Consider the following 144,179-nt stretch of genomic DNA (forward strand, 5'->3'; position numbering starts at 1 on the left):
ATGCTGGCAAGTCCGGCGCCCCCTTCATGGCAATTTCCCTTCCCCCATTAAAACTTTCTTCATGGACAGATCCTCCAACATAACCCCCGACCTACCCTTCCCTCCCACTACCAGAAAAAAACCCTCCTGAAAACTTCTGTATACTTCCCAATAACCAATACTATATGTTAACATTGGGTGAAGTTCATAACTTTTAGCTCTCCCCCTGGGGACTTCGGGGAATTAAGTCATCCTAAAAGATATATTTATTATATTTTCGACCATCCTGAACAAAATGGCTATCTCAAAATTTTGATCAGGTGACTTTGGGAAAAAAATAAGTGTGGGAGGGGGCCTAGTTGCCCTCCATTTTTTTGTGACTTAAAAAGGGCACTAGAACTTTTACTGTCCGTTCCAATGAGTCCTCCCACGATATTCTAGGACCATTGGGTCGATACGATCACCCCTGGAGAAAAAAAAATAAATAAACACGCAAAATTCCACATTTTTGTAGATAGGAGCTTGAAAACTCTACAGAAGGGTTCTCTGATACGCTGAATATGATAGTGTGATTTTCATTATGGTTCTATAACTTTTAGGGGGTCTTTTCCCCTTTTTTTGAAAATCAGCCAAATTTTCTCAGGCGCGTAACTTTTGATGGGTAGCGCTAAACTTGATGAAAGTTATATATTTGAAATCAACTTTGAAATCTGATTCATTTGATGTATCTATTGGTATCAAAAACCCGTTTTCTAGAGTTTCGATTACCATTGAGCCTGGTCGCTCCTTACTTACAGTTCTTTACCACGAACTGTTTGATCGAACACGTTCCTATTTTGATCATTAACCTTCTTTTTACGATTTCACACACTCTTTTAACATCATATTGATCCTAAATTTTTATCTTTTTAATTTTGAATAAGTTCATTTTATTGTTCATTAACGTTATTTCTACATTTGCGTATACTCCTGCAACATCATTTTGATCTAAAAGTGTTATGTTATTAATTTCCAACAAGTTTTTTTCTTTTGATTGCTCACTAGCCTTCTTTTTACATTTTCGTAGGCTCCTGTAACAACATATTGATAGAAAGCTTTATTTTATTGATACTGAACAAGATTTTTTTCTCATTGACCTTCTTTTTACATTTTCACACACTCCTTTAACATCATCAAACAGTTCGTGGTAACGAACTGTAAGCAAGGAGCGACCCGGCTCAATGGTAACTGAAACTGTAGAAAACGGAATTTTGATACCAATAGATACATCAAAAGAATAAGATTTTAATGCTTATTTTAAATATATAAGTTTAATCAAGTTTAGTCTTAACTATCAAAAGTTACGCGCCTGAGAAAATTTGGCTGATTTTCGAAAAAAGGGGGAAAGACCCCCTAAAAGTTACAAAACCTTAATGAAAATCACACCATCATATTCAGCGTAACAGAGAACCCTACTGCGGAGGTTTCAAGCTCCTATCTACAAAAAAGGGAAATTTTGCATTTTTTACCAGAAGAAAGATCACGGATGCGTGTTTATTTGTTTGTTTGTTTGTTTTTTTGTTTTGTTTTCCCAGGGGTGATCGTATCGACCCAGTGGTCCTAGAATATCGTGGGAGGGCCCATTCGAACGGAAATAAAAAGTTCTAGTGCCCTTTTTAATTTACCAAAAAAATGGAGGGCAGCTAGGCCCCCTCCCACGCTCATTTTTTTTGCAAAGTCCCTCGATCAAAATTTTGAGATAGTCATTTTGTTCAGCATGGTCAAAAATATAATAATTATGTCTTTTAGGATGACTTAATCCCCCAAAGCCCCTGGAAGCAGGGCTGAAAGTTATGAACTATGCCCAATGTTATGATACTGGTTACGATATAGTATTGGTTATTGGGAAGTATACACACGTTTTCAGAGGGGATTTTTTCTGTTAGTGGGGAGGGGGAGTGGGTCGCGGGTTATGTGGGAGGATCTTACCATGAAGGAAGTTTTCATGGGAGAAGAGACATTGCTATGAAGGGGGCGCCGGATTTCCCAGAAGTATTTAAATAAAGATCAGAAATTATATATAAAAAACAAAGTTTTCCAACTGAAAATAAGGAGTAATATCAAAACTTAAAACGAATGGAAAATATTACGTGTATGATTGGGTTCACCCCCTAGTCAATACCTTGCTCTTTAGGCCAAAGATTTTTTAGTACTTTCAGTAGAAAGGGGGGTCCGACTCCCACGAGAACACCCTGCTGCCACCTACAATTTAGTCTAACGCTGACAGTACATAATTTATGGTTTTTGTCAGTGAGAATGAAAAAACAGGATTTTTCTCATTTGAAAAAACAGGATTTTTCTCACTTTATGGATGTTTCTTGGACGGTTATGAGTGTTGGTCAATTTATTTGATGTTTTTCATGGATGTCAAAATCAATTTATGTCTGTTTTTTTGTTTTTGTCAGTGAGAGTGAAAAAACAGGAATTGTCTCATTTGATGGGCGTTTCTCGGAGGGTTATGAGTGTTGGTAAATTCATTTGTTTTTATTCTCGGATATCAATATTAATTTATGTCTGTTTTATGGTTTTTGTCAGTAAAAATGAAAAAAAGGGATTTTTATCACATTGATGGATGTTTCAAGGTTGATTTATTTGGTGTTGTTGTTATTGTTCGTCCAGGTGTACGCTAAGGGAGAATGTTATGATCCAGCAATAGGAAACAGAATCACTTGTCTCCTTCTAAACCAATCAGAGGGCTGGTTACATCTCCTTCTAAGCCAATCAGAGGCTCGGTTACATATTAGCGGTGGAGGATTGCAGAGAATATGAGGAAAGGATTTTTTGGTATAGTTTTTATTAGTCTGTGAATAGAATTCAAAGGAGTGAGAAGAACAGTTTGACTTTACTCATTTGGATATATATTTGTGTGTGTTGATGGCGAGTGGAATGTTTACCCTATTAGAAGTTGATAGTGGAGCTGATGGTAATAATACAAGAGTGCCAAACATTGCGGTGGATATCACGAGAGGATCACGGCTTTGTCTGGAATGGGATGAAGTATATGCAAGATATGTGATATCCTTGAGCAAATTTAAAATGGAGGATCACTTGTGCTTCAGTACTAAGGCTGATATAGAACAAGTGAATCGACTTTAATATGCTTTAATTGCGTTTGTGAAACATATTGAAGACTATAAACGGTACTGCTAATTGTACATCCTTAGTATTATGGTTTTTGCTGTAATTATTCAATAAAATTTTTTCATAATCAAAAATGTTCCCTTTCTTTTCTGGTCAGGTTAGAATGCTAGGGCTAACGATTCAGGGTCAGTCTAGAATCAGCAGTCAGAGTGAAAGGATTGAAAAATGAATAAATTTGAGAAAGAGATAATTAGATCAAATCTAGTTATCTAGAGAGAATTGTAGAGAATCTAGAGAATCTAGAGAGAATTGTACAATTATCGATGAATATAGTGAAAAGTGTAAATTATGTAATCCTTGTAAATTACATAGAGGCTATGCAGTACAAATTAAAGGATGTAATTCATGTCTTGAGGAGATTTGTGACTCTCACCCTACAGGACACCTGTGCTCCAATTGTCACTATGATAAATGTGATCAGTGGGAGAATACTTACCCTGCTATGATTGGAAAGAATCCCAAACGTGATTTTTTTTATTTCTACGAGATTGGTATCGTCGTGGATTTAAATTATTCTGGGAAGAGGAATCTGGTCTACGATTAAACTTTTGGGCTAACAAGACAATTTGGTTTCTACGTCATCGTTGTGACGACACTGCCTATTATGACTATAAACCAAGTGATTTTTATTTGGCAGTTACTGAATGTGATTCACCATTTGAAAACACTGTATGCGATATTGCTTCAAATAGTCAGATTGAAACTCGTGAATTTCATAATATGAATGCAAATAGTATCATTGACTATACAAAGAGATATGACAAGAGTGAAGTTACATTATACTGTTGAAAATGTGACCCTGACTTTGCAGTCTATCAAGATCAATATACAGTGAATCCAAATGATTTACCAGCATTAGTGGTTCACGACAGTTGCCTATACACCGAAGAAGAAGAAATCTAAAGTGAAGATTTAAAGACATTGTTGTATATATATATGCATTTTATTAATAAACAAATTCACAAACATTTTTTAAGCACTTTACTCTTAGGGCACTGAAATTTATACTGTACAGGTCTGAGAGAATATTTTCCACTAGAAAGTCGTTCAGACGTGGATTGCCACCATAAATGTGGAGAAACTGCTTGTAAGTATAGCCGCGACATCGGAACACAAAATATAGTAGTGCATGAAAGCCACAGCTTTTAGTCGTTAGATCCTGCACTCTCTTCCGATTTTGAATAATAGTTTTCTCTCTGCTTTCAATATAGTTGCTGATGTGGGGTGTGTAAACTGCAAAGGGTAGACCAAGAGGATCAAAAAATTCAATCGTTTTCATTGTTTGAAAGATGCACAGCCGATGACCCGTCAACACAGTTGATGGACTACTATTAACCTTCACCAAGGTATTGTTTGCACATTGAGCTTTTTCCAGAAAGTCCGAGGGCAGACAATAGGATTTGTACTGGGACATGTAGGGGTCCATATTAAATACGTTGATTATTTGACTGGTGTTCATGGTGCCAAGTCTAGTAGAACACTGCCTTCGGGAGTGATTTCCCAATAGGTTTCATATTGATTTAGTGAGATTAGTGCAATACTCTCAGCCAATGGGTCGGCAAATGTACACTCTAAACGCACACTCCCCGTACGTACTATACTCATATCCTGTGTGCCAGACAAATCCAGTACAATGATACCATGTGTTTTAGCAAACATATCTTCGGTTATACCATTTTATACCATTATACCAGTTGCGAATCATGATCTAGGGTTTGCAAGGTCAACTCGTACAATGTTCTATAGGATTTATCAAAAGATTGATTGTAGAGTGGGATGCCGTTTACTTTGCACACAAGAGATGAAAGTCCAAACATCTCGAATTTATGTGGGCATCCAGTCCACGATCCTATTGCACTAGCGCTTTTTACAAATGCCAAAGCGAGTTTTGACGGAATTTCACCATTGATAAAGGATGAATCGCTATAGCTACGAGAGCCGGTGGCAATATGACGTTGATTGGTGATTGTATGAGGAACAAGTAGTTTAATATTATTTTCATTGGCTCTCAGTTTTTCCACTGCCAAAGCAACAGAACTCATAACCTGTTGTTTGCGTACATGAAGTATTGCCGAGGTGAGGAAGAGACTTACATCAGGATTGGCAGGAAGTTCCTTTCGTAAAATGAAATTGGATGGAGCAAGCGTCAATTTTATATCCACTTTAACATTGGGCGGCAGCCATTGGGGTATATTAAATATTTCATGATATATTTTTCCAACTAGATGTAATTCACTAGTTGTAGCATTTTTAAGTGCATCTGTACTATCAGTATTAATAACATCTTCATATCCATTGGAGGTGCCTCTCAATTCCTTGTATGACTTGGGTGTCATCAGCATGAATTGTATGTAAGTACCATAGTTTGAGAGATTGTTGCTTTTGCTCACCAGCGTGCCATTGATTTAGACACTGATTTGACGAAATAAATTGTGTAGTATGCAATTTTCATAGGATATTCCATCGCCCCGAATTGGCATTGTATTATCAGATTTCCAGACTTTCATTTGCAAATCAATAAATGTTAAAGACATGTCCATAAAGTAGTCTTCATTGGAATAAATTTGAAAGTGAATATTATCGGAGAGGGGTTGTTGAGGATAAAATTGTTCATAGTATCCATGCTTGACACTCACATCAACATTTTCAGCATTGAATAGATTCAATGAGGCTGTGATTGAAGGTTGAGAATCGTTATGCGGTAGGTAGGACATTTTAGGAAAAGAAATCTAGTTTCGATCTAACAATTCTCTTCCTGGGGCTTCTTCTTCTGTTTACAGTACGTGTCGGCTTTTTCCTTCTTTTCTTTGACAAGAGTGATGATGTCTTTTGTTTCCGACCTGAGTGGAGACTGATGAGTGATGCATTGTTTCTCGACCTTTTTAAACCTTTACCATTTTGTTTTAATCTCTCACCAAGGGTTCGTGCACTGGACCTAAGATTTTCTGTAGCACTTTTTTTAAATCCTTGCCAGAGCCCCAATCATATAGTGTAGAGGATGCAAAATCTGTCGCAGCCGGTACAAGATATTTTCTAGCCAGTGGTAGTGAAGAGCGAAACAGCTTAGCAAACCAGCTGCCAAGACCATAGCCAGACATTGACGAGCAACCTTTGTAATAGTCCATTCCATTGCCCGATTGTCTTGGGCCAAGAGTATTAACATAGCAGTCAATATCAGGACAAGTGAATACCACTTTTTTATTAGACATCTTGTTGAGCGATGGGCCGAAAATGGCATGTAATCACATCCAAACCTTTTAAAATTGCTATGGCATCACCTAATTCAGTTTCATAGTGTTAACTGACAAAGTTCCAAATAGGAAGTGTTAACGGGAATATACTGAAGATGCTTTATATTGTAGTGGTGAATATGTTCTTGATTGGTTTTTCTTTCAAAAACTCGTAGGAGGGGAACATTTGAATTACCAACCCGAGATGTTTCCACAAATGAAGCGTAGAGAAATATACAAGTGTCCGTGGAGAAGGCAGGCGGATAGTCAGCAAAAATGAAATTAGTGTTTCCGGCACTTTTACCGTTGACTAAATTGAGCTTAAAGCCAAGAACATCGTTTAGGTTATCATTGAGAATAACCTTTTCACTGGCAATAGGTGAACTAATGTAGATCTTGGCCTCCTTCTTTGAATAGTTGAAATAAAAAGCTCCTTTTTTACAATCGGAAATTCTTTTATTGATATTACGACATAAATCATTCTCAAATGTGAGCTCCTCGTAGGGTAATAGAACGTATGTATATTCAAATGAATTGATCTTTTCAATTTTTTCTCGATCGTTAACGAGTGGCCAATCATCATGTTGATCGCTAATGAGTACCCAATCATGGGGTCTAATTTTTATTTCATATTCACGATCCTTTCTCAGGATGTCATAGGTATTTTTGAGAATACAGTCGACAAGAGCCACTTCATACTTTCCGTCGTCGAATTTGATGGTGGGGGAGAGTTTCGTCCAAAAATCACTTGTTCTATTCAGATCATTGTAGAGAGGATCCGAAACATTGGACATGAAAGTCACATAGAAATAATTGGGCATTGTTAGTATCTTCAGCACTGACCCAAGAATCAAAATCTGAGTTGTATCCTAGCCAGCGAACTAGCAACTGTTTCTTGCCCCTACGAGTACGACTCTTTAATATCTTTTCAATTTGATAAATTTCACTAGTGTTTCTAACTTTTTGCACTTCATATTCATAAAAACCGCCGAGAATCTCATCATCTTTGGTGTCTCGCAGTCGATATGTCGTGGGTTCGGTGTCCAGGATTTTGGATACTTTAAAAATTTCGGTGCTTCATGAATAATCCCCCTTTTCAAAAATATTGGTGGTTCTATTAATTCGAACAGTATCACCAACATTGAATTTCTTCTGAACATTTTTTTTTTCTTTTTCACAATTGGAGTATTGCTTTAGAAAAGCATAAAATGTATTTTCGCTGTAATGAACTTCCCGAGGGCTTGAGTTGGACAGAGATCGATGAGGTCTATGGCTGTATATCTGCATGATTTTATCTAAAACATGAATAAAAGCCGATGTATTTTCAGTGTACAAAATCTTGAAATTAATAGACGAATCGTTCTTATTAATCGTTCAGCCAATGTAGCCTTTATCGGGCTGTGACTACGATATAGTGTTGTATTATATTTCAATAGAACCTTTTGCACATAGGGATTAACAAATTCCCTACCAAGATCCGACTGAATTTTTCTATAGCAATCCTGTTCAAGAATACTTTCAATGGCCCGAGAAACTTCAACACCTCTCTTTGACCGTAATGGAATGGCATAGGCATAGCGACTAAAGACACTGATTGCCACCAGAATATATTTGTCGGGTGCATTGTGACGCCGTTGAATTGCGTCTAAAGTTAAAAGATCCGTTTGCATTATATGCAGAGGGAAAAAGGCTTTAGTTTGCCGATATTGTTTGCCGCGAAGCCTGTGATTCCGATGCAGTGTATAACTCGGTTCATTCTGTAGATACTCTTTTTTTTTTTTAATGTGCTGCCAGAGACAACTTTAGAAAGCGTTTTGGGAGAACTTAAACTTCCCGCTTCACCAATGTTTTCATAGACACCTTTCAGAACTTCATCCATTTTGAACGCAAATACGTAGTGTAATGTCTACTCCCCTTTTGCACACTGGAGGGCGAATCAATTCGTCTTCGCTTTTGACTAGCAGTCACAGGTGTTTTAAAATCATTGGTGCTGCTGCTGCTAGTATTTTCAAATATTGATTCTTCTTCTTTTTTAAATGGAGTTGCTGTTGGTGTTGCTCGAGGACTATATTCTTTTAGTTTCTTAAGAATTCGCCTATTGGCAATAATACTTTTGGGAAAGTTTGATACACTTAAAAAGGTGTATAGATTATTGTCAAATGATAAAAGTCCTTTACGATTCGTCACCATATCACAAATTAAATCAACTAGATTTTAAATTTTTCCCTGAATTATAATTTGTTTCCCTGTGCTGTCGACTTGAACTTGATGTTCACCGCCAGTTTCCAACATGAGATATGATAATACTCTTATACTTTGTTCTCAATAGATTAAAGGCAGTCGCTTTCAAATTTTTAATACAATTGAGTTAAATTCCTTCTCCTTTGATTGCACTGCTTCAGCTGCAGAGTCTTGAGGTGATTTTTCCCGTTTAAAGGGATCGGTGACGGCGACAGCGGCGGCGGGTCTCTCACGATAAGGTCTATGTTTGTCCACACGTCGCAATGCATCTTGACGTAAAAGCAGTTTTTTGTCATCGGGGATATTCTCATCATTAATGAATTTGCTTAGATTGTCTTCAATATGTTCCACGGGGAGAGGATAAGTTGAAATGGCGACAATTTATCCGGTTTAGCCATTCTCTATAGAACACTGTTTACAAATCCTAGGATTATTGGAATTAGAACCGTGAAAAAACTTCCGCCTGCTTAAAGAGAGATTTTCTTTTTAATATGTTTCTCTTGTGTTTACAAGCCAAGGCGAGTACAGTGGAAAGATGTTGCTTTGTCTGTTATCAAACAACTTCTGGCAGTTGAGCATTGCCCTCAGTTAAATTTAAACAAAGTTCAGATATTAGATTAATGAAATCACTGTCAACACCATGTTTGAGTATAGCCGTCCTGAGTGGAGGTTTTGAAGGGCCTAAAACGGAAAATAAATGTCGTTGTTCGTGTAGTTTCTTCAGTGTCATAATGGCAACTAATAGCCTTTTCTACTGTTCACCGGAAGATATACTGTAATTTCATTGTCAAAATGTCGGTGACTACACGTAGATCCTCGGGCGTGCTCTGATTAAGATCCAGCAAAATTTAACCGTAGGGCTTATTAGTCGCCTGAGTGTACGCTGACAGCAGAAATTTAGGGGCGCCGGGGTATATCTGTTTATTGAGAGTTATTAGCGAGCTAGAATCACGAACAACTCGAAAGATAATATAGATAGTGCAATTCAATGCAAGGGTTCTTATACATTTTCTCTGATGAAACAGATTGTATAGAACTAGGGTTATCGAAATGTGTTCATGGTGGGAGCAAACAGTGAACAGTTGTAACATTTCCTGTGAGAACTGTTCAATGGATTCAGCCAAATCGTCAATAATCAGCCCCGAGTTCGGTTCAATACAATTCATACGAGGACTTGATGTTTTCAATTCCTCCTACGAGTTCTTGAACGAAAAACCAATCGAGAACATATTCACCACTACAATATAAAGCATCTTCAGTATATTCCCGTAAACACTTCCTATTTGGAAATCTGTCAGTTAACACTAAGAACTGAATTAGGTGATCCCATAGCAATTTCAAAAGGTTTGGCTGTGATTACATACCATTTTCGTCCCATCGTTCAATAAGATGTCTAATAAAAAAGTGGTATTCATTTGTCCTAATGTTGACTCCTATGTTAATACTCTTGGCCCAAGACAATCGGGCAATGGAATGGACTATTACAAAGGTCGCTCGTCAATGTCTGGCTATGGTCTTGGCAGCTGGTTTGCTAAGCTGTTTCGCTCTTCACTACCACTGGCTAGAAAATATCTTTTACCGGCTGCGACAGATTTTGCATCCTCTACACTATATGATTGGGGCTCTGGCAAGGATTTTAAAAAAAGTGCCACAGAAAATCTCAGGTCCAGTGCACGAACCCTTGGCGAGAGATTAAAACAAAATGGTAATGGTTTAAAAAGGTCGAGAAACAATGCATCGCTCATCAGTCTCCACTCAGGTCGGAAACGAAAGACATCATCACTCTTGCCAAAGAAAAGAAGGAAAAGGCCGACACGTACTGTAAACAGAAGAAGCCCCAGGAAGAGAATTGTTAGATCGAAACTAGATTTCTTTTCCTAAGATTTACTACCTACCGCATTAGGATTCTCAACCTTCAATCACCGCCTCATTGAACCTATTCAATGCTGAAAATGTTGATGTGAGTGTCAAGCATGGATACTATGAACAATTTTATCCTCAACAACCCCTCTCCGATAATATTCAATTTCAAATTTATTCCAATGAAGACTACTTTATGGACATGTCTTCGACATTTATAGATTTGCAAATGAAAGTCCGGAAATCCGATAATACAATGCCAATTCGGGGCGATGGAATATCCTATGAAAATTGTGTACTACACAATTTATTTCGTCAAGTCAGTGTCCACATCATTGGCACACTGGGCAGCACAAGCGATAATCTCTCAAACTATGCTAGTTACATACAATTCTTGCTGATGACACCCAATTCCTATAAGGAATTGAGAGGCACCTCCAATGGATATGAATATGTTACTAATACTGATAGTACAGATGCACTGGGAAAACTATTATTCAAAATCGGAATAGAGTGCAGGATCTAACGAAAAAAAGCTATGGCTTCCATGCACTACTATATTTTGTGTTCCGATGTCGTGGCTATACTTACAAGCAGTTTCTCCACATTTATGGTGGCAATCCACGTCTGAACGACTTTCTACTGGAAAATATTCTCTCAGACCTGGACAATATAAATTTCAGTGCCCTAAGAGTAAAGTGCTTAAAAAATGTTTGTAAATTTGTTTATTAATAATATGCATATATATGTAAAACAATGTCCTTAAATCTTCACTTTAGATTTCTTCTTCTTCGGTGTATAGGCAACTGTCGTGAACCACTAATGCTGGTAAATCATTTGGATTCACTGTATATTGATCTTGATTGACTGTAAAGTCAGGGTCACATTTTCTACAGTACAATGTAACTTCACTATTGTCATATCTCTTTGTATAGTCAATGATACTATTTGCATTCATATTATGAAATTCACGACTTTCAATCTGTCTATTTGAAGCAATATCGCATACAGTGTTTTCAAATGGTGAATCACATTCGGTAACTGCCAAATAAAAATCACTTGGCTTATAGTCATAATAGGCAGTGTCGTCAAAACGATGACGTAGAAACTAAATTGTCTTGTTACTCCAACAGTTGAATAGTAGACCAGATTCCTCTACCCAGAATAATTTAAATCTACGACGATACCAATCTCGTAGAAATAATCTAAAATCACGTTTAGGATTCTTTCTAATCATAGCAGGGTACGTATTCTCCCACTGATCACACTTATCATAGTTACAATTGGAGCATAGGTGTCCTGTAGGGTGAGAGTCACACATCTCCTCAAAACATGAATTACGTCCTTTAATTTGTACCGCATAGCCTCTATGTAATTTACAAGGATTACATAATTTACACTTTTCACTATATTCATCGATAATTGTACAATTCTCACATTGAGTCCAACTGCCAAGAGTGTACATGCACAGTGGACTTGTATAGAACATTTTTTGGTTTCCGATGTCAACTCTCTCACAGCTAAAACGAAACTAATCCTCGTTCGATAAATTCAGTGAGGGAAATGGGGAGAGGAGTAGCTTTGTGACGTTACCTCTTTCAAAGGAGGAGCCATCTACATTGAATCCATTGGCAATGTTTTCAAAGGTGTATCCAAGATATTATTCTGCCTTGTTCCAATTAATATATCAATAAATTGAGTATAAGCATTTGAGTCACATCGGCAAAGCTTCATACAATAGTCAAATGGGGGAGAATCAGTTTTCGTTATGTAGTCTAGTGTTTCCCGAGAAAATATTCTGCGTTCAAGAGATAACTCCAGAAAATCATCATCCAAAATCAAATGTTTTTCCCTAAACACTAAATTCGATCAAATTCTCTCTTTCTCAAATTTATTCATATTCAATCCTTTCACTCTGATTGCTGATTCTAGACTGACCCTGAATCGTTAGCCCTAGCATTCTAACCTGACCAGAAAAGAAAGGGGACATTTTCGATTTCGAAACAATTTTATTGAATAATTACAACAACAACAATAATACTAAGCATGTACAATTAGCGATAGAGTTTATTGTCTTCAATAGGTTTCACTAATGCACTTGAAGCACATTGAAGTCTATTCACATGTGCTATATCAACTTTAGCAGCGAAACATAATTGATCCTCCATTTTAAATTTGCTCAAGGATATCACATATCTTGCATATACTTCATCCCATTCCAGACAAAGCCGTGATCCTCTCGTGATTTCCACCGCAATGTTTGGCACTCTTGTATTATTACCATCAGCTCCACTATCAACTTCTAATAGGCTAAACATTCCACTCGCCGTCAACACACAAATATATATCCAAATGAGTAAAGTCAAACTGTTCTTCTCACTCCTTTGAATTCTATTCACAGACTAATAAAACCTATACCAAAAATCCTTTCCTTATATTCTCTGCAATCCTCCACCGCTAATATGTAAGCGAGCCTCTGATTGGCTTAGAAGGAGATGTAACCAGCCCTCAGATTGGTTTAGAAGGAGACACGTGATCCTGTTTCCTATTGCTGGATCATAACATTCTCCCTTAGCGTACACCTGGACGAACAATAACAACAACACCAAATAAATCACCCTTGAAACATCCATCAATGTGAGTAAAATCCTTTTTTTTCATTCTCACTGACAAAAACCATAAAACAGACATAAATTGATGTTGACATCCAAGAAAAACATCAAATAAATTGACCAACACTCATAACCATCCAAGAAACATCCATCAAAGTGAGAAAAATCCTAATTTTTCATTCTCACTGACAAAAACAATAAAACAGACATAACTTGATGTTGACATCCATGAAAAACAACAAATAAATTGACCAAAACTCATAACCCTCCAAGAAACATCCATAAAAGTGAGAAAAATCCTGTTTTTTCAAATGATAAAAATCCTGTTTTTTAATTCTCACTGACAAAAACCATAAATTATGTACTGTCATAGTTACACTAAATTGTAGATGGCAGCACGGTGTTCTCGTGATAGTCAGACCCCCCTTTCTACTACTTTCATAAGAGCTATTTATTCTAAATAACGGCCTTTGTTATTAAGGGGTAATTTTTAAAGAATTGGACCAAAATTCAAACTTTAGCTTAAAGAGCGAGGTATTGACTAGGGGGCGAGCCCCCTAATATATGTATTAAAACTATATGAATATAGAATTTCGTTACGTAAGTTAATTCGTAAGTTGCGTACATTTATTAATAATAAAAACGTTCGTAAATAAAATTAAACAAGTTTCAAGACAGCCATTTAACCAAATAAAAGTAAAATTAATATACAAATTTTGTTTTAATTATTCATGTACGGTGAGCAAAAATCAAAACCTTCATTTGTTCAAAAACTTTCAAAATTAAATAAAATAAAAACAAGTTTTTTTAACTGAAATTATGGAATGGCGTTAACACTTAAAACATACGTACGTCATTTTGCATGTTAAAGGGTGTTGTCCAGTCTTGATCACCTTATCTTGTGTCCTGTATTTTGACTACCTCAAAACTCTTATTTTTTTAAACGATAAAAAACTTTATCGTAAAGAGCGAGGCGTTGAGGAGGGGACAGCCCCTTTCATATACGGAATAATTACTGTTCGTTTTAAGTTTTAACGTCGTTCCTTACTTTCAGTTAAAAAAACATGTTTTTTTTATTTAATATTTAGCAAAAGACTTAATTTTATTAAAATCAAACAGGTTCTTTTTATTGCTCATTAACCTTGCTTGTATATTTTCGTACACACCTGAAACATCATATGGATCAACAAGTTTTATCTTATTAATTTCGAACAACTTCTTTCTATTACTCATTAACCTGGTTTTTACATTTTCGTACGCTCCTGAAACAATATATTGATAGAAAGCTTTATTTTGTAGATATTGAAAAAAAAATATGTTATTTGCTCATTAACCTTCTTATTACATTTTCGTACACTTCTGCAACACCATATTGACAGAATGCTTTATTTTATTGATAATGAACAAGTGTTTTTCCTTTTTTTGCTCAGCAACCTTCTTTTTACATTTTCGCAAGCTCCTGTAACACCATATTGAACAAAAATTTTTATCTTATTAATTTCGAAGAAGTTCCTTTTTTACTCATTAACCTCATTTTTACGCATTCCCACACTCCTGTAATACCATATTGACAGAAAGATTAATGTTATTAATTTCGAACAAGTTATTTTTCTTTTTATTGCTCATTAACCTTGTTTTAAATTTTTGAGCACTTCTGTAATACCGTATTGATCAAAAGCTTTATCTTCTTAAATTCGAACAAGTTCTCTTTTTGCTCATTAACGATATTTTTACATTTTTCGTGCACTCCTGTAATACCATATTGATCAAAAGCTTTAATTTATTGATACTGAACAATTTTTTTTTCTCCTTAACCGTCTTTTTACATTTTCGTACACTTCAGTAACACCTTGTTGATCGAAAGGCTTAATTTTACTAACTTTGTGCAAGTTCTTGTATAAATAATGTCATAATAGACAATGAGACCACAAGTAAAAAAAAAGGGCTTTGACAGGGCAATATGATCAAACTATACAAAGATGAATTGATGAAAAACAAACCACCAGCAACGTTACTACTACCATCATGGGTTTACCAACAGATTCAGTCCATGAACCCGATATTGTCGTCAATGAAATGTATGACGAGGTGTTTAAAAAGTTGGTTATGTCCCCCACAAAATGGAAATATGTGACATCTCAAGAGAAAACACGATGAAGTATTTTATGATAGGATGTAAGGTGTTCATTTCTTATGATGATATTCAACAAACAATTATTTCAATAAAAATATTTTATTGCATTACTTTGTCTTGTTTTCATTATGTTTGGGGTACGCCTACAAATCCAACGTCTAGAATGTTTATTCAAAGCCAGAGATAAATGAAATAGAAGTTTCATGCATGTATGTACTACTAGCAGGCTCATAAGAGGCCTAATAGAGTCTGAGATTGGCTAATAGGGTTGTTTATCAATGTGCGAGAGAGATTAGCAAGATTGTTTCTAAAAGCCATACACACGAACACGTTAATATTTTCTCAAAATCTACAACAACTCCATGAATACAAGAGTTCAAAAATACACGGACATTAACAGAAAGCTCAATAGTTAATTTTTGATATGATCTGCATGACTCCATATTTCTTTAATAAAATTCATGGAGAAACTCTTAAAAATTAAAGGAACGCGAAAGCACTTGTACCAAGATAGTTTCCAATTTCGGTCCGCAAAAGTTCTTTGTAAGTTTTATGATTCTTTCTCCAAATCTGAAAAATATCTCGGCGAATACTAGAGTTCATGTAAATACGGAAATTAACATGATAATTAATTTTTGGCGGGTATGATCTCCAAGACCGTACATTTCTTAAATAAAATTCAGGGAGAAACTCTGAAAAAAATTTTAGGAACGTGAAGGCATTAATGCCAAGACAGTTTCCAATTTTGCTCGCAAAAGTTCTCTTTAAGTTTTATAATATTTTCTCCAAATCTGAAAAATTTCCATGAACATTTAGAGTTCAAAAAGTACATAGACCTCAATACGATATTAAAATGATTAATTTTTGGCAAGATCTCCATGGCTCCACGTTCCTTTAATAATATTCAGCTAATATGCAGCCCAGCATGCTAGATTTTTCCCTCACAACTGTCAGTGTTGTACTAAGTTCTTTGAAGGTGTTTGTGGCGAGTGCCAAATTGTCAGCGATGACAGCATAGCTTAGAAGTCTATCATCGAATTTCAAGCCGCAGTTCAGTCGGGTAGTGGTCTTCATCATCACATAACCAGTGACGCAATTCAATAGTTCAGGAGCCGCGACACATCCTTGCTGATCTGCTGTATAAATATAGAATGGCTGACCAAGTTTCCCGTTGACTTGCATATAGCATTACGCTGTTCATATAGTCCCTGAAAGAGAGACCAGCAGTTCTGGGGCAGACCTGTTATTCTTAGCCAGTTGATGGGGCAAACCTGTTGTTTCTTCTTAGCCTGTTGTATTAGCCGCAGCAACTTCCTATCTAAAGAATCAAAAGTGACTTTGAAGTCAATAAAGCTGAAATTTCTAAAATTCATCTTTTGAAATTTCCGTGTCTTCCCTATCATTTGCCGGAGTGTGAATATCTATTCACTTGTAAAACGACTGAGCATGAATCCTGCTTTTGTGATTCTTTGGTTTCTTTGAATTATATTAGGGCACCTGTCACGGAGAGTCATTGCAAACAGCTTATCAGAAACGGAGAACAAAGGTATACATCTGTAGTTAGAGCATTGACTCCTGTATCCTTTCCGTTTCTATGATCTCAGAATTATTCCGACCCACCAATCATTCGGAATGATCTCCGTGTGCCACACTATGCAGAACATTGTTTGAAGCCAAAGCAACAAGGCAGAACCTCCACACTTCTGAAGTTCGTCTGTTATTCCACAGTAACCAGGCGTGCAACTTTGGCAGTAAAAAACTGCCACAGTGAAATTAGATGCTAAAACTTAAATTTTTTGGATTGTCTTTGGTAAAAATAAAGTTTTCTTTTATTCTTTGGCTTTAGTTGTGCAGAGCATGCTCAGAAGTGCCAAGTTGAAGCATTAATTTATGTTGTATTTTTTCACTGATAGGGCACTAGAATAGCTTGATTTTAAAACAGTGAGCACTCATTTCCAGAACCCAAGGTACGGCCTACTTCAGCTAAGCAGTATAATGAAAAAAGATTAAAAAAAAAAAAATCTATAGACGATAAATTTCATATATATAAAACTGTAATTAGAAATATTTTTTATTCTCGTGTGGCTTCAAAACTGTTTGTTACGTTCAGATCTTTTGAAGCTTCACTTGTCTGTAAATTCTTTTAAAACTCATTCCTCCTGTAATTGCTAAGAATTGACCCCTCTGGGTTCTTTCATTGACTTTGGCAAACTGCTTACAAACGTTTTTTGGAAGCAACCGTAATAAAACCTTAAGGCACAAGATTACCGTCAAAGTCTTCACGGATGTACATTTTTGGGTCTCCCATAAAGACAATAGTCTCGGCCAGTTTATTTAGCACCACCGGAGTTTCGGTTTTCTTCTTCATGGATGTTTTCATTCTTCCATTCTATGAAGTCATCAGCATTGACATCACAGTTGTGAGCATTTTCACGACTATCTTTGATGAGATTCTTTAGCAGTTGGAAATCATCGACTGTCGTTTTCTTCCTTGTTGTAGACTATATATGTCCATACAGGGTGTCTGCAGCGATGTGAGTGTGCCCCATGGTGAGATGTGAGATACTTTATTGCAAGTTTATTCGGAGCACATGGTTCACTCATAATTCACAAGAACATTTAAAACAAAATTTAATTTGTATTCTGCCTGCAGCATCAATATCTCGACATCTCACAACTGGTCTATTACTGTAGGATAAGCAGAGGCAACTTTACATGCTGTTCTTCCATTAGCTGCCTCTTGTAAAACCATGCAATAAGCCGGAAGTGGAGCTGACTCTATTTCCTTCTTTGAGAAAGTGGAACTTTCTTCTTTTTGTAGGGGACAATGTCTCGTTAAATCAAACCAGACGACTTACGAAATGGGACTCCTTTATCGAAGGAAGTATTTGAAAATAAACCCTGATTGATTGATTGAAGATTAAAACCTTTTGCCCATCAACGGTAATACTACTTTTTTCCTATCCGTTATGTGCCTCCACATCTCTCTCGAGCTCCAATTGGACCTTTCTGGCCATTTGACAGTGGGCCTCACATTTTTATTTATTTGCTTGTGTAGCTGATCCTTCAGTTTCCTTGATTTTATAGAGGTCACATAATTCACAGACGTCGGATTTTTTTTTTATTTATCATACCCTGCTTCTCACCGTAAGCCCAAATGCTGACTCCTTCCTTATGAAATTTTTCGCGCAATTCCTCCCCCATCTCTCTAACCATAATCTCTCGAGATGTGTATCGCATGTCTGGGGCGTTGAAACGCCTATAATGAGCATCGTATGATTTATGCGACTCTATGTGCAAACTGAGTAGATCCCGATAAAAATTTTTAACTGCAATATTTTCTTCCTGCTTTTGTTTTGGTGAAAACAAAAAACTCTTCGTTTTTTGTCAGACAACTTGAAATTTCTACTTCCAAATGGGTCTCTTCATACAGGTTATCTTGGCTATCAAGTAGGTTATTTACGGGTCTCTTCATGTAGGTTATTATAATTTCATGCAGGTTATCCTGGCTGCTCAGCCTACGGATCTATAGCTATCACGTACCAGACGGCTTTGACCTAGTTTCAAATCTTTGCAGGGTTTTTTACATTTCTGAATGTCACACTCTGACTAAATAAAGGGAGGTTTTTCTTTGCTTTTGTGGACTTTCGCTTTTTCTTATGTCGATTAATTTTACTTGTTTTTTTTTATATAAATTTAAATAATCACTAAGGGTGTAAAGAGGGTCCCTTTGCTCAAGGAGACTCACTTGACAAGTTGACATGCCCCATGGCTACTTTCAGGTAAATTCAATTCACTTTCTAAAAAAGCACTATCAGGCACATTAAACAAGTTTTCCCTGCGAATAGGTTCTGCAGGCTTCTGTTTTCTAACACCAGAACTTTCGCTTTCGGAATCTAAGATGTCACTAGACTTCAACTCTAATAAGTTGTATTAACTACCACTCATAGATCCGAAAAATTGATGAGGAATTTCTAGTTCTTTCCTGGGATGCCAAATGGACACTTTTAGTGCCTTTTGGACACTTTTTCACTCTGAAGGACACCGGGACACTATTGGATCAAAAAAGGCAGCTTTTTGAAATAAAGGACAATTTTTGGACATTTTTCCAAATCAAAAATCAAATGTCTTTATTTTATTCTTTTTTTACTTTTTTTTAACTTGTGCTTTACTTTTAAGCTTTGGTAACGGCTTGAGGATTTTTCTTAGATGTTTTTGTGCCCTGCGCAAGCACCATTTATCAACCGAATAGGACCTAAAGTTTTAACCAATTTGGTATGCTAGAACTATCAAATCCATCCTTTTCTTCTATCCTACAGTTGATGTTTGTCATCAAGTTGGTCAACTTCAAAGACCTACCTACTACTGGTGGCAAAGCCACCAAGGCTACTGAGAAGGCTTGAAAGAAGAAGTGATTGGCCAGTCCCTGCTGGCACGTTCCGCGTAAATCTTTTTGGCGTGTAGCCGTGTGCAAATGGCTAACATTATAAGCCTTCTGAAGCCTATTACTGATTCTAAGTGGGAGCAAAGGGGTAGCTAAGCCTGGAAATTTTCACGGCGCTGGTGGGCATCCAGGCACTAAGGCTTGACTCTCCATCCAAAGGCTGAAGAAGAAGTCCACAAGTGAACCACAAAGTGGCGAAGGGGTGTCAACATCACCAAGCTCCATACCGAGCAAAGTGATGGCCAACGCGCTTTGAGTGACCGCAAGACAGGGGACCTTGTGATGTACCTTATCCCCATGAAACGCTCAATAATGATGACAAATATGATGATTAAAAGTTTGGCTACGGCATCTCCGGGATTATGCAATGCGACGAGAATGGTGTTCTCGTCAAAAAGTATTCTAGCTACCGTCCTATCAAGAAGACAAGGCCTGAATATCGGCTGCTGTAATCTGTGCTCGATTAAATGTTTATTGACACAATCTTTTGCAGCTGATGAATATTATCTTTATAACTTTGATAATCTGTGTGTTTCTGACGCGAGACTAAATGGACATAACATCTTGACCCTTGAATTATCGGCTGGGAAGGCGGTCTCTTTTTTAACTCGGGACCATTAGATGGATCTGTCCGGGCGGGAGTAGGTATCCTGTTGTCCTCCAAAGCAGTCACTGGGCTCATCGAATATGAGCCTGTGTTTGAGAGAACTTACGGACAAGAATTATAGGTCGCATAAACAATCTGACTATCATTAGCGTTTGCGCCCCAATAACAGTTGCCACTTAACACTGCAAGGAGAAGTTTTTCGGTGACCTGCAGACAGTCATTGATAAGATTCCCCGGAAAGATATCCTCCTAATTGGAGGCAACCTCAATGCCAGAATCGGCAGAAAGCTGAATAACTTGGAACAGGCGATCTGCAAGCACGGCCTCGGAGACCGGTGCAGAAATGGAAACAGGCTTTTGCTGTTTGCAATGCAGAACAATCTCGCTGTGGCTAACACCTGTCTTAGGCACAAGTCGTGTCTAACGTATGCACGGAAATTTCGTGATGGAAGAGAAAAGGCCCAAATAGATTATCTCCTTGTATCCCGATGATAGAAATTCATGGTGTTGGACTCAAGAGTGCGCAGAGGTGCTGACACGGAATCACAAAATGGATCTTACCACTTCTCGCTGAAGACAAGGCTAAAGTACAGACTTAGCTCAAGGAAGACTACTATGCCGAACCAGAAAATAGACGTGTTGAAGCTGAAAGTTGATGAGTACCGAGTAGCGTTTGTCCTTGAACTCTCAAACCGATTAGTTGTCCTTCAAGATGACACCGAGGAGGCAACCCCACTTATCAGTGCCCCAACCGCCCCAAGATAAAGATTGAGAAGAAAGGGAGCAAATTCAAAGACCACATCAATGAAGCCGCCTCAAACATACTTGGGCTTGTCAAGCGTAAAATCAAGAAATGGATCTCAGAAAAGACACTCAGACTCTCTGCCAAGAAAAAAGAAATGACCAACAAGATCCCCCACATACAAAGCACTACGACAAGAATGTCACAAATCGGGAAGAGCTGACAAAAAAACCTACTGGTCTAATATTCCCAGTGATATGGAAAAAGCCGCATAACGGAACGATGCACAAAAACTCTATCCGGTACTTGAAGAATGCATCAGGAAAAAGAAGCAAACTACCGTCCTCTCGCTAAAAGTGAAAGATGAGAAAATACTCACAAGCAGCGAGGAGCATATCGAAAGATGGCGTACTCACTTCCAAGAGCTATCGAGACCAGAACACAATAGTAATCGAAAGCAACCACTTACTGCACTGCAGAACCCCCACACAACCATGCTTATGAAATGTATGCACAGACCCACCCTCCGGGGATGAAGTAATTAAGGCGATCCAAGTTTTGAAAAACCATAAAAGCCCAGGAATAGTTGGAATTCCTGCCGAGCTACTGAAAGCTCTGTAGGTGGTGAAGGTGGTGATGGATAAACTTCATAGCGTGATAACTGAAGGCTGGGACAATGAATAGATCCTAGATGACTGGAAGACCTCAATAATTGTCCCTATCTTCAAAAAAGAAGACCTAATGGACTGCAAAAACTACCAAGGTATATCCCCTATCCCCATCGCTGGCAAGCTGTTCGTAATCGTACCTTTAAATAGATGCAGAGACACCCGAAACAAACGAACGGGACTTAACCTAGCAGAATTCAGGCCGGGCAAGGGTTGCTGCGACCAGATTTTAAGCCTGTGACAACTCCTTGAACACCGGTTTAAACAAAAGCAGGAAACAATCCAAATCTTCATAGACTTCATTACCGCGTTTGATTCGCTCCATCGTCATACAATATTGGAATCAATGAGAGAGGACGGTGTGCCTGAGAAGACAATCAATCTGCCCAAGGCATACTATGCTGGAACAAATGCCCGGGTAAGAGTTGATGGCCATCTTTCAGATCTGATCCTGATCAAGGAAGGTGTACGTCAAGGCTGTGTCCTTTCACCATCTTTGTTCAACTTCGTCATCGATTGGATCCTCAGGGTCATGGACAAGTGTAAAGGCGTTGCAGTGAGCCCGTACTTCTCCGTCATAGATCTTGACTTTGCCAACGATATGGAAATGCTTGCTGAATCTGTTGCAGAAGCCCAAGCTATGATAAATGACATGGCAGTCAAAGAACTCTCGACTGGTCTCCAAACGAGCCTACCAAAAACAAAATACATGCGAACAGATGGGATGGATGAAACCCCTGTCGCCCTAAATGGTAATCAGATAAAGGACGTCCAGTCGTTCAAATACCTCGGATTGATAGTAAACATTGCCGTCGAATCTTCAGAAGAAATTCAGAACCACGTATCGTCAAACTGGAGTTTCTTTCTGCCCCTACAGAAGCATAGAAGCAAAGCAAAATATTACCAAATACAAAGCTCCAAGTGTATGAAACTCTAGTTCTCTTTGTTCTCCTCTATGGATGTGAAACATGGTCACTTGAAGTAGCCAAAGCGTTGAGCTTAAATATATTCAACCACAAAAGCCTGCGCTAAATCCTGGGCATCCGCCTCTCAATTCTCAAACGAAGAAGTCAGGAGAAGATGTGGGGATCACCCACTTATCTCCGACATTGTTAATCAGAGGAGACTGAGAAGGTTTGGCCACACAATGCGCAGACCAGTTGACCATATAAGCAAAATATGTCTCAAATGTCTACCACTTCCGGAATGGAAGAAGAGGGTAAGAGGCTTAAAGAAGACCTGGCTAGCAATAGTTAAGTCGGATGTGGAGCCAATCGGAGGATTCCGAAAATACGGCCGTCGCTGGGATCGCCAGTGGCTTGAAATGGTGGAGCCTGCCACCTTCGAGCGAAACCTATGGAAAATTCAAGTTGTAATCTGCTGGGCGCCATGATGAGTCTGGTTACGGCTTTAACGTGCAACAAGTACAGATAAGCACAAGGTTGTTATTATACTGCTGTCATAGAAAGAAAGGAGTTTCGCAGAAAAGCTGTGTTGTGGCTCAATCTTATTTGTAGCCGCTAGCAAATTTTTCAGTTTTATATTCCATGCTTTCAGCTGTGATTTTTTGTCTAACGCTTGACGCCAGTTTCAACAGAGTATAACTCAAGCTAATTTATTTCAATTGGCCTTGTCTTCTCACTTTTTTAGTTCTCAAAAACGTCATTTTTTCTCCGGGCTACTTCTAAATTTTCAGATAACGACAAGATAGAGGAGTTGTTAAATAATTTTAACCCCTTCACCAACCATTTTAGTGAGTGGTTAAGGAGATTGACGTATTTTGTTGAACTTTAAAACCATGTAGGTCAAAATAGACATTTCGTTGCTACAGCCGTTTGGACATTGTCGCAACAAAAGATCCTTAATAGCTACCGAATATCAAAGACACGCATATTTTTAGCATAACTTATGAAAATGCCGAAGTGAAAATGAATCTCTATGATTGGTTCTTTACTTTTCGAATAAGATAGGTAGCGGTATTGATAATCGATATAAAATTTCGTTCTGTTGACATTCTAATGACGATTTTTTTATGCCATATCTTAAAATTGAACTAGTACTAAACTTAATTTATTGGTAGCGCTAATGACAAAGATGGAAATACTTGCAGAACTCATGCAGGTAACAGACCGCGAGGTAGCGGAACAAAGAAGGACGAATTTCACAGATTTCTCGGCACTTTTTTCACAGGCTTTGAAAATTCATAGCGGCAACCCTGTATATTGGCTAGTTTTCTAGAGGGACACTAAAAGTGTCAATTTTTGACTGATTTGGACACTTTTGTCCTTAAAAGTTTTGGTAACCCTGGTTCTTTCTCATATTCTAAGTCACTTTGACTCATAAGAGGTACTTCTGCAGCCCGCTTATTGAAACATAGATCTGACAGTACAACTGGAAAGCCAGGTGGCTTATACAAAAAATCTGCAAGAGTCGTACCCAAGAAACTCAGCCCGGTTTATTTAAGCTGAAAGGCAGAAGTAAACTGCTTTGATTGGCTGAAGGAGTTGACTTCTTGACAAAATAAGCAGATTTTCAGGTGAGTTAGCAGCAGCAGTTAGTATGTAATTCCTTGATACTGGCAATCGAAAGGTCCTGCCACTACTAACAAGGACAGCTCTTCATGAGCATTTCTTGCATCGCTGTATTTCTGGATCTCGTTTGTTGTTTCACTTACTTTGTCAGCTGACTTTTCGTTCACTGAGAAATCTGACTTCTCAAGCCAATATCTTACAAAGGAGTTATTATCGAGCTCATTTCCTTCATTTGGTTCACTTGTAGCCTCACTTGAAACTTCTTTCAAAATTGATTCTGGTCTTACTTTGTTCGGTACTATTCTAATAAGCTTAAGCTTTTTCTGCTCAGTTGGAAAATCCAATTCATCATAATCGACATCCATACTTGCACACCTGAAGGAAAGGGCGTAAATGGAGGATGTTGGCTGCAATTTCTTTGAAATAAGTTTTTGCTATTTTTTATCAGGTTAAAAAAGCCATATTTTATAGAGTTTAAAAGTTATAAGTAATGAAATGAGGAGCGGAGATATCAAGGGAAAAAAATACAACCTAATTTAATAAAAACAATGATGTTTTGTTATCAAAGTAAACAACAAAGTTAAAAATTAAAATGAACAAAAGTTATCGCCCCTCAGCCCATGCTATGTACTTAGGTTTAAAATTGACCAGCACTTTACTGAATGCATGAACCAGAACAGTATGAAGTGACTTTTCTATTAAAAACTAGGCATTGTTTTAAAGTTTTGCCGGAAGAACATTGAGTTAGATAAGTGGTTAAGAACATACCAAACGATTATAAATCAATTTTTTCCATGTCAGGTGTCCAACAGGCATTGAAAAGATAAGGTTAATTTCAGAAAATGACTATCACAAGCCCGACTGGGCTGAATTGGCATTTCAGAATAAAAATAAAAACAACAAAAAAGGTTCAAAACAATCAAACACATAAAACTGACAAATAATGCACTGTTATTTTGTGAAAATGGCCAAATTAAAAAGGAACAAATCAATACAAATGAAAAACAAATGGATATATACATTTACGGGCCATCACCAGTCACGACTGTAAAAAAGTTAAAACGAATAAAACTAAGATACTTAAAGAGTTAATAAAAGCATAAAAAGTAAGAGAAAAGCGACCATATAGAAATAAAAATCAGCAAGTTAATTGGATTTTTGCTAATTAACGTGTTCTACAGATAAGCCTTATGTTACTGAGTCTTTTAAAAAACTTATATGGAAAAAAATCAATTTTTTCAAAACATGTCGTATTACTGAGGCTAATAGTCTAAGGAAGTTTCTAAAGAAAAAATTAAGATAAGCAGCTTCTAATTATTATAATAGTAAAGTCAAAGATCTATGTTCTAACAAACCCAAGCAATTGTACAGAAAAATTAAAGAAATATGCGGAAAAAGTCCTTCCGAAGTTGATTTTCATCTCCCTGAACCCCCTAATAAGACTGCCAACGATTTAAACTTGTACCTTGCTTCCATCGTGCAAAGTCTCCCCCCTTTCACTGGCTCAAGTCCAACTGTTCCTCCAGTCACTTCTTTTTCCTTTATTTCTCCCTCTGATGTTATAATTAAAATTCTAAAGCTTAAAAATCAAGTATTTGTCCCCTGGACATCTCACTTGACTTGATTAAAGCCTTTTTAGAAAAAATTGCTGACCCTTTATCAAATATTTTCAACCACATCACAAAATTTGGTAAATTCATGCATGTCCGGTCTGGCATTTACATCTTTCAATCGAGCATAGTGACAAAATTGAGTCAGTCCAAAAGCGTTCGCTCAGGATCATCTACAAAGAGAGCGAAATTCCATAATCCTTCCTCCTTAAATCCTGGTATTACCATGTTAAGAGAAAGGAAAGCAAAAATTTATGCGCGCTTTGTTAAATCTGCAATATATAAACGGCGCGCTGAGGATATCTGCTTTTATTTAAATGACCACACAAAAACCTATATCTTTCATTTGACTTCCTTTATAATCCTAGAGTGTTTACCTATTCTTGATATTCCTGAGACGCCTCGGAAGTTGTATGCCCTTAATTCTAGTACACCTAAATAGTCCCTGAACTAAGCTCTGTACCAAAAGTAACTCCTTTGTCCCTTATTTTAGTTGTTGTGCATGTTCACAATAATCAAGCGTCTTTTTTTCTCTTCATCTTTGTCACTTTTATTTTCCCTTTTGTTGAAACTTATTTATGTTAAATTTCTTTTCTGACCTTTAATTTTAATTTTTTTTTTTCCTTTAATTGTATTCCTTTCTTTAATTGTAAATTTTTCTTTTTACAAATAATTTGGCTTGATTTTAAGTGTTTTTTTTATTTTATGTATTTGACCTTGAACACAATTTCGGCAATGTTTTTCTTCTTGACTGTGATTTTCTTTTATCCCCCACCCCTTCTTCTTCTATTTTTCTGTTTCTATTCTAGCCATTTGTTAAATTCTTATCGAACATTTTTATGCTTGATTGGTGTTTCTTTTCTTGTTGTATTGTTTTTTTCTATGTTTTGCTTTGTCTATTCCTTTTTGACAAATGAAGCAAATTAAGCTCTATTTGAGATTGCGATAGCCGTTGGAAAATAAATATTATCTTATATCATCTAATTAAGTCTGTAACATAAGGTACAAGTGTATTTTTTTATATCTTGAAGTCAAGCAGCGAATGGGGGACAACAAAGGGACTGGGTAGGAAACAGTCCGAGTTGTGCGATTTCCGGAAGGGGAGTGTCTTTTGGGGAAAATATTTTCTATGCGGGGGTTTGGTATTGCATTTTTTTTTAACTCAGTAATGAACAGTCGTTTAATTAACTCTTTTAATCCTCCTTTAGGGCTGTTTCGAGAACAAGTTTTGCTATTTAAATTGTTCTATCAATGGTTATTTGACACTTAATCTTTTCCTTAGATTATGATGAATTTGATGCTTGTTGATGAAAATGCGTTATGTGCGATGTGCGACAATCAAAAAGTCGATAGTTCAAAAAGCGTGATACGACAATTATTGGGGGTCTGGAAGAGCCGTGCACCTAACGCTTTTTGTTTTGCAAACTGGTCGAAATTTGGTTGTAAAGTGTTTTGAATAGACTATGAAATTGAGAATATCGCGCGAACAAAAGGGAACAGGAGCATTCTGATAAAACTAATAGATCGGGCATACCTGATTTTAGTAAGATCGATATATAACTCATTAGGGCCGTTTTTTCACTCATCAATGTGCTAAGATCTTATATCTTTTTTTCAGAAAACGCTTAAAAGTGAAATCTTTGAACTAAGGTCTTACATCTTTTTTTGTTTTTATGCAAACATATTTCATCATTCTGCTCTGATCAGCGGTCTAAGAAAAATGGTGAGTGTATGATCAAAGTTCTCTCATCATTGTTCTATATGGCAGAAAGATGGCGTCTTTCGCGCTTTTTGCTAACATCAGTGAGCTGTAAGATCTCAAAACAAAGATTAGTTGAAAAAACGATAATCTTTGCAGAAAGATGAAATATCTTAGATGTAAGATCTTAGTGCTAAAAAACGGCCCTATTCTTGACTGATATGTTACATAATAACTTACGTATCTCCATTGTCGGATTGTGCTAAAAAAGACGGAGGAGGGTTTGTTAGATATTTTCCAGAAGAATTTTCTATGGATTCTTAGGGCGGCCATCTGATTGGTTCTATTTCGCTTTCTTGGACTATAATGGGAGAAAGGTTGAGATGACAACGATACACTCTGCACATAAAGGATGACAGATTGACCTTTTCTTTTCAGCCAACCATCTAGGGCCAAAAGAAAAGTAGCTCGTCCCGGGGTGGGGTCAAAGGAGATCCAAAGGAAGGATTTAGTGGAAAATGGAACTTTTTGAAAAAGTTTTAAGAGAGAGATTTTAAATAGATTTAAATGGAGAAGGAATGTTTCAGGCTGCTCTGAGTTGTTAGTAGTAGTGGTAGTATTAATAGTTGTAGAATGGGTAAATGATTACAAGCAAAATATTAAACACTTAACATTTATAGTAGTTTTGTTGTTTAAGTTCTTATATAGTAAGATCAAGAATTTGATAAGTTATTTGTAATCATATAAATTTAAAAGGCAATACTTTTTTCAAGGCTGCATCCTGTACTTTTTAGTGGCTCTGAATGAACCCTAATTGTGTTCCAGTGGTGATCCTGGATATTACGAACACGTCTTAAGAAGAAAAAGTCGTAGTTTGAAGGTTAGGCCTATAGAAAAATAAGTAGTAAAATTTAGTCAACGTTTTCTTGTCATCCAAAGGCCATGTTTATTTGGCTATAGATGGGTGTCCATTAGTTTTTGACAAGAGTGTTCAACATTAGCTTATGGTAGGTAATCATGCTTTGGTCTTGTTGATTCCCTCCTCTGAAGAAACACTAGCCAATAATAACAGAAGAGTAGCCTAGTACCATTCAGTGGCTGACAATAATCCTCTGAACTAAAGGTGGTCCTTATGGAGGAGTTATGGGTAAGTATTTACCAAATCATATTATTGACTTATGAATAAAGTGAATATACCACTTGATGCCTTTTTTTACGCTCTTTCCAAATATAACAATCATTTTTGTCAGAAATGAATTTTACCCCCACCCCTAAATACCAATTCAGGTTAGGCCTATATATTTGCACATTTGGGGGTGGGGGTAAAGTTTAAACTTACCTCCCAGTTACATCAGAAATAAAATTTGTCCCCACCCCCCTTAATGTGCAAAAATATACCTTGAGTTGGTATATATAGGGGTGGGGGGTAAAATTCATTTCCAACAAAAATGAGTATTATATTTGGAAAGAGCAAAAAAAGGCATCAAGTGGTATATTCACTTTATTTGTAAGTCAATAATATGATTTGGTGAATATTTACCAAGTTATGAGTCCGCTACTTTTTAATGTAGTGACTAGTGATATTGTTTTTGCAAATATACCTTAAATAAAATTTTGGTACTTTTCTGCTAAACAGAACATCCTCAAGAAGTGCAGTTAGGTTAATTCTAATGAAATGTACCAAAACATAATGGTAATATAATACTTTAGAAATATAATTAGGCTACAGAAACTATGACAAAGAATTATGGAAAGCAAGATAAACAGAATGCATTATATTAAATAGCTAATTTAACCTAACCACTTCTAAATATTAAATATTTAATTAAGATATAACTACATCATAGTTTTCTTGCTCAAAATAAGCAAATTGTAACTGATACAAACTAGCCTGGTTTTGTTAGATCTTAGACAGCATAGTTCTTGAGCATGTTCTGTTTAACAGACAAGTACCAAAATTTCTGTACAAATGATCCTTTTATTTGGAATGATATCAACTCACTAGAAACTTGTCAATCCAAGCTGCAGGGAGCAATTGGCTGTTTTACAATTTTGGTAAAAGAAATAAAATTATATTTCTCATTTGACTACCACTCTTGAAAAACAGCTGGATTTTAAGCATGCTGTAGCTGGGCAAGAATAGAGTACTAGCCAAGGAAGCCTTAGAAAGATACTTTTGTCAGTGATATTATGGAAAGGTAGAATATAAACTCCCTGTCTATTACTTTGTATAAAAAAAACTTTCTAACTTTATTATGGACTAGGCTAAGGCTTATCCCTGGTGTTCAAAGGATGCTTTTTGAAACTATAATCAAAATAGCTTATGGAAGTTAAAACTAACCCTATTTCAATTAATTATTGAAGAAGTGTAAATATTATGATCTATTCATAACTGTTTAGACAGCAAAATTGTAATAAGCTCATTAAACTCAGGGTAAATAAAGTTATTGTATTTATCAGGAGTGTATAATATATTATGTGTGCTCATTCAAAAATTGGTAGCCTACATTAATCCAGTTATTATTACTGTTCTTTGCCACTAAGATCTTACATCTTTCTGCATAGATTACCATTCTTTAATTCATCATTGCTCTAAGATCGTACAGCTCACTGATGTCAGCAAGAAGTGGAAAGAAGATCATTTTTCAGCCACATAGAACAGTGATGAGAGAATTTTGATGATATACTCATCACTGTTCTTAGACTGCTGATTAGAGCAGAATGATGAAAGACATTAGCAAAAGAATGGCATTGCAGAGAAAAATACTTCTCTGCAACAACTTCTCAAGTTGTCTCTAAATCAAAAACCTGAAATTAATGCAAATTGTTTTTTTTGGGGGGGGGGGGGCAAAAGATTTTACCAACTGGCTGGCCATTTTTACTGACTGTTTTTTGTCAATATAATTAGCATAATGTCCATTTCAAATGCAATATGTAAATTCACTGCATGAGTTGGTAAAACCACTGCATTTACCAACCAAGAAAACAAAAAACAAAAAAAAACATTAGATGTCATCACGGAGCATTACAAGGATGGAAAATCCTTAAATTTACTCCAAGCTGCGATTTAAGGTAATTTAAGGTAAAGATTTAGATTTTGGTACATATCATGTCACTATTTTAATACTGATTATTTAACCAATTAGAAAGTTGTGGCGCCATCTGTAAAATCATGGTAGGAGTCAGTAAAAGTGCTGCGTTTATCAACAAGTTTAAAATTTCTGTAGATGACATGTCAGTATTGTTGTGGTCTTTATTGAACCAAACAAAGGATTTTATTGGCATCAAAAAAATTGTGGTGCAAAGTGCTATGATTCCACCAATTTTTTTTACCAAGTGACCAAAAACATTGGGAGGGTATCCCCCCTCCCCATACTTGACAGCCCTGCTTACAGTTCACTGATGTTAGCAAGAAGTGCAAAGGACATCATTTTTCAGCTGCATAGAACAATGATGCACCCCCAGACAATGCCCTTCTGCCAACCCCACTATGCTACAAAATCATCACTTGAATGTCAGTAATAACATTGCATCAGGCTGAGCTCCAAGCTTGGCTTAAAAAGCTTAATCCAAATAAGTCTGTTGGGCTGGATGGCATACATCCACGACTCTTAAAGGAAGCTCATTCCCAACTGGCAATGCCCCTCTCAAGACTATTCCAAAAATCTATTGACACCAAAGTCATACCAATGGACTGGAAAGTAGCCCATATCTTGCCAATACATAAAGGAGGAGACAAGAGCAAAGCTTGCAATTATTGACCAATCAGTATTACATCTGCTGTTGAGAAAATCCTAGGAGGTATTGTCAACACTGCTGTTCTTAGACACTTGATCACAAATAACCTTCTATCAAAACAGCAACATGGTTTCCAACCAGGCAGATCAGTTGAAACCAATCTGATTGACTCATATAATCACGTAACCAAGCTCCTCGACCTAGGTCTCCTAGTAGATATGGTCTTGCTAGACTTTGCTGAAGCCTTCAATAAAATCTGCCATCAAAGGCTTCATTTGAAACTGAAGGCTATTGGAATTGAAGAGGGTGTGGTGGACTGGATCATGTCTTTCCTAAAGGGAAGAGAGTAGCAGGTCAGAGTTTTTGGCAAAGGTGGCAGAGCTTACTACTCAGAAATAGACGAGGTCTTAAGTGGGGTTCCTCAAGGAACAGTTTTAGGACCTACACTCTTTAATATATTCACTTATGACACTCCAAGAACCATTACAGGCAAGCTTAGCCTGTATGCCGACATCTCAAAGCTCATTGGTTCCATAGGAACTCAGCAAGGTGTGACCTCAATACAGTCAGATCTTGACAGATTTGGCAAATAGGCCAAGATATAGAGGCTTGAGTTTAATGTAGATAAGTGCAAGGTTCTCCATTTTGGAAGAAACAACTCACAATGGCAATACTCTATGTCAGCAAATGCTGGTGTGAGACAACAACTTTCTGAGAGTACCTCTGAAAGAGATCTGGGGGTTGTTGTAGACAAAGACCTTAGTTTCAACTGCCACAATGGAGCTGCTGTAGCAAAGGCAAACCAAACTCTTGGTCTCATCAAACACACAATGACAAGTAGATCCCCAGGAATAATCACAAAACTCTACAAGAGCCTGGTGAGACCAAGATTCGAGTTTAGAATGTGTGTTACCATGCCAATTAAAAAAACAGACCAGATGGCCCTCGAGGCTGTCCAAAGATGGGCATCTAAATGTGTAAAGGGGCTCAAAGACAAAGAGTATGCCTGCCAACTGCAGTGCCTCAAGCTTCCAACTCTAACATACCTTCAGCAAAGAGGTGATATGATAATGACTTACAAACTACTTCAGTCTGATGACAAAGACTTATTCCAGCCTGCCCAATCATCAAGAACCAGGGCTCATTCAGCAAAGCTTTTTTGGAAGCACGCTAATACAAGGAAGAGGAACCATTTCTTCTCCAACTGCATCATAAGCCTTTGGAGCAATCCGAGCAAAACAACAGTGAGTTCACCACCTGTTGACAGTTTCAAAGCAAATCTTGATAAGGAATGGGAGACCAAACTATGGCTCACACAATGGGATGAAGCTGATGTCCTGAAGCCCTATCATCACTAACTGGCATACACTGGACTTGTCCATAATGCTAGCAAGAGTGATTTAAGGTAAGGTAATGATGAGAAAATTTTGATCATGAAACTTTAGGTGGGGGAAAAATTTATGTTTCAAAGCTTATGGTGCAAATTTGTCAGTTTTGAGGGTGTCCATCCCCCCCCCCCGTGTAGGTTACTACCTTTTTTGCACTATGTTGATTTGCATAATTTTGTGTTTAATTCATCATCAGAAGTTAGGCAAACTTCCAGATGAGAGGATCTTGGTTATCTTAGGCAGTATGTACAGGATCCTCAGTGCAATTAGGGACACATCCTTGGTTCAGCACATGGGCGTAGGCTGCATTAGGCAGCATATTGTCTAGGGGGGGGCATTTGATAGTGTGATGGAGTTTTATCAACTGCTTTTTCCAAACCATCTGCTTTTTCAGCCATACCTAATGTAAATTTGAAGGTCTAGGGGGGGCAGCTGCCCCCTTCCTACGCCCATGGTTCAGCACTCTCTAGATGGCTGTCAGTTGGTTCATCCAAGTCATGTTCTTTAAGTCAATGGCTATCAAAGTACCTTAGCTGAATTGTGCTAATGAAACTTTCAGGAATATTTCAAGACCCCAAACTATGCACAAGAAGGCTTTCTGAATTCTCTACCTCTTCCCCCTCCAAAGAGTACTGATCCTTGAAAATTTTTTCTGTTATAAAAGTGAAACTTTCAGGATTTGGCCTACAGCTATGTCTGGCTCCATTATAGGGACAGGCTGGGATGCAACTGTGACAGCAGTGATAATTGAATTTGGAAAGAGTATTGAACTGTATATATTTTTTATATATCCAATCTCTGTCTTAAAGCTCATATTTACTGCAGCAAAATTGAAAAAATAAGAGGAAAATAGAAAAGTGAAGGATGCCTTACCAAAAAGGAGCCTTTACTCTTACTTATACCTTACTCTTAATATGGTTCAAGATGCATTTTTGTGTTTTTTAAAACCTAGTTACAAGTTCAAGACCATTGTGTTTCCAAAATCCAGAGTCAAAGAAAAGTATACTCAAATCAAAATTGAGAGAAGCAATTGTTTTCCAAGTTATGATAGCAGTTATGATTTTGTTAGTAAGCCAGGCTTGAGCTAATGATGTGATGTGCTGATCTCTTATCAAATTTAATTCTAATTTGGATATTTCAAAACATGGGAAGAGATTAACTAGTTGACGTGCTCAAGATAAATTTTCAAATGAAAGTTTGATTTTCCACCTTGTATGTATGATGTTTTTTGTCATTTGGATTTTTTTCTGTCATCTTTCTACAATTTATGTTTGAGGAGGGCTATTTGTTTACTTTTTAAGGTATGTCTATTAGTTTTGTTGGTTGGGTATGTTATCTCTTTTTGCAACTTAAGAAGGACAGTAAATATTAACTGTACTCCAAAATAGATTAGAAGCAATATGAGACAAGTGCAATGCAGCAGACAAATTGTTATAGTAAATATAGGCATTAGATTTCATCATATTGGGAAAAAAAACCTTTCCAGATAAATCCTTTTCAGTGAAGGCCAAATCAGTGGTAACCCTCTACCCAATAAACTATTCTGTCCCCTTTTTAGGTCACAACGAACCAGCTGGGAACCACTGTGATGGACTCTGGGTTTTGGTAAGGTGATTCCCATGCTTTGAACTCAATTCAACACCAAATTTGAAATTCTGTTCAAATTAAAAGCCTATTTTCATAGAAACTTCCAAAATTTACAAGTACAGATAGAGTAGATATTTAAAATTGAAAAAAAAGCTTTTCAGGCATATATTTGAACTCTAGATGAACTTCTGCTATTTTTTTTTTTATTTCATATCTACTTTGAATATAGTGTGTCAACATAGGAATAACAATCAAAATAAAATTACCATGGCTACCAATTAAACTGGTTCATGGCAGTAATGGTATAAATGGTATAATGGTGTATTTTTTTATTTCAGATCTACTTTGAATAGAGTGTATCAACATAGGAATAACAATAAAAAATAAAATTTCCATGGCTACCAATTAAACTGGTTCATGGCAGTAATGGTAGCTTCAAATTTGCTCTCAGTATCATTTTGTCACCCAATAGATTTTTTTTTTGCTTAAATTATCTTCCCGTGTCGAGCAAAGTCTTTCCACTCTATAGATAATGGTAAAGCAATAGTGTATTTGCAGAAAAGACCTTTTGCCATGGGTTACAACCTTAGGCTATTGTCTGTGTCATTGGAATAATCCAATAACTGCATGTTAGCAGTTGCATCACTGTCATGCACTTTCTCACCAACTCTGGCACAAGATTCACCACATTAATTTGAAAAAAAACTTATCTGACAGAGTGGTTCCAGTCAGTTTTATTATCATCCATCAAACTGGATACTTCATCCATCATACTGATGAAGTATCCATCAGTACTTCATCAGTAGTAAGTTCTATAATTTGGTATTCCAGGGATGATTCATTTACCTCTCCTATGAAGGAATACAGGAGCTTACAACTGCCCAATTCCGTGTTTCAGACCTTAATTTGAAGAATTTGTAACTCAATTTCCCTCTTCTAAGAATGATGAATCATTTGGAGAAAATGTTTCATGAAAAAAGCATTTCATTCTATTCACCTTAATCCATTTGAGAGCTTTAAGGTCCTCTGGACCTGTAGTGCTCTTGAGTCAATGACTCCCAGTCAAACCTTCACTGCTTCTTCTCTCACTCCTTGTCAAGTTGGTGTTTGAAAGACTGGATGGAAGGAGTGCTGACAGTAGAGTTCTTCAATTCATTCCAGTGGTTTATTACTCTTCTTGAAAAATACATTTGACGGATTCTTGATATGGAGCTTAATTTCGGTAGCTTCTTTGAGTGTCCTCTTGTGAAATGATGGCTGGTACTGTGGCTGACCATTAAGATGGTGGAGTTTTCCTTTTCGAGTTTATAAGTCAGCCTCATATCACTACGCATGTGTCTGTAGACAAGGGTAGGTAGCTTGAGCTGCTTGAGACAGTCCTCATATGAAGCTGATTTTAGGCTTTTCACGCACTTTGTTGCTCGCCTCTGAACATTTTTGATGAGCCTAACATCTTGCTGATAGGAAGGACCAGCCACTCACATGCCAAAGTCAAGATGGGACTTAACAAGAGGCTTTAAAAGTTTTATGAATATTGGTGCCTCTAGGCTACTGATCGTCCTTTTTAATAGGCCAAGGATGGAATTTTCTTAGGAGATAACATGCTGGACATGGCTGTGGAACCTCAACTTTCCATCAATGATCACACAAAGGTCTCTTTCTTCTTCTCTGTTCACTAGATGGTCCCTTATAATAGTAATTGGATTTAAAATTGAGTAGGTAGCCATTGGGTTATTAGGTCCAATGTGCAAAATACAGCATTTGCTTGTATTAAATTGGAGAAGTTAGTCTTGAATCCAATTCTGTAGCCTGTCTAGATTGTGTTGGCTTTTCTGTTTGTTAACAATGCCAAAAAGTTTGGCATCATCAGCAAACAAGTACATATTGTTAACCATTAGAAATATGGTCAATATACATCAGGAAAAGGGTTGGGTCTAGTACAGTCCCCTGCATTATCGCACTCATTACTATGGCCTCATCAGAGTAGATTGGCGGGCCACAGGTCTCAAATATTAAGACTTTCTTCCTGTGGTTAGTGAGGAAATTAATTTGCCAGTCTATCAGAGATGAGTTGATACCAGCAGCAGATAATTTGGAGTGCAATCGAACCTGGGGTACCTTGTCAAAGGCCTTGGCAAAGTCCAGCAGAAGAAGGTCAACTGGATGTCCTTGGTTTATCAGGTTTGTAATTATTTCATATGATTCCAACAAGTTTGTTTTGGTTGATTTTCCTGACTGGAATCCTTGCTTCTTGGGTGAAAAGTTCTTGTTTGTGGTTAAATGTTCGAGGATTGAATCATTGACTATGCGCTCAAGCATCTTAACCGCAGCTGAAGTTAGGCTGATAGGTTGATAATTCTCAGGCTTGTTGTGGTCACCTTTTTTGATTACTGGGATATGTTAGCTACTTTCTAGTCTGCAGGCAGCTCTCTAAAGGTAAATAATGTCTGGAAGATTTCGTGAGGGGGTCTGCTATCACTAATGTAATTTCTTTTAGTACTCTGGAATTTATATTATCAGGTCCTGGTGATTTGTTAGCATTCAACTTCTATAAATGCTTAAGGACATCTGCAGATAATACCATGATACTTTCCATTGGGGCTTTTATATCGTAGTTTGGTGGGAAAGGTAAAGATCCATCTGGTTCAGTGATTAAAACTGAGACAAATTGCTGGTTCAGCAATTTAGGAAGCTTATTAGTCTCGGTAACTTCTCCATCTTGCTCGGTTATCAGTTTTTTAAATACATTGTTTATTGTGGTCCTAGCTAGAGACGTATTGTCAAAACGTTTTTGAGTTAGTCTTTGCTTCATCAGCAAGTTTAGATTCAAAGCTCATTTGCAAGGCCCACGTCAAGTTTTTAAGTTTGTTCTGGCTATTAGAATACTTCTCTCTGTAATTAGGTGATTAGTGCTTTTTATATTTCTTCCAATATCTGCTTTTACGATTGATTTCTCTCTTAATCTCTCTTGTCATTGCTGGAAGTGCTTTTATTTTGGGGACAAGTTGGCTTGAAGTGTACTGATTTGCTTTATTCATTAGTAATTCTTTTAAGCGCTGCCATTGCTGTACTAGAGAACCAGATAAGACGTCACCCCATTCAATGCTGCCAAGATCCATTCGAATCTTCTCATAATTAATGAAGGTTTTCTTGATGTAGCGAGTTGTTATTCTGAGGAATGTTGTTCTGATATATATGGTATCATGGTCACTCTTCCCAATAGGGGGCATGTATGAAGTGGATAGAAGAGCTTCTGGTCTCCAGAGAAATACCAAGTTGAGAAGGCTTGGTTGCTGACCGTCCCTAAAACGTGTTGGCTGGTTGACGATTTGGTTGAGAAGGACATCATGAAGAATGTCAATGATTGGGCTCGTAGGACCAGAAGAGACTTAGGGAATCTGGTCTTTCCAGGTTATGTTAGGCAGGTTGAAGTCACCTGCAATTAGTAGATTGCCATGGTGGGTGTCTGTAATCTTGTGGATGAGCTCTGCTAGTTTCCTATCTGTTTCCTTTGGTGATGGCGCTGATGGACTTCTGTATACACAGCCAATTCTGACAGGAGGATGGATTTTATTCTCAGTAACTGAAATATCAAAGAAAATGGTTTCAGCATAGGGGCATCCAGAGGAGTAACTAATTGGGGTGATGGTGTAAGAGGTTTTGACCAGTACAAGTGTTCCCTGGCGGCGATAATTGCATGAAAGATTGGATACTGAATGATAGCCTTTCAAACTGACATATGAATCTAGAAGCTGGTTTCTTGAATTCTTGGGACACATATCAGTAAGAAATATTATATCATAATCATTTGCATATACCAAAGATTTCAGTTCATTAATTTTGTATGGTAGTTGGTCAACGTTTGTTATAAGACCAGAGAAATCGGGGTTTACTTGCTGCTTTCTTTGGTTGAGTACTTTCTTGTGACAGTGATTCATGTTGAGGACGGACTTGTCTACAATGGATAGAGAAGTGCTTTAAGATCTACTATCATTAGTTGCGTTGAAACTTTCATTTGTAATGGATATGTAGGATGATGAGTCTGTTGAGTTCATATGCACTAATTGGTGACATAAACACTTCTAGATCATTATTTACACTATGTACAGGGCTGGTATCTGTTGTATCCAACATTCCATAGGCTGAGAGAGGGGGGGGGGCGTAGCTCAGACTAGGAAGAATCGAGTTTTTTGGAACAATTTTTCCACGGTGGATTGCCAGGTTCGTCTCTCCTAGCTCAGTTCGGCGTCTAAGTTCAGCAGATGCGGTTTTCTTTTCTCCTGATCTTCCCGGGATGCATCTGCCCAGCACTGAATTTCCTGACATAGCTCGTAGGATTTTTGCAGAATACGCCTCTTTAAGTTTAGGCTTGGGACAAAGAAGAGAATGGGAGGGGGTTGGCTGTGGGTTGGTTCTTGTCGGCTGGTTTCAGGTCTATCAAATGACAGCGATTGCACTACTAAGCATCTAACGTTGCTTATGTTTGCATCCGTAATGCCGTACAGTTATGCAAAGTGTCTTTTGATGAATGTCTTGTCATTTAATACTCCTGGTTGAAGGGGTATACCATATGCAACCACATTAAGTTTTCTCCCCTCTCTATCTTTCTCCTGTCTGAACAGTCTTTGGACTTTGTCTTCAAGGTGAGAATTAATGGCTTGTTTCAATTTATTTGTTTCCTCCTGTTTTGCAGATCCAACATGTTCTTCAACTTCTGAAATGGTACATTTTTCGGTCACATTTTTCTCAAGATCGTTGACACGTTCCTTGACTTCATTTATCCTAGCGGTAATGTCTTGCTCCAGTCTTCTACTGCCCCTTTAACTATTTCCGCATTATTTGAAGCAGTAGTGACCATAGATGCAATGAAATTAAAAATTTCGGCCAATGAGGGGGGTCTGCTGGAGTATCAATGCATGCCTCCACTGGTAGACATCTTTGTGAAAAGTTCATATTCAGAGCTGGGTATTTTTAAGCATTCAATGCATAGCCATTTTTCACACCCATCACATAAAATTGCCTTTGAATCTGATTCAAGGCCGTATTTACAACCGGCACAGAAATCTTGGGACTTTTTTGGGCTGACTAGCTTCTGTTTGCTATCCCGTTTAGGCGGCATCCTTTTTGTGCAACCGTTATTTCACGAAATCTCACTGTAGACAGAACCTGTGGGAAGTGCTGATACTCAAACCGCCTATACCCATCAGTTTAAGGATTAAAATCCCGCTGGTATACGACTCTTCTTGTTTGATATCGCTCCCTTCTGCACAGACGAATCTCTGAAAATCAGCAAAAAACGGCTTAATCCGCAAAAATGGCTTTATCGGAAAAATAATATTTGGCAACTATGCGCTAAAAATCACAACAGCACAATTGTTTACAATAATATACGAATGTGTTTTAATTCCTCTGGGAATTTGAGTTTAGAAATATCTCCAAAAATCAAATATTCAAGGCAGAACACTATGGATAAAATTGCTTTAATGTGTATTTGAATACTTGTGCAACACTGGTCTCAGTTACAGATAAATAAGAGATTCTAAACATTTTATGCTACAGACTCAAAGACAAAAATTCAATATAGGACTAGAACCCCTCTTGCAGCCAGTGGGATTAACAAGTATAGTGTGGTAAAAGAAAAGATGTCAATTATGTTCTGGCAGATATTGTATGTTCATTAAACATTGATAAAGGCCATTTGGAATCAACATTGTTCTAAAGCTTAGTAAATTGTTGGTTTTTTTAAGACACTTGATAACAGTAGGGTTCCATGAAACAGGTTCTGCACGTATTTAGCACCATATGTTTTTTTTCTGCGCAACAAAATCGTCCCCTCCTAGAACTTGAAAAATGATTTTGTCCCCATGAGTTGTTGCCCCTGCATCAAGGCCATGTCAGGGTACGGGGTTAAACCCCCTCCCAATAATAAAAATGTATACAAACAAATTTTTTATGCATTTTTTAAAGATCTATGTAACCCTGCCCCCCTCCCCGAACAAAACTCCAGGCTAAAATCTTGCTCTGTATTGATTCAACATAGAAAGTGTTTCTGAGAACCATATCCTAAAAACAGGGCTATTAATGAGAGCAAAGACTAAGTCCCAGGGACAAATTATATGATGTCCGCCTTATATCTTCCTTAGGGTATTTTCCTGTAGCCGTGAATCACGATGGCCATACTTCTGTTGACTTTTTATAATGACATTCATAAAAGTTCTGACATTACAACATTCTTCCCTAGCCAGTTCCCAGTTAGTCACAGTTTCATATATTGGGTTTTCTAGTTACAACAGTGGTTGGGATTAGCATAGTCTAGTATCTTGTGTGTCTGTACTCTAATGCCTATTTCGAATTGACTTAGTATGTCTATCAAACTGCTTTACTTTTAGGGTCATGAGAATGCAAACTTGATTCTGATTTGTGGATTATTTTAGGCTATCTAATCATAGACCATTTTGCATTCTTATAGCTTACATTGTGGAATGACAATGTGAAACAGCTTTAATGGGAAAGATTAAAATTAATTGTTTACCTATTGTTTTACTGGAGTCTTACATGCTTAATGAATTCTGCTGTAGGGGCAGGGCCCATAGAATTTGCTATTCCTGTTAAATGAGCAATCTAATCCTGATACATTCCCAATGTAATTGACTGAATAAATGGCACCAGGTTAAAATTTCAAGATAGCCATTTAAATAAAACGTTTGAAAGTTCCCATAAGGTCCCAAATAATTAAAATTGCCTGTTCTTTGTAGAATTGAATAAAAAAACAAGTTCTTATCAACTGAAAGTAAGGAGCAACATTAAAACTTCAAACGAACATAAATTATTCGGTATATGAGGGGGGCTGCCCCTTTCTTAACCCTCGCCCTTTTAGGCTAAAGTCTTAAAGTTCTATCAAAATACTTGTCATTCAAGTTTGACGGTCCTTATGTTTGAGCAATCTTTCTGAAAAAATCATGACAAAAGTCAAATTTTAGCGTAAAGAGCAAGGATCGAGGAGTGTGCAGCCGCCATCATATGCGACATGGCTGCTTCTGTTTAATTTAGGTTTTGATGTTGCTCCTTTTCAGTTCAAAAACTTGTTTTTTTTAACTTTAATTTTGACTGTCTTTGAACAATGCCAGAAATCTCCTTCCCTCCTCCCGTGTAATATTTCCTGTGAAGAATTCCTCCTGGATACCTTCCTTTCCACGGAAAATTCTCCCCGCATAAAATCCCCCCCCTAAAAAAAATCTATATTTCCTATAACAAATACTATATGTGAAAAATGAAGAAATTGCATTCATATATTTTTATGGTTCGTATCATACTAGGAATGCCTATAAAAGAGAAATACAGTAAGTCTATTCTTACCCATCAAAGGTTACGAGCCTGAGAAAATTTGCCTGATTTTCTAAAACAGGGGGAAAATACCCCTAGAAGTCATAGAATCTTAATGAAAGTCACACCGTCAGATTCAGCGTATCAGAGAACCCTACTGTAGAGGTTTCAAGTTTTTACTTGCGAAAATGTGGAATTTTGGGCTTTTTGCCAGAAGAAAGATCACGGATGTGTGTTTAAAAACCAACATTTAGGTCTACCTTTCAACAGAGATTCCGGTGATTTAAGAATAAACTAGCATATTTCGGTTTTCTCAAAAGAGAAGCCGATACTTTAGTAATCCCTAAAATAAACCTTGAACCACTTTCCCAATCATATAATCAAACACGTGAACAATCCCTTAGGTCTCAAAGGGTTTCTGCAAGGAGTGCAATTACTATTATTGTTTTATTATTGTTATTGAGTGAATGAATTGTTTTCTTTTATTTCTCAGTTGTTTGCTAGTATCCGTCGATGGTAGTTCATAATTTTTTGGATTTTGTGGAAATCGCGGAGATTGGCGAATGATGCTTTTATGGTTGTTAGGTATTCGGTTTTAATTATTATAAATTTTTGGCTTCTATCAAATTTTATTTATCTTTTAATTTTTTGGTTCTTTTACACATTGAATTTCCGCGTTTTTTTTCTTCGGCACTCTCCTTGAATATAATATTTCGTTTCGCGCTGAAGAAGAGAGGCAGTTGTCCTCTCGAAATATTCGCTTTGTTTGTTTATTCAGTATTCTCGTTGGGCCTTAAAAAACTCCATTTTTGATCATTTCCTTTTCTTCCCCCCCCCCGTAAAATTTCTTGTGGAAGATTTCGCCTGAAAAATTCTCCTTGGCATACTTTCATTTGCAAAAGACTTGTATCTCTAATCGTTTCCAAAACATGCCGGAAATCCCCCCTTCCTTTGGCAAATTTTTTCCTGAAATTTTCCCAGGGGAAAATTGTTGTAAACAATGGGTAAATTTCATAACTTACAGCCCATTTCCCAGGGCCTATGGGAAATTTCTCGTGTTATCCTCCAAGACATAATTATTGGATCTTTCATCTATGCTGAACAAACTGACCATCTCAGAATTTTGACTGGACGACTTTCGGGAGAAATTGGGCATTAGAAGGGGGCTAGTTGCCCTCCAATCTTTTTGGTCACTTAAAAAGGGCTCTAGGACTTTTAATTTTCGTTTGAATGTGCGCTCTCCTGATCTTCAAGGATCTGTGGTTCGATGCAATCAACCCTGAAAAAAAAACTAACTGAAAAACAAATGAATACGCATCTGTGGTGTTCTTCTGGCGAAAAAATGCAGGATTTTACATTGTTGTATCTAGGAGCATGAAACCTCTACAGTCGGGATCTCTAATATGCTGAATCTGACGGTGTGATTTTCGTTAAGATCCCTTGATTTTTGGGTTTTCGTTTCACTTTTTCGAAAATTGGGCAAATTTTCTCAGGCTGGTAACTTTTGATAGGTAACATCAAACTTAATGAACTTTATATATTTGGAATCACCATAAAAATTTCCTTCTTTTGTTGTATCTATTGTTATCAAACCTGTTTTTTGTAATTTTGGTATTATTGAGCAGCATTGCTCCTTACTTGCATTTTGTTCCCACAAGCTGTTTGAAAAAATCGAAATTCCAAATTTTTGTATGCAGGAGCTCTGAAACCTATCTTCTTTTTCTTTTTATCAAATTCCGTTTCTTAAAGTTTGGTTTCTATTGGGCCGACTCGTTGGGCGTACTTACAACCCGTTACCAAGAACTGTTTTATACATTATAGTAGAAAGTTTGACATTATACCTGGTTGAAATACTGAAACTAGCCAGTTTGTAGGCATGTTTATATATGTTCTTTTGACTCCAAGTTCTGGTTTCACTGAAGTTTGGTTGCAAAGAAAATTTTACTTCCAATTCACTTTTAGCCTTGGGCTGAAAAGTCTCTCTCTAAATTTGTGGATGTAGTGGACTATTGTATTGACTGAGGAGGTGAAAACTTTTTATGTTGGATTGAATACCACAATAAAGTGAATTGAAAGTAGCTTTAGAAACTTTAACATGAGCAAAATGGGGTTGAAAACCTACCAGCAGAACACGTTTTTGGCATTTTTCCAAGTAGCAAAAATTGTATGAGACATTTTATTATACATGAGATTGTTCTTGATTACCGTGTCTTTTGTAACTTGTATCATTGCAAGGTATTAGAAATCTCAACAGTTTTGTTGATGAACCTTGCCAACGCCAGACGTCTCTTCCCAGAAAAAAAGAAGTTGAGAAGGCTGTGTTTTCCCGGATCACTAGAAATTCTCTGAGAAATCAAAAGGTGTCTTTGATTTTTTATGTAAACGACTGTAAATCCCAGATTTAGGTTTTTAACTATGATGATTCAAATGATTCAATCTTTCTTTTGAACTGATGCCATTTTCCCAGGTTCCTCCACAAGTATTCAAAGATTTGTTTTTCTAATTGCAATATTCTTTGCTGTTGAATCTAGGTAATAGTAGCCATTTCTGAAATTAGGTAAATTAGAATTTATTTACTCAGACAGGAAGGATGGGGTACATAGACAGGGAGTAGGGCTTATGATGAATAAGGTAGCTGCTAATTCTTGTTTAGGTTAAACTTCAAACTTTAAAAAAAAAATTTTCACATGCTGACAAAAAGTCTGCGTTGCGCAGGTACTGATCTCTTGATTCAATGCCTTCGACCGGAAGTGCAATGCGTGGTTGGGGGAAATCATCCAAAGCTTCCCGTATTTTTTCCAGATTTCTCCAGGTACCCATTTAGAGCTGGGTCGACTCTGGCTGAGCTTACAGGGTAACACCCCCGTTCCAAACCAAATAACCAGCGACACCAGGACTCGAACCTCTGACACAGGTTAGAAAGTAACCTAACTTTCGGTTAGGGAGGCATTAATAATAGAATTATGATCGATCGTTTTATGATTAAAAAGGGCAAGGTATCAGTCATAGCAGTAAATGCCCCCGTAGAACCGACTCATGGAGATAATTGTGAATCAGGTGAATTTTACTTTCAGGTACAGGAACAAATAGACAGGATACCAAGGAGAACTATGGTATTTTATTTTGAGATTCTAATGCCTAGGTTGGTAAAAATAGGGATAGGCGGTATCCTAGCCAAGGTAAATTTGGTGTAGGAAAAGGAAATAGTAATGGTAACTGACTGCTGCAATTCTGTAGGTATAACATTCTACTTATAACCAATACAGTATTTGGTCATAAAATGGCCCATAAGTTAACATGGTATTCACATGATGGCAAGACAGCTAACCTTATTGATTATGTTATTGTAAACCGAAGACTGGCAGGATCGATACAAGATACTAGGGTATATAGGTATGTTGTTATTGATGTCAAAAGTAAAGATCACCATCTAGTAGTGTCTAGGGTTAGTTTAAAGCTGAAACTTAGGAAGGGCAACTTCCTTCCGGTGGACTTCAGAATGAGAATTTGCATAAAATTTTCCAGGGACCGTTTAATACTAAACTGGATATTTTAATTTTGGCAATGTAAAAGATAGATGGAATAATTTTGGGAAAATAGTTTGTAAAGTCACTGATGGTGTCTTAGGGAAGAAAGAAGAAACGCAGCTAGGAATATTAGTGAAGATGCTTTATGCTTAATAGAGAGGAGGAGAGACTTGTAAAAGAATTATTTGAGTGATAGATCATATGAAAATCAGAGGAATTTAAAAAAAAGTGGAGAAAACATTAAAATGTGAATTAAGGAGGTGTGAAGTGAAGGCCAGGGATAAAATTGCCGAATATCCGGAAAATGCAGCCATATGGCATTATAGTAAAATATAGTACGTGCGTGTTAATAAATTGAGAAGGAATAGTCAATCTAGATTTTTCCCAGTTAAAGATAAAAACAGGGGCTAATTAGTGAAAAGGAAACAGTTAAAGAGAGATGGGCAGAACACTTTGAGAATGTGCAAAATCGTGATAGAGTTACAGGAAAGATATAGAGAAGAATGAAAAAGTTTGTGACACTTTGGATGTGAATATTGCTATTGTTGTGAATATTGTATTTATATTGTCAGGAAGAATTAATGACAGTACTAAAAGAATTTAAAAAATAGTAAGGCGCCAGGCGCTGATAGTGTGGTTCTTTGAGTCTCTTAAATATGATGATTGCGAAGTTAAGGATAAGTTAAAGAATGCAGTTATGGATATATTTTTGAAAAATGAGAAGTACCTAGTGATTTTAGGAAAACTCTAATTAAACCCCTCTGTAAGAAAGCCGCCCAAACCGCTCCTGTGCAGATCTCATTTTTTGTATTACGAATGATGTTAGAAGAGAGGAACGAGTGGAGACAGAAGCTATACTTAATTTTCATAGATTTTGAGAATGCATTCGATTTTGTCCATCGAGATACACTCTGGAAAATCCTCAAGTACTACGGTGTCCCTGACATTCTCGTAAGACTAATTATACGAGAGCACGGAGTGATGCGTACAGATGCATGAAGGCCAATCGAGATATTTCAAGATCATTTCTGGAGTAAAGCAAGGATGTGTCCTCTCCCCTTTTCTCTTCATACTGGTGATAGATTACATCCTCCGAGGATGCAAAAACAACGGAATCCCAATCAGAAACGAAAAGAGGATTGCAGATATAGACTTCGCAGAGGACACTAGTCTCCTCGAATCAGACAAGGAGAAACTCCAACAGTTTGTGGATGTTGTGAGAGAAAATGCACTTCGGTTAGGCCTCAAGGTAAATGAATCAAAAACTAAAACTATGGCTGTCACGGGATCCCCCCCCCCCCTCCTCAACATAAAGTGCGGCAACTATGATGTAGAACAGGTTGTTCATTTTAAATATCTGGGAATATCACGTTTTCCACGGATTCTTTGTTCCCATGTACTGATATTGCCATTCCATCGATAGCGTTCGGGCATTTCCCAATAATAGAGAAATTCCTTATTTTTCATTTGTTTTAACGCCTTGTTGTGTCGAAAATACGCTTCCAACATTGAGCCTTGTTGTCCAATATCTACCAAATCTTCTTGGGCTTGGATGATATTTTGCATTAGATAACGTCCTGGCAAATGAACATTTAAATGCTGAACAACATGGTTCTTTTTGGGATATCGTGACTAAATAGTCGCCAGCATGCTTCAGTTGGTGTAAAGCAGCGTCCTTTTACATAGGTTTTTGCTTCATTGTAAACCATGCACCGTTTATTTTCAACAATCTTTATTGAAGCACAATCATGTCCCTTGTAGATGTATTTATGCAGATACTTTACCGGACCTATATTGCCTACATATTTGAAATTCACTTAATAGTGATACTTTTTAAGTCTGTGAAGACTAAATTAGGTGACAAGACGATTATCACGAATAATTCAGTGATTATCGGAATCTTTTTCGATTAAGATGACGGCCAAGTAAAAATTCTTCTCTATTTATTTCGTCAAATTTGGAATAGTGACTACGCCAATACTTTGGTTTTTCATCATCCAATAGATATGTACGTGAATTGTATTGCTTTGTAAAACCAAAACGGCACTGGAATTTTCCATTTTTATTAATTATACAACTCGCATTCGGATTTAAATTCCCACAAAGATTTTGAATCCTCCACTGTAGGACTAATTCTCTTAGTAATGGATCTTTGGAATTTGGAATTTCAGCTGAAATAAGATCATCAATTTCAGGTGGATTACGGATTCAATCCTGAGGACTCATGATCAATAGCAAATGCATATGTGATAGTCCACGTTTTTGAAATTTAATCGTATACACATATGCCGCCACCTTTCCAAATATCTGATCCTTATCAATATCATTATTATATCATCAAATTTTAGTTTAGCAATTCGAGTAATGAGATCGGGACGATCTTGAGGGGACCGTTCTATAATAGAGTTATCATCAAGTTTAATTCTTGCTGCTTCTTTAAATTCAGGTCAATTAGGATTGCAAGTCACAGTTATTAAGAAGTCTGGGGGTCCAAGGCGACGAACAATAGCCAAGGTGTCTTCAAAGTGTTCAGCAAAGTAGCGTTTTGATCCAACGAAGGATGACGGTGGTATAACTTTTTCACTAACGAATGCATCCTTTTTCAAAGCTAAGTGCTTAAGAAGTCGTGTAACACCTACGTTGTTTTCACCCATAATAGTTTTCAGGTTAAATTTTATCCAATCAATACGATCACGCTCAACACGAATAGTGGCATCAACGAGGTACTGTTGGAAAAGTCTTCCACCAAAATGCAAAGCATTAAAACCAATCCTACGCAGATCGGGTGTTACAGCTTGCACAGAAAGGCTTTTCGCATGTTCAGGTCGAAAAGCGATACGATTTCTTGCTAATTCAAACCGTGTTATATGTAGAAGACTTACATAAGGTGTTTGAAGTAGCATGCCCCTTGACCATCCTACAGTTCCAGCTGGATAAAACATTGGGTAGGCTAAAGGGCGACACGATGGTCGGTATTTTTTAAAGTGACAAGATTTTTGCCACGTTATTTTACAACCATTTCATTTGGTGGAAAACTATGGTCAGCATTCAGAGTAAGCACAGCGCATGCTTCATTACATGTGGGAGGGTTAAACCGTCTATAATCGACACCATCTGGCAAAGCAAAAACCAGCTGCACGTTTGGAGGCTGTTGTCCCAATGAAGCAGCAAGTTGATTTGAATTATCCTCCACTTCTCACATTTTTACGTATCCTTTGGCAAAGTCGTCTGAATTTCTCAATATTTCATCCAAGAGATTCCTTAGATTATGAGAGATCCCATAATTTAAAGGATGTGTGAGGCGTTCCTCAACAGCTTCATTGGGGTCTAAAAAGTACATTTGGCCATATGAAGGTGGCTCAATTTCACCTTCAGTAGTTTGTGACGGATGTGCCGCTAAATTGATTTTGTGATAGCTTCTTTAAAATTAAATATATTGCGACTATTTATGGTTCGATCATCACTTATGTTGAATGAAGCTAGAACAAAACACAAGTTCAAGTTTCAAATACTTCTACGAAAGTCTACAGAGAGCAAGTGACGTCCTTAAAAAAGGGAAACCAATTCGTTTGGAAATTGAGGTGGTGATATTGCAATTTGACCATGCAAGCAGCAATCTCCAAGAGAATTCCCTTTGTTTCCTACTCTTTTCTCCGGAAAATGGAGGGCTCTACAGTAAATATAAGCAACGTTGAAGAGTCCTAAAGATTTATATGTTACATATACTTAGTTTGTAGTACCTTTTTAAGCATGTACTGGTTTTGTACCGCACATTATTAGTAACGAAGATTATGACGCCGCTGGTTTTCTAAACGCTTGCCTCTTTGCTCTTTTTTTTCATTTTCGATACGCTCTAATTCTCTTTTTCATTGATCACCTAACCGCGCGTGTCTATGCTGTTCATTTTCATTTTTCATGCGCTCTAATTCTTGTTTTCGTTTATCTTCTAACCGCGAGTGTCTTTGCTGTTCATTTTCATTTTTCGTAAGCTCTAATTCTCGTTTTCGTTGATCTTCTAACGTCGCGTGTCTTTGCTGTTCATTTTCATCTTTTGCGCTCTAGTTCTCGTTTTCGTTTATCTCCTAACCACGCGGGTCTTTGCTGTTCATTTTCAATTTTGATTACTTCAATTACTTTAGCAAACGCTTTTTCTTTAGCTGCACGTATTGGTGTTGTCGCAACTGATGGTCCAGGTTGTCGATTTTCACATCTTATCACGTTTGATAGTTTAGGTGTTGGTTCCACTGAATCATCATTAAATAGTAACTGCAACTGCAAATTTAGGATTTTGGGGTCTTCCCTTAGAGAAGGTTTTGAATAAACAACTCATTGTGTTAGATGTATAACTGACTAAATTTGTAAAGTTACGTGGTTATACAAGAGGAATGGCGTCATAAAATGTAGTAACGTCATTACTGACATGACGTCATTGTATTTTTTATGTGCACAACGTCATGGTAATTTTTATTGTATGACTTCATTTGCAAAAACCAAAACTAAGGTTCTTAATGATTATTCTACGACTTCTGACCTATCTAAACCTTTTTTTTATTCGAGAATATTCCAAGATACCCCTTTTCCCGAAAAAATATGGAGCTGTTTTCGAGAAAAAATACATATATACATACATACACAATTATTACTCACATATAAAGATAGTATATATACCATTTCACCATTTCGGATGTACAACAAAATAACTTAATTGCAGTTTTAATGTTTTTAATTTTAAAAGCAGATGTGCTATTGATCAGGATAGTTTTGTATGTGGTCTTCCGCATTCGGTGTATTTTAGGAACGCGTGACCTTACCTGTAGGCTAACTTTAAAATTATTTTGAGTAGTTTTATATTTTAACAATATTATAATTTTGAGTAAATTGTAATGCAGGTTTTGTTTCTTGTGCAAAACCAGAAACGTGATAAATGTGTCTACAATTAGTACACCATAAAAGTATCTCATTAAAAAGTAAAAAAGATTGAACTAGAAAAAATATAAACAAAAGTTTTTAAAGGAAATAAAAAAAAATGAAGACTTGAAATGAGCAGAAATGGCCATAGTAAGTCTAACATAAAGAAACGAATTAGTATGAATGAATAAATGAAACCTAAACATAACAGACATTGAAATTGATAGTGATGTAGAACTTAAAACGAACAGAAATTACTATAAAGGAGATTTGGGCTAACCATCCTCCCTAAAAGTTATAGTGCCGTTTGTGCTTTACTGAGAACTAAAGGGATCGCTTCATTGGGAATTCACGTTTTAAAAGTTTATCTAGTTCTAAATTTTTGACACTTTTGAGCAAAATGGATTAGATAGCTGAGATGGTGATGCAAATAAGTTTCCTTCGAAACATTAAGTTATCCCAAGTTTATTTGTTGTAAGAAAGATTTTTTGTATTATGCATTGACAAGGGTTGAACCTTTTCGAAAAAGGGCAGATAACACTATCTTTTAGGTAGGTTTGGCGGAAAGGGGAAGCATAATAATAGATGTCCTTTTATAAGCGTAAAATTAAATTGGTTATCAATGGTAAAATTGTTTTGAAAATAAGAACTTAATTATCTTAAACTTGATAAATGCTTATATATTCTCATTTTGATATAATGACAAAGAAATACACTTTTTAGTAAAGTACTAATGACAGTCTTGTCTTTAGAGTGTTTTTTGAGCCGAGCAATAATACAAATTGTTTATGCCTATTTGATAAGTTGTGTTTCTTTTAAATTTATATTTTTATTTATTTTAGTTTCTGTTTGTTTTTAGTTTCAACTATTCATGTGTATTAATTCTCTTCATTTTAAGCCGGACTTATTTAAGGTGTATTTCTGCTCGTTGTTTTAGTATCTTTGATAACCGATCTTTACAAAAAAAATTGTTAACATCAAATGTCAAACCAAATCAGAAAATGGTTCAAAATTAAGACCTGCTAATGGTAGGAGTCTCCTGAGAAGTTGTTACAAACAGATACAATTGGGTATTTTCCAGAACTCAATTATCATCAGTAATTATTAATTATTCATTATTATGTTTATGCTAAAATGACAGATTAGCCCCTAAAATGCTCATTATGCATAAAAGGGGCTAAGCTAATAACCCATTCTGCAATTATTGTAATAAAAATAGCTTACAATTTTGTGTCATCAGTTGTCCTTGAATGAAAATGATAACAAATGATTAAGTATCGTTAATAATAATAATTGAATTTGGAGTACAGTTTTTGTCGTGTCTCTTAGTGCATAATTAGCACACTTATTGTCTGACAGTTCCTTGTCACTCTACTGCTCATCTGAAGAATTTTGATCCATAATAAAAAATGTGCAATTTCTTGCTTTGCAAAAAAAAAATTATGTTCTTTGCATAGTGCAACTGCTAAACTGCTTAAACGTGTTGCTGTTGCAAACACAAAACATACGAAGTATTTTCAGGATTTTAGAACCTACTTTAAAGATATATTAAATTGTTTAGTAAGTTCTACGATCCTAAATTAATTTCTTTATTGTAGTAACGAGATATAAATCAATCTACAAGGTTTGTGGCTTTAATTTGATATGGGTATCTTATTAGTCTGTATACTAATGCCACTTAATAATAAGAAATAATAGAATTTCATCTTTGCCCCCCTCCACATGGTCGGGATTGGGATTCATTACTGGGGCGTTGGGGGTGAAAAATACTGATGGAAGAGCCCAGGTTTTGTTGGTTGCCCCCTTCAAATACAATTTCTGTATCTGCTCCTAGGCTTAGTCAAGTATATTTGTTTGAATATGGAATAATATAAAATGGTAGAACATCAAATAGGGTGGTCACCTAATCCCCTATCCATGCTCTTTTTACTGTTTTAATTGATCAAATCTCTTGAATGAATTCTCTCAATTTGTCAGCTATTAATTACTGATCTGTAATGGGACCTGGTATCATTTAGGTGTCATAAGTAATGTTAGAGGCATTTTCAATGGTCAAAAGTCTCATCTAGTTTTTTAAATATTGATTTAGGCTTGATCAATGTATTTTTGCTAAAAATTTCTTTTTTGTCATAAAGCAGAATATTTTTCTTTTACCATATAAAGTATGCTAGAAGCTTATTCATTTATTTGTTGGTGTGATTTTATTATTCCGTGCATTCCATGATCAAAAGTTGTGGTGTAATTCTTGACAACTAACTACCATTCCCATCTAGTTTTCTTAATACCCCTCATGAAAGATCTTCATGATCTTTCATGTTCGGCAGCCAGTTCGGCATGGCTGGCCGAACTGGCCAGCCATGACAAAAGTATCGAAGTAACTCTAATAGCTTATTTTTATTTCGTGGATCAGTTACGACAATTGTATTTTATTAATATTGGTGGTGGTTTATTTGTTTTTAGTTTAGTTTTTTTTTTTATCTTTGTTTCTCTTGTGCTGAGGACGCCTAGTTTGTATAGAGGCGAAATATCCGCGTTGTTTTAGTTTTTCATCTTTTCTCTCTAGGCCTACTGGCCGCAGTCTCCTTCGTCGTTTTTTCATTGAGTTTTTTTTCTCTTTGTTTTGATTTTTTTTTTTTGTTTTTTCATTAAGTTTTTTTGTAAATATCCCTCCTAGTTTTATCTTATGGTGCGTGGTGTCTGCCAGACCAAAATTTGGTGTAAAAGATAAAGATATACGTGTATCTTCACCAAGTAACTGGTGTTTTATTTTAGGTAATTTGGAAATGGCTTCAAATTCAAAAAGAGGGAAATTTAACGAAAGCTCTGGTAAGAGTACTATACTAGACAGAAATAATGAGTTTCTGTGTCCTATTTGCTTTGAAATTATCGAGGAAGCATTTGTTACAATTTGTGGGCATAGTTTTTGCTATGGATGCATTACCAGAAGCCTCGAAGCGTCAGATCGATGTCCTAAATGTAACTTTATTTTTCAGTGTCAGAAAAAAATATTTCCAAACTTCCTACTTAATGAGTTAATTGCTAAAGCAAAGCGTGGAATTGATCAGAAATTAACTATAAATAAATCGAGCTATCCTGATTTTGTTGAAGGTTTACAGTCCAGCGACATCAAAGTCACCTTGCCTGACGTGAATCTGATGTTGAATATTTTGACTGAGCGAAAAAAACAACTTGAAAGTGATCTAAAGTTGAATCAATTGGAACTAATGAAGGAATTTCTGACAATCATTAAGAATAAAAGGCAGGACGAAATCGAACGGCTTAACCAGGAACTAGCGTTCATTGAGCGTGATGAGTTTTCAGTCAGTGAAAGCATCCGCAGTATATGTCCCTCTGTTACAGAGGCCACTGAATCCCCACTTGTGCCTGATATTCCGTACAAAATGGCTCCAAAAGTTAACAATGTTGCTGAAACCGTCCGTGGAATCTCTGACATGAAACGAAAAAGGCTATATGAACAGATGGATGACTTAGAAGCATTTTACCTTGAGAAGAAGACTAATGATTTTCATCTTGATACTGGTGGTGATACTGAGGAATTTAGTAATTTGCTCTCTAAATTTACACGGTATTCTAGTTTACGTCCGCTATCGACTGTTCACTATGCGAGTGATGTATTTAACAATTCCAGTATCGTCTCGAGTATAGAATTTGACAAAGACGGGGATTACTTTGCGGTTGCAGGTGTTACAAAAAGAGTAAAACTTTATGAGTTTTCCTCAATTGTTAATAGTGCTATGGAATTGCATTATCCAGTCCTTGAAATTGTTGGAAGTTCGAAAGTCAGTTGGCTGACATACAATTATTTTCATAAGAACTACCTTGGCAGTAGCGACTACGAAGGAAACGTAACTATATGGGATGTTTCAACTGGTAAGAGACTTCGGAGCTATCAAGAGCATGAACGTCGCTGTTGGACTGTTGATTTTAACCGTGTTGATACCAATTTGCTAGCCTCTGGCAGTGACGATGCAAAGCTGAAACTGTGGTCCCTTAATGCTAGCCACAGTGTTGCAACGATCGAAGCTAAGGCGAATATATGTTGTGTTAGATTTAATCCAGAAAGCAGGTACCATCTTGCCTACGGTTCAGCCGACCATAGTGTATATTATTATGATATTCGAAATTCAAAAAGTCCATTGATGGTTTATAAAGAGCATAAAAAAGCTGTCTCTTATGTTAAATTTGTGTCTAGTTCTGAGATTGTGTCTGCTTCAACAGACAGCCAACTGAAGCTGTGGAGCACGTCTCAGCTAAACTCCTTCCGGACTTTCAAAGGACACGTAAATGAAAAGAACTTTGTTGGATTAGCAGCAAGCGGCGATTTTGTTTCCTGTGGGTCTGAAAACAATGCTGTCTATCTGTACTATAAGAAAATGTCCAATCCTATTTTGGATTTTAAGTTCGGTCGCGTGAAAAATGTTTTAGATAGAGGTAACAAAGAAGAGGAGAATAATGAGTTTGTCTCTGCTGTTTGTTGGAAGAGGAATTCAAATTATATTGTAGCAGCAAATAGTCAAGGGATTGTGAAAGTCCTAGAGGTTGGATGAATTAGAACAATCTACCTATAAAACCTATAGAGTGGGGAGGGGATATTTAAAATGTACAGCATCTAATCGTTTGTTAGGAGTAGGAAACGCCAATTTATTCCATGATGTCTCAGAGAATTAATTGTCACAAGCTTCTCAACTGTTTGTTGCAATACAGCAGAAAGTACAAGATATCTGCGGTAATTTGCGAAGTGATGGGTTTCACACACATTTTGAGGCTAAAACTTATTGCTAAGATAGTTGTCAACAGAGGTGTTTCGAATAATGAAATATCAGTGACTAAGTCAGTGTAATGAAAATCTTTATATTTCCTATTCATATAACTCTTATATTTAGAAAGATTTATAAAAGCAAGTATTGATATTGGCAGACGTAATTCCATGAAAAAAAACAAAGAAATTATGCTGTGCATGTGTAGTGTCAGGTGTATGAGATCTTCAAGGGTATGAACACACAACAATTCATGGACCTCCTTACCCCTTTATTTAGCTGACGCTCATTACGGTATGTGTTCAAACACTAGCACTTAAACAATTCATAGTGTTTAAAACCAGCTAGTGTTTTTTGGAGTTTGTCATTATTATTTGAAAAGGGAAATCGTTTTAACATACTAGTAGACGTTAATTGCAGCGGGCCTTTTTAATTGTATTCAGTTGGTGAAACCTACTGTGGAGCGTAAATAATCTCTTTTACGGCACTGCCATTCCATTTATAAATAGAATTAGAAATATATAAGTAACAAATACAAATTTTAATCAAAAAAGTGAATATTCACTGTACGCCATCCAATGAAACTGAAACAATACTGCTCTTTCTCATTCCCAGGCTACATTATAGTCACACTCGTCAATAGAATCAAAATTACGCACAACTACAGCGCCAAAATGTACGCCAAAATGAACATTATTTAATTTCCAAGCATAAAATTCTTGATTGGCCAGAATCAAGGCTTGAGCCATGTTTTTTGAAACTAGAAAAAATAGAAGCTTGGAAAAGCAGTTTTTCTATTTTTAAAAGAAATCTGACAAAAGTTCAGAAGATGTAGCATTAGTAGGGAATAGTTGGAAACAAATTATCGTTGGTGCAAACTTTTAAAACCAATTTCTTGCAATTTTAATTTTCCGCTTCTGAAATACAAGTATGACCCCAAAGAAGAAAAACCCCATTTCATTCATAAAACTTGGCTTTTTATCCACAGATGTGACTATGGTGTGGCTCGGGCATTACAAAATAACCAGAATTTTACCTGTCACCATTGATTTGTCACCTATATAGATACCAGATATGTGCTCCTGTTTTCAACAGCTTCAAATACTTGAAAATAAACCTCTGCTCCCAGCACGGAAGAAAAATGCGAGGAGCTCGCAAAAGCTCCTGCTCTCAAAAGCTGTAGTCCACTGTAAATTAACATGTCTATGTTAGTTACTTATATATTTCCATATTTTAGTTTTATTTATACCGAGGAGTCAGTGGCGTTAATTGGGGAGATGATTGCCCCCCTCCCCTCCTAGGTTTTTCTTTTCTTTGTTTTTAGTCCATTTTCACTGTAGGTTAGTTTACTTAGTCCAAAGACTGTCATCTAAAACTTATGTAATAAAAACATTGATTGCCTCTAAGGTTCATAGGCTAACAGTAGGAAGAAATTGATATAACAAATGATGACAAGTTGAAAGAGAGGAAAGCTAGATATAATTATCTTTTTGCTAAAAATAAGTGTTCAAAAATTGGCTTATTTCTTGTGTTTTTCTTCTTTCGTTATCATAGTATTTGAGATTATCTTCATGGCTCGGATGGGTTTTCTTATTATTGCAGGCTTCCATATTGGGAAGAAAAAAAATTGTCCGTTTTTGCTTGTGTTTTTTATTATAATATTAGTGTCATAGACGATTTATTCGGATTAGGAAGAAAATTGGAAACACTCTTGCCTGTATTTTGTATCTTCGGTAAAGTTAAATGACTGGTTTGCCTTTGTAGATGCCACTGGCGGCGTGTCAACTTGGCTTTCGCGAAAGTTTAAAAGTAGAAGAGAAATTTTACTGGATAGTAAAATTGAAAAAGGGCTGCTCGGTACTTTTGGGGCTAAACCTTAGCAGCCCAGTATCCCAGCTCCATGTAAAGTTTAGGTTTTAAAGTTAACTTCTTTTCTTTTTTTTCAAAGTTCACCTCACGTGCCTAGCTTTCAGAAACTTTTCACGAAATATACGGAACGTAAAGGAAATGGCAGACCATATGGAAAGTCTCAAACTAAAACAGAAATTTGAAACAGAAACTAAAACAGAAAATTTTGCCATACGACTGTGTAAAATAATTTTTTACAGACAAAAATCAATACCAGAAGGTAAAATATACTTGAAAGAGAGTAGTTTTGATGTTAATGACAACCAATGAAACTAATTAAGTGTTTTAAAACAAGTAAGAACTTAGTCGGGACTATGTTTATCCTAAATTTGAAATTTTTAATGCTGATAACATTTCCTGACTCTAGGAGTAAAGCTGGTACTTTCATCATTATCAAAATTTGGCTTAAGCCCTTTTGCTGAATGATGCATGCATGATAATATCCAGACCAGTCCAATTAACAATATCTATTACGATAAGATGAACCAGTGAACCATGTTATCTGTGTTCTAGTGTAATTGACCTTAGAAAATTCTTGCAATTTAGTAATCTTCATAGCCAATATTCTAGTAATCTGAGATTTATTGATGTGACGATATCAAATATTTATCGGAATAATATATATTTATAGCTGTTTATATAGGGACTTCAGAAATGGTTATGTTTAATTGACCCAGATAACCCGTTAATTTACTCTAAATTATCAATAATTTAACACGCTCATCATAATCGGTAGTATTACTCAATATCAACATTTAACCTATTCTGAAACGATCACGTGACCTTCCTATTGACGCTAAGGCTACTTCATATGTTACCGCTTACCACTACTCTATACAACCATTAACACTTTTTTGTCATTTATTTTTTAGTTCAGCTTGATTAACGTATCTGATGTGAGAAATTTTTGTTTTAAGGCCATTATTGGGATAAAAAGCAGATTTAAATAAGTTAAATAAAAATTTTATACTAAATAAAAAGAAAACCTTAATGTAGCAAAAGTGAAGTGGCGTTAAGGAATATTTTTGGTGTTATTTCTTATTAGAAAATCGATAAATATTCTGTGCTGTTCTTTATTTAAAGACCTATTAGTTGGGTCGAATTACTTCCAAGCTGCCTTAATATGTATTTTTTTTAAATGGCAAAAAATTGTGGCCAACGATAATATTTCTAATCGATTTCGTATCTCGTTCTAGTGCTAAAATTTACAAGTATAATCTATTATTAGTTCTATCTTGTCTAAAAATGTTTAGTGTTCACTATAGTACGGTACCTGAACGCTTGATTTACTTGTGATTTTTATGTGATTTTAAATTTAATAAATGTATTCTTGCTTGTGTTTATTGTTACTGTTCCTTTATGGTTAGTTTGCTGAACATTTAATCCCTAATCCTTGGAAATCTATTATTATTTATTAATAGACAATGTATATTTAGCCAGTGCTGCCACTTTTGGGATTTTCCCCAAGATCCTGGGATTTCAGTTCTGAGTAAGATGGGCAGTGGGACGATTTTGCTCTCAGGTTACGAATTATGCAACAGTTTAGGGTAGGCTAAAAAGGAACAAAAATGCCAAACATTAGATAGGGTCGGCTATTTTCTTTACACTACCACCAGTTTCCAATCTTGTAAGTTTTCCATACTATTTAGCATAATTTTTATATTAAAATAAACATCCTTTTGAATGTTAATTGACCATTACATGAATGGACTAGACCAACCCGGTGTCGTCTAGTGGATAGACACGAGGTCTATTCCACAGTGGGTTTTGGATCTCTCCGCTCTCAAGTAGTGGGAGCAGGTTCGATCCCACCATCGGATTTCTATAAATTATTTAGGGGTCTCCCCCAGACCACTCAGTGTGTTCTCAGGTGGCGATAGGGGAACGCCCTACGGAGATGTAGGGTACTTCCATAGGAGGTACGGGCCAGGGGGGACCTTGTCCCTGGGGGTCCATAATAGAAACTGGGGCACCCTCACCTCGGGCCACAAATACAGGTGGAGGAGGAAGAAGGCCCCTCAAATGTACACTTAATAGGGCCCACCGGCGTGTCCTTACGTCCCATGAGTTACAAACCTTCTCCCAGTAATGGGTTAAATTGCATGGTGACGCAGAACACCAGCGCGGGAGGATCCTCTATAGAAGGACAGCTGCGTTAGGGTGTAAGATCTGGATCTATGGACAACGGCCTCCGCAAAGGAATGCCTTGACCCTTTCGGGGTACCTGCCAGACTGGGGACCTTGCGCTCAACTCTATTCCCACTTGAGGAATGGCGCCCCTCAAGGAAATTATAGTCTAGTAAACGACACAGCATTTGGACGGGATTCTGATTAATGGACAATTCTTCTGGGCTTGGTCTGTTTTAACGGGCTGATAAAACCTCTTCCTAGCTAATTTATCTACTACAGGCTGCCTCCCAGTAGTAGCATAATATTTGTAGGCATGAATATATAATGATTCGGAGGTAATAGGCTTGAGACTGTCTGTGCAGCATTTCGACTCTTGTTGATAGAAGAGCATCGCCAAGTGCTGAAAAGTATGTTGTGACCAAGATAGGCCTAAGGTTGCACAAAGCCTCCATTCATACCTGAGGTCCCAGGGACTTCCTGCTGTCCGGTTGTAAGCCAGCTTAAGCACTTCGGTGTAGACCTGAGAAGATATGTGATCCTCGTCCTGAACTGGTATCCGGGATCATTGCTTTTCCTGAGGCCAAAATAATTTCAATAATTTAAAGAAATTAGGTGATATAAAATTTGTTTAGCCTGGCGGGAAGGATGGGGTACACAGACTGGGAGTAGGGCTCATGATGAATAAGGAAAATACTAAGTCGTGTTTATGCTGGGAAGGTTGTAACATTGATAAGATAAAAACGACACAACACTACAAAAACATTCCAAGTCTTCCATAATGCACTTCGAAACATCAACAGAATGTGACACTGATAAGATAATCCACGACACAACACTACAAAAACTAATCCAGTCTTACAATTCAATGAAAAAATTCCAAAATGCACTTTGTACAGAATTCATCAACAGAATGTAGCACTGATAAGATAAACCACGACACAACACTACAAAAATATTCCAAGTCTAACGTTTCCACGAAAAAATTTCAAAATGCACTTTGAAACATCAATGTAACTCTAATAAGATAAACCACGACACAATACTACAAAAATATTCCAAGTTTTACAATTCAACGAAGAAATTCCAAAATATTCTTTGAAACATCAACAGAATGTAACATTGATAAGATAAACCATGACACAACACTACAAAAATGCTCCAAGTCTTACATTACAACGAAAAAATTCCAAAGTGCGCTTTGAATAATCAACAGAACGGAACACTGATAATATTAACCACGACACAAGACTACAAAAATATTCCAAGTTTTACGTTTCAACGAAAAAATTCCAAAATGCGCCTTTAAACATCAACAGAATTTAACAATGACATGGTAAACCATGACACAACACTAAAAAAATGCTCCAAGTCTTACTTTTCAACGAAAAAATTCCACAATGCGGTTTGAAACATCAACAGAATGTAACACTGATGAGATAAACCATGACACAACACTACAAAAATGCTCCAAGTCTTACATTTCTACGAAAAAATTCCAAAATGCGCTTTGAATAATCAACAGAACGGAACACTGATAACATTAACCACGACACAAGACTACAAAAATATTCCAAGTCTTTACGTTTCAAGGAAAGAATTCCAAAATGCGCTTAGAAACATCAACAGAATGTAACACTGATAAGATAATATACGACACAACACTACAAAAACTAATCCAAGTCACAACACTACGAAAATGCTCCAAGGCTTACATTTCAACGAAAAAATTCCGAAATGCGCTTTGAAACGTCAACAGAATGTAACATTGACAAGATAAACCATGACACAAGACTACAAAAATGCTCCAAGTCTGACTTTTCAACGAAAAAAGTCCAAAATGCGCTTTGAAACATCAACAGAATGTAACATTGATAAGATAAACCATGATACAACACTACAAAAATGCTCCAAGTCTTACATTTCAACGAAAAAATTCTTAAATGCGCTTTGATACATCAACAGAATGTAACATTGATAAGATAAACCATGACACAACACTACTAAAAAGCTCCAAGTCTTACATTTCAACGAAAAAATTCCAAAATGCGCTTTAAATAATCAACAGAACGGAACACTGATAATATTAACCACGACACAAGACTACCAAAATGTTCTAAGTCTATGTTTCAACGAAATAATTCCAAAATGCGCTTTGAAACATCAACAGAATGTAACACTGATAAGATAAACCATGACACAACACTACAAAAATGCTCCAAGTCTTACATTTCAACGAAACAATTCCAAAATATGCTTTGAATAATCAACAGAACGGAACACTGATAATATTAACCACGACACAAGACTACAAAAATATTCCAAGTCTTTACGTTTCAACGAAAGAATTCCAAAATGCGCTTTGAAACATCAACAGAATGTAACACTGATAAGATAAACCATGACACAACACTACAAAAATGCTCCAAGTCTTACATTTCAACGAAAAAATTCCAAAATGCGCTTTGAAACATCAACAGAATGTAACATTGATGAGATAAACCATGACACAACACTACAAAAATGCTCCAAGTTCTACATTTCAATGAAAAAAATCCAAAATGCACTTTGAATAATCAACAGAACGGAACACTGATAATATTAACCATGACACAAGAATACAAAAATATTCCAAGTCTTTACGTTTCAACTAAAGAATTCCAAAATGTGCTTTGAAACATTAACAGAATCTAACATTGATAAGATAAACCATGACACAACACTACAAAAATTCACAAAGTCATACGTTTCAACGAAAAACATCCAAAATACACTTTGAAACATCAATAGAATGTAACATTGATAAGATAAACCATGACATAACACTACAAAAATGCTCCAAGTCTTACATTACAACGAAAAAATTCCAAAGTGCGCTTTGAATAATCAGCAGAAATGAACACTGATAATATTAACCACGACACAAGACTACAAAAATATCACAAGTCATACGTTTAAACGAAATAATTCCAAAATGTATTTTGAAACATCAACAGAATGTAACACTAACAAGGTAAACCACGACGCAACACTACAAAAATGCTCAAAGTCTTACATTTCAGTGAAAAACTTCCAAAATTCGCTTTGAAACCTCAACAGAATGTAACATTGATAAGCTAAACCATGACACAACACTACAAAAATGATCCAAGTCTTACATTTCAACGAAAAAATTCCAAAATGCGCTTTGAAACATCAACAGAATGTAACACTGATAAGATAAACCATGACACAACACTAAAAAAATGCTCCAAGTCTTACATTTCAACGAAAAAATTCCACAATGCGGTTTGAAACATCAACAGAATGTAACATTGATGAGATAAACCATGACACAACACTACAAAAATGCTCCAAGTCTTACATTTCAACGAAAAAATTCCAAAATGCGCTTTGAATAATCAACGGAACGGAATACTGATAATATTAACCACGACACAAGACTACAAAAATATTCCAAGTCTTAACGTTTCAACGAAAAAATTCCAAAATGCGCTTTGAAACATCAACAGAATGTAACACTGATAAGATAAACCACGACAAAACTCTACAAAAATGCTCCAAGTCTTACATTTCAACGAAAAAATTCCACAATGCGGTTTGAAACATCAACAGAATGTAACACTGATAAGATAAACCATGACACAACACTACAAAAATGCACCAAGTCTTACATTTCAACGAAAAAATTCCAAAATGCGCTTTGAAACTTCAACAGAATGTAACATTGATAAGATAAACCATGACACAACACTAAAAAATGCTCCAAGTCTTATATTTCAACGAAAAAAATTCCAAATGCGCTTTGAAACATCAACAGAATGTAACATTGATAAGATAAACCATGACACAACACTACAAAAATGCCCCAAGTCTTACATTTCAACGAAAAAATGCCAAAATGCGCTTTGAATAATCAATAGAACGCAACACTGATAATATTAACCACGACACAAGACTACAAAAATATTCCAAGTCTTTACGTTTCAACGAAAGAATTCCAAAATGAGCTTTGAAACATCAACAGAATGTAACACTGATAAGATAAACCATGACATAACACTACAAAAATGCTCCAAGTTTTACATTTCAACAAAAAATCCAAAATGCGCTTTGAAACATCAACAGAATGTAACATTGATAAGATAAACCATGACACAACACTACAAAAATGCTCCAAGTCTTACATTTCAACGAAAAAATTCCAAAATGCGCTTTGAATAATCAGCAGAACGGAACACTGATAATATTAACCACGACACAAGACTACAAAAATATCCCAAGTCTTTACGTTTCAACGAAAGAATTCCAAAATGTGCTTTGAAACATCAACAGAATGTAACACTGATAAGATAAACCATGACACAACACTACAAAAATGCTCAAAGTCATGCGTTTCAACGAATAAACTTCCAAAATGCACCTTGAAACATCAATAGAATGTAACATTGATAAGGTAAACCATGACAACACTACAAAAATGCTCCAAGTCTTACATTTCAACGAAAGAATTCCAAAATGCGCTTTGAAACATCAACAGAATGTAACACTGATAAGATAAACCATGACACAACACTACAAAAATGCTCCAAGTCTTACATTTCAACGAAAAAATTCCAAATGCGCTTTGAAACATCAACAGAATGTAACATTGATAAGATAAACCATGACACAACACTTCAAAAATGCTCCAAGTCTTACATTTCAATGAAAAAAAATCCAAAATGCGCTTTGAATAATCAACAGAACGGAACACTGATAATATTAACCACGACACAAGAATACAAAAATATTCCAAGTCTTTACGTTTCAAAGAAAAAATTCCAAAATGCGCTTTGAAACATCAACAGAATGTAACACTGATAAGGTAAACCATGACACAACACTACAAAAATGCTCCAAGTCTTACATTTCAACGAAAAAATTCCAAAATGCGCTTTGAAACATCAACAGAATGTAACACTGATAAAAGAAACCATGACATAACACTACAAAAATGCTCCAAGTCTTACATTTCAACGAAAATATTCCAAAATGCGCTTTGAATAATCAACAGAACGGAACACTGATAATATTAACCACGACACAAGACTACAAAAATATTCCAAGTCTTTACTTTTAAACGAAAAAATTCCAAAATGCGTTTTGAAACATCAACAGAATGTAACACTGATAAGGTAAACCATGACACAACACTACAAAAATGCTCCAAGTCTTACATTTCAACGAAAGAATTCCAAAATGCGCTTTGAAACATCAACAGAATGTAACATTGATAAGATAAACCAAGACATAACACTAAAAAAATGCACCAAGTCTTACATTTCAACGAAAAAATTCCACAATGCGCTTTGAAACATCAACAGAATGTAACACTGATAAGATAAACCATGACACAACACTACAAAAATGCACCAAGTCTTACATTTCAACGAAAAAATTCCAAAATGCGCTTTGAAACATCAACAGAATGTAACATTGATAAGATAAACCATGACACAACACTAAAAAATGCTCCAAGTCTTATATTTCAACGAAAAAAATTCCAAAATGCGCTTTGAAACATCAACAGAATGTAACAATGATAAGATAAACCATGACACAACACTACAAAAATGCTCCAAGTCTTACATTTCAACGAAAAAATGCCAAAATGCGCTTTGAATAATCAATAGAACGCAACACTGATAATATTAACCACTACACAAGACTACAAAAATATTCCAAGTCTTTACGTTTCAACGAAAGAATTCCAAAATGAGCTTTGAAACATCAACAGAAACATCAACAGATGCTCCAAGTCTTACATTTCAACGAAAAACTTCCAAAATGCGCTTTGAAACATCAACAGAATGTAACATTGATAAGGTAAACCATGACATCACTACAAAAATATTCGAAGTCTTTACGTTTCAACGAAAGTATTCCAAAATGCGCTTTGAAACATCAACAGAATGTAACGCTGATAAGATAAACTACGACACAACACTACAAAAACTAATCCTAGTCTTACAATTTAACGGAAAAATTCCAAAATGCACTTTGAAACATTAACAGAATTTAACAATGATAAGATAAACCACGACACAGCCCTACAAAAACTAATCCAAGTCTTATAATTCAACGAAAAAATTCCAAAATGCACTTTGAAACAACTGAAAGTAAAGAATTACATTAAAACTTAAAATGACCATAAATTATTACGTATATCTTTTAAAGATCTTTTCTTTTATTTATTTCAGTCATTTGAGAATTGCTCAACTTGTGACTCATTTTTATAAAAATAGTTTTCCACCTCTTTGGCCGTTTTGTTGCTATAACTTACAAAATTAGTTTCCGCAAATATCGCTAATTTAAGTTAGGTAGTGAGAATTTTTCCATGGAGATAATTTTTCGTGGTGGAAGGGAATTTTCCATGGAGGGGGATCTGGATTTCCGTACATCGTTTAGAAAACTACCAGTAATTAAATAAAAACAAGTTTTTTCAACCGAAAGTGAGAAGCAACATTAAAACTTAACAGGAAAAGAAAATATTACGTATATGAGATGGGTTGTCTCTCGTCAGTAGCTCGCTCTTACGCTAAAGTTTCTTTTATAACTTTTAAAAGAGGTTATTAAACAACCTTTGTGATTCAGGAGTCATTCTTAAACAACTATAAATAAAAGTTCAAATAGGGATAAAATCCTTTTAATAGACAGTGTTTTTTATAACAGTGATAGAAATTCACAAAAATACCAGATATTTCGGTCACATATACAGTGACCGTCATCAGTAGTAAATAAAATAAAACAATTTAAAACAAAAGTTTATATACTAAATCAAATAACACTACATATTGTTTGAATCTCTAATTCTTTTCAAAGCAAAGGCGGAAGCTATTCTCTTTGACCTTCTTGGATTCGGTTCATTAGCGTTCAATGATATAACATTTGGACAAAGGTCAACTACATTGGGTGAATTGAACTTTACTATGTCAGATTTTAATAAATTATCATAGATAGAGTCCAGCCCATATTCACCTGTATCCCGATTCAAAGCAATATTCTTGAATAAGATTTTCTTTATTTTAAGAGTTTCACGAAAATTTTGCTTTTTAAACCCCGATCCCTAGAAATCAAAGAGACATTCTCGAACAAAATAAAATGGTCTGGAAAGTTAAAAATATGTTCTGAAAGGGCTGAAGTGAAATCTTCAGACTTAGAATCTTGCTTTAAAGCCGAAGAAATAGAATCTTTGTGTTGTAATAATCTCATTTCCAAACTCTGGTTCGTACGTCCCACATATGAGCTTCCACAAGTACATGGGATCTGATAAATCCCATTTTGTTGCCCCAACGAAGTTAGATCCTTCCCCGAATTTGGATAAGTGATAAAAGTACTATTACTCTTTGAAGCTACTCTTAGACCATTGCTTTATAAGATTATCTAAAGTTTTTCGCTTAACCCGGGTACCTATGGTAAGGATCTAAAAACCTCCTTCTCCCAAGTTGTCTCAAAGACTTCCTTAGAAATCTCCAGAAACGTTTTTCTTCTTTTTGAAAAAGTCTGGTTAATTAACCATTCTGGATACATGTTACTTATTAGTATTTTCCTTAGAAAAGACAACTCCTCCTCAACAAATTTTGGAGAGCAAATACTAAAGATCCGATCAGTTAAAGAAATGATCAAACCGATTTTTACTTGATGAGCGTGACCGGAACTATAAGACAAAAATCTATTGTTATTTGTCGGTTTTCTGTAAATTTTAAAATCCAGACTATTTTGATTTTTCAAAAGAAGAACATCAAGGAAAGGAAGTTTCCCATTCTCTTCCAATTCAACAGTAAACTTTAAATCCCCCCCCAAACAATTAAGATGTTCCAAAATCCTTTTAATTCCTCCTCCCCATAATCCCATACTAAAATAATGACATCCTTATACCAGCCCCAGAAAATATGTTTTAAAAAATATGAATCTAACGCAATTGTTTCAATATTCTCCACAAAAATATTAGCTAATAAAGAGGATAAAGAGGCTCCCATAGGTAAACCATTTATTTGTTCGAAATACTCCCTCTAAATTGAAAAAAATAAGAGAACTCATTGCACAACCTTACTAAATACATAATTACAGAAACTTCCAAATCTGTTTTGCCACTAATCAAATCCAAATTTCTTAACAGCTTCCTTCTAGAAGAGTTTCGGCTGCTTCTACATCAATATTCGTGTACATTGATACAATGTCGAAGCTTGAAAGCAAAGAATTCGAAGAAATTTCTACTTTTTTCAGTTTTTCAACCAAATTTGAAGAATTCTTAATATACGGAAATTCTTAATTTCCAACAAGTGTTTTGAGCAAATGGTTAGTGTCAATCTGTAAACCACTTTTGTCTACACAAATTTCGTATATTAAGAATTCTTCGAATTTGGTTGAAAAACTGAAAAAAGTAGAAATTTCTTCGAATTCTTTGCTTTCAAGCTTCGACATTGTATCAATGTACACAAATATTGATGTAGAAGCAGCCGAAACTCTTCTAGAAGGAAAGCTCTTAAGAAATTTGGATTTGATTAGTGGCAAAAAAGATTTGGAAGTTTCTGTAATTATGTATTTAGTAAGGTTGTGTAATGAATTCTCTTATTTTTTTCAATTCAGAGGGAATTATTTCTAATAAATAAATTATTTACATATTGAAGCCTAGTTATCCGCTTCATTATCTAATGTATGTGTGTTGGATATTGAAACAATTGCGTTAGATTCATATTTTTAAATACATATTTTTTGGGGCTGGTATATGGATGTCATTATTTCAGTATGGGAGTATGGGGAGGAGGACTTAAAAGGATTTTTGGAACATCTAAATTGTTTGGGAGGGGATTTAAAGTTTACCGTTGAATTGGAAGAGAATGGGAAACTTCCTTTCCTTGATGTTCTTCTTTTGAAAAATCAAAATAGTCTGGATTTTAAAATTTACAGAAAACCGACAAATAACAATAGATTTTTGTCTTATAGTTCCGGTCACGCTCGCCAAGTAAAAATTGGCTCGATCATTTCTTTAACTGATTGGATCTTTAGTATTTGCTCTCCAAAATTTGTTGAGGGGGAGTTGTCTTTTCTAAGGAAAATACTAATAAGTAACATGTATCCAGAATGGTTAATTAACCAGACTTTTTCAAAAAGAAGAAAAAGGTTTCTAGAGATTTCTATGGAAGTCTTGGAGACAACTCGGGAGAAGGATGTTTTTTGTTCCTTACCATATGTACCCGGGCTAAGTGAAAAACTTAAGGGAATTTTACAAAGCAATGGTCTAAGGGTAGCTTTAAAGAGTAATAATACTTTGGGTAGTTTTCTAAATTCTGGGAAGGATCTACCTTCATTGGGGCAACAAAGTGGGGTTTATCAGATCCCATGTACTTGTGGAAGCTCATATGTGGGACGTACGAACCAGAGTTTGGAAATGAGATTATTACAACACAAAGATTCTATTTCTTCGGCTTTAAAGCAAGATTCTAAGTCTGAAGATTTCACTTCAGCCCTTTCGGAACATATTTTTAATTTTCCAGACCATTTTATTTTGTTCGAGAATGTCTCTTTGATTTCTAGGGATCGGGGTTTAAAGCAAAACTTTCGTGAAACTCTTGAAATAAAAAAAATCTTATTCAAGAATATTGCTTTGAATCAGGATACAGGTGAATATGGGCTGGACTCTATCTATGATAATTTATTAAAATCTGACAGAATAAAGTTCAATTTATCCAATGTAGTTGACCTTTGTCCAAATGTTATATCATTGAACGCTAATGAACTGAATCAAAAAAGGTCAAAGAGAATAGCTTCCGCCTTTGCTTTGAAAAGAATTAGAGATTCAAACAATATGTAATGTTATTTGATTTAGTATATAAACTTTTGTTTTAAATTGTTTTATTTTAGTTTTACTACTGATGACGGTCACTGTATATGTGACCGAAATATCTGGTATTTTTGTGAATTTCTATCACTGTTATAAAAAATATTTATCGTCATGGAAAGGCAGTGTGGTCTCCGAAATTATCTTAAACAACTGGAAAACAAATCAAACTTAGGCTATTATTATAAGGTTATTATTAGCTAATAAAAGTAAACTTAATATGCAAATTTCGTTTAAATTATTCATGTACGGAGAGCCAAATTCAAAACCTGCATTAATTCAAAAACGTTCGTTTTTAACACTTAAAACGAACAGAAATTATTCCGTATATGAAAGGAACTGTCCCTTCATCAACGTCCCGCTCTTTATACTAAAGTTTTTAATTGTTTTATAAAGCAGAGTTGTGAGAAAGAGACAAACTTTAGCGTAAAGAGCGGGGCGTTGAGGAGGGGACAGCCCCTTTCATATACGGAATAATTTCTGTTTGTTTTAAGTTTTAATGCTGCTCCTTATTTTCAGCTAAAAAAAATTGTTGTTTTTATTTAATTGAATGTAAAGAATAAATGAAACCCAAAACAAACAGAAATTGAAAAAAAATATGATATAAAACAAAGATAACTTATATACATTTTAGATGAATAAATAAATCTTATAACGAGTAAAAATTCAGTTGAATATAAACTTAAAACGAACAAAACTACTTCAGACAGGATTTTAGTTACTGCCCCCTTGCCTTAAAAAAACTATTGAAAAACTATTTGTTACTATCTCTTAAAAACTATTAGTATTTTAAACAGGGTGTTTTGTTTTTCAAAATATCGACGACAAATAAAAAATCAATCACTATAATAATCAAGATGACTAGAACGAACTAATATTAAGCGAACTAAATATGTAATATTTAATAATAATAATACCTGTTAGCTCATAACTCAAGATTTTTTCTTCACTTTTACCTTTTTATTTTTCAAAATTATAAATATGCAATAAATGTTTTCAGAAACGTTTTCAAAATTAGTTTTTCAAAATTTCGATCAGTGTTAGGAAGGGTGCATCTAAGTACAGTATGTGGGGGAGGGGGTTGCTGCCCTCTGACCATTTTTTAACTGAACATGCCTGAACATTCCCCTGAACATGCCTGATAGTTTCAGCTTAGTACATTAAACAATCCCTGAGATATTGCTGATACCCGATTTTGACAACCAGTATGCAAATAGTGTCTTTTGATTTTTTCGTAATCCGCCTCCAAATTTCCAAAAAAAAGTCGAAAATACTGTGCTTTGATTTTGTCCAATATCCCCTTCAGAAACTCCTTAACGTAATTGCAAGTAAAAGCAGTCGCAGTTACAAGCAGTTCAAGTCACAGTCACGAGTAGTCGCAATTGCAGTCACAGTAGCAGTTGCAAGTAGTTTCTTAGGTGCTGATCCGAAACTTACATGGAAACTTACACCTGAGACAATAGGCACCACGAAACTTACATGCAATTACACATGAATTGCGCAAGAAAAACCCATGGTCAAAAGTGTATACAATATGAACGGTACATTGGAATTACACAAGAACCCTACAAGAATATGCTCAAAAGTGTAATAGATTTCAAGCGTACATTCACCCCTACAAAAATACATGAAAAAATAAATTGAATTGCGCAAGAAACTCACGCGTGAATACTTTAAAAGTTGGCACACTATAATGGGTGCTATGAAACTAAGGTTGAGGTTTTTTAAACTTGGCAACGTATAATGTAGTCAAACATGTTTTGAGAGTTTGATCGTAATAATATAATTTAAAGCAGGTTTTTTCTGTTTTTGTTGTCGATTGCACAATGAATGTACGTCATGAATTCACGTGTATATTCTTTAAAAAAAAACTGGTGTGATATAAAGTAGTCAGACATGTTTTGGGAGCACACACGAAATTATGGAAATGCTTTTACAATCGGAAATGTTTGATTAGCATTTGCAAAAACGGGGTAATGGGATTTGCGAATTGGAGGAGATGGGGTGATTGTGTACTGTATAATACACAAGTGATGTTTTGGAGAGTATTGTCAATTTAAAATAGTTTAGAAATAAAAAAATTAACAAGAAATGGCTGAAAAGTGTTTTGAGGGAGATGGGTTGCATGGAGGGTTGAGTTGCACGAGGGTTCAGTTAAAGGGGGTACAGTTACATGGGGGTATAGTTAAATGGGGTCGAGTTGCACGAGGGTTCAGTAGCACGAGGGTTCAGTAGCACGGAGGTTCAGTTGTACGGGGTTTCGGTTATACAGGGGTTCAGTTACATGGGGGGCTCATTTGCACGGGGGTTTTTCTGTTTTTAGAGTTATGGTTACTTTCGGACGAGCTGCACTTTACTTTCACCTTGTTTCCCAAAAACTGTTTAAAATTAGGGTTTAGTTTTTGTAGTTGTTTTAGTTTTTGCTTTATTGTTCGACTTAATAGGAATTCTGAAACCGGATGGTCGTTGACATTTCATAATAACTAAAGATTTTGTTTTTCTTCTAAAGGGCTTAATATTCTCAAGGTTTTAGCTTTTGACGGGTAACATTAAACCTAAGGAAATTTATGTATTTGGAATCAGCGTATATAGCCAATCATTTTCATGTATCTATAATTATTAAAATTCTGTTTTTAGAGTTATGGTTACTTTCGGACGAGTTGCACTTTAATTTCACCTTGGTTCCCAAAAACCGTTTAAAATTAGGTTTTTTTTGTATTTGTTTTCTTTTTTGCTTTATTTTTAGACTTGATAAGAATTCTTAAACTTGATCGTCATTTAAAACTCTTAATAAATAAACAATTTGTTTTTCTTCTAAAGGGCTTAATATTCTCAAGGTTTTAGTTTTGACGGATAACATTAAACCTAAGGAAATTTATATATTTGGAATCAGCATATAAAGCCAATCATTTTCATGTATCTATAATTATTAAAATTCTGTTTTTAGAGCTATGGTTACTTTCGGACGAGTTGCACTTTACTTTCACCTTGTTTCCCAAAAACTGTTTAAAATTAGGGTTTTTTTCGTAGATGTTTTCGTTTTTGCTTTACTGTTCGACTTGATAGGAATTCTAAAAATGGAGGGTCTTTGAAATTTCTGAATGACTAAAGATTTTGTTTTTCTTCTAAAAGGCTTAATATTCTCAAGGTTTTAGCTTTTGACGGATAACATTAAATTTAAGGAAATTTATGTATTTGGAATCAGCGTATAAAGCCAATCATTTCATGTATCTATAATTATTAAAATTCTGTTTTTAGAGCTATGGTCTCTTTCGGACGAGTTGCACTTTACTTTCACCGTGTTTCCCAAAAACTGTTCATAATTTGGGTTTTTTGTAGTTGTTTTTGTTTTTGCTTTATTGTTCAACTTGATAGGAATTCTGAAACAGGATGGTCGTTGAAATTTCACAATAGCACAAGATTTTGTGTTTCATCTATATGACTTGATATTTTCAAGGCTTAAGATTATGGCGAGTAACGTTAGCCCCATAGAAAATTTAGTATTTTCAATATGCGTATATAGCCAATAATATTAAGTGATCTATAATTATTAAAATTCTGTTTGGAGAGTTACGGTTACTTTCGGACGAGTTACACTTTACTTTCACCTTGTTTCCCAAAAACTGTTTAAAACTAGGGTTTTGTGTTTGTAGTTGTTTTCGTTTTTCCTTTATTGTTCGACTTGATAGGAATTCTGAAACCGGATGGTCGTTGAAATTTCTTAATAACTAAAGATTTTGTTTTTATTCTAAAGGGCTTAATATTCTCAAGGTTTTAGCTTTTGACGGATAACATTAAACCTAAGGAAATTTATATATTTGGAATCAGCGTATAAAGCCAATCATTTTCATGTATCTATAATTATTAAAATTCTGTTTTTAGAGTTATGGTTACTTTCGGACGAGTTGCACTTTACTTTCACCTTGTTTCCCAAAAACTGTTTAAATTAGGGTTTTTTTGTAGTTGTTTTCGTTTTTGCTTTATTGTTCGACTTGATAGGAATTCTGAAACGGGATGGTCGTTGAAATTTCTTAATAACTAAAGATTTTGTTTTTCTTCTAAAGGGCTTAATATTCTCAAGGTTTTAGCTTTTGACGGATAACATTAAACCTAAGGAAATTTATGTATTTGGAGTCAGCGCATAAAGCCAATCATTTTCATGTATCTATAATTATTAAAATTCTGTTTTTAGTGTTATGGTTACATTCGGACGAGTTGCACTTTACTTTCACCTTGTTTCCCAAAAACTGTTTAAAATTAGGGTTTTTTTCGTAGATGTTTTGGTTTTTGTTTTACTGTTTGACTTGATAGGAATTCTGAAAATGGATGGTCGTTGAAATTTTTTAATGACTAAAGATTTTGTTTTTATTCTAAAAGGCTTAATATTATCAAGGTTTTAACTTTTGACGGATAACATTAAACCTAAGGAAATTTATGTATTTGGAGTCAGCGTATAAAGCCAATCATTTTCATGTATCTATAATTATTAAAATTCTGTTTTTAGAGTTATGGTTACTTTCGGACGAGTTGCACTTTACTTTCACCTAGTTTCACAAAAACTGTTTAAAATTAGGGTTTTTTTGTAGTTGTTTTCGTTTTTGCTTTATTGTTCGACTTGATAGGAATTCTGAAACAGGATGATCGTTGAAATTTCTTAATAACTAAAGATTTTGTTTTTCTTCTAAAAGGCTTAATATTCTCAAGGTTTTAACTTTTGACGGATAACATTAAACCCAAGGAAATTTATGTATTTGAAACAGCGTATAAAGCCAATCATTTTCGTGTATCTATAATTATTAAAATTCTGTTTTTAGAGTTATGGTTACTTTCGGACGAGTTGCACTTTACTTTCACCTTGTTTCCCAAAAACTGTTTAAAATTAGGGTTTTGTTTTTGTAGTTGTTTTCGTTTTTGCTTTATTGTTCGACTTAATAGGAATTCTGAAACCGGATGGTCGTTGAAATTTCTTAATAACTAAAGATTTTGTGTTTCTTCTAAAGGGCTTAATATTCTCACGGTTTTAGCTTTTGACGGATAACAATAAACCTAAGGAAATTTATGTATTTGGAATCAGCGTATAAAGCCAATCATTTTCATGTATCTATAATTATTAAAATTCTATTTTTAGAGTTATGGTTACTTTCGGACGAGTTGCACTTTACTTTCACCTTGTTTCCCAAAAACTGTTTAAAATTAGGGTTTTTTTGTAGTTGTTTTCGTTTTTGCTTTATTGTTCGACTTGATAGGAATTCTGAAACAGGATGATCGTTGAAATTTCTTAATAACTAAAGATTTAGTTTGTCTTCTAAAGGGCTTAATATTCTCAAGGTTCTAGCTTTTGGCAGATAATATTAAACCCAAGGAAATTTATGTATTTGGAGTTAGCGTACAAAGCCAATCATTTTCATGGATCTATAATTATTAAAATTCTGTTTTTAGAGTTATGGTTACATTCGGACGAGTTGCACTTTACTTTCACCTTGTTTCCCAAAAACTGTTTAAAATTAGGGTTTTTTTGTAGTTGTTTTTGTTTTTGCTTTATTGTTCGACTTGATAGGAATTCTGAAACTGGATGGTCGTTGAAATTTCTGAATGACTAAAGGTTTTGTTTTTCTTCTAAAAGGCTTAATATTCTCAAGGTTTTAGCTTTTGACGGATAACATTAAATTTAAGGAAATTTATGTATTTGGAATCAGCGTATAAAGCCAATCATTTTCATGTATCTATAATTATTAAAATTCTGTTTTTAGAGTTATGGTTATTTTCGGACGAGTTGCACTTTACTTTCACCTTGTTTCCCAAAAACTGTTTAAAATTAGGGTTTTTTGTAGTTGTTTTCGTTTTTGCTTTATTGTTCGACTTGATAGGAATTCTGAAACAGGATGATTGTTGAAATTTCTTAATAACTAAGGATTTTGTTTTTCTTCTAAAAGGCTTAATATTCTCAAGGTTTTAGCTATTGACGGATAACATTAAACCTAAGGAAATTTATGTATTTGGAATCAGCGTATAAAGCTAATCACTTTCATGTATCTATAACTATTAAAATTCTGTTTTTAGAGTTATGGTTACTTTCGGACGAGTTGCACTTTACTTTCACCTTGTTTCCCAGAAACTGTTTAAAATTAGGGTTTTGTTTTTGTAGTTGTTTTCGTTTTTGCTTTATCGTTCGACTTGATAGGAATTCTGAAACTGGATGGTCGTTGAAATTTCTTAATAACTAAAGATTTTGTGTTTCTTCTAAAGGGCTTAATATTCTCAAGGTTTTAGCTTTTGACGGATAACATTAAACCTAAGGAAATTTATGTATTTGGAATCAGCGTATAAAGCCAATCATATTCATTTATCTATAATTATTAAAAGTCTGTTTTTAGAGTTATGGTTACTTTCGGACGAGTTGCACTTTACTTTCACCTTGTTTCCCAAAAACTATTTAAAATTAGGGTTTTTTTTGGTAGATATTTTTTTTTTTGCTTTATTGTTCGAATTGATAGGAATTCTGAAACTGGATCGTCGTTTGAATTTATTAATAAATAAAGATTTTGTTTTTATTATAAAGGGCTTAATATTCTCAAGGTTTTAGCTTTTGACGCTTAACATTAAACCTAAGGAAATTTATTTATTTGGAATCAGCGCATAAAGCCAATCATTTTCATGTATCTATAATTATTAAAATTCTGTTTTTAGTGTTATGGTTACATTCGGACGAGTTGCCCTTTACTTTCACCTTGTTTCCCAAAATCTGTTTAAAATTAGGGTTTTTTGCAGTTGTTTTTATTTTTGCTTTATTGTTCAACTTAATAGGAATTCTGAAACAGGATGGTCGTTGAAATTTCTTAATAAATAAAGATTTTGTTTTTCTTCTAAAAGGCTTAATATTCTCAAGGTTTTAGCTTTTGGCGGATAACATTAAACCCAAGGAAATTTATGTATTTGGAATCAGCGTATAAAGCCAATCATTTTCATGTATCTATAATTATTAAAATTCTGTTTTTAGAGTTATGGTTACTTTCGGACGAGTTGCACTTTAATTTCACCTTGTTACCCAAAAACTGTTTAAAGTTAGGGTTTTTTTTGTAGTTGTTTTCGTTTTTGCCTTATTGTTCGACTTGACAGGAATTCTGATATAGGTGAATCGTTGAAATTTTTTAATGACTAAAGATTTTGTGTTTCTTCTAAAATGCTTAATATTCTCAAGGTTTTAGCTTTTGACGGATAACATTAAACCTAAGGAAATTTATGTATATGGAATCAGAGTATAAAGCCAATCATTTTCATATATCTATAATTATTAAAATTCTGTTTTTAGAGCTATGGTTACTTTCGGACGAGTTGCACTTTACTTTCACCTTGTGCCCCAAAAACTGTTTAAAATTAGGGTTTTTTTCAGTTGTTTTCGTTTTTGCTTTATTGTACGACTTGATAGGAATTCCGAAACAGGATGGTCGTTGAAATTTCTTAATGACTAAAGATTTTGTTTTTCTTCTAAAAGGCTTAATATTCTCAAGGTTTTAGCTTATGACGGATAAAATTAAACCTAAGGAAATTTATTTTTTTGGAATCAGCTTATAAAGCCAATCATTTTCATGTATCTATAATTATTAAAATTCTGTTTTTAGAGTTATGGTTACTTTCGGACGAGTTGCACTTTACTTTCACCTTGTCTCCCAAAAACTGTTTAAAATTAGGGGTTTTTTTTGTAGTTGTTTTCGTTTTTGCTTTATTGTTCGACTTGATAGGAATTCTGAAACTGGATGGTCGTTGAAATTTCTTAATGACTAAAGATTTTCTTTTTCTTCTAAAAGGCTTAATATTCTCAAGGTTTTAGCTTTTGACGGATAACATTAAACCTAAGGAAATTTATGTATTTGTAATCAGCGTATAAAGCCAATCATTTTCATGTATCTATAACTATTAAAATTCTGTTTTTAGAGTTATGGTCACTTTCGGACGAGTTACACTTTACTTTCACCTTGTTTCCCAAAAAACTGTTTAAAGTTAGGTTTTTTTTTGTAGTGGTTTTTATTTTTCCTTTATTTTTTGAATTGATGGAAATTATGAAAGATGATTATCGTTTAAAATGCTTAATTACTAAAGATTTTGTTTTTATTATAAAATTCATAATATTATAAATTTTTTAGATTTTTACGGATAAAATTAAAACTAAGAAAATTTATGTATTTGGAATCAGCGTATAAATACAATCATTTTCATGTATCTATAATTATTAAAATTCTGTTTTTAGAGCTATGGTTACTTTCGGACGAGTTGCACTTTACTTTCACCTTGTTTCCCAAAAACTGTTCAAAATTAGGGTTTTTTTGTAGTTGTTTTCTTTTTTGCTTAATTGTTCGACTTGATAGGAATTCTGAAACAGGATGGTCGTTGAAATTTCTTAATGACTAAAGATTTTGTTTTTCTTCTAAAAGGTTTAATATTCTCAAGGTTTTAGCTTTTGATGGATAACATTAAACCTGAGGAAATTTATGTATTTGGAATCAGCGTATAAAGCCAATCATTTTCATGTATCTATAATTATTAAAATTCTGTTTTTAGAGTTATGGCTACTTTCGGACGAGTTGCACTTTACTTTCACCTTTTTTCCCAAAAACTGTTTAAAATTAGGGTTTTTTTGTAGTTGTTTTCGTTTTTGCTTTATTGTTCGACTTGATAGGAATTCTGAAACAGGATGGTAGTTGAAATTTATTAATGACTAAATATTTTGTTTTTCTTCTAAAAGGTTTAATATTCTCAAGGTTTTAGCTTTTGATGGATAACATTAAATTTAAGGAAATTTATGTATTTGGAATCAGCGTATAAAGCCCATCATTTTCATGTATCTATAATTATTAAAATTCTGTTTTTAGAGTTACGGTTTCTTTCAGAGCGAGTTACACTTTACTTTAAATAAGTAGTTCTTGTATCTTTTAAAAGAGCTTTACGGGGTTTGAGAGACTCAGTTGCTGATTCCATGTGGTTTTTATTTACTTGGTGCCCATTAAAATCGAAATTTTTATGTTAAATAAGTAGTTTTTGTATCTTTTGAAAGAGCTTTAAGGAGTTTAAGAGACTCAGTTGACTGATTCCGTGTGGTTTTTATTTACTTGATGCCCATTAAAAACGAAATTTTTCTGTTAAATAAGTAGTTTCTGTATCTTTTAAAAGAGCTTTAAGGGGTTTGAGAGACTCAGTTGCCTGATTTCGTGAGGTTTTTCTTTACTTAGTGCTGATTAAAAACGAAGTTTTTGTGTTGAATAAGTAGTTCTTGTATCTGTTAAAAGAGTTTTAAGGAGTTTGAGAGATTCGGTTGCCTGATTCCGTGTGTTTTTTCTTTACTTGGTGACCATTAAAAACGAAATTTTCAGACTTGGGACACTCGTGTTATCACCGAGATTAGTAACACATGTCTTGGTCTGTTTCAAGAGATGTTGAAAATATAGATTAAAGTTGTTATTAAAATCGTTAATTAAAAGAATAGTGCTTGAGATTCCAATTGTTTAACATACGATTTGTGATTTTTTTTTTGCAAATATGGATTCTTTGAATTCATTGACTTATTCATATTCCTTAATTTAAGAATTGTGCTCTATGATTGGTCAGAGACACGATTTGGCTTTCCCACTGGTATTCTATGACCGGTTATCGACACTACCTAATCTATTGCATGTATTAAATCAATATTTTTTACGCAGTGGAACGATAAACACATAAGTCATATCTTTTAAATGGTTTTAGGACTCATCCCCCTAGCCATAACTCCATTCAACCTCCTGAATCACCGTCCTGAAGACGAGGTTAGGTTCTTCGCACAGTGGATACCTAAGGACATACCTGATCGTGATAAATCCATAAGACACACACACACACACACACACATTGTTACTTACTTACAACTTTTTCATAATTTCTTCAATGAAATTTCTGCATTGTGTATCCAATAGGTGAAAACAATAAAGAGTTTATTACTTACTTGCAATTTTATCATGATTTCTTGAATTAAATATCTGTATTGTGTCCGGGAAGCGAATTCAAGAAAGTGATTGTTACTTACTTACAATTTCTTCACAATTTAATGAAAAGAATAGAACCATTCTAAAGAATAAAGACGGGTTAAGCTTAAAGATATTTATTGCTTAAACGTATTAACAGATTTTTTGAGAGAAAAAAACAACAAGAAATGTTTACATAAAAATAGTACTTAGAGTTCACTCTTAAACATCCACAAACGATGGTCCCATGATATAGAATAGTTTTTACCATGTCTTATGGATTTATCACGATCAGGTATGTCCTTAGGTATCCACTGCGCGAAGAACCTAACCTCGTCTTCAGGACAGTGATAACCCCCTTCAAATTTAGGACACTTAAACTCTTCTAGATTGAAAAGTGGAATCCTAGGGTCACACTTTTGAATCAAAACTTTATCTGTAGGTACATTGCCCTTTACGTAGAGTGCTTCAACCCTGAAAAAGCTGCAAATTTCACTGACTTCCTCCTGAACATTTCTCAGTTCCTGACCAGCATTATTAAGTGGTTTAATCACTCTATCGTAGAATCCCTTTCTGTTTATATGACGTAACGTAGTACTCCACAAGCTTTTATCATACTCAAACATGTTATAGTTCACTATCCAATGATAACAGTCAATTTCTTCGAATTCCATAGACAATAATAAAAATGCACATTCAAATATAACACCACAAGATGATTTTTTGAAACCGATAAATTCTGTGTCATACAGTCCAATCATCTTGGAAGCTATTAATGTAGTTGTTAAGTAGAAAAATACTTCATCAAACTTTTATACGTTCGCTCAAGGTTGAATGGAGTTATGGCTAGGGGGGATGAGTCCTAAAACCATTTAAAATATATGACTTATGTGTTTATCGTTCCACTGCGTAAAAAATATTGATTTAATACATGCAATAGATTAGGTAGTGTCGATAACCGGTCATAGAATACCAGTGGGAAAGCCACATCGTGTCTCTGACCAATCACAGAGCGCAATTCTTAAATTAAGGAATATGAATAAGTCAATGAATTCAACGAAACCATATTTGCAAAAAAAAATCACAAATCGTATGTTAAATAATTGGAATCTCAAGCACTATTCTTTTAATTAACGATTTTAATAACAACTTTAATCTATATTTTCAACATCTCTTGAAACGAGACCAAGACATGTGTTACTAATCTCGGTGATAACACGAGTGTCCCAAGTCTGAAAATTTCGTTTTTAATGGGCACCATGTAAAGAAAAACCCCACGGAATCAGGCAACCGAGTCTCTCAAACCCCTTAAAGCTCTTTTAACAGATACAAGAACTACTTATTTAACACAAAAACTTCGTTTTTAATGAGCACTAAGTAAAGAAAAACCTCACGGAATCAGGCAACTGAGTCTCAAATCCCTTAAAGCTCTTTTAAAAGATACAGAAACTACTTATTTAACACAAAAATTTCGTTTTTAATGGGCACCAAGTAAATAAAAACCACACGGAATCAGACAACTGAGTCTCTCAAACCCCTTAAAGCTCTTTTAAAAGATACAAAAACTACTTATTTAACACAAAATTTCCGTTTTTAATGGGCACCAAGTAAACAAAAACCACATGGAATCAGGCAACTGAGTCTCTCAAACCCCGTAAAGCTCTTTTAAAAGATACAAGAACTACTTATTTAAAGTAAAGTGTAACTCGCTCCAAAAGTAACCGTAACTCTAAAAACAGAATTTTAATAATTATAGATACATGAAAATGATGGGATTTATACGCTGATGCAAAATAAATAAATTTTATTAATTTGAATGTTACCCATCAAAAACTAAAACCTTTAGAAAATTAAACCTTTTATTAGAAAAACAAAATCTTTAAGTCATTAAGAAATTTCAACGACCATCCTGTTTGAGAATTCCTATCAAGTCGAACAATAAAGCAAAAACGAAGTCAACTACCAAAAAAAAACCCTAATTTTAAACAGTTTTTGGGAAACAAGGTGAAAGTAAAGTGCAACTCGTCCGAAAGTAACCATAACTCTAAAACAGAATTTTAATAATTATAGATACATGAAAATGATTGGCTTTATACGCTGATTCCAAATACATAAATTTCCTTAGGTTTAATGTTATCCATCAAAAGCTAAAATCTTGAGAATATTAAACCTTTTAGAAGAAAAACAAAATCTTTAGTCATTAAGAAATTTCAACGACCATCCTGTTTCAGAATTCCTATCAAACGAACAATAAACCAAAAACGAAAACAACCACAAAAAAAAACCCTAACTTTTAACAGTTTTTGGGAAACAAGGTGAAAGTAAAGTACAACTCGTCCGACAGTAACCATAACTCTAAAAACAGAATTTTAATAATTATAGATACATGAAAATGATTGGCTTTATACGCTGATTTCAAATACATAAATTTCCTTAGGTTTAATGTTATCCGTCAAAAGCTAAAACCTTGAGAATATTAAGCCTTTTAGAAGAAAAAGAAAATCTTTAGTCATTAAGAAATTTCAACGACCATCTAGTTTCAGAATTCCTATCAAGTCGAACAATAAAGCAAAAACGAAAACAACTACAAAAAAAACCCTAATTTTAAACAGTTTTTCGGAAACAAGGGGAAAGTAAAGTGCAACTCGTCCGAAAGTAACCATAACTCTAAAAACAGAAATTTAATAATTATAGATACATGAAAATGATTGGCTTTATACGCTGATTCCAAATACATAAATTTCCTTAGGTTTAATGTTATCCGTCAAAAGCTAAAACCTTGAGAATATTAAGCCTTTTAGAAGAAAAACAAAATCTTTAGTCATTAAGAAATTTCACCGACCATCCTGTTTCAGAATTCATATCAAGTCGAACAATAAAGCAAAAACGAAAACAACTACAAAAAAAACCATAATTTTAAACAGTTTTTGGGAAACAAGGTGAAATTAAAGTTCTACTCGTACTAAAGTAACCATAACTCTTAAAGTATAATTTTAATAATTAAATATATATGAAAAGAATTGGTTTTATACGCGGATTTCGCATAAATATATGTTCTTGGGTTTAATGTTGTCCATCAAAAGCTAAAACCTTGAGATCATTATGCCTTTTAGAAGAAAATCTAAAACTTTAGTCATTAAAAAATTTCAACGACCATCCACTTTCAGACTTCCCATCGCGTTGAACAATAAAGCAAAAACGAAAACAACTACAAAAAAAACCCTAATTTTAAACAGTTTTGGGAAACAAGGTGAAAGTAAAGTGCAACTCGTCCGAAAGTAGCCATAACTCTAAAAACAGAATTTTAATAATTATAGATGCATGAAAATGATTGGCTTTATACGCTGATTCCAAATACAAAAATTTCCTTAGGTTTAATGTTATCTGTCAAAAGCTAAAACATTGAGAATATTAAGACCTTTCTAATAAAAAAAAAATCCTTAGTCATTAATAAATTTCAAAGATAATTCTGTTTCAGAATTCATATCAAGTTGAACAATAAAGCAAAAACGAAAGCAGCTACAAAAAACCCTAATTTTGAACAGTTTTTGGGAAACAATGTGAAAGTAAAGTGCAACTCGTCCGAAAGTGACCATAACTCTAAAAACAGAATTTTAATAATTATAGATACATGAAAATGATTGGCTTTATACGCTGATTCCAAATACATAAATTTCCTTAGGTTTAATGTTATCCGTCAAAACCTAAAACCTTGAGAATATTAAGCCTTTTAGAAGAAAAACAAAATCTTTAGTCATTAAGATATTTCACCGACCATCCTGTTTCAGAATTCCTATCAAGTCGAACAATAAAGCAAAAACGAAAACAACTACAAAAAATCCTTAATTTTAAACAGTTTTTGGGAAACAAGGTGAAAGTAAAGTGCAACTCGTCCGAAAGTAACCATAACTCTAAAAACATAAATTTAATAATTATAGATACATGAAAATGATTCACTTTATACGCTGATTCCATATACATAAATTTCCTTAGGTTTAATGTTATCCATAAAAAGCTAAAACCTTGAGAATATTAAGTCCTTTAGAAGAAAAACTAAATCTTTAGTCATTAAGAAATTTCACCGACCATCCTCTTTCAGAATTCCTATCAAGTTGAACAATAAAGCAAAAACGAAAACAACTAAAAAAAACCTAATTTTAAACAGTTTTTGGGAAACAAGGTGAAAGTAAAGTGCAACTCGTCCGAAAGTAACCATAACTCTAAAAACAGAATTTTAATAATTATAGATACATGAAAATGATTGGCTTTATACGCTGATTCCAAATACATAAATTTCCTTAGGTTTAATGTTATCCGTCAAAAGCTAAAACCTTGAGAATATTAAGCCTTTTAGAAGAAAAACAAAATCTTTAGTCATTCAGAAATTTCAACGACCATCCAGTTTCAGAATTCCTATCAAGTCGAACAATAAAGCAAAAACGAAAACAACTACAAAAAAACCCTAATTTTAAACAGTTTTTGGGAAACAAGGTGAAAGTAAAGCGCAACTCGTCCGAAAGTAACCATAACTCTAAAAACAGAGTTTTAATAATTATAGATCCATGAAAATGATTGGCTTTATACGCTGATTCCAAATACATAAATTTCCTTAGGTTTAATGTTATCCATCAATAGCTACAACCTTGAGAATATTAAGCCTTTTAGAAGAAAAACAAAATCCTTATTCATTAAGAAATTTCAACAACCATCCTGTTTCAGAATTCCTATTAAGTCGAACAATAAAGCAAAAACGAAAACAACTACAAAAAAACCCTAATTTTTGAACAGTTTTTGGGAAACAAGGTGAAAGTAAAGTGTAACTCGTCCGAAAGTAACCATAACTCTAAAAACAGAATTTTAATAATTATAGATACATGAAAATGATTGGCTTTATACGCTGATTCCAAATACATAAATTTTCTTTGGTTTAATGTTATCCGCCAAAAGCTAAAACCTTGAGAATATTAAGCCATTTAGAAGAAAAACAAAATCTTTAGTTATTAAGAAATTTCAACGACCATCTAGTTTCAGAATTCCTATCAAGTCGAACAATAAAGCAAAAACGAAAACAACTACAAAAACTAAACCCTAATTTTAAACAGTTTTTGGGAAACAAGGTGAAAGTAAAGTGCAACTCGTCCGAAAGTAACCATAACTCTAAAAACAGAATTTTAATAGTTATAGATACATGAAAATGATTGGCTTTATACGCTGATTCCAAATACATAAATTTCCTTGGGTTTAATGTTATCCGTCAAAAGTTAAAACCTTGAGAATATTAAGCCTTTTAGAAGAAAAACAAAATCTTTAGTTATTAAGAAATTTCAACGATCATCCTGTTTCAGAATTCCTATCAAGTCGAACAATAAAGCAAAAACGAAAACAACTACAAAAAAAACCTATTTTAAACAGTTTTTGGGAAACAAGGTGAAAGTAAAGTGCAACTCGTCCGAAAGTAACCATAACTCTAAAAACAGAATTTAAATAATTATAGATACATGAAAATGATTGGCTTTATACGCTGATTCCAAATACATAAATTTCCTTAAATTTAATGTTATCAGTCAACAGCTAAAACCTTGAGAATATTAAGCCTTTTAGAAGAAAAACAAAATCTTTAGTTATTAAGAAATTTCAACGACCATCCAGTTTCAGAATTCCTATCAAGTCGAACAATAAAGCAAAAACGAAAATAACTACAAATAAAACCCTAATTTTAAACAGTTTTTGGGAAACAAGGTGAAAGTAAAGTGCAACTCGTCCGAAAGTAACCATAAGTCGAAAAAACAGAATTTTAATAATTATAGATACATGAAAATGATTGGCTTTATACGCTGATTCCAAATACATAAATTTCCTTAGGTTTAATGTTATCCGTCAAAAGCTAAAACCTTGAGAATATTAAGACCTTTAGAAGAAAAACAAAATCTTTAGCTATTAATAAATTTCAACGACCATCCAGTTTCAGAATTTCTCTCATGTCGAACAATAAAGCAAAAACGAAAACAACTACAAAAGAAACCCTAATTTTAAACAGTTTTTGGGAAACAAGGTGAAAGTAAAGTGCAACTCGTCCGAAAGTAACCATAATTCTAAAAACAGAATTTTAATAATTAAAGACACATGAAAATGATTGGCTTTATATGCTGATTTCAAATACATAAATTTCCTTAGGTTTAATGTTATCCGTCAAAACCTAAAACCTTGAGAATATTATGCCTTTTAGAAGAAAAACAAAATCTTTAGTCATTAAGAAATTTCACCGACCATCCTGTTTCAGAATTCCTATCAAGTCGAACAATAAAGCAAAAACGAAAACAACTACAAAAAAACCCTAATTTTAAACAGTTTTTGGGAAACAGGGTGAAACTAAAGTGCAACTCGTCCGAAAGTAACCATAACTCTAAAAACAGAATTTTAATAATTATAGATACATGAAAATGATTGACTTTATACGCTGATTCCAAATACATAAATTTCCTTAGTTTTAATGTTATCCGTCAAAAGCTAAAACCTTGAGAATATTAAGCCTTTTAGAAGAAAAACAAAATCTTTAGTCATTAAGAAATTTCAACGACCATCCTGTTTCAGAATTCCTATCAAGTCGAACAATAAAGCAAAAACGAAAACAACTAAAAAAACCCTAATTTTAAACAATTTTTTGGGGAACAAGGTGAAAGTAAAGTGCAACTCGTCCGAAAGTAACCATAACTCTAAAAACAGAATTTTAATAATTATAGATACATGAAAATGATTGGCTTTATACGCTGATTCCAAATATAGAAATTTCCTTAGGTTTAAAGTTATCTGTCAAAAGCTAAAACCTTGAGAATATTAAGCCTTTTAGAAGAAAAACAAAATCTTTAGTCATTCAGAAATTTCAACGATCATCCAGTTTCAGAATTCCTATGATGTCGAACAATGAAGCAAAACCGAAAACAATTACAAAAAAACCCTAGCTTTAACCGGTTTTTGGAAAGAAGGTGAAATTAAAGTGTAACTCGTCCGAAAGTAACCATAACTCTAAAACCAGAACATCAATAGTTATAGATACATGAAAATGATTGGCTTTATACGCTGATTCCAAATACATAAATTTCCTTGGGTTTAATGTTATCCGCCAAAAGCTACAACCTTGAGAATATTAAGCACTTTAGAAGAAAAACAAAATCTTTATTCATTAAGAAATTTCAACGATCATCCTGTTTCAGAATTCCTATTAAGTCGAACAATAAAGCAAAAACGAAAACAACTGCAAAAAAACACTAATTTTTGAACAGTTTTTGGGAAACAAGGTGAAAGTAAAGTGTAACTCGTCCGAAAGTAACCAGAACTCTAAAAACAGAATTTTAACAATTATAGAAACATGAAAATGATTGGCTTTATACGCTGATTCCAAATACATAAATTTTCTTAGGTTTAATGTTATCCACAAATAGCTAAAACCCTGAGAATACTAAGCCTTTTAGAAGAAAAACAAAACCTTTAGTCATTAAGAAATTTCAACGACCATTCAGTTTCAGAATTTCTATTAAGTCGAACAATAAAGCAAAAACGAAAACAACTACAAAAACTAAACCCTAATTTTAAACAGTTTTTGGGAAACAAGGTGAAAGTAAAGTGCAACTCGTCCGAAAGTAACCATAACTCTAAAAACAGAATTTTAATAGTTATAGATACATGAAAATGATTGGCTTTATACGCTGATTCCAAATACATAAATTTCCTTAGGTTTAATGTTATCCGTCAAAAGTTAAAACCTTGAGAATATTAAGCCTTTTAGAAGAAAAACAAAATCTTTAGTTATTAAGAAATTTCAACGATCATCCTGTTTCAGAATTCCTATCAAGTCGAACAATAAAGCAAAAACGAAAACAACTACAAAAAAAAACTATTTTAAACAGTTTTTGGGAAACAAGGTGAAAGTAAAGTGCAACTCGTCCGAAAGTAACCATAACTCTAAAAACAGAATTTTAATAATTATAGATACATGAAAATGATTGGCTTTATACGCTGATTCCAAATACATAAATTTCCTTAAATTTAATGTTATCCGTCAACAGCTAAAACCTTGAGAATATTAAGCCCTTTATAAGAAAAACAAAATTTTTAGTTATTAATAAACACCAAAGACCCTTCATTTTTAGAATTTATCTAAATTCGAACAGTAAAGCAAAACCAAAAACATCTACAAAAAAAAACCCTAATGTTAAACAGTTTTTGGGAAACAACTTTAAATTAAAGTACAACTCATCCAAATGTAACAATAACTAAAAACAGAATTTTAATAATTATAGATACATGAAAATGATTGGCTTTATACGCTGATTCAAAATACATAAATTTCCTTAGGTTTAATGTTATCCGTCAAAAGATAAAACCTTGATAATATTAAGCCCTTTATAATAAAAACAAAATATTTAGTTATTATTAAATTTCAACGACATTCTGGTTTCAGAATTCCTATCAAGTCGAACAATAAAGCAAAAACGAAAACAACTACAAAAAAAATCCCTAGTGTTCAACATTTTTTGGGAAACAAGGTGAAAGTAAAGTGCAACTCGTCCGAAAGTAACCATAACACTAAAAACAGAATATCCCCCGTGCAACTGCACCCCCCGTGTAACTGCACCCCTGTATAACCGAAATCCCGTACAACTGAACCTCCGTGCTACTGAACCCTCGTTCTTTTAAACCCTCGTGCAACTCGACCCTATTTAATTAACCCCCCATGAGATTTGACCCCCTTCAACTGACCCCTCGTGCACCTCACCCCTCCCTGCAACCCCTCTCCCTCAAAACACTTTTCAGCCATTTCTTGTTAAAAATTTTTTATTTCTAAACTCTTTTAAATTGACAATACTCTCCAAAACATCACTTGTGTATTATACAGTACACAATCACCCCATCTCCTCCAATTCACAAATCCCATTACCCCGTTTTTGCAAATGTTAATCAAACATTTCCGATTGTAAAAGCATTTCCATAATTTCGTGTGTGCTCCCAAAACATGTCTGACTACTTTATGTCACACCAGTTTTTTTTAAGAATATACACGTGAATTCATGACGTACATTCATTGTGCAATCGTCAACAAAAACAGAAAAAAACCTGCTTTAAATTATATTATTACGATCAAACTCTCAAAACATGTTTGACTACATTATACGTTGCCAAGTTTAAAAAACCTCAACCTTAGTTTCATAACACCCATTATAGTGTGCCAACTTTTAAAGTATTCACGCGTGAGTTTCTTGCGCAATTCAATTTATTTTTTCATGTATTTTTGTAGGGGTGAATGTACGCTTGAAATCTATTACACTTTTGAGAATATTCTTGTAGGGTTCTTGTGTAATTCCAATGTACCGTTCATATTGTATACACTTTTGACCATGGGTTTTTCTTGCGCAATTCTTGTGTAATTGCATGTAAGTTTCGTGGTGCCTATTGTCTCAGGTGTAAGTTTCCATGTAAGTTTCGGATCAGCACCTAAGATACTATTGTTGCAGTTGTAATTGCCCTGAAAGTTTCAAGTTAATATCCTTACCCGTTCCTAAGATATTGCAGATACGCCTTTGTGATAATATGGATACAGATAATGCCTTCTGGTTTAGTTCAGCGTATCCTTCAGCATTCCTCGTAATTTTATTTAAAGGCCCTTAACCATTTCGGAAACACCCATGATCACCTTGTGATTTTTTCGAGTAAAACAACTGTTCAAAATTTCCTACAGTGTTAAGGGGACATCTAAAAGGACAAGAGGGGGGGGGGTGCTGGTTGCCCCTCGATCCCTTTTCAACATCCCCTCCCCATGCCTTTCTTGTTTTAACTTAGTGCTCTTAGCTGTTCCTTAGATGTTGCTGTTGTGCCCTTTTGACAACCGTCCTGCATATATTGTCTTTTCATTTTGTTTGACATCCCTCTAAGCATTTTCTAAATTTTTTACCTTAATAACCTTAGCCTTTATGGAGACCCGGGATCAAACACGCCCTTCTCCCTTTCCCAATAGCCAACCTGATATAGAAAGAATGGGCAACTTGTATAGTTTACAGCACGTTCCCCAGGGGCTGAGGTGGTCGTCATCTCTGAAGACGTAGTTATTTGACTTTTCGACGATTTTGAACAAAATGGCTATCCCAAAATTTCAATCGGATGTCTTTGCGAGGAGGAAAGCAGTAGTAATGATAGTGCTGATTTCAATTGCACAAGGAATTATACAAAACCTACCAGACAAGTTTCCGGGCCAACCAGACATGTTTCTGAGCCAAGCAGAGAAGTTTCTGGGTCAACTATAAGTTTCAGGGCCTTTACGTTCCATGGCACCTTTCCAGAGCATGTACCTATGGATTTGGGGCCTTTACGTTCCTTCCTGCTATAGCAAGGCTGGTTTGGTGGGTATAATCTGGTTTGGTGGGTATAGTCTGGTTTGGTGGGTATAGTCTGGTTTAGTTTTTCAAAGAGAGTATTTGACATTTTTGCAAAAAGGGATAAGGAATTCGCAAATTGGACACTATGAACGATATTAATTAATGCTTTGAATAATAGGAGTGTGAATGATTCTAATTAGTGATTGTATGAAGGTGGATAAAAAAAAGGATTAAACTGATTAAGAGTTAAGGTAACCCCGAAGGGGTTTTTAACTCAGTTATTTTGTTATAAATTTGAAACAACATCAGTCTATGAAAATGGCTAACGACGATAGAATGACATTGTGAGTTGACCTAGCTTTACCTCTCCGATGTGTCAAATTTGGAGGGAAAATCAAAAATACTCAGAATCGAAAATAAATGGGATCTGCCTCAAGGGGAAGGCTCAGAGGCCCTTCATTCCCCCATTTCTGAGGGCAGAGGAGGGGGGAGGGGGAGGTTCAATTTTGGAGGGAAAACCAAAAATACTCAGAATCAAAAATAAACGGGATCTGCCTCTAGGGCAAGGCTCAGAGGACCTTCCTTCCCCCATTTCTGAGGGCAGGGGAGGGGAGGGGAGGGTCAATTTTGGAGGGAAAACCAAAAATGCTCAGAATCGAAAATAAATGGGATCGGCCTCAAGGCCAAGGCTCAGAGGCCCTTCGTTCCCAAATTTCTTAGGGCAGGGGAGGGGAGGGTCAATTTTGGAGGGAAAATCAAAAATACTCATAATCGAAAATAAGTGGGATCTGCCTCAAGGGGAAGGCTCAGAGGCCCTTCATTCCCCCATTTCTGAGGGCAGAGGAGGGGGGAGGGGGAGGGTCAATTTTGGAGGGAAAACCAAAAATACTCAGAATCGAAAATAAACGGGATCTGCCTCAAGGGCAAGGCTCAGAAGCCCTTCCTTTCCCCATTTATGAGGGCAGGGGAGGGGGGAGGGTCAATTTTGGAGGGAAAACCAAAAATGCTCAGAATCAAAAATAAATGGGATCTACCTCAAGGCCAAGGCTCAGAGGCCCTTCGTTCCCAAATTTCTGAGGGCAGGGATGGGGGGAGGGTCAATTTTGGAGGGAAAACCAAAAATGCTCAGAATAGAAAATAAAGGGGATCTGCCTCAAGGGCAAGGCTCAGAGTCCCCTCCTACCCCCATTTCTGAGTGCAGGGGGGAGGGGGAGTCAATTTTGGAGGGAAAACCAAAAATTCTCAGAATCGAAAATAAACGGGATCTGCCTCAAGGGGAAGGCTCAGAGGCCCCTCCGCCCTCCTTTTCTGCGGGCAGGGGGGTGGGGGAGTCAATTTTGGAGGGAACACCATAAATTATAATAATCGAAAATAAAGGGGATCTGCCTCAAGGGGAAGGCTCAGAGGCCCTTCGTTCACCCATTTCTGAGGGCAGGGGAGGGGGGAGGGTCAATTTTGGATGGGAAAACCAAAAATACTTAGAAAGTTCATTTTGAATTTCCTTCATTGAAATGCAAGACTTGGAATATTTCAGTAGTGTTTTGTTGTGCTTTACCTTGTCATAGTTACATTCTCTTAATTTTTCAAAGTTTATTTTGAATTTCTTTCGTTGAAATGCAAGAGTTGGAATATTTCAGTAGTGACTTGTTGTGCTTTACCTTGTCACAGTTACATTCTCATGATTTTTCGAAGTTCATTTTGAATTTATGTCGTGAAATGCAAGAGTTGGAATATTTCAGTAGTGGCTTGTTGTGCTTTACCTTGTCACAGTTACATTCTCTTGATTTTTCGAAGTTTATTTTGAATTTCTCTCGTAAAATGCAAGAGTTGGAATATTTCAGTAGTGACTTGTTGTGTTTTACATTGTCACAGTTACATTCTCTTGATTTTTCGAAGTTCATTTTGAATTTCTCTCGTAAAATGCAAGAGTTGGAATATTTCAGTAGTGTTTTGTTGTGATTTACCTTGCCACAGTTACATTCTGTTGATTTTCATAGTTCATTTTGAATTTCTTTCATTGAAATGCAAGAGTTGGAATATTTCAGTAGTGTTTTGTTGTGCTTTACCTTGTCACAGTTACATTCTCTTAATTTTTCAAAGTTCCTTTTGAATTTCTTTCGCGAAATGCAAGAATTGGAATATTTCAGTAGTGTCTTGTCGTGGTTTACCTTGTCACAGCTACATTCTCATGATTTTTCAAAGTTCATTTTGAATTTCTGTCGTGAAATGCAAGAGTTGGAATATTTCAGTAGTGACTTGTTGTGCTTTACCTTGTCACAGTTACATTCTCTTGATTTTTCGAAGTTCATTTTGAATTTCTGTCGTGAAATGCAAGAGTTGGAATATTTCAGTAGTGTTTTGTTGTGCTTTACCTTGTCACAGTTACATTCTATTGATTTTAATAGTTCATTTTGAATTTCTTTAATTGAAATGCAAGAGTTGGAATATTTCAGTAGTGTTTTGTTGTGCCGTACCTTGTCACAGTTACATTCTCTTAATTTTTCAAAGTTCATTTTGAATTTCTTTCGTGAAAGGCAAGAATTGGAATATTTCAATAGTGTCTTGTAGTGGTTTACTTTGTCACAGCTACATTCTCATGATTTTTCAAAGTTCATTTTGAATTTCTGTCGTGAAATGCAAGAGTTGGAACATTTCAGTAGTGACTTGTTGTGCTTTACCTTGTCAAAGTTACATTCTCATGATATTTCGAAGTTCATTTTGGATTTTTTTCATTGAAATGCAAGAGTTGGAATATTTCAGTATTGTTTTGTTGTGCTTTACCTTGTCACAGTTATATTCTCTTAATTTTTCAAAGTTCATTTTGAATTTCTTTCGCGAAGTGCAAGAGTTAGAATATTTCAGTAATGTCTTTGAATGGTTTACCTTGTCACAATTACATTCTCTTGATTTTTCGAAGTTCATTTTAAATTTCTTTCGTGAAATGTACGAGCTGGTATATTTCATTAGTGTGTCGTTATGATTTACCTTGTCACAGTTATATTCTGTTGATTTTCATATTTCATTTTGAATTTCTTTCATTGAAATGCAAGAGTTGGAATATGTCAGTAGGGTTTTGTTGTGCTTTACCTTATCACAGTTACATTCTCTTAATTTTTCAAATTTCATTTTGAATTTCTGTCGTGAAATGCAAGAGTTGGAATATTTCAGTAGTGACTTGTTGTGCTTTACCTTGTCACAGTTACATTCTCTTGATTTTTCGAAGTTCATTTTGAATTTCTGTCATGAAATGCAAAAGATGGATTCTGGTTCAAATCTGAAACTTTAGTCGTTTTTTTGGATCGAAAAATAAAACTATTTCTATAAAATCTGATATAAAATTGGGTTTTTTACCTTAAACTCTAGTTTTTTTTGTAAGAAAGTTATGGAAAATACAATTTGTTGGCTCAGAGGTGAAAATTAAGTCCAATTATGGATGAAAAAATAAACCATCTGTATAAAATTTTAGCTAATAAGGGTTTTTTGCATTAAACTCCAGTTTTTTGTACGAAAATTATGGAAAATACAATTCTCTGGTGCAAATCTGAAACTTTAGTCTATTTTTGGATCGAAAAATAAACTATTTCTGTAAAATCTGAGCTAATAAGGGTTTTTGACCGTAAAATCTAGTTTTTTTTGTAATAAAATTATGGAAAATACAGTTCGTTGGCTCATAGGTGAAATTTCAGTCCAGTTATGGATCAAAAAATAAACTATTTTTGTAAAGTCTGAGCTAAAAAGGGTTTTTGACCATAAACTCTAGTTTTTTGTGAGCAAATTATGGAAAATACAATTCTTGGGCTCAAATCTGAAACTTAATTCTATTTTTGGATCGAAAAATAAACTATTTCTGTAAAATCTGAGCTAATAATGGTTTTTGACCGTAAACTCTAGTTTTTGTAAGAAAATTACGGAAAATACAATTGTCTGGTTGAAATCTGAAACTCTAGTCTATTTTTGGATCGAAAAATAAAACTATTTCTATAAAATCCGAGCTAAAAAGGGATTTTTGACCGTAAACTCTAGTTTTTTGTAAGAAAGTTATGGAAAGTACAAATCTCTGGTTCAAATCTGAAACTAAAGTCTATTTTTGGTTCGAAAAATAAAACTATTTCCGTAACATCTGAGCTAAAAAGGGTTTTTGACCGTAAACTCTAGTTTTTTGTAAGAAAATTATGGAAAATACAATTCTCCGGTTCAAATCTGAAACTTAAGTCTATTTTTGGATCGAAAAATAAAACCATTTCTATAGAATCTGAGTTAATAGATTTTTAGACCGTAAACTCTAGTTTTTTGTAAGAAAATTATGGAAAATACAATTCATTGGCTCATAGGTGAAAATCGAGTCCAGTTATGGATCGAAAAATAAATTATTTCTGTAAAATCTGAGCTAATAAGGGTTTTTGGCCGTAAACTCTAGTTTTTTATAAGAAAATTATGGAAAATACAATTCCCTGGTTCAAATATGAAACTTAAGTCTATTTTTGGATCGAAAAATTAAACTATTTCTGTAAAATCTGAGCTAATAAGGGTTTTCGACCGTAAAATCTAGTTTCTTGTAAGAAAATTATGGAAAATACAATTCTCTAGTTCAAATGTGAAACTTAAGTCCAGTTTTGGATACTCATAATGATGAGGACTGATGATTCTAATTCAATATTTTTTCCATAAAAACAGACTATTTTGTTTTTTAAACTTCGAAATTATTCAACTTTATTTATTTTTTATCTTTTTTTGTACGTATCTTAAAATGACAAAATATGCCTACGGCTCTAACAATTGTACTCTATTATTGGTCAGAGATACGATATGGCGTTCCTATTGGTATTCTATGATCCAGTTATTGATACATCCAAGTCTATTGCATGTTTTAAATCAGTATTTTTTACGCCGTGTAACGATAAACCCATAAGTCATATCTTAAAAAAAAAGTGAAGATGAAGAATTTTAATAAAGTGTGTTCACATAACAAGGTTATTGTAGCATTGAATGCCGACAAGGAGAAGTATTTAAACTATGAAACAAGTACAAGTGGTAGCACTATTGGAAATGTATGCATGCATTGTCATGACAGTAAGAAATTAAATTTCTTTGGAATACCGAAAAAAGTCAACTCTTATGTTGGTGGTTATGCGAGATTGAGATCTCCAGCTTGGATTAATATAGTCAAACTAGTTTGACTAGTTTGACTAGTTTGAACCAGAGAATATAAACAAAAGTGTGAAAACCGCTTTTTTAGCTCGGATTTTATAGAAATAGTTTTATTTTTCGATCCAAAAATAGACTAGAGTTTCAGATTTCAACCAGACAATTGTATTTTCCATAATTTTCTTACAAAAAACTAGAGTTTACGGTCAAAAACCCTTATTAGCTCAGATTTTACAGAAATAATTTATTTTTCGATCCAAAAATAGAATTAAGTTTCAGATTTTTAGCCAGAGAATTGTATTTTCCATAATTTGCTCACAAAAAACTAGAGTTTACGGGCAAAAACCCTTATTAGCTCAGATTTTACAGAAATAGTTTATTTTTCGATCCATAACTGGACTTAATTTTCACCTATGAGCCAACGAATTGTGTTTTCCATAATTTTCTTACAAAAAAAAACTATAGATTACAGTCAAAAACCACTATTAGCTCAGATTTTACAGAAATAGTTTATTTTTCGATCCAAAAATAGACTAAAGTTTCAGATTTGCACCAGAGAATTGTATTCTCCATAATTTTCGTACAAAAAACTAGAGTTTACTGCTAAAAACCCCTATTAGCTCAGATTTTGTAGAGATTGTTTATTTTTCGATCCATAACTGGACTTAATTTTCACCTCTGAGCCAACGAATTGTATTTTCCATAATTTTCTTACAAAAAAAACTAGAGTTTACGGTCAAAAACCCATTTTTAGCTCAGATTTTATAGAAAGAGTTTTATTTTTCGATCCAAAAAACGACTAAAGTTTCAGATTTGAACCAGAATCCATCTTTTGCATTTCATGACAGAAATTCAAAATGAACTTCGAAAAATCAAGAGAAAGTAACTGTGACAAGGTAAAGCACAACAAGTCACTACTGAAATATTCCAACTCTTGCATTTCACGACATAAATTCAAAATGAAATTTTAAAAATTGAGAAAATGTAACTGTGACAAGGTAAAGAAAAAAAACACACTACTGAAACATTCCAACTCTTGAATTTCAAAGAATGAAATTCAAAATGAATTATGAAAAACAACAGAATGTAACTGTGACAAGGTAAAGCACAACAAAGCACTACTGAAATATTCCAACTCTTGCATTTCACAACAGGAATTCAAAATGAACTTCGAAAAATCATGAGAATGTAACTTTGACAAGGTAAAGCACAACAAGTCACTACTGAAATATTCCAACTCATGCATTTCAATGAAAGAAATCCAAAATGAACTATGAAAATCAACAGAATGTAACTGTGACAAAATAAAGCACAACAAAACACTACTGAAATATTCCAACTCTTGCATTTCACGACAGAAATTCAAAATGAACTTCAAAAAATCAAGAGAATGTAACTGTGACAAGGTAAAACACAACAAGTCACTACTGAAATATTCTAACTCTTGCATTTCAACGAAAGAAATCCAAAATGAACTTTGAACAATTATGAGAATGTAGCTGTGACAAGGTAAACCATGACAAGACACTACTGATATATTCCAATTCTTGCACTTTGCGAAAGAAATTCAAAATGAACTTTGAAAAATTAAGAGAATGTAACTGTGACAAGGTAAAACACAACAAAACACTACTGAAATATTCCAACTCTTGCATTTCAATGAAAGAAATCTAAAATGAACTATGAAAATCAACAGAATGTAACTCTGACAAGGTAAAGCACAACAAAACACTACTGAAATATTCCAACTCTTGCATTTCACGAGAGAAATTCAAAATGAACTTCGAAAAATCAAGAGAATGTAACTGTGACAAGGTAAAGCACAACAAGTCACTACTGAAATATTCCAACTCTTGCATTTAACGACAGAAATTCAAAATGAACTTCGAAAAATCCAGAGAATGTAACTGTGACAAGGTAAAGCACAACAAGTCACTACTGAAATATTCCAACTCTTGCATTTCACGACAGAAATTCAAAATGAACTTTGAAAAATTATGTAGCTGTTACAAGGTAAACCACGACAAGACACTACTGAAATATTCCAATTCTTGCATTTCACGAAAGAAATTCAAAATGAACTTTGAAAAATTAAGAGAATGTAACTGTGACAAGGTAAAGCACAACAAAATACTAGTGAAATATTCCAACTCTTGCATTTCAATGAAAGAAATTCAAAATAAGCTATGAAAATCAATAGAATGTAACTGTGACAATGTAAAGCACAACAAAACACTACTGAAATATTCCAACTCTTGCATTTCACGACAGAAATTCAAAATGAACTTTGAAAAATCATGAGAATGTAGCTGTGACAAGGTAAACCACGACAAGACACTACTGAAATTAACCAATTCTTGCACTTCGCGAAATAAATTCAAAATGAACTTTCAAAAATTAAGAGAATGTAACTGTGACAAGGTAAAGCACAACAAAACACTACTGAAATATTCCAACTCTTGCATTTCAATGAAAGAAATTCAAAATGAACTATGAAAATCAACAGAATGTAACTGTGACAAGGTAAAGCACAACAAAACAATACTGAAATATTCCAACTCTTGCATTTTACGAGAGAAATTCAAAATGAACTTCGAAAAATCAAGAGAATGTAACTGTGACAAGGTGAAGCACAACAAGTCACTACTGAAATATTCCAACTCTTGCATTTTACGACAGTAATTAAAAATTAACATAGAAAAATCAAGAGAATGTAATTGTGACAAGGTACAGCACAACAAGTCACTACTGAAATATTCCAACTCTTGCATTTCACGACAGAAATTCAAAATGAACTTTGAAAAATCATGAGAATGTAGCTGTGACAAGGTAAACCTCGACAAGACGCTACTGAAATATTCCAACTCTTGCATTTCAACGAAAGAAATTCAAAATGAACTTTGAAAAATTAAGAGAATGTAACTATGACAAGGTAAAGCACAACAAAACACTACTGAAATATTCCAACTCTTGCATTTCAATGAAGGAAATTCAAAATGAACTTTCTGAGTATTTTTGGTTTTCCCTTCCAAAATTGACCCTCCCCCTCCCCTGCCCTCAGAAATGGAGTGAACGAAGGGCCTCTGAGCCTTCCCGTTGAGGCAGATCCCGTTTATTTTTGATTCTGAGTATTTTTGGTTTTCCCTCCAAAATTGACTCCTCTCCCCTGCCCGCAGAAATGGGGGATCGAGAGGCCTCTGAGCCTTGCCCTTGATGAAGATTCTTTGTAGATTCGCTTATGTTCATTTTTTGTTTGCCCTCCAAAATTGTTCCGCCCCCCTCCTCTGCCCTCAGAAATGGGGGAACGAAGGGCCTCTGAGCCATGCCCTTGAGGCAGATCCCATTTCTTTTGAATTCTGAGAATTTTTGGTTTTCCCTCCAAAATTGACCCTCCCCCCCTCCCCTGCCCTCAGAAATGGGGGAATTAAGGGCCTCTGAGCCTTGCCCTTGAGGCAGATCCCGTTTATTTTTGATTCTGAGTATTTTTGGTTTTCCCTCCAAAATTGACCCTCCCCCCCTCTCCTCTGCCCTCAGAAATGGAGGAAGGAGGGGCCTCTGAGCCTTCCCCTTGAGGCAGATCCTCATTTATTTTCGATTCTGAGTATTTTTGGTTTTCCCTCCAAAATTGACTCCCCCCCTCCCCTGCCCTAAGAAATTGGGGAACTAAGGGCCTCTGGGCCTTGCCCTTGCGGCAGATCCCTTTTTTTTTCGATTCTTTGTATTTTTGTTTTTACCTCCAAAATTGACCCTCCCCCCCCCCTCCCCTGCCCTCAGAAATTGGGGAAGGAAGGGCCTCTGAGCCTTCCCCTTGAGGCAGATCCCGTTTATTTTCGATTCAGAGTATTTTTGGTTTTCCCTCCAAAATTGACCCACCCCCTCCCCCCCTCCTCTGCCCTCAGAAATGGGGGAATGAAGGGCCTTTGAGCCTTCCCCTTGAGGCAGATCCCATTTATTTTCGATTCTACGTATTTTTGATTTTCCCTCCAAAATTGACACATCGAAGAGGTAAAGCTAGGTCAACTCACAATGTCATTCTATCGTCGTTAGTCATTTTCATAGACTGATGTTGTTTCAAATTTATAACAAATTACCTGAGTTAACAACCCCTTCGGGGTTACCTTAACTGTTAATCAGTTTAATCCTTTTTTTCTCCGCCTTCATACAATCACTAATTAGAATCATTCACACTCCTATTATTCAAAACATTAATTAATATCGTTCATAGTGTCCAATTTGTGAATTCCTTATCCCTTTTTGCAAAAATGTCAAATACTCACTCTCTTTGAAAAACTAAACCAGACTATACCCACCAAATCAGACTATACCCACCAAACCAGATTATACCCACCAAACCAGTCTTGCTATAGCAGGAAGGAACGTAAAGGCCCCAAATCCATAGGTACATGCTCTGGAAAGGTGCCATGGAACGCAAAGGCCCAGAAACTTATAGTTGACCCAGAAACTTGTCTGCTTGGCCCAGAAACATGTCTGGTTGGCCCGGAAACTTGTCTGGTAGGTTTTGTATAATTCCTTGTGCAATTGAAATCAGCACTATCATTACTACTGACAGCTAAAAGGGCATGACAGGGGACTGGTTTTCAACATGCCCTGAAAGCTTAAGCTTAATACCCTCGGCCGTTCTTTAGATATTTCAGATACGCCTTTTTGTTCGACTGGATGTACGTAATATCTTTTAATTTATTTCAACATACCCCTTAACATTCTCCAAATTTTCACCTTAATATCCTTAGCGTGTTCGGAGACACACAAAATCGAACGTTCCCTCTTTTCTTAATCATAAATACCGCGTGTAAAAAAAGCGCAAAATGCATAATTTGCTATGCTTGCCCTTGGGACTGTCGGTGGCATTGTATCCCCGGGGGCAGAGTTACTAGACCCTTTGACTATTTTGAACAAATTGAAATCTGAATTTGAAATCTTTTTTTTTCAGTATTGAGGAGAGGACATCTATACAGGGCAAGGAGAAGGGGCTGGGTATCCTCCGATCACTCTTCAAAATCCCTATTAACATACCCGGAAAGTTTCAATTTAATACCCTCAGTCGTTCCTTAAATATTGCTGATACGCCCTTTTGACAACTAGCATACACATAGGGCGTTTTGATTGTGTCGATTATCCCTCTCAAATGATGTGAGGACTTATGTCATCCCCATAGGCGAAGTAATTTGACCTTTCGACTATTTTGAACATGGTAGGTATTTAAAAATTTTGATCGAAAGTTTTGGAGGGATGGCTACTAAAAAGGGCATGGGAGAGGCTGGCAGCCCAGCAATTGCTTTTCAACACCCCCTTAAACATGTTATGAAAGTTTCAACTCAATATCCTTAGCCGTTCTTAAGATATTGGAGATCCGCCTTTTTGATAAACTGGTTGCACATAGGGCCTTTTGATTTACTACTTCATCAACGGAAAATTTTGATACATTCCCCCTTTAAGATCAGATCTGCATGTAAACAATGGACAATTTACGTAATTTACAGTCCTTGTCCTGGAAAACGGGGGGGCATGACACTGCTGGAGGCGTAACTATTGGACCTTTTGACTATTTTGAAGAAAATGGCAATTTCAATATTTTGATCAGTGTTGAGGAGAGGGGTTGCATAAACATCGTAAGGAGGGGGGGTCATGTTTCCCTCCAATCCCTTCAACGTCCTCTCAGAATGCCTAAAAAAGGTTGAACTTAATACCCCCAGCAGTTCCTTAAATATTGCTGATATTCCTTCTTGGCAACCAGCAAGGATATAGTGTGTTTTGGTTATGATAAGCATGCCTCTCAACGTTTCGTTGAAGTTTTAGCTTTTTTGGAGATCAAGGATCAAACATGCCCTCTTTTTCCAATAAAAAACCTTATATTTTAACAATAGGCAACTTGTCTAGCTTACAGCCCTTGCCTTAGAGGATGGTACGTTATGAATTCTTGAAGAAAGAATTTTGTTCGTAACGTAGGAAGTGTGAAGTGACCTCGAGTTCTAAGCATAAATTTTATCTTATGTAAGCTTATGGTATGTTACGAAAGAGTCAACATAATAGCAACAAAATGAAACTTCTGAACAAAATCAATAAATTTTGAAAATGAGTTAATTTTAAATGAGTTACTTTAGAAAAGCTTATTACGCTTTAATAAAATTTAATACTTGATCGGAGTTCGAATCTCCGTTGCACATTTTAATTTTTGAGTAGGCTGTTAATGATGATAGTGATAATTTAAGACGATGCTTCTTACAGTTTTACGGATGTTTACGTTAACTTAGTGTGAAAGGACTTAAAGTGTGTATTAAATGCAACTTAACCACTTAGTGTAAAAAATTTCGCACGCAGTGTGAAAACCGCTCAATTAATGACTAAGTTTTCATTCTTCAGTATATAGTTTGCAGATAGCTGGCGCCAAGTTACTTCTGCTCTTCCTAAGACTTCTGTTGGGATGTCATTATATATTTCTGGAAAAAAAGATTATGTTAATTTTAATGTAAATAATAGAAACGAGAAAAAATTCAAAATAGGTTAAAGACAGACGCCAAAAATGTGACAGAGAATGAACGGTATCATTTTTTCCAAGAGTAATCTTGAAATAGTGTAAAGAATAGGAACAAAAAAGACTTAAATACAGGAAACAAGTATTATACTACAAGTAAATCTCACAGAAAGAATTATATTTGTCTAGGTATTTTGTGTGTCAAAATTTTCAAATATATTTATAAAAAATAAAAATCAAGTTTTTTATTTTACAAAAAGGTAAAACCAAGAAAATAAGCGCAAAATGCAGAGGAACATACTACAAATGAATGAAACTGAAAGATCCTCATATATACAAATAGTTTTATAGTTAAAATTTCCGGAGAAAAGGAAGGAAAATCAAATTTTCTGAATACAAAGAATAGAAACAAGAAAAAGAGAAAAGCACAAAATATAAATAAATGATAGGGAACGAAATATGATTAATCTAAGTAGCTTTTGGTGTGACAATTTTTAGATATTTCTGGAAAAGAAAGGAAATCCATTTTTTCCTTTTTGGTGTAAAAATTTTCAGAAAAATATTTTTAAATAAGAAGCTTAAGGTACAATTGGTACAATACATTAAGGTACAATTATACAATTGGATTCATTAACCTCAGATCTAACCATTCATCGAGCCAGAATTATTATATTACTTAGAATTTTTTGTGGAGAAAGATCTAACCTTCATTAAAAAATAGGAAAATTATACTTTTTTCAAAAAATTTTAACTAATGTTCAACATATTTGCAATTTAAAAACCAATGTGCACCAAATTTCAAAAATGTAGTTCAGTAGATCAATAGAGCTGAGTCTCCACAATGGAATAATAGTAAAACTACTGGCTTTTGGTGGTATAGTAAAATCGTAGGGGAGCAGGAAAATAAAATATCAAAAAGTACACTGGGAACATAAAACTTAAGTTTTTTAAATACAAAGAGTAGAAAACATAAAATAAGCGCAAATATAAGAAGGAGAAGAATATGCTACAAAAAATAACATAAGGGGAATTCTATGTATACTCAAGAGATTTGGTCATGAATTTTTCTGAAAAAAAAAGATTTTTACCGCAAAGGATAGGAGCAATAACGTAAATGTAGAAGGAGAAGATGCAGAAGGAGAAAGAAGTACAACAAAATTATAATTTTTTTGAGCTTTACAATATTACAAATTAGTTGAAACATGCGATTTCTAACTCCCTCTTAGAAATTTTCCCACGACATTTTTAGTATTTCCAAACAGGACAGAACTGTACCAATACAACTATACGAGGAGAAGGGGGGAGCATTGTTTAGGTACAAACAAAAGATAAGAGACTAATAGCTGTTGAAAAAATAGGACACAGTACTTTTAGAAACAAAGGGGTACAAGGAAATTGAGCTTCAGTACTCTTCCAGGAGATATTACGAAAGAAAACAAAGATGACATTGCAAATACCATCGAAGACTGCATTGCCTTTCCGTCATATAAACAACAAAAAGGCTAATGTAATGAGTAAATTTGAAAGAAGTCAATTGTAGATGAAAACTAATTGAATATTTCTACTCATTTCCAATAGTCGTCGTTAGCAAACGAAAAAGTAGAATAAAAATAGAATTTAACTTCAGATGAAAACGAGAAAACTAAAAGTAAAACCGTCAATGAAACAGTCCTAACATTATTACTTTAAGCAAGTTATGCTAAGATTGACAAACAAAAGAATTCATTCACACAAGATCATATTGGGACCAAGCTCCTAAAGCGATTCTTTCTGTTTTTAAAGCAAGTCTTGTTGGTGCTTTAAATAATGGTTCGTTGGGACTTGTTATTGATTTTTTTAATTTTTTTTTTTTGTAAAATATATTAGGTCGCTTTTAACAAAATTTGTCTTTAACGTTTAATACGTTATTCGCCCAATATTCTCCCAATCTCTATCTAAAGATGTATTATAATTTAACCTAAGTTTGATTTCAATTGTCTCTTGGACAGTTTGTTTAATACCTAGGTCATTGTTAATGAGAATATTGTCTTCAAAAGTATTGAATGACTAGTGTGTTTGGAAATATGGTTTCTCAGAACTGAATCAAAAGAAATAGAATTTTCTAAATGGCAGTATATGAATCTTCAGATCGAAATTCGAAGTCAATGGTAATTTAAATATTGAAAGCAAAATTAGAAAGACATTTGGCTCAATAATGCGGCTTTGTGGACCAGCCTGAAGTAATCGCCCATCGCCTTTGCCATCGCCCTATGTTCAGTGTTGCCAAACTTTGAAGAAAACATCCCTCGCCGATCGCCCAATCTTTGAAATTGATTACAGTGTTGCCAAATTTAGTCTCCTTTAACCTAAAGGACTATTAAAAGTACTTTAACACAATTGACTCACAGCAGAGAAGATTCTAAGGGGTCAGACACTACTTTTTGGGACTAAACCTTATCTGCTTGACTAGTAGCTCATTTTAAAGCCCATTTTTTGCTGATTCATAGTATATACGTCTTACCGCGTTTAAAATTCTTGAATTCAGTTTAGTTCCAAAATAAAGTTTTTTCTAAGAAATTCAAAATCCTTGTCTTACAAAAAAACGGGCGATGGCCTTGCTTTGGCTTATTATGTCCTATACAGTGTTTTAATGAAGTGAAAAACAATTTACCATAACATTTAGCATTTCCTTCATTGCTACAGCTCTTTGTGACTTTTTTATTTAAACAGGGCGATTTTCTTATCGCCCTAGTCTTAAAATTCCAGCCATAAGGTCAAATAATGAGAAAAAGTTTCCTATTCTTCTCAAAACGTGGATTGCTATCATCAGAGGGATGAGACGTTTCAAATGAGCTGTCAATCGCCACAAATCAGAGCACAATCACAATTGACTCACAGCAGAGGAGATTCTAAGGGGTCAGACACTACTTTTTGGGACTAAACCTTATCTCCTTAACTAGCAGCCCATTTCAAAGGCAAGTTTTCTCTGATTCATAATATATACGTCTTACCGTGTTTAAAAGTCTTGAATTCAATTTAGTTCCCAAATAAAGTTTTTCTAAGAAATTCAAAATCCTTGTCTTACAAAAAATTACAAACAAGCGGGCGATGGCCTTGCTTTGGCTTATTATGTCCTATACAGTGTTTTTATGAAGTGAAAAATAATTTAACATAACATTACCATAACCTTTAGTATTTCGTTCATTGCTACAACTCTTTGTGACTTTTTCATTTAACCAGGGCGATTTTCTTATCGCCCTAGTCTTAAAATTCCAGCCATAAGGTCAAAGAATGAGAAAAAAGGTTCCTATTCTTCTCAAAGCGTATATTGTTATCATCAGCCGAATGAGGCGTTTCAAATGAGCTGTCACTCGCAACAAATCGGAGCACAATCACAATGGACTCACAGCAGAAGAGATTCTAAAGGGTCAGACACTACTATTTGGAACTAAACTTTATCTGCTTGACTAGTAGCTCAATGTAAAGGCCTTTTTTCTTAGATTTATTATTTCTCTGTCTTACTGTGCTGAAAATTCTTGATTTCAATTTTTTATCCAAATTGAGTTTCTCTAAGAAAATTAAAACCCTTATCTTACAAAGAAGCGGGCGATCGTGTCGCTTTGGTTTATTATGCCCTATACAGTGTTTTTATGAAGTGAAAAACAATTTACCATAACATTACCATAACATTTAGTATTTCCTTCATTGCTACAACTCTTTGTGACTTTTTTATTTAACCAGGGCGATTTTCTTATCACCCTAGTCTTAAAATTCTAGCCATAAGGTCAAAGAATGATAAAAAGGTTCCTATTCTTCTCAAAACGTGGATTGCTATCATAAGACAGAAGAGACGTTTCAAATGAGCTGTCACACGCCACAAATCGGAGCACAATCACAATTGACTCACAGTAGAGGAGATTCTAAGGGGTCAGAAACTACTTTATATGAACAATCCGTATCTGCTTGATTATTAGCTCATTTCAAAGCACATTTTTCGCTTATTCATAATTTATATGTTTTACTGAGTCTGAAAGTATTGAATTAAGTTTAGTTCCTTAACAAATTTTTTTATGAAATTCAAAATCCTTGTCTTACAAAAATACAAAAAAGCGGGCGATGGCCTTGCTTTGGCTTATTATGTCCTATACAGTGTTTTTATGAAGTGAAAAACAAGTTACCATAACACTACCATAGCATTTAGTATTTCCTTCATTGCTACAACTCTTTGTTACTTTTTTATTTAACCAGGGCGATTTTTTTATCGCCCTAGTCTTAAAATTCTAGCCACAAGGTCAAAAAAGGAGGAAAAGGTTCCTATTCTTCTCAAAACGTGGAGTGCTATCATCAGGTGGATGAGACGTTTCAAATGAGCTTGTCAATCGCCACTAATCGGAGCAAAATCACAATTGACTCGTAGCAGAGTAGATTCTAAGGAGTCAAATACTACTTTTTGGGCGTAAGCCTTATATGACTGACTAGTAGCTCATTTTGAAGTCCATTTTTCTCTGATTCATAATATATACGTCTTACCGCGTTTAAAAGTCTTGAACTCAATTTAGTTCCCAAATAAAGTTTTTTTTAAGGAATTCAAAATCCTTGTCTTACAAAAAATTACAAAAAAGCGGGCGATGGCCTGGCTTTGGCTTATTATGTCCTATACAGTATTTTTATGAAGTGAAAAACGATGTACCATAACATTACCATAACCTTTAGTATTTCGTTCATTGCTACAACTCTTTGTGACTATTTTATTTAACCAGGGTGATTTACTTATGGTCCTAGTCTTGCAATTCCAGCCATAAGGTTAAAGAATGAGAAAAAAGTTTTTATTCTTCTTAAAACGTGTAGTGCTATCATTAGACAGATGAGACGTTTCAAGTGAGATCTTAATCACCAAAAGTAGGAGCATAATCACAATTGACTCACAACAGAGGAGATTCTAAGGGGTCAGACACTACTTTTTTGGACTAAACCTTATCTGCTTTACTATAGCTCATTTAAAAGCCCATTTTTCTCTGATTCATAATATATACGTCTTACTGCGTTTAAAATTCTTGAATTCAATTCATTTCCCAAATGAAGTTTTTTTAAGAAATTCAAAATCCTTGTCTTACAAAAAAGCGGGCGATGGCCTTGCTTTGGCTTGTTATGTCCTATACAGTGTTTTTACGAAGAGAAAAACAATAGGCCCTAGATAATGTGAGATTAATCGTATAGGAGGAAACTACCCCTTCCTTATCCCCGTCTCTACCTCAAGGTCATAGAAATTTTGGAGGGTACTCATTCGATCCTGAATCAATGTTACATAGCAATTTTCTTTCACTAAGTTGTTTGTTTTTTTCAAAACGCGTTATAACATTTGGTTACTTTGGGCTGTGGTTCGCTTTTTACTTTGTTGTAGCTAGCGCTGCAACCATGACTCCTGTTTTTGTTATTGCGATTTTTCAGTCGTAATACTGCAAGCCATAATGTGAGATTAATCATATAGGAGGAAAACTGCCCCTTCCTTATCCCCATCTCCACCTCAAGGTCACAGAAACTTTGGAGGGTGCTCATTCGATCAGAAAATGAGAGTCATTTTATTATAAGTGGAGGTAAAATTCTACTTTAGCTACTTTTGGCTATCTTTGAAAGGGGTTAGACTAGGAAAAAGAAACTGTCAGGGTTGGGTCTACAGGCTAAAGTGTGCCCCGGGAAGGGATTATGAAGTACCTGCCTCCACTCCTTCTCCTTCTAGAGGATCCCGACGTTTGATGACCTTTAAAAACCTGCGTGTTATAATACTAAAACCTTGCGAAATAGATGTTCTGCTTAAATGAGGTACAACAAAAGTGTTTTCACCTTAACAACTTTAATCAATCCCAATTTATGAGGTTTTAAAGATATGCAAAAACATATCCTAAATTTGAAAAAAAAACATTTTAAGGCTTAAAATTCTAGTCTAGTAACAAAAATTTTTTTTTCGGTACTAACGCCAGTAAAAAGAAACTGATAACTGAAAATTAAGGCTAAATGCTGTTTTGTCAAAATTTCTATTTTAAGAGGTCAAACTAGACCCGTCATATAGGCAAATTTCAGGATCCTCGAGAGGGAGAAGGAGTGGAGGTAGGTACTTCAAAATTGTGGTCGGCATTCACCCCCCCCCGGAGAATACCCGCCTCGCCCCCCCCCCCAGAAAATACCCCCAGGCAATACCTCCCCCTCTGCGGAAAACCCCCCGTGGAAAATAAGGCTTTCCAAATTTGAGAATTTTATTTAAGTTTTTTTTTCCGGGGGGGGCAGGAATTTTGGTACGTGTGTATTATGCACCACTCGCAAAAGTTTTTGTCGTTCTCGAGTAAAAATCGAAAACAAACCTGTTTTTCCGTAGGTTTTTTTCAGCTTAGCGTGAGATAACACAAAGAGAAGTGACAAAATAAATGAGACATATATAATTTGTGCTATATCTGTGCACATAAGGGGGGTGGGGGGTGGTAAAGTGTTTGGGCAGTTCCAAGTCAGAAAACGATTCTTTCTAGGTATGGTCACAAACAAATTACAGAAGAATAGCGAGGTATCTGGAAAATTGGTTAGCTAAAAAATAAAAATGAAAAAAGAATCCCAGTATAAAGTATATGTGATGTTTGATTTAAGCGTTTTTTGAAAGTGTTAAGTTTTTTTTTTCAATGACCTTTTTTCCAAATATTAAGTACTATTATTAGGTTAGTGTATTATTTCATTCAAGCATTTTATGATGATTTCTGATCAAAGTTTATGTTATTTTTCCTTTTCATTTATGTTATTTTATTGTTTTCATAGCCGTATCTTTGGCTTTAAAATACACTTTTCTATCTATCTATCTAATATGCAGAATACTTGTACCAAACACATTTTGCATGAAGACCCGCTATACTTTAACCCCCCCCCCTAATATGTAAATATATAGCCCAAATTTATTTCTAAAGTAACGAAGAAACTAACGAAAAAACTGGTGTGTTCTCGAATATTACACAGCGTAAACTTGAGTGTCCGGCGCAAAATACACAAGTACCAAAATTCCTCCCCCCTACGGAAAGATAAAAAACTTAAAGTCAAACAAAATTCTCAAATTTGGGAAGCCTTATTTTCCACGGGGGGGGGGGTATTTACTGTGGGGGTATTTCCCGGGGGTAAACGCCTAGAACCCTTCAAAATTCCTTCCCGGGACATACTTTAGCCTGTAGACCCTTCCCTGAAAGTTTCATATTCCTAAACCTGACCCTTACAAAAAAGCCAAGGATAAAAACAAGAATATTTATTTAGAAATCAAAAGTATGTACTTAGCCTCCCAAAAATAAGCCAATCTATACCGCTTTTTATAGTCTTACAGGAGATGTGATATCGATAACTTTTAGTATACAATTAAAATTATCTTAAAACTTAGACATAAAAATGATAATTTTAAAGTCATTGAACAGCATATAAAATAATGCTATACCCATGGTTTCAAACAGGATTGCTTTTCTGAATAACTGTCCCCCTACCTCTAAAATTACTAGCTCAAGAAAACGAATGGATATTGATATGGAGCAACAAAAAGAGGAAGAAAAGGAAAAGCAATTCCCAAAAATGGATACTGTAAAAGAGGTCTGGAAGAAAAAAGCAATAAAAAAAATATAAATAGCCCTAAATATTATGATCCGTCCCCTAATCTTTGTCTTCCACCGGAATAAATCATATCTGCTGAAAAATTCAACAGAAGAAACATAAAATTAGCTAAAAAAGTACTTTCGAAAAATGAACAATTGGACAACTTCCAAGACTTTAGGAGCACGTATTCAAAGTATTCTTCGGGTCACAGCGATTCAATTGTTTTAGGAAGAGTGTCAGTGGGGGGGAAGGAAAACAATTTGGCAAACATTTCAATAGGTGAACTGGCGTCAATAATAGGACAGGCTTGGCTAAGCGATCAGATTATGGAGGTCTATATAATGAATAGAATAAAGGAAAGAAATCTAGGCCATAGTGTCGTTCTTCAAGGAGCACCACTTGTAAACAAGATCTTATTACAACTCAAGGATCCAGGTTATTTGATTCCTGCCAAAATTTCGTTTGGTTAACGAGTTTGGTGTGCACTGGACGCTTATTTTCATTGATAGTCTGAGCAGGAGTTACTTTTTTTTTTACCCTTTACAGGGTGAAGACAAATATTTGGGCAAATTTTCAAACGTTTTCCTTTATAAGCGCTCCGATTTAAAAATTTTGCCCTAAAAATTCAAAAAACAAGAAGATGGTTTCAATTGCGGGTTGATGTGCCTTCAATTTATAGATTTTCTTTCCAACTCGATAGATTTGGAGTATGAAGATCTACTCAACGATCTCTACTTAAATTTCAGAGACGAGGAAAATATAATCGAAAATTTGGCAGATGACGAAAGTAACAATACAATGCAAGCCCAAATCTCTGCAGAAATTTTAAAAGCCTTAGACTTATCATTGACCAATATTCGTAGGATCTGTAAAATGTTACCTGTAATATATCAGTCAAATTCTGATTCGTCGGATTCAGATTATGCAACAGATTGTATTGGATGTAATAAAAATGAAGACCATTGGTTCCACACTGATTGTTTCTTTGAAACGTTTAAAATCGTACAACAGGGAAAATCAAGCTGTCGAATTTGTAAAATATTATAGCTTTAGAAAGAAATAAATTTAACAGTCCTGTAAATAATATTCAATAATATCTTTCCAAATTAAAAATAATGAATGACTTGAATCCAATACACGAACTGAGTCAGATAAAATAGTTGAATCAAATGACATTCATAGTTTTGCATAGCTTATAAATGTGTGCATAATAGCGCCAATTTGGCCATAGACTCAATTATTCCGAAGTACCTAGAGGAAACTTTAGAGTTGGTGAATAAGTTTGGGTTCAAGTATAGCTGCAAGATTATATTAGTACGAGCGATGTATTTTGCTGAAGAAAATTGGTACCATAACTTGTTTATAGCGATTTATCAGTGATATGCTTAAGAGCTTAACTATACAAGCTAATTACCAAAAAAATCTAAAAAAAAGGCTCACTAAAGGGAAGTGTTGGATACTCAACTGTTGCACAAGTTTTGTATATCTAAAATTCAGGGGTAAACCAAATATTCCTTTTTAATGTAAAGTGAATGGTTGTGGGACAAACTAAATTGTGACCAAGATGAAGAACAAAAAAATCTTGATATTGGCTAAACTTCATTGCCTATTGTATATTAAAACATTCGGGTGAACTAAAAATAAAAAAAACAAATTAGTGCTAGATGCCAATCTGTTTTCCTTAATGAAGTTTAATTATTTTTTTCTGTGTTTCACGTAGGCTGCCTCGTATTTTCATCAAAAACGAGTGAAAATAGAGCATGATCTCTACATACTGTTTTAGAATAAAAAAAAGATAAGAGAATAACTTGGATTTTATAGAACTCGGAAGTCTTGAAAAAAGTAGTGTGTCATTGTTCTTTAAACTTAAAATAATCTAGTCAAATAAAAATTTGCATCTACAAATCTGTGTTATAAACTTGTATATTTTCATTTTGTGTCATTTTGTGTTTTATATTCCTCGTTTATATTTTTTTTTTTTCACAAAAAAGTGAATGATGGAAGATAGTTTAAGCGACCTTAAGTTTAAAAATTTCTAAATTATAACGTCGTTGAGTGGAGGAGGTGCCGCAGCCAGTCTCTGCAGTTAAATCTGTAAGAGTATATAATAAAAAAAAGATGCTACGCGGGAAAAGTGAAAAGCTAAAATGACAGTAGTACCATCATTCGGCTTTTTTTTTATTATAATTGAGTTGGGAGGGGACACTGAAATTATCTTTCCCCGGGTACTACCAATGCTGGAAATGATTATGCTTGAAACAACGTGGAAGGCTTACACACTTCTCCAGAAACTAGTCTAATAATTCCATAAAATCACAGTGTTTCATAATCACACTGAAAATTAAATGCTGAAAAAGCATAAAAAACTAGTAAGTATTAATTTTTAATACAACTTAATGTCGGCTGAGGTAGAGGTATATGCAAAAGCCTAGCATTCTAGTGAAAGGGTGACAGTAATCATATTTCAGGTTAATTTGACTTATTTTATGTATAATCAATTTCCTGACTTTTATGCCAACAAATCTTTTGTTTTGACGAATTTTTACTTCCTTTATTTTCCTAATTTCAGGCATCTTTTGCTGCATAAGGCTATTGAAAATCCTCTGTTAAGGAATTCAAAAATATCCACTGAAACGAGCAATTAATGAGGAGCAAAGAGAATTCATCGAAGCCCAACATATTCAAAGCCAAAGTTGAAGAAACAAATGAAGACGAATGCTTTGCTATTGTTCAAGCTTGGTTCAAGCTATTGTTCAAGCTTGGATTAGGTTCAATTGATAATTGAACTTAAGCCATTTATGTTTTGTTAATAAATCATGAAGAAATTTTTCCATTTTTCTACATTTTATTCATAATAAACGATTCCTTTAAGAACCAATTGCAGTCGCTCCACAGTAAACTAGGGAATATAAGAAAAATAAATTGTTAAATTAGAAAATCAGAAAGACATTTAACAATGGAGAACAAATTGAATTATATGATAAATTTACGGGGCAATTATTTATTTGAGTTGTTGGTCTTCTTTGCTGGATATCAAGGCCGTACCCAGAGGGGGGGGGGGTCAGGAGGGTTTGACACCCTCCCCCCCTCCCCCCAATGTTTGTCTGACTCGTAAAGACGTAACAAAAATGGATATAAACAAATTTTGTATGCGTTTTTTGATGTAATCTTACTTCTTTTTTTTGTATGCGTATAAGAGAAAAGGGCTAGAGTCATAATTTCACAACGATACTCTTGAAAAATAATGGTTATTTCAACGTGCAGAAAGGGTCGTTGATTTTTCAATGCGAAGTAATTTTATAAATCTTGAAGACTTTAGCGTAAAGAGCGAGATTTGGGGAGGGGGTAGACCCCATCCTCACTATTTTAAGGTTTAATTTTGTTCCTAACTTTCACATCAAAAAATTATTTTTATTTAAGACTTTTCTATAATTCTTTGCTAAATTAAAACGGTATATAGCGCATAACCAGTCAAACTTTTAATTGAGCATTTTTGAGAAGTCCAATAATCATGAGCTAATTGTGGTTGAGCTCCGATTTGTGGCGAGTGACAGGTCATTTGAAATGTCTCATCGGTCTGATGAAAGCACTCCATGTTTTGAGAAGAATAGGAACCTTTTTCTCATTCTTTGACCTTATGGCTGGAATTTTAAGACTAGAGCGATAAGAAAATCGCCCTGGTTAAATGAAAAAGTCCCAAAGAGTTGTAGCAATGAAGGAAATATTGAATTTTATGGTAATGTTATGGTAAATTGTTTTTCATTTCATAAAAAAACTGTATAGGACATAATAAGCCAAAGCAACGCCATCGCCCGCTTTTTTGTAAGACAAGGATTTTGAATTTCATAAAAAAAAAATTTGTTTGGGAACTAAATTGAATTCAAGACTTTTAAACACGGTAAGACATATATATTATGAATCAGCGAAAAATGGGCTTTAAAATGAGCTACCAGTAAAGCAGATAAGGTTTAGTCCCAGAAAGTAGTGTCTGACACCTTAGAATCTCCTCTGCTTTGAGTCAATTGGGATTGTGCTCCGATTTGTGACGAGTGACAGCTCATTTGAAACGTCTTATCCGTCTGATGATAGCACTCCACGTTTTGAGAAGAATAGGAACCTTTTTCTCATTCTTTGACCTTATGGCTGGAATTTTAAGACTAGGGCGATAAGAAAATCGTCCTGGTTAAATGAAAAAGTCACAAAGAGTTGTAGCAATGAAGGAAATATTGAATTTTATGGTAATGTTATGATAAATTGTTTTTCATTTCATAAAAACACTGTATAGGACATAATAAACCAAAGCAAGACAAAGCAACGCCATCGCCTGCTTTTTTGTAAGACAAGGATTTTGAATTTCATAAAAAAGACTTTATTTGGGAACTAAATTGAATTCGAGACTTTTAAACGCGATAAGACGTATATATTAAGAATCAGCGAAAAATGGGCTTTAAAATGAGCTACTATTCAAGCAGATAAGATTTAGTCCCAAAAAGTAGTGTCTGACCCCTTATAATCTCCTCTGCTGTGAGTCAATTGTGATTTTGCTCCGATTTGTTGCGAGTGACAGCTCATTTGAAACGTCTCATCTGTCTGATGATAGCACTCCACGTTTTGAGAATAATAGGAACCTTTTTCTCATTATTTAACCTTATGGCTGGAATTTCGAGACTAATATTATAAGAAAATCACCCGTGTCAAATGAAAAAGTCACAAAGTGTTGTAGCAATAAAGCAAATATTGAATATTTGGTAATGTTGTTGTAGATTGTTTTTTTCTTCAGAAAATAAATGTATATAGCACAATAAACAAAAGCAAGCAAAGCAACACCATCACCCACTTTTTTGTAAGACAAGGATTTTGAATTTCATAAAAAAACTTTATTTGGGAACTAAATTGAACTCAAGACTTTTAAACGCGGTAAGACGCATATATTTTGAATCAGCAAACAAAGGGCTTTAAAATGAACCACTAGTCAAGCAGATAAGGTTTAGTCCCGAAAAGTAGGGTCTGACCCTTTAGAATCTCCTCTGCTGTGAGTCAATTGTGATTGTGATCCGATTTGTGGCGATTGACAGCTCATTTGAAACGTCTCATCCGTCTGATGATAGCACTCCACGTTTTGAGAAGAATAGGAACCTTTTTCTCATTCTTTGACCTTATAGATTAAATTTTAAGACTAGAGCGATAAGAAAATCGCCCTGGTTAAATGAAAAAGTCACAAAGAACTGTAGCAACGAAGAAATATTGAAGTTTATGATAAATTCAAGAAAGTATTGTTTTTCACTCAATAAAAGTACTGTATAGAGCACAATAGGCCAAAGCAAGGTAAAGCATCGCCATCGCCCACTTTTTAGTAAGACAAGGATTTTGAATTTCATAAAAAAAAACCTTTATTTGGGAACTAAATTGAATTAAAGACTTATAAACGCAATAAGACGTACATATTATGAAACAACGAAAAATGGGCTTTAAAATGAGCTACTGGTCAAGCAGATAAGGTTTAGTCCTAAAAAGTAGTGTCTGACCCCTTAGAATCACCTCTGCTGTGAGTTAATTTTGATTTTGCTCTAATCTATGATAACCGACAGCTTGTTTAAAACGTCTCATCCGTTTGATGATAGTTATCTTTTTTTTGACAAGAATAGGAACATTTTTCGCATTCCTGGAACATATGGCTGAAATTTTAGGACAAGTGCGATAAGAAAATTACCCCGGTTAGATAAAAAAGTCACAAAGAGTTGTAGCAATGAAGGAAATATTGAATTTTATGGTAATATTATGCTAAATTGTTTTTCATTTCATAAAAACACTGTATAGGACATAATAAGCCAAAGAAAGGCATAGCAACGCCATCGCCCGCTTTTTTGTAAGACAAGGATTTTGAATTTCATAAAAAAAAATTATTTGGGAACTAAATTGAATTCAAGACTTTTAAACGCGGTAAGACGTATATATTATGAATCAGCGGAAAATAGGCTTTAAAATGAGCTACTAGTCAAGCAGATAAGATTTAGTCCCAAAAAGGAGTGTCTGACCCCTTAGAATCTCCTCTGCTGTGAGTCAATTGTGATTTTGCTCCTATTTGTGGAGAGTGACTGCTCCTTTGAAACGTCTCATCTGTCTCATGATAGCACTCCACGTTTTGAGAAGAGTAGGGACACTTTTCTCATTCCTTCACCTTATGGCTGAAATTTCAAGACTAGGGCGATAAGAAAATTACCCTGGTTAAATGAAAAAGTCACAATGAGTTGTACCAATGAAGGGAATGTTGAATGTTAGGGTAATGTTATTGTAAATTTGGTTTCACTTTATAAAAGCACTGAAAAGGACACAATAAGCCAAAACAAAGCAAAGCAACGCCTTCACCCGCTTTTTGTAAGACAAGAATTTTGAATTTCATAAAAGAAAGCTTTATTTGGGAACTAAATTGGATTCAAGACTTTTGAACGCGGTAAGACGTATATATTATGAATCAGTGACAAATGGGCTTGAAAATGAACTACTAGTCAAACAGATAAGGTGAAGTTCAAAAAGGTAGAGCCTAACCCCTTAGGATAACCCCTGCTGTGATATAATCGTGACTGTTCTACTAATTATGCCAATTAATAGCTCATTTGAAATGTTTCGTCTGTCTGATGATTGTGATCTATAATTTGGGATTGATAAGAAAACGTTTCTGACTCGTTGACCTTATGGCTAAAATTTTAAGACTAGTGCGATAAGAAAATTGCCTTCGTTAAATGAAAAAGTCAAAAAGAGTCTTAGCCATCTAGGAAATATTGAATTTTATGGTAATGTTATTGTAAATTGTTTTTCATTTCATAAAAATACTGTATAGGACATAATAAGCCAAAGCAAGGCAAAGCAACGCCATCGCCCGCTTTTTTGTAGGACAAGGATTTTGAATTTCATAAAAAAAAACTTTATTTGGGAACTAAATTGAATTCAAGACTTTTAAACGCGGTAAGACGTATATATATTATGAATCAGCGAAAAATGGGCTTTAAAATGAGCTACTAGTCAAGCAGATAAGGTTTAGTCCCAAATAGTAGTGTCTGGCCCCTTAGAATCTCCTCTGCTGTGAGTCACTTGTGTTAAAGTATTTTTAATAGTACATTAGGTTAAAGAAGACCAATTTTGGCAACAATTTAATTAATTTGAAAGATTGGGCGATCGGCGAGGGATGTTTTCTTCAAAATTTGGCAACACTGAACATAGGGCGATGGCCAGGGCGATGGGCGATGGGCTATTACTTCAGGCTTGTGCTTTGTGGTATATATCGCCGTGACATTTATCTTTTTAATGCCCTCCCGCGTGTTCTCTATCCTGCCCTTCTTCTTTGGTATTTTAGAATCTACGATTTGTCTTCGATTTTCGTTTGCTCTTTTAAATATTGTAAATTTTTATTTGATTCTCCAATTTGTTTCAGTAAAACTGAATTACTTTTGAGATTTAAAATTAAAGAGCCGTTGGAAGTACTTAGAATTAAGATGAACAATTTTTATCATAGATCTGAAAAATTTTTCTTTATGCACAACCTTTTCCCTTTTTCTCCTGGATTTAAATTATTTTGAATTTTTTGTTGTTTTGTTTTTCTTGCGTATTTTATTCATTTATGTTGATAAGCCTATTTTACATCAATGATTTGTTTCGTTTGTTGAAGTATTTCGTTTTTCTTTTGTAATTTCATTTATGTATATTATATGCTTCTCCAATTTGAGGGAAATAAATGTAATAAATAAATAAGTATTTATGACTACAACTTACCAGCTACACCGACACCGAATGGAATGGGGCTCTCATCTTTCCATCGCAATTTTTGAATCTGGTCAGTAGTGCACTTTTGACAAAATCTGAGTTACAATGCGGATGATAGATTGATAGTTCTAGGGATTGCATGCAGGATAATATTCTTTTCAGGTCTCCCAAACTGAGACGACCCAGTTCATAGGCAACGACACGCGTGTAGGCCATATCTATGTTTACAGCTTCTCCGTGGTAAAGTGCAGGTAAAACTTTCTGGAATAAACTTATTCTGTTTAAACTATCCAACATTTCAGTGGGGGTATAAACACTTGATAATATACAAAAATTTCAATGCTTTTAAAAAAAGCCACGGAACTACTTTTATGCAAAGTATTACTTTCGAAACAAACGTTTAAACGATCACTAAGATTTTAAAACGTTTATAAATGTAGTGCAGTCGCTTTTAAACTATTTCTTAGTATATATTAGTAGGCTATATATAGTTAAAGACAGGTTAAAGGGAATTTTGTTGTTTTAGGTTCGTTTCCTTTTATTGATTTTCCTTTTGGTTTCCTTTTGGTAGCTGGATCTCATTTTTGGTAGTGTGGAGTTGATGGATTTGAATGCTCACGTAAATTGCAGCAATTTATGTTACCTCAACAGGCTATGGCCTAGAGGAAAAGTGTTTACTTAATGATTGTATCTCTTTTGTATAAATTTTATATATTTTTATTGAATCTATTATTAATAAACTGAATTGAATTGAGTTAATTATTATCAGATATGGTCAATATACCGAATTTTGTAACTTAGAGCTCTATGATATGAGATTTACGTTGAACAATCCAGATATATACTGAAGAATAGTAACCTTTTGATCAGAAATGCACATTCTAACATAAAAGATCAATGTTGATAAAGATCAATATGAGAAACCATCTTAATAAATATTTGGTTAAATTCACGTTCATAGCCACATAACATTAGGGGAAACCCTAATGTTACGTAGCTTTTCATGACAAAAGTACCAGCGGTAATTTTTTCAATTGGTTTTTAGCTCTTTTGCGCAAATATCACACCAAGATTCCCAGATTACGTCGCACAACTTACTTTCGATCATATCATCATATACGAGACTAATTTTCAATCCTTTGAAACAACAGCTGTTTTTTATGTTAGAATTTACAACTATTCTTTAACTGAAAAGCATTCTTCAACTGAAAACCAGAACAATGGTTTCAGGTGTTCCAATTTACAGCTATTCTTCAACTGAAAGGGGAAATCCTAGTAGAAGCGGAGGTAAGTCACTTCGTCAACCGGTTTCAGGTCTTTTGCCACAACTATCGTGCCAAGATCCCATGATGTTACACAGGTCACTATTGAGTCACATCATCATAGACGCAGCTAATTTTCAATTCTCTGAAACAACAGTGGTCTTTTATATTAGAATTTACAACTGTTCTTCAATTTTACTATTCTTTAGCATGTATCTAGAATATATCTGGAATTATCGAGACTTTCCCTTAGGGGGAACTATCTTAATAAGGATTCTGGTAAATTCACATTCATGGCCACCCAACATTAAAGAAAATTCTAACAAAACCAGCGGTAAGAAATTTCGTCAACCGGTTTCAGGTCTTTTGCCCAAATATCCATCAAGATCCCATAACGTCACACAGGTCACTTTTTTGTCATATCGTTATAGAAGCAACTAATTTTCAATCCTCTGAAACAACATTGATCTTTTATGTTAGAATGTGCATTTCTGATCAAAGGGTTACTATTCTTCAGCATATATCTGGCTTGTTCAACGTAAACCTCATATTATAGGGCTTTAAGTTAAAAAATTCGGTAGCTGTAATTCCGTGGATAAATAATGAAACTCTAAAACAGCCAACCTGAAAAGCCAAATAATTAAATTCCACGAATGCCTTTTTTTCGACTGTATACAACTCAATTCAAAGGTGCATTTTAAATCTTTAAAATAAAGAAATTGTAACAGAGAGTACGCATTCCAGCATTCATTTGTTTCTTAATACTTTTTAGACAAACGAAATAATGACATTTTTTTTCCCCTCAAAAAAAAATTATTTTCTTCTTTTGAAACAATGATTAACTTTCAGTTATGGACTGTATTTTATTTTTCAATTTAAGTTAATATTAACTGGCAAGAGCTGAAAACTATTAGAGAAATATCAGAAAATCGTAGGTGTACTGTCAAAACTTGAGGGATGTCCAAAAATTATCCGTTGAAGAGGATTTTGAACTATAGTTTGGGGAAAATGTGAACAAAGTATTTATACAGTGTTCATACTTCAGGTCCTTGAAAGGTGCAATTAGACAGTCGAAATAATTATATTTTTCTCCTTCTAAAAAATTACTTTCTTCTTTTTAAACTCTACTTAACTTTCAGTTATGGAATATATTTTACATTTCAATTTTTTTAATATTAACCATAGTGCCAAGAAATGAAAACTATTAGAAGAATCAAAGATTCTCGGCTAGAGAAGAATTTTGAGCTACAATTAGCAAATATTATAAAGGTGCATTCGACAGCGCCGGCCTTGCATGCCGGTGCTGTCAAATGCGGTTATTGTGATTTTGGATCATACGCATGATTTCAACAACCAATGCAGACTAAAACACAGGTTAATCTTGACTGATTGAAAACAAATTTGACATTTTAGGAACTGAATGATTAAATATCCAAAATCTACAAGTTTGTCCAAATCACCCTCCCAAGGATTTAGAGTCTGTCAGTTATAGTATTGATTGCTAAATAAATTACTTTGGCGAATTATTTAAAAAACAATGAAATTCAACAAAAAACCTAACCATTTCAAGGGGTGGACCGATTAGATGTCCAAAATCTACAAGTTTGTCCAAATTATCCTCACAAAGGTTTGGAGCAAGTTCTTCAATCATAGTCTGGATGGCTAAGCGAACCACTTTGACTGCCATGTTGTTGTGTGGACCATCGCTACTTAGGCTCGGACTGTCATCCTAAAAAGAAAATATTTCAAGTGCTTCCCGTTGATATTTCGCAATCATATTGTGTCATGAAAAACAGTACTATATTAATTTTAGTTTCAGAAATTATGAGTTAAGTACACAGTTCAACTCGAAAAGGTCATTTAAACAATCTATTCAACTATGATATGTCTTCTGAATATGTGTTCAACCAAGTAACCATGTATTGGCTGAATTAAAATCAAATTGGTGGAAGTGAAAAAAAAACTTGAGAGCCATGGCTAAATAGAATAAAGTCAAGACAGATGGTCTTTATGATAGGCAAAGCTGGCATAGCTTTTTTTAGAATTGTATAACAATTATTCATTTCATTAGTTGATTGATAGTCTATCATCATCCTTGGGCAGAACAAAGGTAGATAGTCAAAGAGTAAGGATAAATCTATCAGTTCTGTGAGCCATTTGAAGGCAATTGAAGACCTCCGAAAAGTGATTTATAGATTTACCAAGTAGCCAAGATTTACTGAACCATAATATGACCTTCCCAAGTTTAATATTTGACTTCCGAAGTTGATTTTAAATTATTTAGTTAACACAGTTTCATGTAACATAGCACAATTTATCCGTTCATAGGTTACTTAGACTAAGCATGTAAATCAAACATGAATACAGGGGAGATTTCAAAAGAAGATTAATTACTGGTAACTATTACTAGCTACTGCTAACAACTCACCGCATCACCAAGCCGCCTGAGGCCAACACAGCTACGCACGCTCATCCTCCATCCCAATCTGTTCAAAGCCTCCCTTTTTACACCCTCCCACGAAGTTCCCATTTCCTTTAAATCTTTTTTTATGACATCCTCCCACCCCAGACGAGGATGACCTGCTTTCCGTTTAGCCCTACACGGTTGGTTGGAAAGGAGAATTTTCGGCATCTGTCATTCTTCATCCGCACAATGTGTCCTAGCCACCTCAACCTTTTCGTTTCATTACTGGTAAGTAATTTCCTTTCAGTACTGGTAAGTAATATGAAAATTGCGACATGGAAAGTTATGCCGTTGAAAGACAACTATCGTATTGACATTTCGATTGACGAATTCAAAAGTTTTAACTAGACTTTTTAGGAGTTTCAGAAAATCATCTCCCAGGTTAGGAACCGTAACATTAGGCGATGTGGAATTATTTTATTCAGGTAGGAAGGATGGGGTAAATAGGCAGTGCCTGTGACTGATAATGAATAAGGATTTAATAAATGAAAATATAGTGAAAATGGGTATAATATTCTACAAAAAGCAGTGGACAAAACAATATTTGTTTAAAATATTATACCCTTTTTCATTCGTTGAATACTATAAATGGAGAGGCAGTGTGGTATAAGAAATTATTTATGAATAAGGAAGCTCTAAGTCATGCTTAAGATAGGAAGGTACTAATAATAAGAATTCTAGTTGCTGGGACCAAAAAGTGCAAAGTATCAGTCATAGTGGAATATGTGGCATATGGAACCTGCTGATGGAAACAGTAGCGACTCAAATAAATTTAGGAGGGAGCAAGCACAATTTTCAGGGAACAAGGGTGGCCTTGCTCCCTGGAAATCGTGTACTAAAGTGATTTTGAGGAAACTAAAGGAAAGAGAGCAGAGTAAGAAAAACCATGGACAAATTGTACAAATATGATATTTTTATTAACATATTTCGCTGGTTAGAATAAGGATAGATGGTATCCTTACCTAGGCAAACCTGGTGTAAGAAAGGAAAATAGCAACAGCTTTAGACTGCTGCAATTTTGTAGGTATTATAATCGATTTATAACCAAAACAGTATGTGGTCAAAAAATGGCGTTCCATCCCACTTTCTATGGATACGATGAAAAAATGAGATGGCTTGGCCATGTTTTACGGATGAAGGATACCAGATTGCTGGGATTGTGGGTGTTAGCCATACATCTGTGGTCAGGCGAACATTAGGTCGTCCCAGAATGGGTCGGCAAGAGATTGTAAAGTAGGATTTAAAGGAAATTGATTATTCAAGGGGAAGATAGGGAGAGTACAGAGTGAATTTTTGAACAGATTGGGCGGGATGAGGAGGATGCGCAGCTGTGTTGACCTCGGGTTGCTTGGAGCTGAAGTGAGTTGCAGGTAGTAGAAGTGTAATTGGCATTCTTTTTTCGCAAACTTCCACAAAAAAATCCTGAGCTAAGTTAGGTTGGATACCGGATCGCCACCTTCACGCTCAAAACTAAACATTCAAAAGGCGTGGTGTGGAATTCTTTGAAAAAATAGATTTAATCATCACTCCTACAAATAAAGTAAGTTATATCAGTTGATTTAATCCACTCTCTCCTACCTTAGTTGGCTCCTAAGGCTGCTTAGGCTCCTAAGGTTAAGGCTGTGGGCTCCTAAGGTTAAGGCTGTTGGCTCCTAAGGAGCCAACTACCTTAGTTGGCTCCTAAGTTGGCACCTACCTTAGTCTCTTCCCCATATATGCGGTAGAGCAAAATGCAGAATGTTTTGTCAATTCTCTTTTCTGGCTTACAGAAATAATGAGAAATTGAAAACTGGCAACATAATTTTTTGATTTTTCTGTTGTCCTTTGACTTGTATGGTGTGCAACAGAACGCCATTTAAATTACCGCTACCAGCTTTGCCCCTCCTCTTACTGAGTGCAGAAGGGATTGATATTCATATAAGATATTTTACCTGAAACTGCGTATCAAGAAGGTTCTGTCCGTGGGCTTCTAAAAGTTCAAAAAGTTCACGATGCTTCATTAATGCCATCTTAAGGATTTCTCCCATTCCGTTGCTTAAATGTCATCTTAGTACCGTGATTAAGAAAGATCTATCCAAATAAACAGAAATTGGGGGTACACAAGCTCCAAGCCTACTTTTGCAGTCACAGAAATTGACTCCTGAAAAAAATGCTTTTTAGTCACTTAACTGGAAATAGCCTCTTTTGTTTCAATTAGTAACAACTTTGACGAAATAAAACGTAGCAACTATTTTACTATTAGTCAGTTTTAACCTTCAAACCATCGGTCACGTGGCAGTTTCTTCATTTTTTTTTTTTTTTCATGTATCTTGGAAGTTTGAGGGAAGCTTATAGAGTTTCTTTATAGAGTTTTAAAAAATTTGTAGTTTTTGGCCAGAAAGCTTTTATTGGATGTTTACTAATCAAAATCCTCCAAGAGGGTAGTGATTTATTTGTTCTATATCAATTGACTCTTAAAAGAATATTTGAAATCGGATTTCTCACTTCAACCCCAGTTTTCTCAAACCTCAGTTTCCCAGAAATAGGCTGTGTGCTACATGAAATATTTGAATACTTAAAAGGAGGTCGGTAAAAGACTGTAGTGATTTGATTATCGAACAGGGAGCCAACGAAGCTTTCCCAGGGGAAAAATACTTTACTATGTCTCGATTCAATTTTCGACCTCCTTTTGGGTGAGGTCACCTGAATTGGTCACGGCCAATCGTAAAGTCAAAACACGGACCAGACTTGAGTTCGTAACAAGTGATGACTGTTCTTAAAGTGCAATTTTGAAATGTTTTCAAACTTGCACGAATGAACATTTTATGGATGACTTTCTACTACTATTTTTAGTGACAGTTTTTAGTGACAGTTTAGTTACACTATTTTTAGTGACAGTTTGGAAAAACAAAACGTTTGGAAGATTTCATCTTATTTGCATAGCCCAAACATGGCATCAAAAATATTATATTATATCTTCCATTTATTGCTAAGCCAAGAAGAAACGTTGCTTTAAAAGGAAGTAAAAAGGTGTTGCCTGTTTTGGCACCCAAACTAGCATCAATGAGACTTAATAAGGTTGTTGGAAAGTAGTAAGGCCATATAAGATTGAAAATATACATGCAAACTTACGCCTGAGGCATGGATATATGTGTATATTTTCAATTAATTGGGTTACCATGGCCATTTACCTATTACAATGAACGATACTTACCTTACCAGACGGTTTTTCTATTATAACACCCATTTTTTGGAGGTCAAAAAGAGAGAGAGCGACAGTCACACTAACTACTTGATGAGTAGTTGGATTCGGATATAAGGTGTAATTTTCATTGTATTTCATATTAGTAAGAGAATTGAGTTCAGAGAGAGAATAGTTTATTTGAGAGGATATTTGTGGAGAAAAAATGAGTGGTGCATTTACACTATTGGAAATTAATGATGGAACCGACAGCAGCAGCAGCAGCGATATTCAAGTACCCAATGTAGCTGTGGAAATAACCGCTGGCTGTAGACTATGTCTTGAATGGGACATTATGTATGCGAGATACGTGATATCATTAAGCAAGTTTAAGCAGGAGGAGCAACTATGTTTTGCTGGAAAAGTGAATATTCTCCATATAAATAAACTTCGGTCAGCCTTAGATGTCCTATCGAAATAGATTGATGAGAACAAAATGCATCAGTGAATATTATTTTTGTAATTATGTTCAATAAAAATGTTTCTAAATCAATGATATTTTTTTTTCTTTCTATAGTAGACAAGCGTATATTTTCTAAAGTAGAAAAAAGAAATCTGATTAGTCTGAATTTTGTTGTGAGAGAGTTATGACTCTAAAAAATTGATAGAATCGAGAAAGAGTGAGTCATGATAACTCTAGTTCTTTTCTACAAGCGTTTAGTTCTAGACGAGGATTTTATAGAGCTGTCTATTCTCGGGTGTACGTAGTCTCAAGTAATACTTATCGATGTAATAAAAACTGATTCTTAGTAAGTAGACTCCTGCATGAAACTTCTACGTCGTGGACCAAATTCATTCACACAGTTTTTTGATATATTGCTTACGACGCAACAAAATGATATTGTGAATATGCTTTTAAACATTAGTTTAGAAATTTATGACTTTTTTTTCATAAGACAGATGGTGCTCAAGGAGGATTTACTCCTCTCTCTCTCTCAGACAATTTCTCGTTGGTCCTAGCTCACTTTAAGTGTGGCAGCGAGAGTGACAACCCATGACAACACTCTTAATTTATGTCCCTGATGTATGTATTCACAGGACAGCTAGTCTTCAGGTGAGACATGCACACTAATTGAGGAGTATGATGAAAAGTGTAGATTATACAACCCGTGTAAATTGCATAGAGGATATGCTGTACAAATTAAATGTTCTAATTCCTGTCTTGAAGAGGTGTGTGACTCTCATCCTAGAGGTCACCTATGCTCCAATTGTCATTATGATAAATGCAAGCAGTGGGAGAGTACATACCCCGGTATGATTGGAAAGAATCCTAACCGTGATTTTAGTTTATTGCTACTAGATTGGTATCGTCGTGGTTTTAGATTGTTCTGGGAGGAGGACCCGGGTCAACGATTCAACTGTTGGAACAACAAAAGAATATGGTTTCTACGTCATCGTTGTGAAGACACTGGGTGTTATGATTATAAGCCCACTGATTTCTATTTGGCTGTGAAAGACTGTGATTCGCCACTTGAGGACACTGTTTGTGATATTGCTTCAAATACGCAAATTGAAACATGTGAATTCTATAGAATGAATGAGAATAGTATCATTGACTATACAAAGAGGTATGACAAGAGTGAAGTCACACTCTACTGTAGAAAATGTGACCCTGACATTGCACTATATCAGGATCAGTACACTGTGAATTCAGATAATCTACCTGCACTAGTTGTTGTCGACAAATACCCAGTAGTGGATGAAATCTAAATAGTAGAAAAGTCGTTTTATCATGTATATAAATTTTTCTATTAATAAACAATTTAAAATACATATTTAGACCATTTTATTCTCATGGCAATAAAATCAATATTAAATACACTTGTAAGTATATTCTACACTAGAAAGTCATTCAATCGAGGTAAGTCAACGTAGATGTCGAGAAACTGCTTGTAGGTGTAGCCACGACATCTGAAAATGAAAAAGAGTAGTGCATGAAAGCCACATGTCTTAGTATTTATATAATGTACTATTATTTGATTTTGAATAATTATTTTTCACCTTATTTAATTATATTTTCTGATTTTTTTATCTTATAATTTATACTATATTAATTGATTATCGATAAATTAAATATTCTTTGATGTTTTAAAGATGAATATCAAATGGACGTTCTTCAAAGTCGATGGACTGCTATTAACAATGATTAGGATGTTGTTAACACTTGGAATTTTTTAAATGAAGTCCGAAGGTATGCAATAGGACTTGTACTGGGACATGTATCGATCTATACTAAATACGTTGATTATTTGGTTTGTGTTCATCGTGCTAGGTCTAGTAGAACACTGCCGTCGGGCGTGATTTCCCAATAGGTTTCAAATTGACTCAGTGATATTAGCGTGATACTCTCAATCAGAGCATTGGCAAATGTACACTCTAAACGTACATTCCCTGTTCGTACTATGGTCATATCTTGCGTGCCTGACAAATCCAAAACAATAACCCCATGATTTTTTGAAAACATTGAATCTGTTATTCCATTTTCAAATAGTTGAGAGTCATGATCTAGGGATTGCATGGTCAACTCTTACAGAGTTCTATAGGATTTTTTGTCAAATGATAGAGTGTACAGTGAAATACCATTCACTTTGCACACGAGGCTAGATAGATCGAAAAAATTAAAATCATGGGGGGATTCAGTCCAGGATCTAACGGCACTGCCACTCTTCTCAAGGGCCAATGCCAATTTTGATGGGATTTCTCCATAGATAAATGACGAATTGGTATAGCTACGAGAACCGGTGGCAATATGACGTTGATAGGTGATTGTATGGGGGACAGGAAGTTTAATGTTGTTACCAGTGGCTCTTTGCTTTTCCGCTGCCAATGCAACCGAGCACATAACTTGTTGTTGTCAAACATAGATGATTGTCAGCTTGATAATGACACGTACGTCGGGGCCTGGAGAGAGTGTGTTCCTCAGAATAAAATTTGAAGTAATCAGCTGTAGCTTTATGACAACATTTACATTGGGGGGTAACCACTGGGATATTTTTTGTATCTCGTGATTTAATTTTCCAACCAGATGATACTCCTGGGTCACTGCAGTGGTCAACTCACCGTCAGTATCAACACCTGTTTGATATTCATAGCCCAATGATTGTCCTCTCAACTCTTTCTACGCCTTTGGAGTCATCATCATAAATTGTATGTAGCTTGCATAGTTTGATAAATTATTGCTAGTATTCACCAATGTTCCATTAATAAATACATTAATTTGCTTGAATAGGTTGTGTAGAATACATTTTTCATAGGAGAGACCATCGCCAGCATTTGGAGTTTTATTATCTGACTTTTTCTTCACCGTGAGATTTAGATCAATAAATTTTGACGAAAAATCAATGAAATAGTCTTCATTGTAAAATATTTGAAAGTGTATATTTTCCGAGAGGGGTTGTTGAGGGTGAAATTGTTAATAGTAGCCATACTTGAAGCTGACATCAACATTTTCAGCATTGAATAGATTCAATGAGGAACTGATTGATGGATATGATTCCTTGTGGGTGAGATAAGGCATTTTAAGAGAAGATATCCTTCTTTGATCTAACAATCTTTTTCTTTTTCTTATTCTTCTGTTGCTTATTGGAGTTCGTTGTTTTATTTCTCAAAGTCCTTGTTGATGTCCTTTGCTTCCTGCCTGGGTGGAGACTGATGACTGAATGACGCGAACGCATCCTTTTCAATCCCTCCCCATTTTGTCGAGATTTTAATTGTTCACCAACGGATCTTGCTGAAGATCTAATATTTTCTTTAACACTCTCATTGAAATTTTTGCCCGACCCCCAGTCCTGTAGTGTGGAGGCAACAAAATTTGATGCAGAAGGTACAAGATATTTTCTGGCAAGGCGTAGTGAAGAACAAAATAGCCTAGCAAACCAGCTACCAAGACCATAGCCAGACATTGTAGAACGCTCCTTGTAGTATTCCAATCCATTACCTATTAGGCGAGAACTCAAAGCCCCAACATAAAAATCGACATCGGGACTGAAAAATGGACCTATTCTATTGTTCATTTTTTTAGGTTAGTGTACCGTCGTTGTTGATAATGGGTCGAAAATGACATGTTATCACTGCTAAGCCTTTTGAAATTCCTAGAAAATCACCTAATTCAGTTCTTAGCGTTAACTGAAAGAGTTTCAAATAGGAAGTGGTTACGGGAATATACTGAAGATGCTTTATATTGTAGTGATGAACATGTTCTTGGTTGGTTTTTCGTTCAAGAACTCGTAGGAGGGGAACATTTGAATTACCAACCCGAGATGTTTCCACAAATGAAGCGTAGAGAAATATACAAGTGTCAGTGGAGAAGGCAGGTGGGTAGTCAGCAAAAATGAAATTAGTGTTTCCAGCACTTCTACCATTGATTATATTGAGCTTAAAGCCAAGAACGTCCTTTAAGTTATCATTGAGAATAATCTTTTCATTGGCAATAGGTGAACTAATGTAGATCTTGCCCTCCTCCTTTGAATAGTTGAAATGAAAAGCTCCTTTTTTACGATCGGAAATTCTTTTATTGATAGTACGACATAAATCATTCATACAGGTGAGCTCCTCGTAGGGTAATTCAATATATGGATAATCCATCCAATTGATTTTTGAATTTGTTCTTGATCCTCTGGTGGTGGTTGCCAATCATAGGGTCTAATTTTTATTTCATATTTACGATCCTTTCTCAGGATGTCATAGGTATTTTTGAGAATACAGTCGACAAGAGCCAGTTCATATGCACCGTCAAATTTGACGGCGGGTGAGAGTTTTGTACAAAAATCACTTGTCGTATTCAAGTCATTGTAGAGAGGATCGGAAACGTTGGACATGAAAGTTACATAGAAATCATTGGGCATTGTCAATATCTTCAACCCCGATCCAAGAATCAAAATCAGAGTTGTATCCTAGCCACCGAAAAAGTAACTGTTTCTTACCCCTGCGAGTACGTCTCTTTAATATCTTTTCAATTTATAGATTTCACTGGCATTTTTAACTTTTTGTAGTTCATAGTCATAAAAGCTATCGAGAATCTCCTCATCTTTGGTATCACGCAGGCAATAAGTTTTCGGTTTATTGTCTAGGAGTTTTGCCACCTTAAAAAGTTCTGTGGACCACAAGTAATTTCCCCTTTTCAATAAAATTAGTTGTTCTATTGATTCGAACGCTATCACCAACATTGAATTTATTTTTCCTCTTCTTAACAGCCGACGATTCTTTGGAATACTGTTTAAGAAAGGTGTCAATGGTATCATGATCAGGATGATGAACCTCCGTTGGCGTAGAGTTGGACAATGATCGATGAGGTCGTTGATTATAAATCAACATGATTTTATCAAGATCATGAATAAAAGCCAGTGTATTTTTTAATGTACAATATGTTGAAATTAAAAGTCGAATAGTTCTTATCAATCGTTTGGCTATTGCAGCTTTTATAGGACTGTGACTATGATAGAGCAGTGTACTATATTTCTCTAGTACTTTTGCAACATGGGGATTAACAAATTTACTACCGCGATCCATTTGAATTTTTTTATACGAATCCTGTTGGAGAATACTTTCAATGGCCTGAGCAACTTCAACACCTCTCTTTGATCGCAATGGAATTGCATATGCATAGCGACTATAAACACTGATTGCAAGTAGAATGTACTTGTAAGGTGTATTGTGACGTCTTTGAAGCTCATCTAGAGTCAAGAGATCTGCTTGAATTTTATACAATGGGTAAAAGGCTTTAGTTTTTCGATATTGATTGGCATGAAGTCTATGATTTCTATGCAGAGTGTAACTTGATTCATTTTGTAGATGGTCTTGTACATTTGTAGTGCGAACACCTGTGACTTTGGAAAGAGTGGGGGGGTACTTAAACTCCCCACCTCACCAATATTTTCATAGACACCTTTCAGATCTTCAACCATTTGGAACGTAAACACGTTGTGTAACATCTGCTATCCTTTTGTATACTGGCCTTTGGTGGTGATGATGACTACATACGTCTTCGCTGTTGTCTAGCTATCTGCGGTGTGCTTTTATTTTCCAAAATCGATTTAAAATCTTCTTCTTCAAGTTAATTTTTTAATACTGACAATGTTGTTGTTATTGTTGTTGTTGATGTTGGTGACGATGATGCATGTTCATTTATTTTTTTAGAATTTGTCTATGGCCAATAAGATTTTTGGGGAAGTTTAATGTATTTAGAAAGTTGTATAGATGATTGTCAAATTATAATAGTCCTTTACGATTTGTAACCATATCATATATTAAATCAAGTAGATTATAGCTCTTGCCCTGAATTATAATCCCTGTCCCATTGCTCTCAACTTGTATGTGATCACTGTCCAAGAGATAGGCTAGGAGTCTTGTAATTTTTTCAAGATATTTGTTGGGGCTTATATTTCCAATTTTAATTACAATCGAATCCAAGTCCTCCTTCTTCAATTGTGTTCCAGCAGCAGAAACCAGAGGAGATGATTCTTTTTTTGGGATCAGCAGCAACAGTGGGCTTTGACCGATAGGACTTGTGTTTGTCCACTCGGCGAAGTGCATCTTGAAGTAAAAGTAGTTGTTTATCATCCTCAATATTCTCATTGTCAAGGATTTTACTCAGATTGTTCTCAAAGTATTCGAGGGGTGAAAAAGCGACTTCTATTGGCGTCAATTTATAGGGTTTTTCCATTCTCTCTCTCTGTCTTTAGAGAAAGCTGTTTACAAGTCCTATTATTATTGGCAGTAAAAGTTTGAAAAAGCTACCGCCCGCCTGAAGAAGTCGTTTCCTTTTAAAATTCTTTCTTTTCTTTTTAGAGGCCCATGTACGTACAATGGAATGATGTTTCTTTGCCTGTTGCTTAACTACTTCTGGTACTTGAAAATTACCCTCGATCAAATTTAAACAAAGTTCGGATATTAGATTAATGAAATCGTTGTCAATACCGTGTTTGAGTATTGCTTTCCTGAGTAGAGGTTTTGAAGTGCTTAGAACTGAAAACAAAGGTCTATTTTCATGTAGTTTCTTCAGTGTCATGATAGCAACTAATAGGTCTTTTTACTGTTCACGGGGAGATATACTGTAATTTCATTGTCAAAAATATCTGTGACTACACGCAGATCCTCGGGTGTATTTTAATTAAGATCCAAAAGTATATAGCCTTAGGGTTTATTAGTTGCCTGATTGTACGCTGATAGCAGAAATTTGGGGGCTCCCGGATAGATTTTTTTATTGAGAGTTATTAGTGAGCTAGAATCACGAACAACTGTGTAGATGATATAGTAGGTGCAGTTCAATGCAAGTGTTCGCATACATTTGCTCTGATGAAGGAGATTGTGTAGAATCAGAGTAATGGAAATCTGTTCATGATGAGAGTGAACAGTGAACAGTTGTAGCATTTTCTGGGACCATTGTTCAATAGATTCAGCCAGATCGTCAATGATCAACGAAGAGTTTTGTTCAATAATGCTGAAAACATCAAGTCCTTGGGTGAACTGTATCTGCACCAGCCCCATTGTGGTGGTGGCAATCGCTTTTATTTTATCATATGACTCCAGCCAAATACTCTAGCAATGGTAGATTTTTTTCAGCTTTTTCACAAACATTTTATCACAATCTTTAATTATTTTAGTTAAGAGTGTTGTTTTGTCCGACATTGACGGTTCACACAGAAACGATCTGAATGGTGTTTTAAATTGATACATGTTCCCCTCAACAGTTCACCTGGACAACTAACTGTAGACTATGGCTGTCTAATGACTAAATAATTTCCCTATTACTACTACTCCGTTCAAGAATAATAATAATAACGAGAAGAAGAAGAATAAAGAATAATATTTTCTTTTATTATATACATAAAAAGGTAACAATACTTTAAAAAAAAAATACTACATTGAAAAAGGCACATTAAACATTAATAAAAAAAATACACTTTTTTTTTAATTTATTTATAATAAAAAAAAAACAACATTTAAATAGCCACTAGAAAAAAAAAACAAACACTTAAATAAATACACTTTTTTTTCTGTTTATTTATTTATACAAAAATACAACATTTATTGGACTAATATGCACACACACTTGTGAAATAATAACCTCCACTTTTCCTACCAACATTTCAATATGGGGGGTCCCCACTCCCCCCCGGGGGGCAGGCGAGGCTGCGGGCGGGAGGGGTAAGCGCCGGGCGCCGGGGGCTCGGTGCGGCGGGCCCCAGGCCAGGCCGGCCTTCTATACGGTAAATTTTGGTTCCGTGCATACACACAGACAATTAAAATTTTTTTTGATAGAAAAAAAAAGAATTAAAAAAAAACCCAAGTACCCAAAAAAAAAAAAAATCCCTCCCCCCCAATTTATACTTTTTTTTAGTTAATTTAAGTTAATTTTTTTATACCGAGCTGTTTTCTTTAATCTGTAAATTAAACAAGGGCTGTAATTAAATAATTAACGTGTGGTAGTAACTTCACACCAACCAAAAATAAAAACACTTTGTACGATATGGCAGACATGGCGTTTTTCTCAACTCTAACTGTGTAGTTTTTAAATTGTAAAGAGCGAATCGCCATGACTTTCGGCCTTGGCACCAAACTACGTTCCACACATTTTCTATACACACTCATCTCGAAATTATTTTTTACATATTGTGTAGTTACCCCCTTGCAAACGTCTTTGATATCCTTGCCGTGCGTTTCTACACGGTACACCCTCGGACCAGCAAAAACACCAATGGATATCAAATTACTACCCGTTTCAAAATTTAGCATTAACAAGGGATTTTGGGCCTAGTATTTCAAGAGCTTCGAGTAGAGGGATTCATCCCAATTAGTGCAGGCAAGTCGTGAGCTCATGTCCTCAATATTTTCAAACTAATTCAAAATTTTTTAAGTTTTTAATTTTAACAGGAATGAATCAGTTTCCCCTTAATACACTTGAAGTTGTCCCTCCATCGGCCACTGTACCCTACAAACATTATAATAAAATGACAACATGAGTTTCTAGTATCTTTCCGTTATTGCACTTCCGCCTGCAATATTTTTATTTAATACAATATTTCTTTTCTTGCGATGTCGGAGAACCATATTGGAGTCTATGATTGTGAACGATGTGAAGTTTGGATCCGCAATGATTCGAGCACAATCTTTGGGGTTGGTTACAATGTCACATCGACTTCTGTTTCATGCGCTTTCGCACATTTTTACCGAAGGCTGAGTTCAAAATGAGTTTATAGATTTCTTTCTCAACCTTCGTTTTCGCTTGTGAACGCTTACTGACAAAGGTGTCAATAAACGTTTTTTCATGTAAGGCTTTTGATCAAATTGGAGGGCTCTATGAATCTTTGTGACCTTGAAACGATTGAACACCATCCATTTCAATAGCACGTGATGAACAACGATATTCTGTTTCGGGTTGAAATCGGCAATAAGTTTTTGTTTTGAAGGCACCCAGTGCATACTCCCATCCTTTACTAAATATGAACTGTAGAGGCTCAGAGAGTCCCTACACACTGGCCTATTTATGCACAGGAAAACAAAGTCTTTTACTGAGTCATAGGTTTCTAAGGGGATTTCACCATCAATTTAAAAAAAACCATCCCTGTGCCCCATTCTCCTCAACACTGGCACTGTCAGTGAAATTCGAAGCACAGGGATTGTCAAGCCATTTATAATTGCCACACGGCAAACAGTAGTGAGACATTGCGGATGGGTAAAGGGAATTCATATCCAAAAAAACTGCGTCCGACTTTTCATCGGTGTGCTGTCCACTCGGATCAGTTTTCATGATACGATCCCCGTGAAAAACATACCCACCCCTCATTAATCTCTCAACAAACAGATGCTGATCCACATCGGCGAACAGACCTATTTCTTCTTTGCTGATTTTAAGTATCAAGCCCATCACCAAATAGGGAGTGGAAGAATAATAACCTAAATTCAACCCAAATTCCCCATAGATTTCATCCGTATTTTTCTACACAATATCTAGAAGAGTGAGTACGTCACTGGTCAAGTAAAGTTTACAATAATCCCACCCATTTTTACATCCGCCCTTTGCCCAAACCCTCTTTGCAAATTCGTAGTCGCTAGCGGTGCACTCACTCTCAGTAAGAGAATTGTAAAAAGCTTCAATGGGTGGTAGTGTCACCTCATCTAGCCTCGAGCCAGAGTTGTAATAATCATATGGAAATATACCATTCCACATTAATAAATCATAGATTTCATCATCGGGGAAGTGCCGTCTAAGGAGGGTAAAACTATCAAAATTATCACTTTTCTGTAGCTGAATTAATTGACTTAAAGATCTAGGGAAGAAGCTAACCTAGTCTAAGAAATAGATTTAACTAAGACACTTGTTGCCCTTGTCAACCGTTTTCCACATGAATTCTAGCAGTACTAGCTTCTCAAATGATTTGGGTATGATATTATAAGAAAAGGAACCATATATCCATGCGTCATCTACAACTCCTCCCTTGGCAATGCAGGCCTACGCTGGAAGAACAAACTTTAAGTCACAATTGGAATTGTGTATAAAAACAGGTACGAAATTCTGCTGTCTAACTTTTAAATTGCACGACTGATGTGCTACCCCTCTAAATTTACTCCTACCTGATGTAATTTCTTGTCACAAATGATCATGATCGCTCAACTTCCTCCTCCCCCCCGTCCCAACACCATCATCGAATTCCCCCTTGCAAACCCAACACATGTTACGATTTTTAATGGCCACTATGTCATCTGATGATAGGAGCATAGGATAGTTTGTATAATGAAGGCGCGACATTGCACCGTTCGCTGATTTGATTAGTCTGACCAATGCCGAGCGCATGCAGTCTTCTCCGTCACTCAACATCTCCACGACCTCCAGCACTTGCTTGGTATTATTGGAATCTCGTTGCGCGTGAGCGTAAGAGACCCCTATGGCTTCTTGTATTTTAACATGATTTGAATTTGACGGATCGCACACGTCTGTCAGCTTAGCCTCTCAGTCCAAAGCGATCTTATTGCTCTGTAGGAGCGTGTTTTGAAAAATTTTAAAACGTAAGATCGCTCTATCTCCGCTTACCGTCTCCACAGCCTGGTATCCATGACGTTTACAGTGTTTCATGTGATGCTTTAAATTTAAATCCGAGCGAAATCTTGAGAGGCATGTTGGACAGTAATAACATACACCACCTCGCCCCTTTTTACCCTCCCATAGAACCCTGCTAAAATCCGTAATCTGATTGAAATGGCCAATTGAATCAGAGTCCGTAGGTGGGGTGTATTGAAGCCACGCCCAAAGTTCTTCTGATTCAATTGAAGGAGCCCGCACTGGAAATAATACACCCTTCTTATCGGAACGCTGACCCTCTTCAAATTCTGTTTCATACTGTAACACCATGACACCAATCTTTAAATATGAATTAGCCCGCTCAAGAATATCTATTCCTTTTAGTGTCACGGGATATTGACCATTTAAACAATTAAAATCTACTTTGGGGAACTTTGAACCCTCCCTACCATTAACTGCCATTTTGTCCAACTTTTTCTTAGATGCATTATTTTGAAGTGGTCTGTATGCTGCAATTAAAAATGCATACTTGAAACACTGCAGCCTCGTATCGAAACAGATTCGTTGTATCCCCCTACACCCCTCTAAATCTGTGTGATATTTTAAAACTATAGCCCTCTTCCCAGCCCCACCCCCGCTTACAATAAAATACTTTTTAAACCTACAAAATTTAACATTTAAAATTTCAATAAATAAAACCACAGATCCACTACCCCCCGCGTTATAATTCTAACCCTTACTTTGAATACTATTAGCCTAATTTAGAAAAAACTCCCCATAATTTGATAAATGCGGGTGTATTGCCCACATCTCTGTGTGCAAGTCTTTCGAATACATCTCACCCGCACTTTCATTTAAAAAAAATATTTTTAGTGCTATTGATGCTTTTAAACTGACCCCCATTCCCCACACCCCCCTGTGTTGTTCAAGACTGGCTCGAATATTATCAGTATATGAATGTGTAATGGCAAGGGGGTCTGTTATTATATCCCCCGACACTAGAGAGTTGAAAGGATCACCGAATTCGGTGCTGTAGACCAATGTGTGATTCAAGTCAGAGTTCGAGACAAAAAAAGCTGGACGAGGTGGTACTGTTGCTGTTGTACTACCACTACTACTACTTTTATCCATAGCATTAAGTGGAATGGTGGTAGGAGACAGAGAATTGTCAATAACACCACTTCCAGTCTGTTCAATCACATTGGGGGGATGTGGCTCGAGGTCCCCTAGTTCATGTTTCAAGGTGTTTGGTGACAATTGGTCGAGCCAGCCTGTATTGTCCTCTGATGGAATTTCGTTATGAGGATCCGGTTCAGATTTACTTGTAGAATCACCTAAATATTCACGCATGAAACTATCTGTCCACCCTGGATTCTCAAGCATGTCAATATCGCAGGTTAAGTCATCCAAGATGGCCATCTACCCAAAAATATCGTTAAGGAACCCTTTATTTCACTCCAATTTTTCTAGAGCCAATGTAACTTCATCCCTGAACTTTACTAGTGGCGACAGACTTGTTCCAGTAAATATACTTGCTTCCTCACCCACTGATGTTACTGGTGGTGCTATATTTTTAATTTGTAGAAAAAAAAAGTTTAATTTCGTATGTCAATTTTTTATAGTTAATAAACTTTTTCAATTTCTCATAGTCATTGTCACACTACCACCCCCACCACCTGAAAAATTAAAATAATAAGAAAAAAATTTAAATTGCCTTTTGTATTTCATAATATCAAATTAAAATGTTAAAAAATATATATTTTTTTTTTTTTTTTTAGTCCGAAAAATGGAGTAATTTTCTTTGACGGGTAATTTAGAACAAGATAATGATAAAAAAAAATAATGTTTTTATTTAAAAAATTTTTTAAAATAAAAATTCAAAATATTGGTCCAATTCAATTGTTTGAGCCTCTTCATTATAATTCTCAATGAAATTTGACCATCGTTCAAACACTTGTTAATAATTAAATAAAAAACAAACCTTTTTCAACTGAAAGTAAAGAGAAACACTAAAAATTAAAATGAACCAAAATTATTACGTATATGAGGGGGGTTCCCTCCTCCTCAACACCTCGCCTTTCACGCTAAGTTCAAATTTTGTTGCAATTCTCTAAAAATGACCCCTGAATCAAAAAAGTCGCTTAATTAGAATAAATAGCTCTTTTGAAAGCAATAAACAAACTTTAGCCTAAAGAGTGAGGTATTGACGAAGGGGCGAACCCCCTCATATACGAAATAATTTCTGTTCTTTTTAAGTTTTAAAGTTGCTCCTTACTTTCAGTTGAAAAACTTTCAACTGAAAGTTTTATTTATTCAAACTAGTTTCTAGTTTAAATTTTAGTTTAAAATTTAGTTTCTTATCGTTTTTAAATAGTGCTGGGAAATCTGACACCACCTACATAGAAAATTTCTCTTTCCCCATGAAAAATTCCTCCGTGGAGAGATCCTACCCCGTTACGCCCGCCCCCCACCCCACCCACGCCCCCAAAAAAAATTGAAAAAGTCTGTATAATTCCCAATAACCAAAGCTATATGCAAACAAAGGACAAAGCTCATAACTTGCAGTCCTCCTCCCGGGCATGTGACGGATTAAATCATCCTCAAAGACATAGTTATTAGATTTTTTTGAATTAATATGGCAATTTCAAACTTTTAATCCGGTGACTTTGGGAAAAAATGATCCTAGGAGGGGGCTTAGTTGCCGTCCAAATCCTTAGGTCACTTAAAAAGGACACTAGAACTTTTAATTTCTATTTGAATGAGGCCTCTCGCAATATTCTAGGACCTCTGGGTCGATACAGTCACCCCTGAAAAAAAAAACAAATAAACACGCATCCTGATAAAAAAACTAATGGTTTTATTCCAAAATATGTTTTAAATAAAAATGCAAAATATGGGTCCGATTTGATTGTTTGAGCCTCTTCATTATAATTCTTAATGAAATTTGACCATCGTTCAACTGACGTTGTATGCTCTATGAACACTTGGTCCTCGGCTTAAGTTAACGGACACGAATCCCATATGTCAGGGGTTGAAGGTGCTACTTCCTCAATAATCCGTATTTTCAAGTGACTTTTGCTAGCGGATTTCTTTGAAGTTGACCTGGGCTAAATAAATGTTTGTAAGAGAGAAGAACTTTTTTCTCCATCCATATCAACAATTAAAGTGCAATTAAAATGTTGGATGGTCCTTTTTTAGAGCCCCCCTCCCCCTCCCCCCCTCCCGGGGAGGACCCTTGGAACCGGGAGCTTCCTTCGATGTAAGAGGATCGATACCCGTTCGAGTTGGGAGTATCGGAGTTCACAACACTGTTCAAATAGAACACCCTCAAATTCTTTCTCGAAAACACCTAAGTGTTTCAATGAAATGATCAAAAACGGGTTCGCCCAAATAATGTTTCTTGACGTCGCTGCGAAGACATATTTAGAAATTATTAAAAAATCTTTTTACCTATGTTACTTGCTTATCGAAGATAGAAATCCTGCTATTTAAAGTCCACTTGCAAGAGACCCACTTAGAATTCAAATTGGATTAAGAAGCGATGGGAGATCTGATAAGTAGCAGATGCATGCAAATGCCTTACCGCAAAAATATCAGTTTAAAAGTGTTTGTCAACTGTGAAGTAGCGAATCGTTTTCGTTTTTTTTTTAAAATATTTATTTTTTTTGTAAAAGGAACAATTGAATTATTTAAATAGAAATCATCTTTGTTAGAAGTTAAGATGTAATGGTTTTTTTTTTTTATATAAATTAATGATTAGCATTCCTTTATATATATACCGCTAATTTGGTTAATGAAAGAAAATGAAATAGTTTTTAGAAACAAATTTTAAGTTTTACTCATCAAAAGCTATGCGCCTGAGAAAATTTACCTTATTTTTGAAAATAGGGATAAAAAAAAAATTATGTATATACTTACAAATTCTGACTGGGCTTCTATATCTGAACTCCTTGGCAAAACTTGAAGGAGTTCAAGCTCACAATCTTCAGTAGGCTGGGCTGAGGCATTATATAAAGCAGTCCATTCCCTTTTCAAGTTCCTTCCAGCTGGTTTGGAGCTAACACTGGGGTCAGAGGACCCTGTCATTAAAAGAGTCGTGGCCATGGGCTGGTCCAGGTCGTGTGTAGTTCGAGCAGCGAAATTTATAATTGATGGTCGTGCAGCTGTCATTAATATACCGTCACTATATCTTTCCTTCTTTGCATAAGGTGGGTTACTGAAAGTATCAACTAAATTGAAAAAAAAGGTTTAAAATCTAGCATGAAAAAAAATTAATTGTTTGTTATTAAAATAATTAATTTTATGTGATGAATCTAAATTATTTTAAAACATTTTTTTTTTTTTCAATTTACTAAATATTTATATTTTACGTTATTATCAAAATTAAAGAATAATTTTTACAAATTTAGATTTTTTATAATGATTTTCAGCTCTTAAACTAAGGTAAGCAGCATATATTCTAAATTGTTTTGATTCTTCTTCTAAAGACTAAAAGCATCATTAGGCGAGCCCTACTCCCTGTCTATGTACCCCATCCTTCCTGTCTGAGTATCTTGTAAAAGAAAACTTAAACCAACCATTCTGTGAATTAAAAACAAAAAATACCAGATAGAATTTTTATCCACGCACTTATCGAAGACGAAAGAAGTCGTAATAGATTCAAAATTGTTTTGTTTCGTCTTCTTCTAAAGACTAAAAGCATCATTAGGCTACTATGACCTAAAAATATCACTGAAATACATTTTCCGGCAGTACATGGTAGCGAACTATAAGTAAGGAACAAACCGAAACTCTAAAAGGGAAGCTTTTGTAACAATTAAAAGAATTAACATTTTATTCTAATCCCAAATTACCGATCGAGAGCTAAGCACTTTTTCAAAAACATCCCTAAAAAGGTTAACTGATCATGAAAAAAATCACATCTTAAATTCAGAATGGCCTGTATTTATTTTCAAAAACACCCCTAAAAAAAAAAAAAAAAGCTGCCGTAAGTTTCAGCCAATATGTGAATTATTTAGAGGTGTCAGCTCCTAAAAACAATAGGCTTCTAAGTATGTAAGTACCCTTAGTTCTAGTGTTAGGAAAGAATTTCTTCCTTAACCTAATGGCAAGACAATTTCTTTTTTTATTATAATAATGAGAAAATTTTTACTCACCAGAAATTGCTTAGAATTATCCATTTTCTATGTAAATGCTTACAAAAAATGTCACTAGTGCTAATTTCAATAAACTATACAAAACTGTTGAGGAATCTAATTTGAAACTTGAATATATACAAAAAATAATTGGCATCTAAAAAGATACACCGGTTTTTTCCGACACGGATTTAACCTAAAAAAAAACTTGTATATCATGAAATAGAAATTCAGTTAATTGTGTCAGATAAAACTTTAAGCTAAACTGATTATACCCAACCTGTTTGGTACGGGCGCGTACGCACAGTATAAACCTTCAAACAAATTCCATATGATATTTCAAATTACTATAGCTTCTATAGAAATGATACCTCTTTGCAAATGACCCTGGTAACCCCAATTCGTTGAAAACATACACACATATCCATGCCTCAGGCGTAGGTTTGCATGTATATTTTCAATCTTATATGGCCTTACTACTTTGGAACGCGGATGTACGGTGTTCGGCGTCTGAAAAGAGTCGCTGCCAAACCGACCATATCAATGCCAAACCGACACCCCCGCCAATTGCGATAATTGGCTCAGATCTCGGCTCGGAGTGATATTTGTTGATAGCCTTGGCAACCTGTACAATAGAAATAGCTAAAATACCGGTTTAAAAAACTAACATTGGAATAATGACCATTCGTTTACTGGCACAAAGAATAGGGGAGATTCTCCTCGCCCAAAGATTAGTGGCAACAAACCCAATTTTTCAAGTTTTAACCCCCCCCCCCCCCTCTTTAGCCCTGATAGTTAGACCCTCGAGTCCCTCTCCTGCCTTGAGTGAATGAGATATGTGAAAGTGTTTTGCAAAGCTTTTTTTTGCAAAGCAAGTAGTTTTTTGCAAAGCAAGTAGAGAGGTCCAGTTCGCTTTGTCTTATCTTAATTAGTTCTCAAGATAATTAGAAGTTAATTTTCAATTTTTTTTTCTACAATAATAGGTGTGTAAATAAGTTCGTGCCGTTTTAGGAACAGATTGCGTAACTTGTTTATTATTCAAAATTGTAAAGCTATTGTTATTAAGCATAAATGTCAGTATGAATTTTTTAGTTCTAATGTAAATAACAATATATTTTACCACATTGAATATACCATGTTTGGTATCGAATGATGTGTTTTTTCGGGGAGTTTTATTTCATTTCTTCAATACAAAGAAAAATGCTTCCGAAAGCCATCGTATTCGTGGAAGTATACGGTGACCATATTTTAATTGAACGAACTAATCAGAAGGGGTTTGCACAGTAAAAGTTGCAATTTTGACCGGGAAGACAAAGAGCGTGCTGGATTACCAAAAAGTTTGAAGATTAAGAATTGGAGCTAGTGCTCTATGAAGACGCATGTCGAAGTTCATTGGTTCAATTTAGAAGAAGCAATATAAGACTAGCCCATTCCTTTCCATTGCCAAAAAAGAATTTATTCACGCTCAATAAGTAAAGGAAAAATTCCATCTAAAAGCAATTTCAGTAAAATACAGACATCTATTCAATTAAATTTTATGGGCAGGGCCATTTATACCTACCCATTTCCCTCCACTTCTAACTTCATTTCTTTTTTAGGTATATAAGCTGTTAAAGTCGTGAAGTCAAAACTTGAAACAAATTTTTAATAGCAGACATTAAAGGGTAAATGAATTACTTTCTGCTAAATTGTCTACCTCCCCCCTTCTCAGTGAAAATAAGTTTAAACATGAGCGTTATTCAGTAAACGATAGAACAGCCTTGAAAAGGGCAGTTATAACAAAAACCTGGACAATTTCATAACCTATAGTATATTTTAGCCCCTCACACAAGTTTTTCTCAATCGGCATTTCTGTGGACCTCGCGATGCAGTATTTTCAACCTCTAAAATACAATACTCAAAAGTACCTTGAGCATTGATTCAATATTTTTAGTCTCTTCTGTTGTCTTCAAAGCAAAAATGGTACATTCAAAGCCATGGGCTTTAAAATATTGATGAACTTTGTCTCCATAAATATCGGAAACTGTTTTGCCAATTACAACCAATCTCCTTTTCTTTGAGTTTGTTTTTGCTGCATTTATCTCTTCTAGCGTATTCAGGTGGCCGTAGATGAATACGTCATTTGATGGGTCAAGGAGGCTAGTGCATTCTGTAATGTTGTCACTAAACCAAATTGGAGCCTCAATATTCCAACTGAGTCCATTGTTGTCTGGAGCTAAACGTAGGGAGCTACAAAAAATATAGACAATTATTCTTTTATTCGTTAAAAGTTTAGTTTTGTTTTAATAGTGGTTTCACATTGCTACTTCAAAACTTATACCATCTAGCTTGAGTGTGTAACCTCGTTTTTGATTGGTCAGCAATAACTATTTCTCCGATCAGAAAACAGTTAGATACTTGTGATTTGCAGTGTAATTTCTTGGAAATATCTAGCAATTTATTTCAAATACTAAGAAACAATTTTGACAGTTTATACATCCTAAATAATGAATCAAATGCCGAAAAACCCTTCCAATAAATTCAGCATGCCTGAAATAAAAATTAACTACCAAAACAGTTTTGAGCAATCAAACAGTTCGTGGTAACGAACTGTAGATGAGGGGCATTGCGGCTCAATAGTAACTGAAACTCCAAAAACGGAATTTTCATATCAATAGATACATCAAAGGAATCAGCTTATTATGTTGATTCCAAATATATACAAATCATTAAGTTTAGTGTTACCCATCAAAAGATACGAGCCTGAGAAAATTTACCCAATTTTCGAAAAGGGGGAGGAACCCCTTAAAAGTCAAGAAATCTTAATGAAAATCACACCATTAGATTCAGCGTATCCGTGAACCACACTGTAGAAGTTCCATGCTCCCTGCAAAAATGTAGACTTTTGTATATTCTCCCAGAAGAAAGATCACGGATGCGTTTTTTTTTTTTTTTTTTTTTTTTTTTTTTGTTATTCCCAGGGATGAGCGCATTGAACCAACAGTCCTAGAATATCAAGAAAGCGCTCATTCAAACGTAAATTAAAAGTTCTAGTGCCCTTTTTTAGTGACCACAAAGATTGGAGGACAACTGGCCCCCCTTCCATCCTCATTTTTCCTAAAGGTCATCCAATCAAAATTCTGAGATATCCATCTTGTTCAGCATAGTTAAAAAGCCCAGTAAGTATATCTTTGAGGATAATATAGCCGCCCACAGCCCTTGGGGAAAGGTTTGTGAGTCATGGAATTTGCCCATTGCTTACGTATAGTATTTCTTATTGTATTTCGTATATAGACATTTTCGGGGATGGGAGAGAATCTTCTGCAAAGGGGTTTTTCTACGGGGACAATTTTTCGTGGGGAGGGAAGTTCCCGGGGGGTGAACTTTACAGGGTAATTTGTTTACTGGGGGAATTTGCCAGGATTCCAACATAAAATTCTTTTTGTTTGCCTTACTTTCTCTTTGCCGACTCAATTTTGTATCCGGAGATATTAAGGGGATTTTTCTGAGGGAAATATTTACTCGGGTTGAAATTGTCCAGATTATCTCTCCGTAAGCAGGGAGATTTTCCACAGGAGAAATTCTTCATGGGGGAGTTTTCCACGGGATAAATTCTCCAGGGAAAATGTTCTGCGGGAGCCCCTTTCTACTAGGGGGAGGAGGAAGGAATTTGCGGGAAGAATTTTCCAAGGCGGGGAATTTTCAGCATGATTTTAAAAACAATCAAAAATAAAAGTCTTTTTCAAATGAAAGTGGGCTAAGAAAAATTTTTCAGCCGGAATCGTTCGAAAGAAATTCTCCGACTGTAATTTTCAGCTAGAATGGAATTGTCGGGGGAAATTTTCCTGGTGGGGCTGGGGGTGTTTTATGTGGGAAGAACGTTACATGGAGGGATTTATCTTGAGGGAAAGGAAGTTTCCACAGAGCGGGAAGCCGGATTTTTCCGACATTATTGAAAAAAAGATAAGAAATTAAATTAAAAAAAAACAGATTTCTTCAACTGAAAGTGAGGAGCAACATCAAAATTTAAACCGAACAGAAATATATTATTAGGAGGGTCATATATTAGGAGGGTTATATACATATACATATATCAATATTAAGTATACATATATTATACCTGATATACATATATTAGGAGGATTACTCTCTCACCAATACCTTGCTCTTTACGCTACTTAATTAAATTGTTAACTAATCATTTTCTTTGATTTCTTAAGTAGAAAAATGGCTCTAGAATTGCAGAATAACGACATTTCCTGAAACTATTTTGTAAGGCGTGCGATTGTTTAAACAGTTGTTTATTATTAAGAACAACAACAGCATATCTTTATCTGTGTGTTTTTACTACAGTTTTACAACAAATAAAAACAATTTTATGAATGAATGATTTCAGCTCTTAGAAACATTACTTTGCTAGCTATTTTTGCGTTGCCGATGAAGCTTTTTTGTGCCCCTAACTGATATTACACAGCCTAGAATCAGTGAACTTTCCAGAGAAAATTTTACACGGGAGGGGGGGAACTTTGCCCAAATTAATATGCAAATTTCGTTTTTAAATTTCATGTACGGTGAGCCAAACTCACCGTATAAAATAAAAAGAAAACATGAGTAGAAAGGCCTTATTGATCCCACGAGGACAAGACCCCTTTGAATCCCGATCCGGACACTTTTTTTTTTAAATTCCCACGAGGAACACGTGGTATATGGTCCTAATATGGGCATAGAGTCCCTAGGGGAGATGGATTTCTGAGAAATTGATTGCGTAATCTAAGTGTGTCAATGACCTCTTTTTTCAAGGTCGATGTTGTTGATGTTGTAAGTGCACGCTCTCAGTGAATGTCAAGGTCGATGTTGTTGTTGTTGTATGCTCGAGGCGAATGTCAAGGTGTCCAGAAATAGGAGACAGTATTTGTTGTTGTTGTTGTTTTGCTCGAGGCAAATGTTATGAGTTTCCAGAAATGGGAAACAGTTAGATCACATGTTTCGTTCTCAGCCAATCAGAGGGCTTGCTTACATAAAAATTCGCCCTTGAGATTTCATATATAACGGACATGCA

The 144,179-nt window shown here is 35.1% G+C and overlaps 1 protein-coding gene across 7 annotated transcripts; it reads left to right on the forward strand.

Annotated features, from left to right (window-relative positions):
• The first annotated feature begins 28,399 nt into the window (after positions 1–28,399).
• On the forward strand, positions 28,400–111,153 carry LOC148951656 (E3 ubiquitin-protein ligase COP1-like). 7 transcript variants are annotated; one of them, XM_089091247.1, is made up of 2 exons: positions 28,400–28,417; positions 52,781–58,033. In XM_089091247.1, exon 2 carries the CDS (start codon positions 52,792–52,794, stop codon positions 54,574–54,576), a length of 1,785 nt encoding a protein of 594 aa, XP_088947373.1. In that variant the 5' UTR covers positions 28,400–28,417; positions 52,781–52,791; the 3' UTR covers positions 54,577–58,033. The 7 variants fall into 7 exon arrangements, 6 of the variants coding, with proteins under 6 accessions (XP_088947373.1, XP_088947372.1, XP_088947369.1 ...); XM_089091246.1 differs by having other exon boundaries at positions 28,411–28,544; XR_016141921.1 differs by lacking the exons at positions 28,400–28,417; positions 52,781–58,033 and adding exons at positions 28,422–28,544; positions 110,855–111,153.
• Positions 111,154–144,179: the final 33,026 nt, after the last annotated feature.

This window comes from Artemia sp. Qi Xiang Cuo, chromosome 6 (genome assembly GCF_049724085.1).
Source record: "Artemia sp. Qi Xiang Cuo chromosome 6, ASM4972408v1, whole genome shotgun sequence".
Taxonomy (NCBI): domain Eukaryota; kingdom Metazoa; phylum Arthropoda; class Branchiopoda; order Anostraca; family Artemiidae; genus Artemia; species Artemia sp. Qi Xiang Cuo.